Source organism: Panthera leo, chromosome D1, assembly GCF_018350215.1.
Source record: "Panthera leo isolate Ple1 chromosome D1, P.leo_Ple1_pat1.1, whole genome shotgun sequence".
NCBI lineage: Eukaryota > Metazoa > Chordata > Mammalia > Carnivora > Felidae > Panthera > Panthera leo.
The window spans coordinates 105,001,784-105,115,586 of record NC_056688.1 but is presented as its reverse complement, the minus strand read 5'-3'; the positions used below and the strand labels follow the sequence as shown (position 1 = coordinate 105,115,586).

Here is a 113,803-nt window from a genome sequence, read left to right as displayed (position 1 = left end):
TTTTTTCCTCGATTATCTTGGAAACTGGCTTGGTGCCTTTGTAGTTTCCATTAGGTGGAACATTTCATTTTAGACTTGTTCATTTAGATAAGCAGTGGGTCTGAATTTTTGACTGCCATGTGCTCTTGGCACTGTTCTAGGGGCTTTGTGAGCATACTGAATTCTGAGAATACTTCAGGGTAGGTGGTGATCCCATTTTACAGATGAAAAGTGAGTTGTAGAGGTGTTACATAATTTGGTCACACAGCCAGTAAGTGGCCGAATTGGGATTTTTTAACCCGGTAGTCTCATTTCAAAGCTCATGTGTTTGCTGGACCTTAAGAGTAACCTGTGATGCAGGGCACCTGGGTGCCTCAGTCGGTTAAGTATCGGACTCTTGATCTCAGCCCAGGTCTTGATTTCAGGGTCGTGAGTTCAAGCCCCGTGTTGGGCTCCACGCTGGGCGTGAAGCCTACTTCAACAACAACATTAAAAAAAAAATCATCTGTGATACTTGTTAAAAATACAGAGTCAAACCTCTGGAGATTTGTCTGGAGGGGTCCCAGGAATCTGTATCTTTAACACATGCATTGAGTAATTCTTACTGTAAGTCAGATTTGTGAAGCACCACCTTTTTTTTCATTAAAAACTTTTAAATGTTTATTTATTTTTGAGAGAGAGAGGGAGGGGCAAAGAAAGAGGGAGACACAGAATCTGAAACAGGCTCCATGCTCTGAGCTGTCAGCACAGAGGCCGACACGAGGCTTGAACTCACGAACTGTGAGATCATGACCTGAGCCTAAGTTGGTTGCTTAACCGACTGAGTGGGAAGCACCACTTTCAGGGGCTTGTAGATTTTTGTTCTTGGAATTGAGATTATTTCTAAGGATTCTCGTTTTCTTTTTACTTACTGCTGTGCAATTTGCTACTCCGACATACATCTGCTGTTGAGAGGGCATCAGGCTAACTAGCCATGCGGATCATTTCCCGATACTTTTGGCCAGGACCAGTAGGGTTTTTCCAGGCTGACATAATTAGGTCATTGAAGACCTTGCTTTAATCCCACTGGATCTCTGTTGTTCCAAAATTCTATTAGTTTCTGCTCAGAGTTTGGAGTTTTCATAAGGTTCCGGTTTGTTCCTGGATAGTTGCCCTGTAACAGAGATCTCCGTCGTGGCGATGTCTCTGAGGATTCGGGAGCTTTAAAAGGCATGTTACTTCGCAGGTGCTCCCTCCACTGCGTTTCTCTTTCCCTTCGCTGGTTTCTGTGAAAGACTTGAGCCAATACCAAACAGGTTTGTCGTGATTTAGGTGGGGCCCCTGGGGCTTAGGATGGGCTGGAGAGTGGAGAGAAGGAGAGACTCAACCATGAATACGTTATCAAACAGATAGCCCAGGTCAGGTATGCCTAGCATTGAAGACACGGCAGTACTTTTATTTTTTTTTTATTTTTTTTTTTTTAAACGTTTATTTATTTTTGAGACAGAGAGAGACAGAGCATGAATGGGGGAGGGTCAGAGAGAGAGGGAGACACAGAATCTGGAACAGGCTCCAGGCTCCGAGCCATCAGCACAGAGCCCGATGCGGGGCTCGAACTCACGGACCGCGAGATCATGACCTGAGCTGAAGTCAGCCGCTTAACCGACGGAGCCACCCAGGCGCCCCGACACGGCAGTACTTTTAGTCCCACTGCTAATTCATGTGATTCCTCCTCAGCAGGATTACAAACAGTGGAAGACACAAAGTCAGCCATATCCTCTTACTTTACTCTCTTTCTGTCCAATAAATGCTGCTTTCTAACTTAATGTCTTTGTAAACAGTGGACGTAGCTTGTGTGACTTGAAACATTTTAATGTACTGAGGCGTGTTTTGTGGCGCAGGATATGATCTTCCCTGGTAAGTGTTCTGTGACTACTTGGGAAAAAGGTGTTTCCTGCTTTGCTGTCTGGCGTGTGGTATAAATGTCCGCTGAGTTGGCTGGTAGTGCTGTTCAGGTCTTAACTGCTTAGTGCTTTTCTGTTTACTTGTTCTATCCCTTATTGAAAAAGGGGGGTCATTGAAACTTACAACTGTAATTGTTGGTCTGTTCATTTCTCCTTGTAGTTTTATCAGTTTTTGCTTCATGCAATTTGAAGCTCTGTTATTAAGTGCATAAACATTTGGAGTGTTTTTGTTGGATGAATTGACCCTTTCAGTCCCTGGTAATATTCTTTGCTCTGAAATCTACATGGTCTCATATTAATGTAGGCAATCCAGCTTTCAAAAAATTGATGGATTGATATCCAGAATGTATACAGAACTACAACTCAAAATAGAAAACAGAAACAAATGATATGACTAAAATAGGCAAAGGACTTGAATAGACATTTCTCCGAAGATACACAAATGACCGATTAAGCACATGAAGATACTCAACGACACTAGTCATTAGGGAAATGCGAATCAAAATGACAAAAAACCCAGAAGTGGTGGCAACAGGATGTGGAGAAATTGGAACCCTTATTGCTGGTCGGAAAGTCGAGGGCACGGCTACTGCGGAAAACAGTATGGCAACTCCTCCAAAAATTAAATACACAATCACCGTATGACCCAGCCATTCCAATTATGTCTATGCCCGAAAAAAGTAGAAGCAGAGACTCAAACAATATGTTTGTACACCAGTGTTCACGGTAGCATTATTCACAATAGCAAAACGTGGAAGCAACCCAAGTGTCCATCGACAGATGAATGGATAAACAAAATGTGATACATACATAGAAATTATCTCGCTTTAAACAGGAAGGAAACTTTGACACATAGTACCACCTGGACGAAACTTGAAGAAATAATGCTAAATGAAACAAGCCAGTCACAAAAGAACAAATACTGCACGATTTCTCTTACGTAAGGTTCCGAGAGTACTTAAATTCATAGAGACAGACAGAATAGTGGTTGCCAGGGGCTGAGGAGGACGAATGGGGAATTAATGTTTAATGGGTATAGAGTTTCGTTTTGGGATGATAAACTTCTGGAGGTGGGTGGTGTTGATGGTAATATAACCGTGTGAATGCCCTTAATGCCACAAAAGTGTGCACTTAAAAGAGGTTAAAATGGGGGCTCCTGGGTGGCTCAGTCGGTTGAGCATCTGACTTCGGCTCAGGTCACGATCCCATAGTTCGTGAGTTCGAGCCCCACATCGGGCTCTGTGCCGACAGCTCGGAGCCTGGCGCCTGCTTCGGATTCTGTGTCTCCCTCTCTCTCTCTCTGCCCCTCCCCTGCTCACGTTCTGTCTCCCTCTCTCAAAAATAAATAAACATTAACAAAAAATTTAAAAAAAGGTTAAAATGGTAAATTTCATGTTGTATATGTTTTACCACAATTTAAAAATGGATAGTGTTCAAAAAATTAGTGTTTACTTGGTGTATTTCTTTATATTCTTTTACTTTTAAATTATTTGTGCCTTCGTATTTAAAGTGGGTTCTTGTAAGCAACGTATAGGTAGGTTTTGCATTTTGTAAAATTCAATTTTGTAATCTCTGCCTTTTAATTGGGATATTTAGAATATTTATACTTAATATGATTATTAGTATAGTTGGGCTTAACTGTTATCTTGCTATTTGTTTTCAGTTTGCCCAATATTCTTTGTTCCCATTTCCTTTTTCCTCTGGTCTCTTTGGGGTTGAGTAATTTTTTTGGTTTCATTTTGTTCCCTTTGCCTCGTTTATTTGCTATAACTCTTTTTTGTTTGTTTTTTAGCAGTTGCCTTAAGCTTCATAGTATGAGTCTTTAACCTGGCACAGTCTATCATCAAATGGTATTATACCACTTTACATATAGTATAAGAACCTCACAATAGTATACATTTATTACTTTCCTCCTGGACTTTGTATTGTTACCACACATTTCACTTGTACGTGTGTTATAAATCCCATAATACATCGTTATTATTATTTTTTAAAATTGTTTATTTTTGAGAGAGAGAGAGAACTCATGTGCATGAGCAGAAGAGGAGCAGAGAGAGAGGGAGACAGGATCCGAAGTGGGCTCTGTGCTGACAGCAGGGAGCCTGGTGTGGGGCTTGAACTCAAGAGCTGTGAGATCATGACCTGAGCCAAAGTTGGGCGCTTAGCCAACTGAGCCACTCAGGTGCCCCACATTGTGATGATTTTTGCTGTAAACAGCCAATTATTTTGTAAAGAGATCAAAAAGAAAAAAATATATATTTACTTACATGTTTATCATTTCTGGTGTTTTTCATCCCTCTGTGTAAATCCATTTTGTTTCAGAGTCTGTCTCATTTTACTATTTCTTGCAGTGCTGGTCTGCAGGTGATGAATTCTTTCAGCTTTTGGATGCCTAAGAGAGTCTTTATTTTGCCTTTGGTATTGAAAGGCATTTTCCCTGGGTATAGGATTCTTAATTGACTCGTACTTTCAGCATTTTTAAAGATGTGGTTCCAGTGTCTTCCGGCTTGCATTATTTCAAATGAATAATCTGTCGTGTCTCTGATTTTCGGGCTTCCATTCCTGATGTGCCCTTTTTCCTTCTGGCAGCTTTTCTTCTATTGCTGGTTTTGAACAATTTAATTATGATATGCCTTGGTGTGCTTTTCTGCAGGTTTATTGTTCTTGGGTCAGCTGAGTTTTTGGGATCTGTGGGTTTGTATAGATTTTGTCAAATTTGGAGAGTCGAGTTAATTCTTCAGACACTTTCTGTGTTCTCCTTTCTCTCTCTCCTTTGGGGACTCCAGTTACAAGTATTTAGGATGCCTGAAGTTGTTGCACAGCTCTCTGATGCTTCCTTCATTTTCTTCCCCGGTCTTTTTATTTTTCTCTTTGTGGTGGTTTTGGATAGTTCGTATTGTCGCTTCTTCAGGTTTATCAAGCTTTTGTCGTTTGCCTCATCTGTTGCTACGTTTGCCCGGTATACTTTTTATCTCAGACATCATAGTTTCCATCTCTGCAACTCAGTTTTTTCCTTTAGCTTCCTGAATATATGGAACATGGTTATAGTGGCCATTTTAATGTCATTTTCTGCTAATTCTGTTATCTGTATATATACTTTTTAAGTTTCTTTATTTTGAGAGAGAGTGAGAGAGAATGCAAACGAGTAGGGGAGGGGCAGAGAGAGAGAGAGAGAGAATCCCACGCGAGCTCTGTGCTGTCAGCTTGAAACATGATGCGGGGCTCAATCCCACAAACCATGAGATCATGACCTGAGCCAAAATAAAGGGTCGGACGCTCAACTGACTGAGCCACCCAGGCGTCCCTGTTATCTGTATTTCTGAGTGTTGCTGTTAATGGAAAAGCATTCTTGCTTCTTTGTATGGTAATTTTTGATTGATGTCAGATGTTGAGAATTTTATGGATGCTGGATATTTCTGTATTTCTATAAATATTCTTGGCATTGTTTTGGGACACTGTTAAGTTACTTGGAAACAGTTTCATCCTTTAAAGACTCGCTCTTAATTTTGTCATGTGGGATCAGAACAAGGCAGTACCTTCTTCATGCTAGGTTTTCCACTTTGGCTGAGACAGAAATTATTCTTGGCTCAACTTTGGGTCCAAGGATCGTTCCCTCTGATCCTGATCTGTACTACGCAGCCAAAAAGTGGAGGGGGACCCTTCATAGATTTCCAGAGCTCTCCCTTTGTGTAGCTATCTCCTCTCTGGTTTTAGTTCCTATAAAGTCTGGCTGCCTTGACCTCCCTGGACTCCCAACTTGCTTTCCCCACCCCGGGGAGATTGTCGGCCTCCAAGACTGGCAGGCCTGGGTACTTTCTCCCTGCATCGTGGCCTGAAACCCCTTTCTGGGCAGTGAGCTAGGGCAGTTGTTCCTCCCTCTCAGAAATCACTTTCCCGAAATGCCTGATGCCCATTGTCTGAAAAATCATGGTTTTATTTATTTTGTCTGGCTTTTTGGTTGGTTGAGGCAGGAGAGAAATCTAGTCCCTGTTCCCATGTGTCGGCCAAGAGCAGGTGCCCTTTGCGGTCAGCTCTCATCGAGCGCCTTGTGTGTGCTAGGCACTGACCCAGTGCTGGGTTGCAGACCTGACTGACACACGGGCTGTGTGGGCTGTGCCCTTGGGGAGCTCACAGTCTGGCTGAGCCCTGTATCCTAAATGCTGGGCGGTACTTCCAGAACACTATGGGAGGGTGGGAGAAGGAGCTGGCATTTGAAGGCTGGACAGGCATTTTCAAGCTGGAGGAGGCAGAGGACAGAGTATTCCAGGCAGAAGAGCAGGAGGAGCAAAGGCTGGATGGCAGGGCTGGGAACGCCTTGGGGGCAGAGTCCCCGTCCCACTCATCTTTATACAGGTGCACAGTGTGTGTCAAGTGATTGGAAGCCTGTTGCCTGTCCTGGGGCCAGTGGGTAGAACAGAGAGTTGGGGCAGGGTGAGCAGCCCATGAGGGAGTGGAGGGCGATCTAGATGAAAAGGGAGGTTTGGAGTCAGTTGATCTAGGACCGTGCCTGTCAAGCCAAGGAGCACAAGATTTTGAATATAATACCAAAGCACTGGGGAGCTATGGAAGGTTTAAGCAGGGATGTGCGTGCCCTGACTGGCTGTGTCCTTTAGAGATTACTGGGGTATGTGGGAGAGGGCTGGCGAGGTTGAAGTCTGTTAGAACCAGGTGGGCAGCTGCTGGAGAGGCTGGCTCGGAGTGGGCATTCTGCCAGAGGATGAAAATGAGTGCAGAGCCCAGGGCAGCCGCTGATAAGGCGTTGCCTATTTGGTAATGGCCTTTGCTTGTTTGATAATGACCTTCGAGGAGCCCTGCCTGAGTCGAGAGCAGATATGAGGAGGCTCTGGCCTAGTTTCTCTTTTCCTGTGGCTACCCTGTTGCCCTCGGCACACCTGCCCGCCTTGGGGTGCGTGGTGGGGGGGGCACCGAGAAGTTCATAGTGTCAGACGTCATCGGCAGAGGTAGGGTCTACAGGTGTCTCACCTTCTACCAGCCTAGGATGGCCCCAAACCGGTAAGAACAGCGAGTTTCATTGCCTTGGACTTTGAACAGACAAACCTCGAGGGGCCTCATACAGACTCCTGGATATGTGTCCTGAGTGTGCCTTTGCCTTGACCTCAATCCTGACCCTTCCTAAACGGATGATTGAAGCTGCCAGCTCAGCTTGCTCCGTGCAGATTAGCCAGTGTCGGGTGTGGGGAGGCCGACAGCTGCAGGCTGAGCACCTTCCTGAATCACCTGAACAGTTGGGGCAGAGGAAGAAGGAAATGGCAGGTGGGTGTGGACGGTTTTCTTTTCACTGAGCCGTGGGCCAGAGAAGGAAGAGGCTTTGCAGAGTGTCTGGGTTGGGTTTCACTGTTGGGAAGTTTCCAGAATGGGCTACTTGTCAAGTAACCTGTTTCTTGGCCACCATACTGACTGAAGCGGAACGTTATTGATCTGAGTCACATCCAGCCATTGGATTTATGTTGTGCCGTTGATTGATGGCGTCTCTGGAGGAATCTTAAGTTCCCCCTCCTCAGTGTCCAGGCGGGGAACGGGCCATGTGGGAGCTCAGCCCTGGTGATGAAGATCCTGACCGCTCGTTGAGCCTGGCCTGAGAGCCGGGCAGTAGACTTCCCGGGCAGTGGTTCATTTCATCCTCGTCAAAACCCTGTCTTCTAGAAGAAACTGAGGTATAGAGAGGTGCGGTAGCCTGCCCAAGGTCTCTAGCCAGTAGTGACCGAGGGCTCAGGGCTGTGTGTCTTCCAGAGCCGTTAGCCACTGGGCTTCCCCTGCAGGGCCGAGGCCCGAAGGAGGTAGTGTTCCCAGTGCCATCGGGAGAGACCAGGCCCTGTTCTTTAGAAGTCGAATCGAAAGGCATCAGTAATAACGATCACTTAGTAAGTTTGTCCCCGGGGCCGGGCACTGCGTTCCAGGGACATGCGCTTGACCGAGAGGCGGTGGAGTGCGGCGGTGGGGGGGACGGGCCGTAAAGCCAGACCCCTTCAGTGACACTCAGGCTCTACCATTTCCTCGTTGTGAGACTGATCAGGCACGAGACTCCTTCGACGCAGGTGTCTTGTCTGTAAAGCGAGAAAAGCCGAGGGGGACACAGCCGGGAAGGTGCGTTGTGAGGATCATACGAGCTGCTGCGCGCAGAGCGCCTGGAACACTGCCCTGTACCTCGCAAGTGCTCTGCACGCCATCCGTGGGGACTGTCCTCCTTCCTCTTGTGCTGGTGGGACGGTGAGGCTTGGGGAGGGGCACTGAGCAAAGCCTGGTTCCGCCCCTGCCCCCAAGGAGTTCCCAGCTGAATGACCCTGGCTTCGCCCTTGCCTTCCCCGGGGCCGGAAGGTCCTTTCCCGTGCCTTCCCCATCCTGCGAATGCCTGCCTGTCCTTCAGATGTCAGCTCTCCTCTGGGAAGCATTTCTTGCTCTTTCTCCCTAAGTGTTCATCCTGCTCTCTTCCTCCCTCCCTCTGCCCTGCTGCTGAGATATCACAGCTGCAACAGAGTGGAGGAGGGGGGCTTGGGCATAGGTGAGGGATGAGGGCAGGGCTTTTCAAAATGTGCTCTGGGAAGGTGCCCTGAGGGCCCCCTTGAGGCTTTGGGGGAGACCAGCTGGGAGAGTAGGGCTCTCCCCCTCCCCCTTCCGGGAGGAGCATGGCTTCCGGGATCTGTTCTGTGCCCCGGGGGCTTGGGGGAATGTTTTAAAGGAGAACAACTTTGGAAATTTGGAAAACTAGCAAAGCAACAGGGTGCACCGGGCAAGTGGGAAAAGAGGATGGAAGTGGAGGTCCTGACAGCTGGAGGGATGGGGACCAGGGAGGGAGGGGATGGCTGGCTTTCAGGGAAGCTGGAGGGCGGAGGGCGCTGGAAGCAGTGCTTCCAAAAATTAATCCAAAGGTGCCCGGATCAAAACACTCTGGAGCAATGACCAGATACAACCTGGTGATTGGACATCACAGGTGTCTCGGGTGGCCTGGAAGATCGGGAGCGAGGGCGCGAAGCTGAAGGCATGATGGAAATGGGGGTCAGGCTGAGAGTGTGGTTTGGGGAGGGAAAAAGGTGACGGTTGAGGTAGTCACTCCTGGAATGCCGTTGAGGAATGCTGTTGAGGGGAATATGCCCCGCAGGCATGGGAAGGGTCCCTTTAGGGGACAGGCTGGGTCATCCAGGGACTTTACGTAACCAGGCGCTCCACATCCTGCTGTCTGGCTCAGGCTCCATAGGTTGCCCCCTGCTGATGGACAGCCCCCCCACCCCGCCGGCCACTTAGCCCGTAGAGGCAGTTCGCAGAAGTCTTGGGCCACTCTGGAGTGCCCCCTGCGTCTGGCACAGTAAATGGGCTCATCATTTCCTGGATCTTCTCACTTAGGGGCCTGCCTCTGGGAAAAGGGGGTCAGATAGAGTTATTCAGTAGACCTGAGGAGCATGTGGTTGTTACATAAATACTGTGTAAAGATGACAATTGCCTTCCGAAAGCCTCGTCCTGAGAGGTTGTATATCCCTCCGTCGGTGTACAGGTGCACTTATATTTGAGGATCTTTGTTCAGATTGGTTTGGAGCCTGTTTCTGAAAGCCACATCCTTAGCTTTCCTGGGGACCTGCCCTCCCTCCTGAGCCTAGCTGGGTATCTGGCCAGGTTGTCAGGCAGCATTTTCCAAAAGTAAGGTGTGAGCGTGTGAATTAATGCTACCGAACGCCTGCCTGGTGGTTTTTCTGGCACCTCTAGCAGTGATCTCGCTGAATTCTCTTTAAGTCCTTACAACAGCTCATGATGTTGGTAGCGTTAGCCCCATTTCACCAGTGAGAAACAGTAAGAAAGGCGGAATAATTTGCCCAAGGTCATACAGCTAGTAAAAGGTCAAGCTGGGATTTCAGTCCAGGAATATTTGGTTCTTAAGCCCTGAACTCTTTCCACTTCCCTTCATGCTGTCGTAACTATTTAGCACTGGGGGGTGGGGAGGAGTTCCCAACCCCAGAAATTCCTTAGAGAGAGAGAAGACTTAAGAAGCCTCCCTTCTGGTGCTTACGTACCAACTTTTCAAATTGAAGGAAAGGTCAGTTCGATGGTGCTTTGGGCCAGGTGAGCGGTGCCTGATGGTTTGATCTGCTTTTATTAAGTCCTGTGGGAAGTCAAGTGACTGAATGGTCTGATACTTGGGTGAGCGGCTAGAATCATTCTAGGAAAAGAAAACTAGATCAGGTCAACAAATATATCCTCATTAAGCTGCAGGAATAGGAAGGTTTCTAAGGCAACCGCAGGTGTTTTTGCCACGAGGGGTGGGATGGGGCCAGGCCTCTCTAACTCAGGCATAGGGAACTGCACAGGTTGCTGTGGTAACCACTTGCTCCTTGTGGGAAATGTACAAGAAGCCCACGGCCTTTACAACGCTCCCTGCAGGGTGATTTTGGGCTTGAAGTAGCTTGCAAGTCAGTGTGGTGTGGGAGCGGTGAGGAGGGGAGCGACTGGAACCTGTGCTTTATCTCCAGCCGGGAGCCGGGAAATCCAGAGGCACCCTGCCCAGTCACAGTCTGGGTCCCGATTCAGTTATGGCAGTCATTTTGCTTGACTCGATATTGAGCTCCAGGGGCGTCGGGAGGCGCCCGAATCATCGGATTACCCCCAAGAGGCAGAATAATTAACATTTGTTCAGTGCTCTGGAGCTTGCAAAGCCATCTCGGGGCCGTGTGCTCATCTGAGGCACAAAACCCCTACGGTAGGATTATCGTCACAGAGCCCATTTTCCAGGTAAGGAAACTGAGGTGAAGAGACTTGATCAGGGTCACACAGCTCCAGGGTTGTGGAGCCAAAGCGCAGACCCTGGGCATCAGTCCACATTCCATGCTTTTCTCTGCATCCTGTTGGGGGAAAGCTGGCATTAACTGTTCAGACAGAGACAAGGGGCGGAAGAGGCACCAGGCAGCTCCAAGGCTGGCATACCTTGTTCTGATCTGAGCTCAGAAAATGCTGCATTTTGCTTTACTTTTTTTTTTTTTTTTTTAGTTCATTTAGTTTTGAGAGAGGGGGTAGGGGCAGAGAGTGACAGGGAGCGAGAGAATCCCAAGCAGGCTGGGCACTGACAGCGCAGGGCTCGAACTCACAAAGATCGTGAGATGGTGACCAGAGCTGAAACCAAGAGTCGGATGCTTAACTGACTGAGCCATCCAGGTGCCCCTCTACTTTCTTTTTTTTTTTTAAGTTTATTTATTTTGAGAGAAAGAGCGAGCGAGAGCGCCTGTATGAGTGCATACGTGCACAGGTGAGCGGCGGAGGGGCAGAGAGAGAATCCCAAGCAGGCTCCAGGCTGACAGCGTGGAGCCTGACATGGGGCTCGAACTCCCGAACTGTGAGGCCATGACCACAGCCGAAATCAAGAATCAGGATGCCCAACCGACTTTTTTAAGGCAACCTTACTTTTTTTTTTTTTTTTTTTTTAGCGTTTACCCTTGTAAAGGATCTGATATCAGTTGAAACTATTTGTTTTTGAGCTGAACAGTCCTGGCAAAGATGGAGATTGAGCAAGAGCCACCAGCGCGTTGTCCCCCTCTCTCCCCCATCAAGGACAGATCTGGAAGGCGGCCCTGAATTTGAACCCTTCCCGGCACCCTTCTCCCTCGAGACATCCTCAGCCCCCTCCACCCCACCCCAGGGAACAGCGGGAAAGGGCACTTCCTCTGGCCTCCACCCCCCGGGGTGTCATGTAGTCACCTTTGGGCCTCGCTATCCTCACTAGATCGTGTTCCTCTTGTTCCGGACGTGTGAGATCGATGTAGCCAAGATATCAAGTGATGGAAAGAAGGCGACACCGAGAGATGCAGGGCCAGTGGCCGGAGACTTTGTTTCCCCTCCTGGTTGCGTGCGTACTACCCGGGCCCCGGGGCCGCACCTGCGAGCCTGTCCCCTTGCTTCTGGTGGCTGCTCCAGCCTCGTCGGCCCCCATTCTCAGCGCTTGGTGGCAAAAGGTGGGCCCAGGGTGCCCGTGCAGTGCCCTTGTCACCTCATCCCCCTGTCCTCCCTGCTTTTCTGTGGCATCTGTCCTCCGGGCACGTGTCTCTCGTGGAGGGACCCACCCGGCGTTTCGTCGTTTTACAACTTTTGTGTTGGCTACTGGAATTTTAAAAAGGGAGAGGTGTCCCCTGCATCTGCATTCCTGGCTTCCCCGGGAGACCTGGCGGCTCTGGGCCGCCCTCCTTCCTGCAGGAGGTGCCTGCGCTGGGCTGGCCCCTGACGCCAGTGCCTGCCTGGCCCTGGGTGGGTGCCCGAGTTCATGAGCTCGGGTGTAGGTGAGAGCTGCGGAGGAGACAAAACAGAACAAAACAAAAAGTTTTTCTTCCTTTTTATTAGCAAGGAAACAGTGACTTTTTCTCTCCTTGCGGAGGGAACGCAGATTAGCACATGCCTTGCCTTTCCCACTTTGTTCCCAGTCTGATTCCCTTTGAGTCGATGGTGTCACTCCCCAAACAGAGGTGTTATCTCGCTGTACTTGTGAATGCTGTAGAGCCACCTGCCTGTGCCTCCAGCCTTCTCCTCTCCTCTCTCCGCTGTGTGGGTCTACAGCGGCTCCTTACAAGGGCCCTGCTGTCACCTGCCCTTGGCCCTCTGGCTCCTGTCCCAACACCAGCTGCCCCCCTTCAGTGAGGACTTGCAGGCCTCTGACACCCCCACCCCTCAGAGCCGTCCACCTTTCCCCTCCTCACTCCACTGGTCCCCACCTGTGCTACGGCCCCTCGTCCCTGCATTCACCGTGATGGGTTCTCAAGGTTTTTGCTTTTTAAAACTGAATCGAGGGGCACCTGGGTGGCTCAGTCGGTTAAGCGTCGACTCTTGGTTTCAGCTCAGGTCATGATCTCACGGTTTCGTGAGTTCCAGCCCTGCATCAGGCTCTGTGCTGGCAGCGCTGAGCCTGCTTAGGATTCTCTCTGCCCTTCCCCTGCCCACGCTGTCTCTGTCTCTCTCAAAAATAAATAAATAAAAACTGAATTGCGTCGAGGGGAGTTGGCCTCAGATTTTTTTTTTTAATGTTTATTTTTGAGACAGAAACAGAACATGAACAGGGGAGGGGCAGAGAGAGAGGGAGACACAGAATCCGAAACAGGCTCCAGGCTCTGAACTGTCAGCACAGAGCCCGACATGGGGTTCGAACCCACGAACTGTGAGTTCATGACCTGAGCCGAAGTCAGACGCTTAACCGACTGAGCCACCCAGGTGCCCCTGGCCTCAGTTTTATATGTTGGGGTTGTGCCTGGTGCATAGTAAAAACTCAGAGTTTATTTGCACCCCTCTGCCCCCAATCATCCTTCCTCCTTTTAGTTGGGGTCTTGTGCAGCTCTTGGCGGGTAGTAACTGCTCCGTAAACATTTGCTCAGTGAAGGCATAGAGAGATGAAGGAAGGCGTGGTAAAGGGAAGTAGTCCTGTTCTCGAATCTCCACATCTTGCATATGACTGTCTGCCAGCTGACTGACCTGTCCTCTCCCTCCCTGCCTTGGTCTGTTTTTTCTGGAAGCCCTGCTGTGAGCTATCAGTGGGCCAGGGTCTGTGCCAGGCACTGGGGAGACACAGGTGAACAAGACCATCCCCCTGCCTTCAAGGGGGCCCGTGTCTTTTCCCCTGTCCCCTCCTGCAGACCCCACCTGAGAAGTACCCAGCATCCTCCTGGGCAACTTGGCCAGCAGAAGGGGGTCTGAGTCAGGGCCTGGGGTGCTGAGGGGCGTGGTGATTGCACTTGTCAGGCTCGAGAAGCAAAGCCCGTGGACCGGGGGTCCCCAGATGACTTCTCCATAATGTCCCGGTTGTCTGCGTTGTAACATCCCTGATCACAGCTGCTTTGAGGAGTGCCGGTTTGGATTTTCCTGGTGGTGGGTGCCCAGGCTTCAGGGGCACCTGCTTTGCGGGCCTTGGGCAGAATGTCCTGTTTGCCCCTCCTTTTCCAAATTCTGAACCCAGAGAAGTGCTTGCTGTGTTCAGCCTCACCGGGTGGCCCTGAGAATCAGGGGGTGGCTCTGTGACTTCTGAAAGGCCTCGGGAGCTTCCAAGGGCAGGGGAAGCCACGATAAATCCCTACAAGATTACACTTGCCAGCCCAGGCCTGAGCTGTTGTCGGAGGGTGGGGTCGTGAGCCACCTCTGTCCCGGAGGTGGGGACCCAGGACGGGCCTGGATAATTGGCGTGCTCGTGTGGGATTGTAATCTCTGCATCTCGGGCAGCCTTATAACTAAAGCATCTTCGTGGCTCTCCTACGAAGGGCAGGGCAGGTGGGGCAGAGGTGCTTGTGATGTTACAGCAGCAGGGGTGGAAGGAGACTTAGGCCTCCCGTGGTGTGACCCCAACAGCTTATAGGACCTTGGGTAATACCCTGTTTGTTTCTGGGCTTCCTTTCATCTCTGAAATAGGGATAATTAAGCCTCATGTTTGCTTTAGTTACTGGAGTGATTATATAAACTAATGGCAGAGTTGGCTAAGGGGCCTGTTCTGAAGCCCGCAGTGAAATGGCATCGACACAGGAGAGTGGTCTTTTGCAACCACGGGGCTGAGATGTTTCTTTTTCTGGATATGGGGGCGGTCATCTTTCCCAGTCGGGGAGCGGCCGGGATAGTCATCACAGACAGGAGCCAGAACACTCTCCCGTCCCTTTGATCTTCCGAGTTCAAGAAGGTGCACGCGAAGGTGCCTACCTGGGAGGGAAGTGGGGGCAACCTTGGCACCTAGGAGCACCCCCCCTGGGGATGGGGCGTCCCAGGCAGGGACAGTGCCGGGAGAGCGTGGTCTCTGAAGAGATCTGTGCTTCATTCATGGCCCACTTTGGGGAGAATTCCCGCTGTCTGCAAGACGGCGATTTTCCGGGTCACCAGCTAGATGGTACGGGGATTTGTGTCGCAGGGATTTCAAGGCCATCAGAGCCAGGTGTGGGGCTTTAGATGGCAGAGAAAAATTGTCACGTGGAGCGGCCACACACCTCCGTGCACCGCAGCTAATTTTATTTCTTGATTGGCCACCATTCTTAACACAGCAGAGTCCCCTTTCTTGCTAAGTGTCTACAGTAGCTTCCCGCCAAACTTTGATGACCGGTGACATCCTCGGTGCCGTGGCCGTCCCCGTCCCTGGTGAAAGCAGCAGTGGCCTCATGCAGGTTGTAGCAACATCAGGCCCCTCTTTGTGCGACCCGGGGAGGGGACTGGGCCACTCTGCTTTCACGGATGTCCATCGAACGCCCACGCTCACTGCCGGTTCAAGGATGGACACTAGATACACGGAGGTATCGAGAGCTCTGTGTCAGCCCCAGCGGGAAAACAGTTCAGAAGGTTATAAAATACTGGAATGTTTGACAAAGGTTTTGTTTTGGTGGCTTTTCTCTAATCAAATCATTTCCCTTTTTGTGTGTGGGGGGGGAACAGGAAAAGTGGTCGGTGAAGGCAAGCCCATCGAGGAAGCCAGTCTCCTGGGGTGGCTATAGGGTGGCTTCTGTGTCAGTGCCTCCCAGTCAGGCCGGCTCCCAGTGCTTTCTGGGCCTCCAGCCCAGCGCAGACCCTCCCCCTCGACGTACCCCCCCACTTGGCCTCTGCGTCTTGTGGGTCTCCTGGCCTCTGGAAGCCTGACAGTGCAGCAGGCATGCGCTGTATGAATCTCCCCGTGGACGTGGCCTCGCCTGGACTCTTCTGGAGAGCGTTAGCCTCCTTGTTCTGCTGGTTGGTCTTGAGACCGTGGTGGCTGCTTCTGATGCTGCCTCACTGGGCCCACGGCCACGGGGCTGCAAACCTGGAGCCTCAGTCCCCGGGCTGAAGACCCCTGTCTCCTGCCTGGCCCCACCGTGCCTATACGAGCCAAGCCCTAGGCGCCCGAGGGAGGTGCGTTTCAGGTCCTGGCAGAGGTCCCTCCGTAGAAACAACACAGGAGATTGAGCCCTGCGTTCTCATCGTGCCTCCGCGTGGACCGGTTGACAAATCCCTTCCTCTCCAGGGTCTTTGCTTTTCCTCTGCCAGGTGAGGCTGGGCCCGCCTGAGTTCCCTCAGAGGGAGGGGAAAGCAAGGCAACAGGTGCCAAACTGGTTTGACCCTGGGTAGCTCAGTTAAAATGAAAACTCCGTTAAAATTCATTTAAGAGCCCTGGAGAGTTCTGGGTCTGGGAGAAGACTTGGAACTCAGGCTTTTGTGAGGCACGTGGTGCGAAGTCCCGGACTGGGGAGGGCACTGCCCCAGTCACTCACCCAGCTGTGTGACCTCGGGTGAGTTACTTCTCCTCTCCGAGCCTCCTCCGTGAGGTCGGGTGACAGTGGTACTCACTGTGGTCAGGGTCCTTGTAACGGCAGGCATTTGTGGAGTGTGCACTGAGTGCCAGGCATGGACGGAGAAACTAAGGCACCGAGAGGCTAAATGAGCCGGCTCCTAAGTAGCAGGGAAGGAATCACACCCAGGCAGCCTGACTGCAGAATCCGTTCTCCTAACCGCTAGGCCAGTGGCTCTCCAAGTGTGTTTCCAGGGCCTCTGGGGGTCTTTGAGACCCTTGCAGGCTGCCTTTGAGATCAGGATGATTCTCATGAGCTAAGACCTTTTCCTTTTTACTGTGTTTCTCGCGTGAGTATACAGTGGGGTTTTCGGAGGGTACATGGCACGTGATCACATGATTGTTCTAGTGGCTAATGGAATACGGGGGCTTGCATATTTTTTTTTTTTTTTTAATATTTATCTTTGGGAGAGCGCAAGCAGGGGAGAGGTAGAGAAAGGGGGACAAAGGATCCGAAGCAGGCTCTGTGCTGACAGGCTGACAGCAGCGAGCCTGATGCGGGGCTCCAACTCACAAACTGCGAGATCGTGACCCGAGCCGAAGTCGGGCGCTCAACCGACTGAGCCACCCAGGGGGCCCTGCGTCTTCTTGTATTTGAAAAATGTCTCTCCCTGGCCACCATGAACAGGTGTTTCCGTCTAGACAACCTTCTCATCTTAAGAAGGTTATAAAACCCCTATGTTATATAAGCAGCCTGTTTACAGAAATGACTCTTCACCCAGAAGAATCCCCTTGAGATCCGTTCACGTTGTTTACGTCAATTCGCTCCTTTTTACTGGAGACTAGCACATAACTAGTGCAGCCGTACCACAGATCGTCTGATCGTTTACTAATTGGGTTGTTTCCCATTGGGTTGTTTCCAAGCCCAGGCTGTTCCACTTAAAGCTTCTAGGAACATTAAAAAAAATAAATAAATGAAAAAAATGGCTCGCTTTTAATACCTAATATGGTCAGTACCGACACCTAAACTCCACACAGGGGAACCTTCTTCGGGTTCCTCCATAATGTTCGGGGTGGGAGGTGTCCTGAGACCAAGAGCTGTACGCGACCTGTTGCTCGAGGCCACATTGCCTTGTGTGGGACACGGAACTCGACACCCGCCGAGTGAAGTGGTTGGGGGAGGGTTACTCTGCTCGGGGCTCCCCCGGTGGGTGCACGGGATCCCCCTGTGTGGAGGAATGAAGCCTGCACCCGCTGGGGCCTCCGCACACGCCCTGCCGACCTTGCCGGAGGTGTGTGGTCCGCCAGCTGCCCCCCCCCCGGAGCTTCCCTTGGCCCCTGGCTCTCTGCGCTCAGCCCCGACCGCAGGAGCGGGCAGACACCCTGTTCTGTGCCTGGACCCCGGCTGGGCGCTGCTGCTGTTGTGGGTGCGAAGGCCCGGCAAGTTCTCAGCCGGATCTGGGCCACGCCGGAGGCCTAATAAGTAATTTCTGTGGTGTTGGAGCCTCGGGCCGGCATTTGCGCTAAGCCAGACCTTGCGCTAAGCTAGTGCTTTGTCTGCCCTCCCTCTCTGAGCCTCACACCGGCCCATTCTGCTGATGAAGGCCCGGAGGCTCAGGGAGGTTCCCGTTTGTCCTGCGGGTCCCGTCGATGGCCGACCCCCTCGGTTGGCCACGTGGTGGCAGCGTGCCTCCGGAGTTCTTCCCGGGGCCTGTTCTAGCTGCCGTTCCCCTGCTCCAGCTTTTAGACCAAGGCTTTTTGGAGCAGCAGGGTGAGACGTGGACCAGAAGGGTGTTGAATTTTGAGGCTGCCGTTTCCTGATCTTCCTGGTCCCCACCCGGAAGGAGCCAACTGCCTGCCCCCGGGGCAGGATCAGGAGGGACCACACATGCAAAAGGCATGCGCTCCGGTGCCCAGTAACCTGTGGCCTCCGCGGTCACCCGGCTAGCCGGGAGCTGTCGCCTTTCTTGGAACCTGGCCCTGGATCAGCTGGATCAGCATCCCCAAGGGAGGTTCTGGATTTCTGGGCCCGCCCTGGCCTAGTGACACAGAACTCTACCTTTGGGACTGGGGCGCCTGCGTTTTCAGAGGGCTTCCCCCTGGGGTTCAGGCGCGTACCTGCATTTGGCATTCCTTGCCTCAGAGGTTCGGGACCACCCTGAACCCTCAGGAGATAAGAGACGGTGGTGGTGCCTCTGTTTGGCTAGCTCTTTCTCAGGAGGGTGACCCTGTATTTTGTTGTCGAAACTAGGGCACTTTTGAGCATCAGAAGGGAGTACTGTTAACAGCCGTGCCGGCACATGAGGAGTCAGCCGGTGCTTTGCTGGTGAATGGGGTGGGTGTCCCTCTGATCCGTTTCTCCTTTCATCTTTCTGATGACCTGGGAGATGCCAGCCCCTTCCATTGCAGATGGGGAAACTAAGACCTGGACAGGGCCGCTTCCGACCACACGGGCGTAACCTTGGTCCTTGATTGCAAAGCACCTCCTTGGATTAACCATCACTGTCGGCTCGCGCTAGCTGAGCACAGTACCCGGGAGGATTGGGGGCTTCCAGGTCTTGCTATCTTTCGAACCTGGAATCTTTTGAAAACTAACATCACTTTCGTAATGAGAAAAATCTACATCGAAGCTATAAAATGTGCTTCTGGGGGGCGCCTGGGTGGCTCAGTCGGTTAAGCGTCCGACTTCAGCTCAGGTCACGATCTCGCGGTCTGTGAGTTCGAGCCCTGCATCGGGCTCTGGGCTGACAGCTCAGAGCCTGGAGCCTGTTTCGGATTCTGTGTCTCCCTCTCTCTGCCCCTCCCCCGTTCATGCTCTGTCTCTCTCTGTCTCAAAAATAAATAAACGTTAAAAAAAAAATTAAAAAAAAAAATGTGCTTCTGGAAAAGATAGCAGGGGAATCCTGTCAGCAGAAAGGAAGAGTGTGCTGGGGGTGTCTGTGCTGCCTTCTCCAGGTCCCCTGGGCTCCCTCTCGGGGCTTGGCTGTGACCCCTCTGTCACACAGACAATCGATGTCCCTCTGGGCAGAGTGACAGAGGGGGAGGGTTGCTAAAACCAGCTCTCCCGTCCAAGCAGATGTTCTTTGTGGGTCGGTCAGCGTCCTTTGCCTTCCCGTTGCCCTAGGGGCCAATTTGATTATTTTTTGTGGTCGTTCTTCTCCAAGGAGACCTGCATGTGACGGTCCGTTTCTGTGGCACGTGGAGGGGACTGCAGTTGCAGAGAATACTTGAGGGAAGCCCAAGGTTGTCGGTGCGCTAGATAAAACTAGCTGCGATGCCCTTGAGCCCGTGATGCTGAGGCCGCAGAGCCCCCGTGTATGAAGGTTTGGGTGTATTTCTGGTTCAGACAGAAATAGACACTTAGCGGAGGTCATGCTGGCATCGGGGCTCACGGGCGGCCTGGGGCCAACGTAGTCTCTGTCCCTGGCCGCCTGTCCTGCCCTGTCCCGTGTGCACCTTGGGTAGTTTCATCCCGCACCGTAAGGAATCCCAGTTTTGCCTCTGGCTGCCCAGTGCTTTCACATACCTGTTGCTCATGGTTTGGGAGAAGGAGTGGCTTCCTGGTGTCCCCGGGGACAGGGGATGGCAGGGTGGCCGGAATGAGCTGGAAGCATCGTCGGAAAACCGTGGCGTGTCTCTCGCTTCGCTCTGTGTTCACAGGGAGGATGGAGACACTAAAAGGCAAGACCTTGGAGGAGCTGGAGGAAATGCAGAACGACCCGGAGGCCATTGACCGGCTGGCCCTGGAGTCCCCTGAGGTAGAGCAAGGCTGTCCTGGGGCCCCAGGAAGAAGGAAGGCCAGCAGGTGGGACCGAGGCCCTGCTTCAGGACGCCAGCCTGGTGGGAGTCGGGGCCACATTCTCCTCCCTTTTCTGTGGCCTTCACCCTGGTTTGGATCAAGCCGGAGGAGCCCCCGAGATCGGGATCCAGTTCCCGGGCCCTCTGGGAGTTCTAGGGGGCGGTGCTAGGGCGTCCAGGGCCCCCATGTGAACTCGGGGGGACCCACCTGCCCCAGGAGTCCCCACGTCGTTGTTCCAGCCTGAATCTGGAGGTTTCTAAAGGTGCTGCTACTGTTCTGTAGCCGCCTTTCCCCAGGGGCCTTGTGTGGCCCTGCGTCTCCAGGGGAGCCCTTCTTGGGCTCATCTCCTGTGCAGTCCTGTTTCCTCCACCAAAGGGCGCCTAACCAGCTCCGCTCTCCGCAGTCCCCCTGGGAGTAAAATCACCCTTGCAGACGTGTAGAGCTCCACACTTTATAAAGGCTTTCCTGCCCTCCTGTGTCCTCAACCGTGACTCCCCCTGTGAGGTCAGGAGACTGGACGTGGCCGAGAGCTGGGTATACCGCGGTCCTGCCCTGAGCGGCGCCAGCCTGCCCACTGTTCTGGAAGCCCCTTCCGCTGCCCCTAACGCCGGGCGGAGACCCGAGCACAAGCGATGCCGAGCTCGTCTGAGGGGCGCTTGGAATATATTTTTATTTTATGAACAGGCCTGGTGTGTCTTTTCTGGGGGTTCACGACCTGTTCCCGACAGAAGGGAAGCCACCCCGCCTAGCTTCTTCCTGCTTTCTGTAGGGGTGCGTAGCGAGGCTGTATTCCCTTGCCCTTCCTCGCCTGTGCTCTCGCTGCCCGCCCCGCGACCTGCCCCTCTACCCAGATGAGCAATCTTTGCTGGGGGGTAGGGATCGAAGTGGGGGCAGGGACGCAGTAGGGGGCAGGGTCTGAAGAGAGGTGGGGGCGCTCCGTGGCACATCCTGGTGCCTTGAGCCCGCTCCGCGAGGACAGAAAGCAAAGCCTGTGTCGGTTAAGCTGCAGGCCTGCCTCTGTGGTCAGTTAGGCCGTGACTGCCGGGGTCTGCCTCAGCTGGCATAGTGCTGGGCATAGAGCAGGGTTTTTTGTTTGTTTGTTTTTTTAATTTTAGAGACACAGAGTGTGTTCGAGCAGGGGAGGGGCAGAGAGAGAGAGAAAGAGAGAGAGAGAAAGTGAGTCCTAAGCAGGCTCTGTGCTCAGTGAGGATCCCGATGTGGGGCTCCCATCCCACGACCCCGGGATCATGACCTGAGCCATAGTCAGGAGTCAGATGCTCAACCGACTGAGCCACCCAGGCGCCCCGGGCGCCAAGCGCTTCTTGACTCTGCCGTGAGCACAGGTTATAGGAATCCCAAGGCCAGCTCTGAATGGCACGTGCAACTTGGCAGAAGCGAGCCTTCACAGAAGTATCACTACTTGACTTCCAAGCTGAGCAGGCCGATAGAATCTACGTCGAAGTACAGAAAATGGCCGCATAACCTCTTGGGCTGCAGGCAACGCGAATTTTGTGGCGTGCCGCCAGCCTGACCGATGGATTTGAATCCTCAGCGGGGAAAGCTTTCTGGGATCAAGGGAAAGTGAAGCAGGGCAGGCTCCTCAGGCTTGCAAAAAGCCCTTGGACGAGGTTTCCACCACGGTCCGTATAAAACACAATTTTACACGTCCTCGTCGCCGTGTGGCTGTGCAGAGAGGGGCTGGTTCGCTTGGGGATGTGGACGCTGCTTGGAGAAAAGAGAGCTAGGTAGCAGGGGGCCTGTGTCCACACAGGGCAGTGAATGGTGGGGTCGCGGCAGGCTGGTGAACTCTTTTGACGGGGGTTCCGGAACTGTGGTATCGACCTCTTCTAAGTGACAGCTGGTGGGCTTCATAGTGACCCCCCCCCAGTGGAGAAAGATTTGGGGGAGGCTGTGGGAGAGGGGGCAGAAATGCATAGGGCAAGGCGTAGGGCAGAATGACACAGCTTAGATATATTTGTTGGTCAAGACCCAGGGAAAAGGCAGTGGACACATGAGGGCCAGACGTTCTGTGTAAGGGGTAGCTGAGCAGAGGGCTTCAGGCCTCCTGCTCTGGAGCTTGCCCAGTGACTCAAAAGAGTGTTAGTGGCAGCAAATACAGACAGCCCAGATGTGGAGGCAGCTTGCTGTCATAGGGAGACCAGAGAGACCACGGCCAGGCCCATGATCCCTGGGCCCCAGTGGCTGCACCGTGGAGGGGAGGCGGATGTGACGTCCCTCTTCCCCGTCTGGAGCATGAAAAGCAGGCTCCAGTCCTGCCCCTGAGCTCAGATCTCAAGGCCCTGTGGCTGGGGATCAGCAGGAGGGCAGGCTTCCCGGAAGTCCCCTCTTCCCGGGTCCCCATGACCTGGTGGAGGACGAGCTGGCCCATCACGTGCTGACCAGGGTGGCCCCTACATGGAAGCTGCCCTTTGCCGAGCTGTGCCCTGAGCCCTCTGCTGGGTGCTGAACGCTCTCTTTGGTGCCACGTGTCACTGTCTCAGGGGTGGTGGGACTCCCTGGCACGTGGAGGGAGCTTTGGGTCAGAGCAGGTCCGGGAAGGGTTCCTGTGGCTGCCGCCTCAGCCGCTAGTGGCAGCAAGGGACCTGGCTGAGGGCCAGAGTGCTGCTTGGCTTGGGGAGGTGCTCTCAGGGGGCGACGTCCGGGGGCAAAGGCTGGCTTCAGGTGGCCACAGGTCACCCGTGTCGGTGGGAGCCTTTTGCTGGCTGTGAGACTCCACTCCAGTTCTTGGGGGCCCCCTCTGCCCGCTCATCTGCACAGCTTCTCTGCAGGGCATGCCTGTGGCCTCGGAGGCGAGGACAAGTTTCTCCTGAGTCAGTGTCACGGTCTGGCCCTGCCTTTCTCATCCCTCAGGGTGACTGTTTTGGGGCCTCATGCACGTCCGGCCTGTGGTCTGGCTTTGGCCACCTTAGCGCACCTCACGGTGGGCTTCTTGCCTCCGAAGCTTGGGGAGAAGTGGCTTGGGAGTTTGGTCCCTTCCCTCCTAGAAAGCCTCTGACTTGTTCCTATTAATTGGTCCCCCTGCTTCCTGGAGGCGTCCGCGGCCCTTGGTGGGCCTTGTTCCTGCTCCCCCGTGGCCGTGGGCAAAGCTGCCGACCGTCAGTGCGTTTTCCGCACGGATCCGCCACAGAGGGTGTGGGATGAGGTGCCTGGGTCACAGTGCTTTGCTCGGGGTCCGAACCCGGGTCTATCGGACTCCAGTCGGGGGCATCGCCCACTTCTGCCGCGGTGGGTGATGCGTCCCAGAAGCCCCCGGTCCAGCCTGCCGCGGTGGTGAGTGGTGGTGGTGGGGAGGGTTCTCCCGGTCCACATCCTGTTCCCTTAGGTCCAGGACCTGCAGCTGGAACGAGAGATGGCTCTGGCCACCAACCGCAGCCTGGCTGAGCGGAACCTGGAGTTTCAAGGTCCCCTGGAGATCAGCCGCTCAAACCTCTCGGACAAGTACCAGGAGCTGCGGAAGCTCGTGGAGCGGTGCCAGGAGCAGAAGGCGAAGCTGGGTAGGGGCGGCCTGGGAGCTGCTGGAATAGGTCCCCGTCCTTGCCCCCGGACAGGAAAGGGCCAGCAGTGAGGACGACCGTGTCCCCAGCCCCTGTGCTAAGTGCTTTCCGTACGTTTTCTCACAACAGCCTATTAGTGGAGGTACCACTGTTCTTGTTTCAAACATGAGAAGAATGAGGCTCAGAGAGAGTCAGGGACATGGCCAGGGTTACGTGGCCAGATTTGGGCTGGATCCAGACAGCCTGCATTCCGTGCTGTTGCTCACAACGCCACCAGCCCAGCTTCCGGTTTCTAGGGCTGCCCCGGGCTCTCCGCGTCCCAGGATCTGCCATCTGCGAGGTGGGAGGGGCTGTCCTGGTCTGGACAGTGAAGAAGTCGGATGCTCAGAGAGTGAGGCCGAGTAGGCTTGGGGCTCGCCGGTGCATCTTTGCTTCCTGCTGGCATCGGGTGGCACTGGGGAGGCCGGCTAGCCAAGGTCTGGGCTGGGCTCGGTGGATAGAGCTCCTCTCTGCCTAGGAAGGCGACCTCAGGGAACTGGGCCACCTGGGGCTCCACAGCAGACCCCAGGGCAGCGGCCGGACCTCAGAACACACAGGGGTCACTCCGAAGGTCTTCGCCCAGACCTTAGCCTCCAGCACCGAATCAAGAGGCGCTTTCAGAATGTTGATCTTTCTGCCCTCCCTTCCAGAGAAGTTTGCTTCAGCACTGAAGCCAGAGACCTTGTTAGACCTTCTGCAGATCGAAGGCATGAAGATTGAAGAAGAGTCTGAGGTAAGATGGCCGTCGTCACCCCCTCTTCCGGCGGTAGCGTCGGCCCCTGGAGCAGGAGCCCTCGGAACGAGCACTGGGTGCCTGTAGAGTCGGGACAGGGGGCTTTAGACGGTGGCACAGATGAGTGACGCCATCGGTCCCGGTGGATGGGGTGAACAGGAGCCTGGTCCCGCTGGCGGGAGCCGGAAGGGCAGCTGCCGGCCGGGCCACAGGGCAGCTGGCAGACGTGGGTACGAGGTGGCGCAGCAGGAGGCCCCGAGGACTGAAGCCGGGCCCCCGGCCCCTCCCTGGCGGCCTGGCCTCTCTGTTCTGCTTCCCTCTGGCCGTCTCTTCCGTCTGCGGGCAGACTGGCTCCCTCCAGTTCTCCGTGCTCTGGGTGCCGGAAGCTACCAGGTCCTCCCAGCCCGGGGCCCGCCTGCAGTAGGAACCGAGTAGCTGGTGTCCATGCATTTATTTATCATATACGGGCAGCAGCCGCTGCGAGCCCGGCACAGCGCCAGGGGCGGGGGACAGCAATGGCCACAGTAGTCCCTGCCCTCCAGGGGCTGACACCCTGGCGAGGGAGACGGAATACACCAGCGAGCTCAGGTAGCCTGTGTCGGCAGTGATGAGGGCCGCGAGGAGAAATTCCCAAACGGAGGCCAGAGAAGATAGGGGGTGGCTGCAGTGCGCTGAGGTGGGGGGGGGCGCAGCCGGGGAACACGGGTGGCCTTGATCCCAGGCAGGCCCGTCGTCACCAGACCTTATCTGTTCTAGGCCATGGCCGAGAAGTTCCTGGAGGGCGAGGTGCCCTTGGAAACGTTTCTGGAGAACTTCTCCTCCATGAGGATGCTGTCTCACCTGCGCAGGGTGCGCGTGGAGAAGCTTCAGGATGTGATGAGGAAGCCCAGAGTTTCCCAGGAGCCGGCTGGTGACGCCCCTCCTCCGCGCCCCCCGCCCCCGCCTCGCCCGGCCCCCCCGGCGACACCCCCTGTGGCCGAAGAGCCGCCCCCGCCACCGGCGGCCGTGCCTCCCTACCCTTTGCCCTACAGCCCGTCTCCTGGCATGCCCGTGGGCCCCACCGCCCAAGGCGCGCTCCAGCCGGCCCCCTTCCCCGTGGTGTCCCAGCCCTCCTTTTCCTACAGTGGGCCTCTGGGCCCCCTTACCCGTCAGCCCAGCCGGGACCCCGGGCTGCCGCGGGCTACCCCTGGTCCCCACAAAGGAGCACGCCCCCCCGGCCAGGCTATCCCGCGGCCCCCACTGGTGCCTCTGGCCCCGGATACCCCTTGGCGGGGAGCCGGGCCCCCAGCCCTGGCTATCCTCAACAGGCCCCTTACCTCTCGACTGGAGGAAAACCTCCTTACCCAACACAGCCCCAGCTCCCCATCTTCCCAGGCCAGCCCCAGCCCTCAGGCGTCCCCCAGCCGCCCTACCCTCCTGGGCCTGCCCCTCCCTATGGGTTTCCGGCACCTCAGGGGCCCTCCTGGCCCGGGTATTAGACACAGTCCCGGCCCTCGGCCCTTCCCTACTTCTCCTTGTACCGCAACCTTTGGCCCGCCCACCACTGAGATTCGAGGTTAAATTGCAGGTGGACTTGGGTCCTCCTTGTGGACTTGTGTCAGCACGTGGGAGCCTCGGGGGGACCTGGTCGGGAGCGTGCAGGCCTGGAAAGGCGCCGGCAGCGTGACTGGCTTGGCCGCACCAGACGGCCACGGCACTCAGTGGCCTCCTGGGGGAGGGGAGCGCCTCCTTTCAGTGACTGGCTTCAGCTTTTCTGGTGCTAGCCAGGCGGGGAGCTCGGTGCCTCCTCCGTGGGTGTCCGTGTGAGTGGGCAGGTGCGTGTGCTCGGGGGCACGCACTTGTGCTTGCACTCACGGACACCGGAACCCAATGCAATTATCTTCGTGATGAGGGGGTCTCCGGCCCCCGCTCACCCCCTCCCTCTCTCCTGGGATCTGGCACATTCAACCTGGTGCCCACAGCAAGGGATGCGACTCTGCGTCCGTCTGGTCCATTCAAGGATGGCCTGGAGCTAGAGTGGGATCGGGAGAGGGAACAGTAAGGAGAAACACTGATTTTTAAATCACATAAAGCCATAATTGAACTCCGATAGGTTGATGTCAGATAAGCTTGTCCCGTGTGCTGGTTTGAACGACGGCAGCAGAGCCAGAGCAGCGAGAAAGCGGGGGGCTGTGAAGGTGGACCCCAGAATCTGAGGCAGAATCTGGAGGGGAGGGGCCAGCTCCGGCCCAGGAGATGGTGTCGCACCGGACTCCTTTAGGAATGGAGCGGCCGCCCTCTCTTCTCTGGGGCCCTCCACTTCCGGTTGACTGCTGAGGCCCACCCCATCCATCCGCTCCTTTAGTGCCTTGAATCTCATCTGCAGCAGCCCCCTCCCTCCGTCTGCTGCCTCTGGCTCCCTCGTGTAACTCCCCACCCCGGCACCCCTCCTGAGACACACATTAAAGGATGCCCTAACAGCGACTTCCCAAGTGGTGCTTCCTCAGACACCGTGACTGCCACCGTGTCAGAGTCCGCTCCTCTGCTTCCCTCTTGTCGTCAGAATGTAAAGGGCAGGGATTGGGACTCGCGCCGCCTGCAGCCCCCCCGGCACGCCGGGGATGTTGAGCGTGTTCGGTGATAACAGAGACAATAGACCAAAGGGGTGTGGTGAGCGGAGCTTTACCTTGGTTGTTCCAGATGGGATCCAGGTCTCGAGGGCAGACTCTGGAGCTGCTATCGGCCAGGAAGTCATATGTGCCTTGAAATGTCCACTACTTGAGTACCCAGCATCTGGTGGGCCTGGGGTGCTGGGGGCCAACGAGGAAACTCGACTTTCCGGTGCCTGCCCCCCTCCCCGGCCCACGCACCATCGGTGGGTGTTCGCGACGAGATGCTCCATTCGCTGTTGGGTCCTTGCCAATTGTTCTTCTCGTAAGTTATTTATCAAGAGAAATCACTAATGGACTCTACTGGTTCGAGTGCTTCTGAACTGGATGACCGATCGCCGGTGTGTTTGTGTAATTAATGGCCATAATAAACTTCGATGAGTTACAAGTTGTGCTGTGGCTCGTCCAGTGGGTTTGCGAGGTGAAGATGTGGCTGCCTGGGGCGGGTGTGGAATCCCTTCAGGATCACGCTTTGCTGAGAGGCCTCTTTGATTCCTGTCCACAAAGCCTCATCTATCTGGCTGTCCTCTCTTGAGCTGCTGCCCTCCCCTGCGCCTTTGCCCTGGGGCCAGGCTCTGACGACCTTCCCCTTTTCTCTCCTACTCTCTGGTTTTCTTTCTTTTTTTTTTTTTTAAATATGAAATTTATTGTCAAATTGGTTTCCATACCACACCCAGTGCTCATCCCATCCTTCGGTGTTTTCACGCTGGGGGCCTACGTTTTTGCCTCTTCCTGGGCCAGAGCTTGAGCCACGCGAGGCCACAGGCCCCCACCAGGGGGCGTGCGGGGCTCAGCCTAAGGAGCCTTGCGTCGCATTCCTGCCACCCGTTTGGGGGACAGGGCCTGCCTGCTGTCGGCCTGGCCAAGACCCCCGGGCGGGCCACGTCTTCCCTTCCAGGTTCTAAATGGATAGAGGGACGGTGGGGCACGAAGCTGGCTGCGTACCGAGTGGTCTTCAGCCACCGCCACCGCCCAGCCTGCTCCCTCTCCACCGTGAGCTCAGCGGGCTTTTTATCACGTGGGTTGGGAGGGCGGCTCCAGGGGAGTCAGGAGACCAGGCTTCCAATGGGCCCTCAAGTCAGCCCTTCTGCTTTTCCTTCCCTGCAAAGTGACAAGGACGGGCTGCCTGTGGACACCACGCAGGGATGCTGTGGATCGCCAACATTGGATATTCAGCAGGGCCAAGTGACCTGCATGAGCTCGTTGGGTCCTTTCAACAGTGCTTGGAGCCCCAGATCTGAAGCAGGGGAGGGAGACTGCACGATGGGTGGGCCGGGGACCAGGTCGCCTAGCCCGGGGGCGCGGGGGCAGGACCCGCTCCCGGCTGCCTGACTGCCTGCAGGGGCTCCTCCACTGTGCGATGCCTTTGTGGTGTCCAAAGCCGGCTGCCTTCCAGAGTCACACTCCTGAAAAAAGCTCGGGGGATCTAAGCCCACGTTGAGAATCCCTGGGCCTCAAAGTTTTAGGGCCTCCCCCGCCCCCCCCCCCCCCCCACCTCCTGAACTTTGGCCCTGCCTTGCAGATGTCCAGGACTAGGGACACAGGACACCAGGGAGGGCTAGAAGACAACTTGGCTTTGTAGGAAGAGGCCAAAAATCTCACTCTGGCAGCACAATCTGGTCCCTGGCTTGGTCTTGGTCCCAGAGTCGCGGCAGGGTGGCGGCACCATTTTCTGAGGAAGGGCTTGATGGAGAGATGCTTCAGCTGGTCATCCGGGGGCACGGGTGCCCCTGCTGCTCCTGGCCCTGCCTTCCCCGCAGGCCCTCCACACCTTAGATCTCACAGACGCTCGCCACGCCTCTCCCCGCCCTGCATCTGCCGTGTGAAATCACCAGGCGCCTTCCCCGCCCACCCACCGCAGTGGGCCTCCCCTGGCCGCAGAGCCAGCTGCCCAAGGACACACCCTGAGTGTCAAATTTAGAGCCTCAAAGCGATTCCTGGCTTCAGTGAGCAGCGCCCTTCGCTGAGTTAGCTGGGGCCAGGCCACTCGAAACCTCCTCTCGGCCATCACGTTAGTCCTGTTCTGTACTCCCAGATCTAGAGGCACGACAACCTCAAAGCTAGACTTGTTCCTGGTTACTCACGGTGAGCTTTCCTCTGGGGCCTCAGTCTCCCGGACTCCGCTCGAGGAGGGTGTGCTTGAGCCGGGTTGCACACTCACACCCCCCTGGGGGCGTCTCCGAGGCCGAGAGCGTTCCTATTCGACCGTCCAACCGAACAGGTAGATCTTTTTTTGGAGTGCACCACCCAAGCCTGCCACCACTTGGAAAACGAGGTTTCTAAAAAGATTTTTATACTTCAGCGCAGCTCCTTTGGTGGGGGGGTGGGTGGGGGGGGTGGAGGGGGGGTTGGGTGGGTTTTAAGCAGGCCATGGTTGTGTTGAGGCCGTGCAAGGTGGCCAAGCTAGAGAGTAAAGAGCTTTTATCACGAAAGGTGCTGGTCGCCCTGGAGGGACTGGGGGTGCAGCCTCTGCCCTGGCGGGACTGGGGGCGGGCTGCCCCAAGACGGGCCACTTTGGCTCGCGGGCTATTTTGAGCTGAAGGCCATCAGACTCTGAGGGCTCCAGAGAAGCTTTTGCCCCTCCCTTTACTACATGGAAGAATCTAAATTGGAGGTCTTTCCAGAATAAGTGTTCTTGCCAGAGATAAATGTTATCTGAGCCACCCATCTGTACGGCGGGGCAAACACCCGATTCCCAAACATCTGCTCTTTTTATCGCCCCGCGAAGTGCAGTGCGTTCCTTCCCTTGAAGTCCCAGAGCCCTACCCCTTCTCCTGAGTTCAGAATGACACAGAGACCTCATGTGGTCCACGTTTGGGATTTCCATGTCTGTGTGGATGCCCCGTACGGATGCCGATTACGTTTGGTTTTCTCCCGTTGATCGGGCTCATGTCAATTTGGTTCCGAGTCCAGCTCGAAGGACCTCTGAAGAGACAGGAATTCTTGCTGCCCGACAGCCCTCCCGAAGAAGGCTCTCCGGTCCCTTTTGAGGAACCCCTCCCCCACTGCCAAGCGTAGGAAGGTGACTGCGTGCCCTGGTTCTGGATCCCCAGCGTGTTTGGGGGCAGATCAGAGATCTGGGCTTGGTCACTGGGCTCTCACAGGACTCTGGGCCCTGGGCAGGGGAGGACGGGAGGCCTGGGTGGAAGGTGTTGGCAGGGCACTGACTAGATTCTTCTGGAAGGCCAGTACCCCTGGCTCCCCTGATTCTGTGGGCGCCCCTCCCCCATATCCTTCTAGTAACTTCCTGTCGCCTTTTCAGAGTTGGCATCTACAGCTTGGGCCGTAAAGAGCTTTTGCACCCAGTGAATACAGTGACAGATCGCGTGGAGGAAGGTCCCAGATCCAAGATGCCTTCTTAGGGGACCGGTGCCCAAGGGCTTAGCGGGGCCCCACGTGGCCTCTGCCTTTACTGGATCTTCAAGTTCCCAGTGAGATGCCCCCACTCTCGCTCATCCTTCCTTCCTTTTGCTAAGGAAACCCAGGCACTCACTGCAGGGTAATGCGTGCACGTGTGCGTGTGCAAGCATGATCTGTCTCTCTCTCTCTCTCTCTCTCTCAAATAAATACACTTAAAAAAAGAAGTTAGGGCGTCTGGGTGGCTCAGTTGGTTAAGCATCTGACTTCGGCTCAGTTTATGACCTAGCAGTTTGTGGGTTCAGGCCCCGCGTCAGGCTCTGTGCTGACAGCTCAGAGCCTGGAGCCTGCTTTGGATTCTGTCTCTCTCTCTCTCTCTCTCTCTCAAAAATAAACATTAAAAAATAAATACATAAAAGATTAAAAAAAAAAAAAGAAGTTAACTGTGATTGGCTGAAACCACTACAGCTTTGAACTTTAAACTGCTGTTGGAAATAAAACCCCAAATCGTCTAGGGATTTCCTAGGTGCCCCCTTTGTGCCAGGCAGTGAGGTGGCACTTCGGGCTTGGCAGCCAGCGGCCCCAGAGATCTAGTGTTCTCTGTTAGAGAAGACGTCTTGGAGCGGGGGTGGGGGGCGAAGGGGGGGCGAAGGGTGGCCGCAGAGGGAGGGTGGCGATGGGCTCCGAGGCAGGTGGCAGTTGCGGGCCACACAGTGGCTTCGTTTAGGGTGTGAAGTCCTCTGACCACAACAGCCACAGCGATGTCCCCAGAGGGGTCCGGGGGCCGGACCCTGGACAGAGGATGTGAGGCCCCCTAGTTCTCAGGAAGTAGAAAAGCTGTTATTTACAAAGAACATATTAAACATCCACTGGAGAACTGAGCCCCCACCCCCACGGCAGAGAGGCTCTTCCTTGTTTGTCCTCACTGGGGGCAGAGTCTGAGGACAGAACTGATTCCTCTCGGTGCTGCTCCCCGCGTGTCTGTCTCTGGGCTCTGCCTTTCACGGCCCCCGCACTCAGAGGCGCAGCCGAGCTGTTTGGGGGGTCCTCACTGGGCCAGGCTCCCGCAGCATTCGGCGGCAGGGACGTAGGACATGTCTGAAGGCACCCTTGCCTCGGTCCATTTCCTGGTTTGGGGCAGAAATAATTTCCAAGGGGCGAATGCAGAGTGTTCCGGAAAAAGGTCGGGCTCTTGCCGTGCTGTGCCTGGTGCTGGTTCTGTGGGGTGAGAAGGGAAGGAAACCTCACACCCTGGAGATGGTTCAGGGAGGTGGGGGGACAGGCCCCAAGCCCCCGATGTGATGGCAGGGACAGAGGGGTGTAGGTCCATCAGGAAGTTCACAGGGGCTCCTTTGGGTGGCCTTCTCAGATGGACTTTAGGAGGAGGTGTTAAGGTCGACGATCCTTCTGCCATAATTGCCAAATCAGCCCATCCCCTAAATTGTTAGCGTTATCCTCTCTCTCCACAGGAGTCAAGATGTGCCGAGTCCCCCGCTCTGGACGGGCAGGGTGGGCAGGAGGGGAGGAACGGAGGGCCGGGGAGCCGGGCTCACCTTTCACAGCCTCTGAGCCCCGTGCAAATCGTAGTCACTGTCGGAGGAGTTATCGGGCTGGGTGGAAACACGATGCAAGGCCCCTTCCAGAGCTGCAGAAAGAACAGAGGCCATTTGCAGCAGGCTCTATCCCCCCAGGCCACAGAGAGAAAGAGAGAAAGCCCAGAAGCCCGTGGGGGTTTGAAGATCACAGGGGCTCTATGAGCTGGTGGCTGGACAGTCCCGGATCTGTTTTGATCAAATCAGCCAGCATTCACTAATGATACTGAACTCCAGGCTCCCTGGGGCTTAATTGTTAGTGCCAGTCAGGGAGCATTCGATACAGGGCTCCTGCAGGCCGCAGATAGCTCTGTTCTGCCTCCAAGGAATCCGAGGGGCCTCGTTTACCATCCGGCCCTCAAGGCCCCGCAGAGAAACAGGCCTGTTAGGTCACAGCGGTGCCGCGGTTAATGGCATCCCCAGCTTCTTCTTCTCTCTAGTTGAGTGGCTCATGGTCTCCGGGGGGACAGCTCAGGCCTGTTAAGGCCGTATCCCTTCCGTACCCTGCTGTGACCGCTGTCAAAGGGCAATCGGAGCGCCCCCCACCTCCCGTCCCCGGGGGCATCGCTTCTCTGGGCCATCGCGTGACCTGTGCTCCCACCTGCCTTCATCCCCGGAAGCATCGGCCGCTGCTCACCTGGGCAAGCAGAGATGTGGGAGTTCCTAGGAGGGTGACTGTATTCATTCTCCACGTGTGACACTGTGGGGTTCTCAACCTGGGACCGGACGGTGGCCGTGTGGTTGCGATGGAAAGACACTGAACAGGTGCAGGAGATGGTGTCATTAGCCTGGCTGCTCTGTCCTCTTCCTCCTTCCCCACAGGGGCCCAGAATTTCCATGGCACCCACAACTCCTGGGATGCATCCCTCTACTCCTTTCTTCCAGGGCAGGCTCACGCTTGCAGGGGTCAGACTTTTAGAGCAGCTGGGGGTTGACCAGCAATCTGATTGGCGGGATGGGCCTTCAGCTGGTCAGTTAGTCATTCATCAAACATGTATTAAGCAGGGAATTGGAACACAAGTGATAGGGGCAGATGCAGTCCCTCCTCTCCTGGAACTGAGGGCTTTGTCTTGTAAAACAAAACAGAACAGGACAAAAACCCTCCACAACACGGAGCCTTCTTGAAGGATCTGACCCTTGACTTGCAAAAGGGAAGGAAGAATGTGGCATGGAAAATGGGAGGGGGCCATAATTCCATCTGTTAGGGCGGTCTAGGAGACAGGATGAAGAACGAGGGTAGAGGACGGGCTAGCTCTTCAAAATGTTTTAACACTGGCCTTTTAAAGTTGTTCCGTGATAAAGCTAGCTTGGCCAACCTTTCTTGCAGAAATGCCCGTTAAGGTTCTGATAAGTCCTGAAATAAAGAACCAACTCTAATTTTGCTTAACTCCTCCACGTCTAAACCTATGTGATCATGGAGTCCTCCTTTCGGAGCACCACCTGTTCACACCTGTTGACCACAGTCCCACCTGAGGACACCTGGTGACCACAGCCCCACCTTAGGTGAGCACGGTGGAGGTCAGAGGCCTCAAGTAGCTGCTGGCTCCTCCATCTGTGGTCAGCAGTGAGCCGTGACCCCTGTGGACACTGGCTGGGGCTGAGGGAGGACTTTGCCTCTGGGGACACTTACTGTTCTGGTTCATTCCTGTCGGGCCAATCCACTGGCGCTGCTTCTTCTGGCGGACTGGGCGACAGGAAAGGCACGTGAGGACAAGGGCTGGGCAGGGATCATGGGAGGGAAGGATGGGGGGGAGTAGGGGGTGAGGGACTGGAGAAGGGAGGCAGGTGCAGCTGAAGGCAGGACTGCTGAACTTTGCCCCCTGAAGTCTTTCAGGGTCTCAGTTTTCTGACTTGCTCAGGACGGTACCTGGACCAATCTCATGCCGAAGGAGCTGGTCTAGGGGCTGCTTCTCCAAGAGAAACAACCACAGGGCTTTAGAACCAGAACCTAGGAGGGCGCTGGGGACCTGGCCAACACTGTACCCCTCCAGGCCTTCTCTTTTCAGCCTCTCTAATCTCGCTTCCTGTCCCTGAAGAATTTTCTCCAGAGTTCTGCAAGGCTAGGATAACAGCCCCCTATATTCACGACAATCGCCCATTAGATGGATGAACAAACTGAGGCTCAGAGAGGAAGCGGCACAATCAGCATCCTGTGGCCGCTAGGGGGTGGAGCCAGGCCTGGGACGTATCCCCGGAAGCTGGGGGCGTGCCCCAGTCTGAAGAATGGCCACGCCCTCCCCCGGTGTGCGCCAATCGGCACTTCTTACCATGTTCCTGACTTTCTCTTTCTGTTCCTATGGGCAGGAGAGGGGTGGGGCTGGGCGGGGCTGGATGGCGAAGCAGAGGTGCCCTCCCGCCCACCCGGCTCCTCTTAAAGGGGCTTGAAAGGGAGGGCGTTTGGGGCGCCCGCACCTACATTTCTTCACCAGTTTTCGGTAGGCATGAGGGCCGCACACGACCAGCAGCACGGCCAGGAGCACAAGGCCCAGGATGATGCTCATCACGGTGCCTGCGCCCGGGCCTGCTGGGTTTGGGTCATGGCCTGGGGGAGACAGAGACGTCAGGGCGGTCCTGCCCGGGGTATCGGAACTGTAGGCTCAGAGAGAAGCTACTGGCCAGTTGGCTCCCCCGCCCCATCTGTACCCCTGCCCTTCCCTCTTGCTCCTTGCAGTAATTCACCAGCTTGTCCGGAAGGCAGTTATCTCCTCCTCCTCCTCTCCCCACTTTCTCGAATTCTCCGTTACCCATTCATCTGTCCCCCATCTGTCATCCAGCAATTCATCATCCAGCTATCATTTGCCACTCTTGTTATCAACTATTTAACTTCCTACCCTTGCCCATTGCTTATAAGGGATCACCTTGCCATCATATTCTAATTGCCATCCATCCATCCATCCATCCGTCCATCCCTCCCTCTCTTTCACGCATTATTCTATTACCATTTCTCTCTTGCTTTTCTATCTTCCATCCTGGAAGAGTAGAAGATAGGATGAAAATTCCCTAGTTCATTGTGGTCAGTCTCCTATGTGCCGTTCACGTTCACTGCTGAGCACAGTCGCGCCTTCTCCCCCATTTGCCACCTCTCCATCCTTTTCTAGGGCTCCGGGGCTCCTGGATCCTGTCCTTCAGCAACATGCTCACTGACTAGGTTCTAGAGAGAAAACCCACCGTGGGCTGTGGCCAACTCACATGTGACAAACACCCTCCTACAGTAGGCTTTTTTCTCTTGAAGCTGATAGCACTGGGACAGCTTCTCCTGGGGACAGAAGAGCCCATGGGAGGTCTCGATGGCATCCAGCACCCGGTAGGAGTCGACGCTGCCGCACTGCAGCTCCTGGCACACCTCCTCCCACCGCGCCGTGCCCTTGGGCCGGGGGCTGTCGCACAGGACTTCCCACTGCTTGCCCTGGCGCACCTCCACGGACCCCTCACACAGGCTGCGGCGTCCCACCAGGCGGCTCTGCACCTTGGGCTGGAAATCTGGAGAGGGGACGCAATGGAGGTCAGGTGGGAGGTTTGGAGGGAGCTCCCTCGGCCCCTGGCCTACGCGCCCCGCCACGGGGGCCCCAGGTCGCCGGCCAAGAGGGGGCCCCGGCAGAGCCCAGCTCATGGGCGGCTGGGAGCACCTTTCTTCCTGTCCTTCCCTCCTTCTTGCATCTTCTGGCATTTCCCCCATCAAGCTCTTTCCCTGGCACCTCTGGGCAGCGGCCGGTAGCTATCTGGAGGCCTGCGGGCACCGGCGCTTTCAGGGGAGAATCTGGCGGAGGGGAGACGCCCCCGGCAACCGCGGGAGGGAGTCGGCGCCCGAGCAGGTGGAGGTAAGAGAGGAGCAGCGAGAAACAGGCTCCTCCTGGGTCCACTTCCCTCTGGGAACCATTCTCATTTTCCTGCTGCCCCTTGGGGGAGGGGGCCGGGTGGGAGTGCTTTTCCCGAAAGGAGAAACTGAGGCCCGGGATGGGACAGAACCCAGGAATCCTCTGCCCAGCCTCGAGGGGTGGGCTTTCATGAAAGGGCCTGGTCCTTTCAGAGAGAGAGACACCGAATCCATTTCTGCTTGTCAGGGTGGGGCCTGGGGTCCACGGCTGGGGTCCTCAGCTGAGGCCCCCCCTGAGCGGAGGCTCAGGGTAGAGTGACTTGTGATCTCACCGGCTTGGCCAGTTTCCATAGCAACATCCGTCTTCAAGGCCCTAGTAAGTGTTCTATTTAGAAAAGCCATTCAAAGGCAAGGCCTCTGGGTCTGTTTTGCAGGCTGTAGCCTGCTGGAGGGCAGGGGTGGGTGGGGCCGAGAGCCAGAACGTTTTTTTTCCCTCATCAGGCCAGGAAACCCTGGGCCTGGGGTGGGGGTGGGGGGCGTGGAGGGGGCTGCTTCTACCTGGAGGGGCAGTGTTTTCACTCATTCACCGTAAGTATCCACCTGGGCTGGGGGTGGGGAGGTTGGCGGATGGGGAGGGGAGGAGTGGGGGTGGGAGCAGGTCTGCTAATGGGATAGCCCAGTGGTCCGGGGCAAAGCTTCCTAGATTCGTGCATGCACCTCCCGCCCCGCCCAGGACCCTGCTGAAATGCAGATCCGGGTCAGTCCAGGACCACACTTTAGGCAGCCAAGGCTGAGACAGGTGGGGGCCTGGAGTGACACCGCTGGAGTAGAAATCCCAGCTAGTGCTCTGGGATGCTGGGCAAGACATTTAACTTCTCTGAGCCTCAGCTTCCTCATCTGTAACGTGGGCATAATAGCAGCCACTTCCGTGGGTTGTTGTGAAAATGAACGAATGTCCTGGGAGCGTCCCTGGCCCCATGTGAGTCCCGGGGAGGTATGACTTCTTACAGTCTGGACTCCACTAGAACCCTCCGGGGATGGGAACCCACCGCCTCCCAAGGCGTGCTAGGATTATTCTCAATCTGACCTGCGGTCCTGGTTTTGGGGTCCCCTAGGCCTCCCTCTTTGGCCTCCTCCCCTCAGCCACGTCGGATACCCAGGCTTCTGGTTGCCCTCTGTGCAGGAGCCTCCGCAGGAAGCTCTCGGAGGACCTGCTCTGGTCTCTCTCTGCCTGCTGCGCCTCGGGGACCTCCCGCTTGTCACCACCGCTCCACCCTCTTCGGTCTCTGGGATTTACAAACTCCCCTCCGGCAAGGCTGCTTCCCCTCCAAGCGCCCCGTCTGCTCTGGTCCTTGGCACAAGTCACAGCTCCCACCTAAAACGCCCTCTGTGCTCTGCTCCCCCCAAACCCATGCTCCTCTCCTCCTTCCAAACCTACAGGGAGACCTGGCTTCGTCCTGGAAGTCCTGCTGACCCCACCTTCCTGAGCGGCCGCCATGCCAGCAATGCATTGGGCTTGTTCGATGTCACTTTGCAGGGACTCCCCAGGCGCTGGGTGTTGAGTTGCAGCCTCCCCACCCGGGCCTCTGTTTCCCTCCCGTTCATAGTGCCCAGTGCCCTGTGCTACATGCAGGGGTTTCCAGACACAGGCGTTGACTGACCGTCTGGGGGCGCCCCGTCCGGTCCTCACCGGGCCTCACTCACCAGAACAGACGATGGCCAGAGCTTGGCCGCCCTCACGGGGCTGGACTTTACTGAAGCACTGCTCCAGGGAGGCACAGCTCGTGTTCTGGATCTTCCATCGAATTGGCAAGGGCCTGCTCTCCTCTGGGTCTTGGGCCCTGGCGGCGTCCTCCTCTGGCAGATGCTTCAGGAAGGAGCCGCACTGGAGGGCCTCACAGATACGGTTCTCCAGGTCCTGGGTCTTGTCCTGCGCCTCGTAGCTGATGGCACCACCCCGGCTGCCCCAGTAGAACTCCACGACGCCGGCACACCGCAGGCCCCCGGGCCCTGCCACCAGCTGCAGCCTGGGAGGGGCTGCGGGGGGAGACAGAGGGCAGCAGGCCTGAGCTCGGCGGGGCTGGCAGTGGGGGCTTCCTTGCTCCCGGCCCTTTGGCTCTAACACAGGGACAAATGGAAGACTGGCCGACAGCCGTGGGAGGTGGTGAGGCCCCATATTGCACGGGACAAACACGAAGCCTTTCCACGTTTGTCTGAAACTCAAAGGCAACTGGGCATCCTGTGTTTTCATTGGCTAAATACAGCACCCTGCCCCCAGGGACCTTGGAATCCTCTTACCTGTGGGCTGCGGAGTGGTTGTGGGTGGGGGGGTCGTGGGAGGAGGTGCTGTCCTGGGCGGCTCTGCAATAAAACACACTCTGGTGAAGGAGGGACAAGAGCCCTGGGGAGGGAGGACTGGAGGTTTCAGGGAGAGAATGTGGGATCAGGGGGGAGCGCTGGGAGCCCCTGGCAGTTTTGAGAAAGACCTGGAAGTCAGGATTTAAGTGCCACTGGCCCCGTGAAGCCCACTTGCCCCACACGTTGTCTCTAGGCCTCCTGTGGGGCGGGCAGCACCAGCCCATTTCGCGGTGGGTACAATGAAGGTTAAGAGGAGACCTTAATGTTAGCAATTGGCAGAATCCGCTTTTGGGCCTCTTCCCTCCCACCAGACAGGTGCTCCCTCCCCCAAGCCCTCCCCCTCCAGTTCCCCAATGGTGTGTGTTTCTTTGGCGGGGGAGGTTGTTGTCAACCAGGAGCTCCCTTCCACCTGCCTGCTCAGGCCCCAGATCCCAGGCCCCGGGGCAGCCTCCTCGGGGCTGGTACGCAGGCCGAGCACACTGTGTGGCCGGCTAGTTACCCACCCAGGCAGATCAGGCCCAGAGGGTCCCTCTGGTTTGCGTTGCTGAAGCTGCAGTTGGAGAAGGACCCCACGAGTCCGTGGCAGGTGATCTGGTTCTTGGGACTGTTGAAGTCAGGGAAGTGGGCAAAGGCCACGGCCTTCCCGCAGGACAGCAGGCGGCAGAGATTCGAGGCCTGCTTGGGGTCCTCCCAGTGGTTCGGGTTCTTCCCCCAGCTCCGGCTAGACACCGTGTGCCACGGTCCGTTCTTGAAGGAGACCTCCAGCTGGCCCTGGCAGTGCGAGTTGGAGCTTGTCAGTCTCACCTGGAACCCTGGGGGTCAAAGAGGTGTATGCGGGTGGGTCAGGATGGGAAGGGCCCTCCGTGGGGGACCCCTCACGGCCTTCACTCCACCGGGTTCCCATGCCCAGCCAGGCTGTCTTCTGACCAACCCCCTGCCCCCGGCTGCCTGCCTCGATCCTGGGAGCTCTGCGGGGACTTCCCACACACTGGGGCGGTCCCCCGAAACCGGACCCCAGAGGAAGGGGCTCGAGACCTCGGAGCCGACGGGAGCTCGGAATGGCAGGTTCTCAGCCCCCGTTCTCCAGCGGGATCGCCCCACTCCTGCAAATTCTGTTTCCATAGAAATAGGGCCTGGCACCCGTTTGGATTTTTCTAACTTTTAAATCAATTTTGTGAACACGACTTATACACAGTGAAACGCACTCATTTTAAGGGCACTTGCTCAATGGAATTTGACAGAGGTACAGCCACGTGTAAGCACCACCACGCTCGAGTTGCAGCCCGTCTCCGTCACCCGGAAAGTTCCCTGGTGTCCCTTGGGCAGTCAGTTGCCCTGAATCCCGCCTCAGGCGACCACCGATCTGCTTTCTGTCGCGAAAGAGGAGTTTTGCCTCTTCTGAGACGTTATGTAAGTGGACTCGTTACCGTGTGTTTTTGCTTTTGCCGTTCTGTGTTTTTTGTCTGGCTTCTTTCTCTCCGTGTTTGCGGTTTCTCTGCATCCTGACATGTCTCACCTTCCTTTCTATTGTGGAATAGTGTCTCACTGCGTGGCCAGGCCACTGTCTGTGCATCGAGCTGCCATTTGGTTGCGGTGAACAAAGCCGCACGGAACATTCCTGAACGGATGTCTGTCTGTAGGGGCACGTGTTCCGTTTCTCTTGGGTGAATACCTAGGAGTGGAATCGTTGGATGATAGGTAGGAACACGGAGGGTGTGATTTTATAAAGCTCCGTGAGAGGGAGAATAAGGGTATATATTTGCTTCTGCGTAGATTCTGAAAAGGGAGACAAGAAAGGAATCCATGTGGCCGTCACCTGGGGTGTTAGGGTGAGGGAAGGACTGGGCAGATGGGAAACAGAAATGGAAATGAGATTCTTCACTGTAGGTCTTTTTATATTTTTAAAGTTTTAAGCCAGGCAACTGTATTACCCTATTCAAGACTTTTTTTTTTTTTTTTTTTTTTTTTTTTTAATGTAAAAAGATTTTTCCAAGTGATTGGGAGGTAGAGATTTTCCCTGGTTGGAAACTTATGGTCAGGCTGCCTTTTTCTTCTAGGCTTGGGGAGCAGAAGCACGGGGCTCGCTAGGGCTTGCCAAGGTCACTAGACTAGTTAGAGACGAAGGGGACTTGTTCCAACACCTGACATTGGCAAGATATTCTGAAGCTTTCCCTCCAGCGAGCAGACTAACTGAATCCCCACCAGGGAACAGATTTTTCTCCCCATTTTATAGGTGGGGAAATTGGGGCTTATAGAGGACAAGCCACTTGCCAGAACTCACAGCTAGGATGCCTCTGTAGGCCCGCCAAGGCCCCTGCGGCCCCTTCTGGTTGCACATGGCTTCGTGAGACTCTAGCCACGTTTATCCCAAAATACATTCAGCATGATGTTATCTTAGGAGATGTGAAAACGTGAGGTCTGGGGTGAAGTGAATCTGAGAACTGCTGAGTTAAAAAACAAAAACAAAAACATTTAACAGGTTTCTTCCCTGCAGGACTTCTCAGGGGCTTTCCTAGCCGGCACACTGGTTCAGTCTCCAGTGAGTGACATGATGTTGCCTACCTTTTATCCAACATGTTCCATGGAACCTTGTTTGGGATACACTAGCCTCTTAAAGTCCAACCTCGAAGGCAGGGCATTCGATCTACTTTACAATCTTGTGCCGCCTTTCTGTGCGGCCTCGGCTGCAAATACATTTGACCAGGGAGATCCGGCAGGACTGAGAAGGAAACAGGACTCCGCAGGGTGCATTTATGGGCCAGTATGTTTTCTCTGTATGGTGAGTGGGTTATAATGATAATTATCATGAGGACTGGCATTTTGTATGGTGCCTTACGGCCATCGAGGGCATCCGTCCGCACATGGGCATCTAAGTGTGTGTGTGTGTGTGTGTGTGTGTTGGGGCTCGCTCCCTCTGTGGGGTGGGGTTCACCCTGGCAGGTCCCCCTACAGCCTGATGGAATCACAGTCCCGCCCCACCCCCCGTCACCCCCTGCTCCAGGCCTCTGTATGGCCCTTCCTTACCTGAGTTCTCCAAGTTGGGCCCTCCCAGGCAGGAAGTGACTGCAGAAAGGAGAGAGGAAGATCAGGAAGTGGAACCTCCTTCCTGCCAACCCACCCCCCCCTTACACCCTGAGCACACAGCCTGAGCAGTGGCCTCTTCTGCGCCCCCCAATATGGGGTCCAGAGGCAGGGAGTTTCATACTACACGTCAGAACCCCTAGGAGGGTCGTAAAACCAATTTCGTGGGTTGCAACGGTCAATTTTTTTTCCTGTTTTTAAACTTTTCTTTTAAAACGAACGTCAGTAACATTGATTTGCCTTTAGCGCACAGATCTATAAATGTTAACACATACATAGATCCGTCTGATCACCCTCCTGGTCAAGGTAATATTTCCATTGCCTCCCAACGTTTCCGCGGGCTATCCCCTTGTAGCGACGTGCAGGCTTACAACCATTAATCTCTTAAAAATTATTTACTAATAGCAACCATCAAATCTTGGCAAACTGAAATGAACTAGAACAGAGAACGGCTGTGAAGATAGGGATCACTTCTTAGTGCATTCGGCTGCAACGTAAAACTGTCGCGGGCGTTGCTTTCAATCTAAAAAAAAAAAGTTCGAAATTCAGGGGGCGCCTGGGCGGCTCAGTCGGCTAAGCGTCCGACTCAGTTTCGGCTCAGGTCGTGGTCTCACAGTTCGTGGGTTCAGGCCCCGCATCGGGCTCTGCGCTGACAGTGTGGAGCCTGCTTGGGACTCTCTCCCTCTCTCTCTGCCCCTCCCCTGTTGGTGCTCGTTCGCGCACTTGCTCTTTCTCTCTCTCTCTCTCAAAAGTAAATAAAGCCGTTAAAAAATAATTAAAAAAAAAAAAAAGCTTGAACTTCCTGGTTGTAGAGAACCAGAGAAATGACCCAGAATGGGCAACCCGGGCAACATTTGTTACTTCTTCGTCTCCCCATGGCGGGATAGGAATGGCAGTGATTTATTTTTAACAGCTCCCAGCTCCTAGAGGAGGAAGTCGAAGCTCAGAGAGGTTGGGGCTGGCTCAATGTAAGGCACAAAGGGGTCAGGGCCACTGTCCCAGCGAACACGGGTCTTAGGGATCTGGCCTCCCCTCTGGCGTGGCTCCTGCCCAGGCACGTTCGACGGTAACGTGGGCCAGTTGGGACGTCGGGCCTTCTCCCAGCCCCTTCTGACTGCAGAGTGGGAAGCTCACGGAGCAGCCTGTGGCCAGTTCATCTGTGGCTGCCGTGGAGGTTTGATTTGGGCCGGCAAGGGACGGGGCGGGGGGCACGCTCGTGTGGCCTCAGAGCCCACCCCCCGGGTTTGCCACTCAGGTTTGTCAGGCATGAAGTAGGTGCTTTGATTTCCATCTGCCTGACTCCCGGACTTGCTTTCTCGACTGGGAACGAGGGTCACTACTTTACAGAGCAAATAGTTCCGTTTAAGTTGCTTTGGGGAAATTACTCTCGGGTGTTAAAAATGTGTTTTGGGCGCCTGGGTGGCTCAGTCAGTTAACCGTCTGACTCTTGACTTAGGCTCAGGTCGCGATCTCACAGTTGTGAGTTTGAGCCCCGTGTCTGGGCTCACTGCTTTGTCAGTGCAGAGCCTGCTTGAGATCCTCTGTCCTCCTCTCTCCACAGATCCTTTCTCTCTTTCTCAAAAATAAGTCAAGATGAAAAAGAAACATAGGTGTGTTTAAAAAAGCCTGTTTTTGCCTGAGTGTTCTGGAGGCGGTGGTAGCATTTTAAGGGAAGACATGCCCCAGCCAGCCAGCCATCTCCCCGCAACCAAGACCCCTTGTGATAAAGCCGTCATGGCACCGTGATGCTCAGGGCTGGTGTCACTGCTGGCGGAGCTGGTCAGGCCTGGGGAGGACGGCGGGCCTCCCGGGGAAGAATGGCTGCCTGTCTGGGATGCTTGGAGAGCCAGAGAAAAGGGGACTCACCACTTCTCTCTCCCCCTGGACACCGTCATATTCCCAAGGTCACCACAGTCAACATTCATTATTAATAGAAGCGAGCAATTATTGAGCACCTACTGTGTACTCAGCACTCAGGGCGGTTCCTTACGGACATCATTATTAATCTCCCATACGGCTCCATGATGTGAGTTGAATCCAATCATGGTGTAGATACTGGGAGAGGGGAAAATGCTCTGTCCAGGCAGACACTGCCAACGACTGGATTCAAACTGTGAGTTTGCCTTCCGAACCCATGCTCTCTGTCACCTAGTTGTGTCTCCAAAGTGCCGCGTTTGGGGATGCGGAGATGAACGTGCCCGAGGCCCTGACCCCGAGGCGCTGGAACCCTCAGACATTGAATCCTCTGCGGGCAGGGGGTGGACCAGACCATTCTTGCAGATCTCACACAGAATGGCCCAGGTCCTGCTTAGAGAACATTCTTGGGCAAGACTGAACAAACTAGAGAACCAAGTAAAGTCCCTAAATGCTCTGTGGAGGAAGGGTTTCTAGGTAGCCCAGGGCTTTGTCTCTCTCTGGGTGCCTGATGTTCTCAGTAGGGCAGCATTTCCTGGCTCGTCCCTCATCCGGGCATCTGTACACATTAATTCTCTCAAACTTCACCATAGCTCTATGCAGTAGGCATTTTCACCATAGCTCTATGCAGTAGGCATTATCGTTTTGATCCCCATCTTATGCGTGAAGAAATGGAGAAAGATTGGCCAACTTGCCAAGCCGCTGATGACCGTTGGGGCCGGTTCTCCAAGCCAGGCCATCTGTCAGAGACTCTGTGCTCTTGACTGCTGGGTCACGCTGCCTCCCCTCCCTTCAGAGGGAAGGCTGTGACAGCCTGCCCCGTGTTTCACCAACATCCTGCATGCTTCGGGATGTGCAAACCTGATGAGAGGGAATGGACTTGAAATTCCGTTCAGTTAGTGAAACGTGCCATGGGGAGGCTTGTCCACGAACTTGCTCTGTGACCTTGGCCAGCCTCTCTGGACTTGGCTTCCTCGCTGTAAAATGAGGAAGTTAGACTCCATGATCCTTCACCTTCCTCTCGGTTCACACCTCTCTGATCTATAATCTTTAGTTCCTGGTGTATCAGTGGCTGGCAGGGGGCCAGGCAGAAGCGGACGCTGAGATTCTGTGTGTCCAGAGACAGGTTCAGGTTTATCATTGTCCATGACATTTTTTTTCATTCTTTTAGCTGCTTCTCACAGGGTCCGACCAACAACCTCCTTCCCTGGGACCCTGCAGACTGCGCTCAGGTTCTCTCTGAGACCTTCTGGGGCTGCGGCTTAGCCGGCCCCCCGCCTGCAGCCTGAGGCCCAAGGCTCTATGGCTGCAGAATCTGCAAACTGAAGCCTGGAGCCCCGGGAGACCATGAGGGACGCGAGGCATGGACGCGTGGTGTCATTTCCTAATCCGCCATCCACAACTACGGCCGAGCAGCTGGGGCCAGGAATGAGAATCTTCCAGAGGCCCCTTCCCTCCCCTGTCAGCCTTCCCTCCGGAGCCCCACTATTTCGGGCTTGGAGTGGCCGAGCCCAGGCAGAGCGCAAGGCTGAGAAAGCCCGAGACAGAGAGAGAGAGAGAGACAGGCCGCGTTTTCGCTCTCCTGGCCCCTCTCTTCATCTCCGCATTTGCAGAGCGAGGCACCCTACTGTCACCCCGTGTCTGGAGGGCCCCCGCTTCAAACACATGATGGGCTCTGCAGCGAAGCACATGAATTTTCACACTAGGTGGGACGCGCGAGATTATAAATAGCCCCCCATTTGTTCAGGTCAGGATTTGCCCCAAGGGCGTTTTCCAGAAATCTACAAACGTTTTTTTGGGGGGGGGGTTGGAATCGCAGATGCACGTTCGTGGGCCCGTGTTAGCGGTTCCACTTGGCAGTACTCAGCAGAGCTGGGACTGGGCCCAGGCTGGCCAGCCCCGGGCTCACTCACAGGCCCGGCGGGGACCCACGCACATTTGTCTTTGCAGCCACCATACGCTGGCAAAGCAGTGGAGGCATGGCGGCAGGGTCCCAGGGAGGGGCTGGGACACCACGGACAGTCACAGTGACAGCGAACGCCGATGGAGCTCTGACCTCGAGCAGACCCCAGGGCGAGCTTTCTTCATGGCAGACCCCACCTCCTCTCGACAGCCTCACTGAAGGGGGCCGTCACCACCCGGTTTCCCGGATCAGCCAGCGGACGGGCTTCGTGGGGCCTGGAGGTCCGAGGCTCCATTTTGCCATAAACAACGATTCCCTCGAATAGTCCACACACGTCTCACTGATTTACAGCAAACACCACACGTCGGGCTGCCTTCTGGGGCGTTCTGGATTTTTCTTCCTTTTGTCCTCTGATGAGAAGCTCACGTGGAAGGTCAGAAGCCCCCCTTTTCTGAAATGACGCTAATCAGCGGAGCCGTGTCTAACCCGAGTCTGTATCAAGGCTTCAGGGAAACAGAGATCACAGAGGCCCCCGATTCCGTTTCTCCTTCGAGCACCAGACGAAGTGGTTGGTTTTTGATCAGGAGTCTTTTTATGTGCAGAACGTGGAGAAGAAGCCTGAGGGACTCTTCCCGCAGAAGAGACAGCAGATTCGGGCCTCTAATCCCGTGCAAGGGGCCTGCGCCGTCCCACCCGGCGGATGCCGGCCGATCGCCGGCAGGACAACGGGCACGGTCTACACTGTGATCGCTCTCTCGCTGGTGGCCTGCTCTGTCCGACTGAATTTGCCTGAATTTCATGCCACACGTGCGTCTCCAAGGTGACAGCGACAAGCCCTCCGTTTTGTTCAGAGCTTTGCACATCCCGAAGTTTTTTTGTACCCACAGCCCCGTGAGGACGGGCCCATGCTCGTTCTCATTTTTCAGATCGGGAAACTGAGGTTCAGAGAGGTCGAGCGACTTGCCCAAGGGCACACAGCTTGCAGATGGTGGGGTCAGGACAAGAAATACCATCATCTTCGCGTGATAAGGCCCTATGGGAATCTGCCACCGGGAGAACAGGGAGCCTGCTTACCTCTGGCGTACAGATAGGGGAAACTGAGGCCAGTGAGGGAAGGGCTCACTCTAGATACCTCCATGGGAGTCTGTGGTGGTGCAGGACCCTTTTAGCCTCTGCCAACCACCACCAATTCCCTACCCTGTCCCACCGCACCTGTCCCAGCTGTACCCCAAGGGAAAAGGGAGTCTCAGTGTCCCTGTGGGAACCGGATGTGATGATGATGGTGGTGGTGGTAGCTAGGGAGGAAGCGATTCAGGGCCATCATCTCTCATCATCCCTCAAAACCCCAAACCAGAAGTCTTTTTCTGGTGCATTTGGCGGGAAGGCATTTGCAGCCTTCATGGGTCTCTCTTAGTGCGAATTCGTGTTTCACTGAATGGGGACATGGGTGTTGCCCGACACCTTGTTGGCGTGCAACGAGCGCCCAGCACATACACGGTATGACCTGCAATCTGGAAAATTCTGAGTTCCCAAAAGATCTGGCCTGAGGCTCGGGATAAGGTGTGTGGACCTGGGAAGGTGAGGGGGACTGTTCCTTTCGAGGGCACTTATCCCACTTCCCCTTCTACTCTGCCTGCACGGCCCCTCCCCCACCCGGCTGGGTGCCCACAGGCCCGTCTGCCTGGATCGTCCTCACCAGTCCCACCCAGTGTGAACACTCACTTCCTACAAGCATTTGCCCAAATATTATCTCCTTGTGAGATGCACTGCCCCCTCCCTGGGTAAGCACAACACCCCCCCCTGACCCCGCAGCACTCTCAATCCCCCAGCCCCACCCCACGCATGACCTCCCAGCACCCGGGCCATCACTGGTCTTCCCATCACACCCCGACTACTATCTTGGATCCACCAGGGGAGGGATCTCGATTGTTCAGTTGTGTCCACAGCACTTAGAATAGTGGCCGGCATATAGTAGGTGCTCAATAAAGCCTTGCTGTCTAAATGAATGGATGAGCCACCTTTAACAATTGCATTGTCCCTTAAGGTGGGCACGGTCGTCACCCCCAATTTTGAGATGAGGAGGCTAAGATTCTCGTGTTCTTGTCATCTGTGAGTGGCCCGATAGAAATCAAACTCCAGTCCGCGTTACTCCAAAGTCCCACAGGCCTTCACACACGCGCGCGTGCACACAACCCATATGCACACAAGGACGCACACAGCACGCTCGCACGGTTCATACATGCACCCACAATGCGTGCGCACACACGGAGTAGGTGACCCATCAATTTTATCAGGTGGAGTTGAGGTCCCTCCTCGGTCTCTGTGGGGAAAACCCTGCTGAGGTGTTGGTGCTGGACAGAGTGACCGGAAGGGCCAGGGACAGCCCCTGAGCCCCCAGGTCCCTCTATTCCCTGGGAAAAGCTGGCGGTTTTCTTTGCTCCCAGAACCAGCAAGACCCTCAGCCTCCACATCGTGGAACCGCGGGCCGGGCAGCCTGCTCGCAGCTAGAGCCCCTCTCCCCTCCTCTCCCATGGATGCCCAGCCCCTCTTGGGCCTGTCCTGACCATTGCCTGTGCCCTCGCCAACCCCTGGGGACACTTCCCTCTTTTCTCTGCCCGGCTGGCTCTTTCCTGCATCTGCTTGGCCACTGAGTCTCAGCTGTTGTTGTTTCCTTCGTTGTACTTAGCACGAGCTCTAGGAACTCGGGAGTGTTTGGGTGCCCTTGTCCAGGGCTGGCTGTCCCTAGTGCGTTTACACAGAGCTGGACACATGCTGGATGCTCCATGAATATTCGTAGATGGAGAAACGAAGGCGTGAATAGTCTGTGCAAAGGGACTGGGGAACAGAAAGATCGATGGCCAGGCTAGCTTCTGGCAAGACTCTGCTTCCCCAGGTCCTCCGTCACCTTGTTTCCTGCTGACTCGACCCTGATGATGATGATGGTCACGATTACTACGACTATCAGTGTTTGCTGAGCACCTACTACCCTCTAACCGACCTTCCTACCAAAAGTCCTACGTTCATTGATTTGTTTAATCCTGATAAGTCTCTATGGGACCCCTGCTCTTTTATTATTCCCATTTTGCAGAGGAGGAAACTGAAGCTGACAGAGTGGTCCGAGGCCGCCCAGCTGGCAAGTGGCGGACCAGAATTCAAACGGCAGAGCCCATGACCTTGCCATGCTTCAGTGCTGGTGGCTGGGCCGGACCATCAGGGCTGCCTCCGCCCTTCTCCCCCTTCTAGGTGAGCCCCAGGCAGTTTGGGGTTAAGGACAACGACAGGAGGGAGCGGCTGTCACTGTCACCCCAGGTGTACCGCGGGCATCTTCATGCCCCAAAGGTCCCCAAGTTGCTGGCACAACCTTGAAGGCCAGCCAGGAGACGCAGCACCCCCAGGGGTCTGGTGGTGGGGCGTCTCCTCCTGGAATGGCTCAAAGGGTATGTGTGCTGTTTGCCCCCAGCCCTAGCTCTGGCCCTTGGGGTCCCCTGCCCTTGGTGCTCATATCCGCAGGTGGCAGTTGTGTTTTGCCGCCATTTTCCTACTTGTGGGAGTGGCTTTGGGGTGTCTGTGCTCTTCGGGGACAGGGAGCCTCCGTGACAGCAGGAGTGCTGGGCCGGGGTCGGCTCTGCTGCTCACTAGCGCCGTGCCCCAGGCTTGCCTCTCGGCTTTTCCGGAACTCAGTTTTCCTGACTGTAAAATGGGGGCAATGGGCCCGCCTACCTCATAGGCTGTTGTGAAGCTTACAGAAGAAAACGGCTTTACGCGTCTTTTGTAAGCTGTGACCCACCAAACGATGGGAATGTTTATTACCCACCAGTTCACACAAACACACACCGGGAACCATGAGCTCCTGGGGTTCCAGATGGTTCCCATACTCCCTGTGATGGGGCTGCCTCTAAGTCTCCCTGGCTCTGGGCTCCACTGGGCTCCACTGGGCTCAGGGAGCTGCCCGATCCTGCCAGGACCTGGCCCCTTTGATGGCATTCGGATGGGAGACCCATGGAGCAGGGTCCCTCCCCCAGCCCCAGCTGGGAGCCCGGCCAGCCTCCCTGCTCCAGTCGGGTCAGAGGCCACAGGTCAGGGACAGCTGAGGGACCTCGGGGTCCATCCTAGGAATCCTCAGGGCCAAGGAAGCCCCAGCAGCTCCTCAGGAGGGTCCCACCTCCCTGGGGACATCTGCCCTGGGGACAGAAGGGATGGATCTCTTGCAGTTTCATGTTAAAAAGTGCCATGTGAGCCTGTGTGTGTGCACATGGGCCACCGTCCGTGTGCGGGGGGAGGTAAACCTACATTTGGAGACCATGTCTGGCCCGTGAAGACACACACACACACATTCGTACCTACTCACACACATATACTCAAACGCTACGCCCCGGCCTGTCTGGGAGGGCCTGAGGCTCCCTGCTCAGGCAGGCCATGGTCCCCGCGTCCTCTCCCTCCAAACTGGGAAACCGCAGGCCCCTCCAGTTCCCACCCGTCCCGTAGGCAAGCATCTCTCTCGCCCCACGGTAACCCCCAAACCCTTGAGAAGGGGGGCAGACCTCGTCCAGTTTACCCCCTGCTTTTCATAAATGGGGAGACTACCAGCTTCCATCCACTCCCTCCCAGCAAACAGGAGGCCCCAGACTCACCCACCCCTCAGCTCCTCAGAGGCCCCGGGGGGCTTTCACGGTGGCCCGAGAGCGGACCCAAGTGCGTGCTCACGCCCTGGCTGGTGGGCCTGGCTGGGGCTCCCCTGGGACAGAGCGAGGGAGACTGGCACCTAAGGGTGCATGTCTGACACGCGCCCAGCTGTGTTCTCAGAGGCGGCCCCCACCCTGCCTGGGCCCACTGTGCTCGGAGCATCATCAGAACTGCCCAGGAGGCCGTGAGTCCCCGTCCCTGGTGCATCCAGGTAAAAGGTGGGCACTCAAGGTTGGGGGAGGGGTGGCGGTCCAGCTGCAGAGGACGCTGGGGCCAGACGGGCGCTGGACGACTTGATTTCTGGGCTGAGAGTCTGATGGGGGCACGGGTCCCACCTGGAAGGGTGCGGGAGCGAAGCAGAATGGGGGACGTGCGGTGAAGGGATGGGGTGGGGGGGACCAGCAGCGCGGCCTCAGCCCTCCCTGATGGTCCAGAGAGGTGCCATGTGGGCCTGAGTCAGACCAGAACAACAACTGGCATCTTCTCCCTTGCACCCCTGAGTCCCAGTACCCGGTACATGCCCCAGGCGGGGTACTCACCCAGCACCCCCAGCAGGTACAGGGCGGCTAGTGGTGGTTGCTGAGACCCCATGGGCGCGGCCTCCTCCTGCCTCAGCCTCGCCAAGCTCGGCACCTGTGGGCGCAGGGTGTCTGGTTCCCGTGTCTCCCTCTCAGGGAGGAGGGGTGGGGCGGGCCGGCGCGGGCAGGGGTGGGACAGGGGAGCAGGCAGCGTGGGGCCTGCGTCATCCGTGTTTGAAGTTGAACTGTCAACTTCCTCCTGGCAAAACCATCTGCCCCAGTTCGAATGGCGGCCCTGGCCCCTGCCAGCTTCCTGCCTGAGGCGCGCCGGGCTGGGGCCGCGTCCCCCCACCCGACCGCAGGACGCCGGGCCAGGCTGCGGGCCACACCGCCTGGCGGGGGTGCCACGGCGTTGGGGAGCTCTCGGCCGGGCTGCGGAGAGGGAGGAGGCCTGGCCCCCACAGAGGGGAGGCCCGAGGGGGGACTGAGGGGGCAGGGGACCAGTCCCCGAGGCAGGGGTCGCACTGAAATGGCACTGAGCTGCGCTAGGTGGTGAGCAGGGGAGGTGGGGGGGAGGGCCCCACATCGGTTCCAACCGCAGGCACAGCGGTGAAAAACCAGAGGAGGCCCTCGGCCTCCCCTTCCTGGGGATGAGGTGGGAATTTGAGGTGACTCCCCCGCAAGAAGCGGGTCCCTCCACGGATGCTGGGCTCGCGTCGGGCGGCGTGCGTGTGCATGTGAGTGACCGCCGTGTCGGTGCGTGTGATCTCCACGTCAGCGTGCGTGCGTGCGTGCGTGTGCGTGCGTGTGCGATCGCTAGGTCAGTACGCGTCATTTTCATGTTGCGATGTGGCTCCCGCAAGTGCTGGGGTCAACCTTTGGCCTGTTGGGGAAGAGGCAGGGTGGCTGGGTTTCTGCAAATTATTCGGGTGGGGGGGGGGGGGGAGGGGGGAGGGGGGAGAGGGGCGGCGGGACCGGGCGCAGGGGAAGGGCCGCAGCACCCCCACCCCACCCCAACCCCAGGGGCCTGGACCGGGTTCAGTCCCTCTGCACTCCAGGGCGGGATAGACCCAGACCCAGGCTCCTTGGGGTTTCTTGTACCTGAGCCCTCTGACAAGGTTCAGAGACACAACACGGTTGACCGTGAAGAAGTGTGGCCTCCCCTCCACACCCGTTCCACCCTGCTCCTGCTGGGCCCCCTCCTTCTCTGCGCCCTAAGATTGCCCCAGCAGCTGCTCGACACCTGCCTGTTCCCCCGCCCCCCACCGTCCCTCATTCAACACCGTCCTGTCTCCTCTGGGAGCATTTCAGGTGCTTTGTATCCGCTCATCGGAGGCAAGAATTGAGGCCCGGGTCAAAGGCTGAGGACCCCCAAGATAGTCGTGATGTGGGGGACACACTGACCACCTCATACAGGATTCAGAGGGACCCCTTCCCCTCCTCAGAGGTGACTCTGCATTAGCATCAGCTAACCCTTCCAGGGCCTGCCCCCTGCCCTCACATCCTTCCTTCCTGTCCTGTGACTCTGGAAATCCCAGAACTTTTATTCATTTCATTCGGCAAAATTTTGCCCCGCGCTACCCACCAGGGACGCAGAGGTGAAGGAGACAGAGATGGGTCCCACTCTGCCCACCGAGGAGTCCGAGGGCCCCTCTGGAGAATTTTTCTCTTAAAGACTCCATGTTTAGAAAGCTTTTATTGGTGGGGTGCCTGGGGGGGCTCAGTCGGTCGAGCGTCCGACTCTTGGTGTCGGCTCAGGTCATGATCTCATGGTTCGTGAGTTTGGGCCCCGCATCGGGCTCCGTGCTGATGGCTCGGAGTCTGCTTGGGATTCTTTCTTTCTCTGCCCCTCTCCTGCTTGTGCTTGCTCTCTCTCTCAAAAATAAAACTGAAAAAAAAAAAAAAAGAAAGAAAGAAAGAAAGAAAGAAAGTTTTTATTGGTCACACTAGCTTCACGTCTTAAGTGGCCCTTCACACCCTGGGTTACCACACTCCGCTTACATAACTGCACTTTGAAAGGGACAAGGGATTTTACTGAGCATCTAAGTGAGCCCGGGTGTGGTCTCTTTTAGTCTTCCCGGCCTTCACGGGGAAGTGGGTGGAGTTTTCCATTTCACAGAGGAGGAAACTGAGGCTCAGAAAGCCATGCACTTGGCCTCAGGAGGTCAAACTTAAGATCTGAACCCACGTTTCTCCGTCTTCAAAACTTTTGCTACTCCCCACCACCCCCACGTACCAAAAGCAAAGGAAACAAACAGAAAATTTGACTTTTTATGTGATCCCTGAGTCTTCATTACAGACAAGTCCGTGGGTTCTGATCCCTTCTGTTTGTTTCTGGGAGGTTGGAGGCAACTCCGGGGCCCCTGAGGCTCGGTTCCTGACCCATCCCAGTGAAAGGGCACCTCCACCCAGCCCAGTGGGCCACCTCCCCTGCCCTCCTCTCGCCCTCCCTCTGGGTGCCCAGCCCCTGAGAGTTGCCCCTCCTGCCTCCCAGGCTCACAGTCCCCCATCAGACCCCAGATCCCAGGTGGGAGTTTCCTGTTCTCAGCATCGAACTTTCCATGACACAAGAGGAAGTCAGCTGAGCTGGGGCTGGGTTTTCCAAGCAGCCCAGCCAGGCGGGCCCGCGTGGAGGCCGAAGGGGCAGGGAGGGGGTTAGCAGCCCTCAGAGCCCGGTATCAGTACCTCCTCGGCCTCTGCCAGAGAGGCGTCTGCCTGTGCCGTCCTGGCCCACACCAGGTAACCCCCGGGGGTGCGCATGCGTCTGTCAGCCGGGCTCCCCAGCGCCCCCAGGATTTGCCCTCTTGCCAGTGCAAAGGGGCCACTGGGGTCACCTGGGGAAGGGGGAGGAGCTGAGCCCTGGGAGGCAGAGAGGGGTGGCTGGAGGAGAGGAAGGAGGCCCAGGAATGTGCCTGGTACCTAGTAGGACCTCAGTGTTTGTTGAATGAATGAATGAATGAATGAATGAATGAATCTGTGCAATGGTTGCCAAAGACCTTGGGATGGCCTGGTGGCCAAGGGAGATGCCTCTGCCCGGTGATGGTGGGACGAGCTCTCCAAGCATTTATTTGTGAAATGACCCGGTGACCTGAATCCTTGAAAACCTGTAGTTGGCAGCTTGGAGAAGGGGGTCCCACTGAGAGGATCAGGCTTTGCAGAAGGACACCCCGCCCCCCACACCAGGAAGTACATCCTTTCCCTCGGGCTGTGCTCCTGCTCAGTCAGATCATTGGTGGGGGGTTGGGGCTGGAGGAGGGAGAAAGTGGGGCATGATAAGATCAGATTCCGGTTCTGGATGGGCAGCTGAGGGGCACGCAGGTATGGTGGAGGGGCCCTGGCCCGGGCAGGTGCCAGCGTGCAGATTGCCCCAGATTGTCAGGTGGGTGCTGAGGGCCTCGGATGACTTATCTGTAAAATATGGGGTTCCATGATCCTGAGGCCGGCTCTCTTGTTCTAGGAACTCCCCAGGGCTGCGTCAGTTGGTTTTCTGTCCTGGGACCTGAAGGGTTTGACTCTTTCTTTTGTGTGACAAGGCGTCAAGTGCTGGGTTTTTGGCGAAAGGGCAGAGGGCAGAAGATTGGAGGTTATGCTGGAGAGGGGTGTGCTGGCTCTGTGAGGTGGCTCGGTGTGTGCACTTCCCCGAGTCCCAGGTAGGTGGGGCTGCCCTCGAGGGCCTGTCCAGCCTGCAGGGACAGGTCAGGGCACCTTCCCCCCAAATCTTTCCCAGCCCCTCCTGGGAGCTGAGTTTTGCTCCCTGACATTCCTGGGCTCATTTCCTGGTAGTGAAATCTTGGGTGTATGACTCAAGCAAGTTACCTAGACTCTTCATCTATACATCATGATGGCTTGAAGATGAAACAGAATCATCTGTGTAAAGGGCAAAACACAATCGTGGCTCCGGGAACCTTGATTATATCGTGACGAGCATATCAGGGTGGGGACTAGAAGGTTTGGGGGTCTGGAAGCTGACTTTCCCTTCTGACCAGGTGAATGATCTTTGGGCAACTGATTTCCCTCTTTCGAGACTTCCTTTATAAGATGGAGTAGGGGATGATCCCTACGTTGCAGGGCTTCTAGAAGTTTCCATCACAAAGACACGAAGGGTTTGCAAACTCTAGTGCAATCTCTTGGGTGTGAGGGCCGGTCAGCTGAGGCCTTGTCTAGCCCAGCGGACCCCAGGGACTCTTCATACTTCCTTGCTGGGGCTCTGTGCATGCAGGCCCGGAAGATGACCTTGAATGAACCGACCTCCCCTTTCTCTCTGACCCCCTACCCCCACGCGAGTCTGCTGCAGGCGTTCCAGTGGTGTGTGTGCAAGAGACACATCCCCAGTCCCTGGCCCCCTGGCGGGTGTGAATCACGTATCTCGGGGACTCAGCGTTCATGGTTTCTCTTCTGTTGCTCCTGTAAGTAAGACTGGATTTGTTCGACCACGGGGCGTCGTTTTGCTGAAGAAAATAAGACCACCGAGTAGAGAGAGTAGGGCAAGTGTTAACCAAGCCCATTTTTCAGATGAAGTAACTGAGGATCAGAGAGCCACGGTGAATTCCCCGAGGCACACAGCCAACTGGCAGTGAGGTTTGGACCGGACCCCCGGGTCTCCTGGCCTATGAGCCACTCTTTCCTGGCACAGCCTCTCTTGAATCTTGGACTTCCCCTGCCCTGTGAGGGTTTTGCTGTGTTACAGTGGAGATTGTGGGGGGCACAGGAGGCCGACAGACACAGCTGTGTGTCCTTGGCCCGCAGCCTCTGCTCTCAGAGCCTCCCTTCCGTGAAATGTTGGATCAGAAGCTGCCCGGAGGGTTGCTGAGGACTGGTTGGGGTCATTCGTGGAAAAGGCACACAGGGGGTTGTCAGTGTCGTCGGCTTTAGAGCACCCGACTCTCCGGACCCGAGAAGCAACACTCAGCCTTCTCAAGTTTCTGGCACCTGTAGGAAGCTCTCCCGTCTCTCTTTTTTTTCATTCTCCAACCCAAGCCTTCTCTCCTCAGCATCAAGCACCCGACACCAAGCTATTTCTTGAACAAGTGAATGAATGAACGACAGGGGGGCTTTCAGCATGGGCTCATGAAACAGACTGACAACCCTCAGCCCTGAGCTTCTAGCCTAGTGGGGCCACGACCCGACAGGCAGCTGGGACAGAACACCAGAAGGCCTGGCCCGAGGGGGCATGCAGGAGGTGATATCCCTAGTCCAATCTCTGGCAAAGTCAAAGAAGGCTCCCCGGAGGGGGTGACATCCAGGCTGAGACCTGAAGGGCGAGTAGGAGTTTGCCAGTTTGGCAGTGGGATCAGTTTTTCAGGCTGAGGACGGAAGCTTCTGGGTCCTGTTAGCATACTAACTACAATAACTACAAGTAAGAAGGGTCTCGAAGTTGGGGGTCCTGGGGGTCAGTCCCGGCTCAGCCCCTCACTGGCTCTGTGCCCGGGGTGGATTGTCTCCCCCCAGGCCTCAGTTTATTGATGACATAAAGGGGCTGCACCAGATGGTCCCCAAGATTTCTTAAGCTGTGAGTTAAGGCTTGAGATCTTGTGTAAAGGTTGTCATTCACGAGAATCTAAAAAAACCGATACAGGCCCCCCCTTTTTTTTTGAAAGACAGAGTTGCAAAAGCCACAACATTAAAAAAAACACCTCATACGCAGTGTTATTTTTAGAGAGCTCTCCTACACTCCCCAGGATGGAAGGCAATATACACAAGGGTGTTTAGGTCCCCTAGGGATAATGAAAACATGGGAAGACAGGGCCGAGGGCAACTAAGTTCCACCCAACTCCAGTCTGGAATGTGATACGGCCAGCAAGAAAGGGGACCTAGACCACAGCATATGACTCGCAGAGACGGCCATTCTGCTCAGTGAAAACGCTCATTTCAGGACAATCTGCGTCTTGCCATCTTATTTTCATAAGATAAAAAATATGAGTGAGTTCAGTAGCCGGACAGAATGTTTCTACGCTACCAGAAAAAGGTTTTGCAGAATATTCATCGAAGTAATGCGAACCGAGGTTAATTGTTGGGGACGGGATACAATGGAGACGGGGGCGGGGGGTTGGATTGGGCTTTCGTTTTCATTTTATGCACTTCTGTGTAGTTTAGCTATTATTGAAGGACGTGTATTATGATTTTGTGACAAATTAAAAAATAACGTAAGAGGGATTTGCAGAAAAACTTTTAAAGCGAAAAGTCCCATGTAGGATTGTATATCACATATAACATTTTAATATCATTTTCCATTTTCCTTAATAATAAAAACACTGGGTGCTTATTGAGAAAAGTCAGCAAGTACCACAGAGTATAAAGAAAACTAAAACCTCCCATAATTTTGCCATCTAATATGCCACTGTTAATGTATTAGAACATATATTTACATTATTTTTATTATTATAATAATTATACTCTGTTTCAAAATTAATATCATATATATGATAAATATTTTTGTATTATAAAAATATGTATATGTGTATATATTAAGATATATATGCACACAAGCACACAAAGATATATATATAGATAGATAAATAGATATACACACACACACATGCACACGTAGGTTTATATTTGTAACCTGTTTTTTCTCTTCTAGTATATAGTTTCTCTTCTTGAGTATCTTCCCTTGTCATAGACTTATATAACATGATTTTTTGAAATGGCCTATAATAACCAAGATATAAAAGTCTTGATACGTCTTTAATCTCTATTAACTGGACATTTGCGTTGTTTACCATTTTTTTCTTGTTACTATTAAAAGTAACTATGTGCTGAACATTTCTGTGCAAGCTTCTTTAAAAAATATCCTTACTCCGTTTAAGTAGAATTATTTGGATCAAAGATTATGGCCAATTTATTTATTTAAATTAAAAAAAATTTTTTTTATTTTAGAGAGAGAATGTGTGAGTGGGGGAGAGGGGCTGAGGGAGAGAGAGAATCCCAAGCAGGCTCCGTGTGGAGCCTGACTTGGGGTTCAATTCCACGACCCTGGGATCATGAACTGAGCTGAAAGCAAGAGTTGGCCTATCAAGCAGGTGCCCCATGGCCATTTTATGTTATCTTATTTTTTATTTTAATTTTTTTAATGTTTATTTATTTTTGAGAGAGAGAGAGACAGGGAGAGAGAGAGAGAGAGAACAGGAGCGTGCACACACAGGGGAGGGGCAGAGAGAGAGGTAGACAGAGGATCCAAAGCTAGCTCTGTGCTGACAGCAGAAAGCCCAATGAGCGGCTCAGACTCACCCTGAGATCATGACCTGAGCGGAAGTCAGGGGCTTAACCGACTGAGCCACCCAGGTGCCCCTGGCCATTTTAAATACCAAAAGCCTTTGAAAAAAATCGAATTAGTGGGGCATCTGGGTGGCTCAGTCGGTTAAGCGTCCGACTTCTGCTCAGGTCATGATCTCACAGTCCATGAGTTCGAGCCCCGAGTGGGGGTCTGTGCTGACAGCTCGGAGCCTGGAGCCTGCTTCGGATTCTGTGTCTCCCTCTCTCTCTGCCCCTCCCCTAATCACGTTCTCTCTCTCAAAAATAAATAAACATAGAAAAAAACTTAAAAAAAAATTGAATTGGTGACCTCCACGCCAGCTTAGTAAATCTGAATGCTGATCAGCTGACTTTACTTACCAAGAGGCATACCCAAATAAGTAGTCAACCACTTTTGGGGTGAGGGTGGCCCCTCTGGGTGCCCCCTGACAGTCGGTGAAGGAGCGTCCCAGGCGCACCCGGGAGGGCAAATGTGAAATAACACTGACACATTTTTGATGACTTGCTGAGCGTCCAGAGCTCTCCTATGACGACTTCTGCTTGTCTAGTGATCTGGGCCCCATTGGTGGGAGGCTCTGAGGAGCTGGCTATGTTGTAGAGACGAGGGATGGGGTGTGGGGGTGCTCAGCCTTGGCCTTCAGGAAGAGGCAGGTCAACACAGGCCTCTGGAGAGAGACTGGTTCTGGTCTGGGTGGGGAGGGAGGGAGGGTGCCCTCCATCCACTCTGTACCCACGTGGAACCTTTACCTGGATGTGCAACCCAGCAGGTCCCCAAACTTCAGAATGGATTCCATGTCCTGAGCTCTTTAAGCTCTGCTGAGGTCAGGGCCATGTTGAGTTGGCCGGAGGAGAGGGTCTGGAAGCGAGTGTTGGCTGCTTCTGCGTGTGATCCTAATGGTGATGGTGATGTTGGTGATGATGGTTACCACTTACCAAGGGCCTGCCCCGTGCTAGGAGCTCTGCGTAACTCATTATCTCGGTTTTTTCCAATGTGGGTAAGCAACCATCACTAGATACGGAAGGCGATTTGAGGTGGCCCACAGATGACCATCACTGTCTTAATAGTTAGGTGTTTAGCATAAACTAGAATGTACTGGAAAGTAGATAATTAGCATACCAAATCCATGATTTATGAGAGTGATATAAAATCTTATTTTTAAATTAGGTAACACTGTTGAGTTGATTTAAAGAAAAAATATTAATACTTGGTGCTTGGATAAGGTCACCATGAAGGTGGAGTTTACATAGTTGACATTGGGGACCATTAGAGGCAGATGCCATCATTATCCCTATTTTGCAGAGGTCAGAGTAGAGAGAGTTTAACTGGCGAGAGCTCACACAATATGCAAATGATAGAGCTAGGTCTTGGACCCAGATGTCAAATTTCGAAAAGGTTTTATTTAAATACAGGATACACACAGAAAGGTGCATGTATCATAAATGCATAGCTTCAGTGACTTTACAACTTGAACACAGGCATTGTTCATTGGGTGGTAACCAGCACCCAGGCCAACAAACAGACCCCCACTAGGATCCAGAAGGTTTCCTCTTGTGCCTCCTTCCAGCTCCCCACCACCTGGTCCCCAGGCACCCACCATCCTGACTTCTATCATCACAGACCGCATTTGCCCGTGCTTGAACTTTATCTCAACGGTATCACACAGCGTGTACTTGTTCGTGTCCGACTTTTTTTTTTTTTCAGTCAACATCGTGCTCGGGAGATTCATCCACGTTATGGCGCATGTATAGCAACTGTGTGTTCTTCGTTGCAGTATAGTATTCCACTGCGTGCTGATACCACAATTTATTGACCCATCCTACCAGGATGGCCATTTGGGTTGTGCAAAGCTTGATGCTCTGCTGCCCCCCACAGATACCTGCACAACACCCAGCAAGCAGGCCTTTCTTGAGGAGCTAGAGACCAAGGAAGGGGTGAAACACACCAGCCCACTATTACAGAGCTGGGGCTTTCTTCGGTGCAGAGTGGCCTTGAGGTGGCCGGCGTGGTGAGCGGTTTGGACGATCTTAATGCTTGTCTTGTGGCATTGCACTTTATAACATGCCGTTCCCAGCAGCATCTCACAGTCCTGTCAGGCAGGGCGGGGAGCGGCGGAGGGGGGGGGGCTCGCCCCCATGCTATCAGTGAGGAAATGAGGAAGGGAGGGGTGCCGGGGGGAGCTGGTGAGCCCATAGAGACCCGAGAAGGATTCAAAGCCAAAACGGGTCCCTGGCTTCGTGGAGTGAGAAGCTGCCTTCCTTTGAGCCTGATTTTATTTTGTTTGCAAAACAGGGGGAGGGTCCCTGCCCCCTCCCCGGGGAGGGCCGTGGTCGCCCGTGACCCACAACGCCCGACTGCCGCCCTCACAGAGCAGAGCGGTGAACTTTCACATTCATTGTCGTGGTGGATCTCATAACCACCCTGGGAGGAAGGCAGCACATATAACATTTGCCCCATTTTTCAGAGAGGTGCGGTGACTCACCCACAGTCACAGGGCCGAGTGAAGAATTTACAGGGACCCAGGGCCCAAGGGGATACTCCCTTCCCTGCTGTACTGGGCCTTGTCTCTAGGGGAGCCCTGCTTTTAGTTCATAGCCCACACTGGGGGCCTTGGGGCCTGAAACACAGGGACGTAGGGGCCCAGTGAGGGTAGGGGGCTGCCTCGGGATACACTACAAGAAGGATCAGGCCCGATGAGAGCCCACCTGCACCCCACCGCCTGCAGGATGGGGCCGGGGTGGAAAGCCTGGGACGTGAGGGTCACAGAGAACCCCAAGACAGAGTAGCCAGCTGAGTAGCCTCCGTAAGGTGAGAATAATAAAAGTATTTTCTGGATTTTCTGGAGGATTAAATGAGACAAAGCTCCGGGCACGGTGCCCCCCTCCCCCACCCGCCCCGACTCCGCTGATGAGGGTGGCTCAGGATGGCACACACCCCCTCCCCAATATTCCAACAGGGAAGGTGTCTGTGAGTGTCAGGGACAGACCGAGCTGGCACACGAACTGTGACCAGGAAGTGCTTCTCCCTGATTCTGTGACGGGGCCACTCCACTAGGCTGGAACGTAAAATGGGCTCTCGTGGCATATAAACCGGCCCCCGGCTGTGGGCTTGCACTGGGGGGTGGTGGCTTCAGGGAAGACCCTTGTCTGGGCTGCGTGCGTCTCCGGGGACTGGGTCCTGCCCTTGAGGGGGCTGCTCTGTGTCCCTGGGAGGTTGGTCTGATCCATGCACAGGGCTGGCCAAGCCCTTGACCAGACAGGCACAAAGGGGCTCGCTGCCGGGGCCACGCACCCAGGGGCGAGGTCTGGGCGGGGCGCGGGAAGGAGTGTGCGGGGGCGGAAGGAAGCTGGAGCTGGTCCTGCCTCCTACGCTCCCTCTCAGCCAGGCCTGGGCCCAAGGCTGCCTCCTCCAGGAAGCCCTCCTTGGTTCCCACTTGGCCTGCCGCATCTCCCTCCGTCTTCTTTTCTCCTCTCAGCTCCCTTCCGACTTCCCCTCTTTGATAAAAGAAAGCTAAAAGTCACATTCAGTGATCCTGAGAGCTCATTTCTTTGCAGGCTCTGCGAAAGGCATAGGACGTATGGAGTTCTGGGGTCAAATCGGATAGCAGGATTTGTGGAGACAGTGGGGTATTTAAAACACAGAGGAGCATTTTTCACAAGAGCTCCAGTGTCAGCTGGGTTTCCTCCTGGTGCCTGGGTCTCTGAAGAGGGAGGCTGCCTGCTGGGGTCATCAGGGAGCAGAGGGGCTTGCCCAGCACGCTGAGGTCCAGAATGGGGTAGGACACACAGCTAGAGGCGGGGTCTTTCAGCCCGAGCTTTTCGGGATCCTGCTACCCACTGATTTCTAGTGGTAAGTGAATCTAAAGAGGGGGCCTTTGGGGCCCAGCTGAGGATCTGTCTTTGCTCTGCCTGGGGTTTGGGTGGTCCTGGGACAGGGACGCCCCAGGATGGGCGGTCAGGGCCCCGGTCAGGGCGGCCAGGGGATGAAGCTCCCTGCCCAGGCGTATCACTGAGAGCTGCTGGGCCTCCCGCCTAGTTTCTGCCTCCTCCGGGGGCTGCCCCAGGCTGGGGAGACTGTCTAGGGCACCCTGAGCCCAGGGTGGGGCAAGGGTCCTGACCACGGGGCCCGGGCTTGCGTTTCTGGGTCCCACCAGCTGCTGGATGTCACGTGCGTGCATTTGCGCCTTTTTCGGGGCAAAAGGCCATACGTTTAGTCTGAGTCTTGATGCCTCCCTTGCACCTCATAAGGTCCTAGAACCTCTAGCGCAGGACAAGCCTTGCAACATGGAAGTGTGGTTTCGTGTTTTGTTGATTTGCTGGGTTTTGCTGCAGAGAACGTACCTTCTCCCCCACCTGGCAAACCACCGCCTGGGGACCCAGGCTTTGTGTGCTCTGTCTCTATTGCTGGGCTCTGTGTGCATCGATCTTTCCGCCAGAGACGATAGCTCAGCTCGCCTGCATTTCCGTCGCCTCCCTGACTCCTGCGCTGAGGAGCCCCGGCATGGTTCTAGAAGGCCGCCGGGGCTCAGAAGAGAAATGAACCCCCTTGTACAGAGAAGGCCCCCAAGGTCAAGCGGCCAGCACAGGCCCGCACAGCCGGTCCAAGATGGCATCTGGGACTTGATGTTGTGCGTCCCGGGCCCTTTCATCCCATTATTTCCCAACCTCGCTGCCTTCCACGTTGCCATGACAACAGGAGACCAGAGGCCGAGGGAGTTAATATTTACAAGCACTTTCCAGGCATCCTCTGCTCACCACAGTCCTGCAAGCCCGGATCTCGTCTCCACTTTATGGTCACTGCTCAGCGTGGATGGGTAACCAGGCTTCGGTGCCATTCTCTGAGCCCGGAGCCCCTGCGTGACCCACAAAACCGTGCGGCTGCCTTGCATTTTTGTGACCTTGTTCTGCACCAGCACGGGCTTCTCTGCCCACTCATCTCAAGCCAAATTCTACCTTCAGTGTCTGAGAAGCATGCAGGCCCAGCAGATTCGACACCAAGCCAGGTGGTCCCCACTCTTGGTTGACAAAGAGCCCTCCCACACTTTGCAGGAGGCCCTGTGGAATTTGGGGAGCTTGGGGATCAGGAGAGGGACTCACATAACAGGGAGCGGCCGGACCCCACGTCGGGAGAAGGAGTTTGACCCTGTTCCTGTAGTGGCCCTTTTGCAAGTTAAAAGTGGTTTTTTTTTGTTTTGTTTTTGTTTTTTTTTTTCCTCTTCACCTGTGTGTGTGGCCTGGGACGTGTGGGTGCGTTTGGTAGCCCTTGGGATGACTAGGTCCAGCTCTGGAGGGGTCATGGGGGCAAGGTGGGGACGGCCACTTCCAGGTGCTGGGGGTGGGGCGGGAAGGCTAAGTGACAGAAATGTGATAGATCTGTGATCAGCTACCGGGACTGTGAAATGCACGTTCCTTTCCTATGCGGTGAAAAACTCCCGCAGTGGAAAAACTCACGGACGTTTTATGGGGAGCTTTGGAAATAAAAAGGGATCATTTCCCAGTCCTTGTAACCCGGGGACACCACCTGGGCGTGTTTGCAGCTGTGCGGTGTTTCAGGGTCCAAGGTCCAGCCCCCAGCCGCAGACCCAGCAGCATGGGACCCTCTCGAGTGTCCCTGGTCCCTGTGCCACCCTCCCTCCTAACACTCAAGCCCCACCCCTCAGCACCAGTCTCTTTCTGACTCAGTTTCCTTCCCCAATTGAGGTCAGAGAACTTGGTTTTCTTTTTTTAACTACCTTTTTATGTGATCAGAAAACTTCCTACATTCAAGACCCCTTCTACAAAGATTGGAAGACGCATGAAATACATAGAAAGCAACTTTAAATCACCTCCCAGAATCCCATCGCTCAGAGACCCCCATGGTCCCCTCCAGTGGCAGCAGACCCCCCCCCCCATGCCCCCTGGCCCAAGCTGTCATTTCTGTGCACTTGACCACCCCCAGCTTAAATCTTAAATCTGACCCCCTTAGCATAGCTAGTTAAACGTATTTATTTCAGTGTTGCTCTTTGTTCTTAGGGCATTTTTATTATTGTAAAATTTGCATGCTCATTGAGGAAAATCTGAGAAGCACAGAAACTAAATATATATATATACATACACACATATATATGTGTATATATATATATATATATATATGTTTGGTTTTTTTTTTGTTTTTTTTTTGTTTTTTTTTTTGCTTCTTTAGCAAAGAAAGAAAACTCATAATCCCACCGCCCCGATGTGACCGCTATTTGTCTGGAATAGCTCCTTCTCATCTTTTTGGATATTTTTAGAAGCATGTGTTGAAGGTGTATGTTTCTGCAGCTGAGAGCGTGTTATGTAGAAGATTTTAGGTCCAGGTCTGTCCTGCAGCAGTGTGAATAACCGTTTCTCATGTTAATAAAAGCAGTGGCTTATGTGCTCTGTTGCGTGCTCAGACTTTGCCCAGCACGTGCAGGCAACAGCTCGCTTAATTTTCTCATGACCTTTTGAGGCAGGGGCTGTTGTTAATTTCAGAGGAGGAGACGGAGGTGACCTTGTCTGAGGCTGGAGAGCTAGCCCCCCTGCCCCGAGGTCTGTGTTCTTAATCACTACATTCTGTCTCTTCCTCTAAATTTTTAATAATGTTTCTAGTTCTATAGAAAAGCAGCAAATGATCCTCGTTAACGAGTCAGAAATTTCTGAACAGCATAAAAAATATTCAGAATCCCATCGCACTGTAATGTTTACTTCTGACATCTGTCAGCATTTGGTGCCTATATAGTCCCCGTATTTTTATAACAGATATTATCCTAGCTGGCCAGTTTTGAAGGATTAAAAAAAAAAAAAATCTTGCGTTTCCCAAGTCATCAGACCCTCTTGAAAAAAGCAAAATTTTATTGATGCCTATCAGTCCATCGAGTGGGGGTCTTTTAAAGTTTATTAATTTATTTATTTTGACAGAGAGAGAGAGTGTGTGTGTGAGCAGGGGAGGGGGAGAGAGAGAGAGAGGAAGCGAAACGATCCCAAGCAGGCGCCCCGCTGTCCGCGCAGAGCCCCGTGATCGTGATCGTTAGATCATGACCTGAGCTGAAATCAAGAGTCAAACGTTTAACCGACTGAGCCACCCAGGTGCCCCTTGAGTGAGGGCTTTAGTGGATGTAATCACTTCCTGGAAGCTGGACTTACAGGTTGGGTTCTCTTTCTGAATTTACCTAGAGCCCAGAGATAACTAACTTTCTGCATAAAACGGTTCCTGCATTTCTATGTTTTTAGGATACAGTCCCGGAAACTGAATTACTGGGTGCGAGGTTTTTATCACTCCTAATTTCTATACCAAATTATTTTACAGGTGGTCTCTCTTCAATTAACAGCATCCACTTCTAGACAAATGACATAAAATACTACTTTTGTTTACTTTGCTTTCCTTTTCTTCCTGATGAAGTTGAATTTTTTTCATGTGTTGGTTGGCCACTTGTATGTCTTCTTTTGTGAATTGTCTAAGTGCTTTGCCATCGAACTTTTTTTGCATGAGGATAGAAATGGACATTATCTGCAGTGTCCAGTGGGATACCCACTAGCCAAAAGTGGGTACTGAGCCCTTGACGTGAGGCTACCTTGACCGAGAAACTGAGTTTTTAATTTAATGTAATCGAAATCTAGATTTAATTTAGTTTAAGGACTTCATTTAAATCTAAATTACTTTAAATCTAAATTTAAATAACCACATGTGGTTAGTGGCTACCATATTGGATAGCACAGATCTAAGCCTTTCCCTAGTTATATACTGGAGTCCCAGTGGATGTTTTGTATTGATTTGTATGAGCTCTTTATATATTACGGCTATTAATCTTTTGTTGTTTTTGTTGCAGATAATTTCCCCAGGTTGCTACTTGACATTTACTTTTTTGTTCATATTGTTTACAGAGTATCAAAATGTTAGGTAGCCAAATCTCGTGATCTTTTTCTTTTGTGGTTTCTCCATAGCTTTAGGCTTTGAAAGTCCTCCCCCTCATGAAGGTTTGATAAATTCTCTCATCAAATTTATTCAAGTCTTTCTGTGATTTTTTTTTTCCTTTAGCTCTTTAATCCACCCAGAATAATTTTGCCTGTGTGTTATGTGGTATGGTGTGTTTTAGTCATCTCTGTGCCTGGCGTAGAATATATACTCAATACATTTTATCTCAGATGAGGCACTCTGGTGCCTGTAGGTTAGGTTGGGTGGGTGGGGGTTAGGTTTTAGCAGGGTGAAATTAAATAGTGGGTAAAACACCGCTATTTAAAACATTGATATGTTTTTGGATTGTGATGTTTATGAAGATCTTAGTGACATAAGAAAATGCCTCTGATACAATGTTATTTTCTAGGAAAGATACAAAATCATAACCTACAATGTAATATCAACTATGTTTTTAAAAGGTAGGGTGAACGTTTTGGAAGAAATATTACAAAATATTGATAGCAATTACTGGTGGTTTTTTTTTTTTTTTTTTTTTTTTTTTGTTTTGTTTTGTTTTGTTTTCTGCTTCTTAACATTTCTATACCAAGTACTGACTCCACTACTTGAATGGTCAGAAATGTTATATACAGGGGCGCCTGGGTGGCTCAGTCGGTTGAGCGACCAACTTCGGCTCAGGTCATAATCTCACGGTCCGTGAGTTCGAGCCCCGAGTGGGGGTCTGTGCTGACAGCTCAGAGCCTGGAGCCTGCTTCGGATTCTGTGTCTCCCTCTCGCTCTGCCCCTCCCCCACTATGCTCTGTCTCTCTCTCAGAAATAAATATTAAAAAAAATTTTTTTTAAAGAAACGTTAAATACAACACTTGAAGAAACAATGTGCCACCATTTGCCGCCTCTAGCTACCGCAGCCTCCGTCTGCCAAGACAAAATTCACATGGTCTGGTTGAGGATGGGTGGGCACTGGTGGGGAAAGGGTCCTCCCTGGCTCTCGGTTCACACAAGCTGGGAGCGAACTCCTTTATAGCATTCGTAGTTTGTGACATAGCCCAGAGCTGTTTTCTCATCTCTAAAATAAAAACTGGGGGTGCCTAAGTGGCTCAGTCGGTTAAACATCCAACTCTTGATCTGGGCTCAGGTCATGATTTCACAGTTGGTGAGTCTGAGCCACCCATCGGGCTCGGCACTGGTGGCAAGGAGCCTGCTTGGGATTCTGTCTCTCCTTCTCTCGGCCCCTCCCCCGTTTGTGCTTGCTTTCTCTCTCAAAATAAATAAATAAGCCCTCTCTTTCTCTCTGTCTCTCTCTCTCTCACACACACACATGCACACACACACACACACACACACACAGTACACATATGCGCAAAGTCACACGTACCACTGAAACACACTCAAAGAGCACCAACATAATTTTTCTTTAAAAAAATGTGTTTTAGTGTTTATTTATATTTGAGAGACAGAGAGAGACAGAGTGCAAGCAGGGGAGGGGCAGAGAGAGAGAGGGAGACCCAGAATCCGAAGCAGGCTCCAGGCTCTGAGCTGTCAGCACAGAGCCTGATGCGGGGCTCGAACTCACGAGCTGTGAGATCATGACCTGAGCTGAAGTCGGACACTCAGCTGAGCCACCCAGGAGCTCCTAGATTTTTAAAAAGCAACATTCATGGTCAGCTCTGTCATTTTCCACCAAGCCCGCTGCCCACGTGTCACCAGGGCTAGAAGTTTGGTCTGAATCTTTATTCATTTGTTTACTTTACCAAACGGGGTCACAATCTACTTACGACTATAAAATTGCTTCCTTTTCCTCCCCAATAAATTGTGAGTGACTTTCCACGACAGGACACGCGGATTGTGTCATTCTCAGTAACATCTGCTCAGTCCTCTGCCATCGGAACGTGCCATGATTTCTCTTATCCTTCTCTCCATCAACATCTGTCTGGTCCCCTGCTACAAGGAGAGCACAGCAAACACATCTTTAGGCGGGTGTTAGTTATTTTTTAGGATGGATTTCCAGAGGCGGCATTCCTTCGTGCACATGAACATTTACAATTTTGAAAGCCAATGCCCAAGGGGTTCCTTTAAGACAGCAGAACAGGTGGACATACACAATTACTGTCCAGGTAGAAACTCTCATCACCCCTGACATCCTCAGCTCTGGATGCTATTGACCTGTTTTAACTTTTACGGCGATGACAGGTATAAAATGTCTGATTGGGTTTTACAATTTGATGTCTTTAATTATCAGGGAAAGTGAACCCTTTTTCATATGTTTTGTGAACATTTGTATTTCTTCATTGCTTATTTATCTATTCATATTCTTGGCCTGGTTTTCTTTTGGGTTGTCTGCCTTTTCCTGGTTGATTCATAGGAGCTCTTTAATATAATGGATATTAATTCTTTGTTTGTTACACATGTTGCAAGTATTGTGTCCCAGCCTGCTCTTTTGTTTGCAACAATTTAGTTCTATGGTATCTTAGACTATTCATAACTTTAAGTTTTTATGTGGTCAAAACTCTTTTTCTTTCTCTTTATGGTGTCTGGTTTTTAGGTCGTGCTGAGAAAGAACTTTTTCCACACTGAACTTATAAAAATTTTCCTCTATATTTCCTTCCGGTATTGTTTTGTTTTATTATGCCGACACCTTTAGCCCACCTGCATTGGTTTTGAGTTTGGTTTTAATTATTCAAAATCATCTTGAAAGGTTTTACATTTTATTTTTCCCCCCCGAAGAAAAGCAGTTGTTGTCACTACTGTTTGAAAATTACAGGGGCCCCGAGGCGGCTCAGTCGGTGAAGCGTCCGATTTCGGCTCAGGTCATGATCTCTCCGGTTCGTGCGTTCAAACCCCGCGTCGGGCTCTGCGCTGACAGCTCGGAGCCTGGAGCCTGCTTCGGAGTCTGTGTCTCCCTCTCTCTCTGCCCCTCCCCTGCTTGCTCTCTCTCTCTCTGTCAATAATAAAATAAAAACATTAAAAAAAAATTAAAAAAGAAAACTGCGTGTTCCCCCCAACTGATGAGAAACACTACTGTGTTCTTGAATTTCCTTATAAATTTGGGTCTTTTGAGGGAGGGGGGAGTTCTTTCTTATTTCCCATCAATTGATCTATTTCCCAAAATGATACACACAGTTTTAATGCCTGCAAATCTGTAGATACACATTCTCTCGGTATGTGGAAGGACGTTCTCCTTCTCAAACGTTTCTTATCCTCCCTCATTTTCAAATACACGTGTCAAGTCTCCCACCCCTGAGAAATCCCACTAGGCTTAAATTTCAGTGAACGTACGCATTGATTGAAGTAGAATTAGCATAATAACGTGGCCCTCGCCCTGTCGAGGCTCTGGTGTTAGACTAAGTCAAGTTTATGCGCTGGTCCTCAGGCTGTCCGTTTGTAGAGAGAAGATTGGGTTAGAGGTGAAGGTTTCTTCATGTTCTGTAACTGGAAACAGCAACAGTGATAATAGCATTTTTAGAGCCTAAAGTGTCACGCTGGGCACCAGGGCCCACAAAGATGGAGGGGACAAAATCCTGTTCCTCCGGGGGCTTTTCACCGAAGGGGAGGTTCAGCAGGCGCAAGAAATTACGGGCAGGAGGCGAAATTAATGCATTCTAGATTCACGGACAAAAGTCAATAAAAGAAAAAAAATAAATACACGGATGGAGGGAGCTGTGGACTCCACTGGTCGATAACCCCCTTGGGAATGTTTTGCCTATGGCGCAAATGTCCACTATTTTTAGCGATATTTCAGGCAAAAAAAAAAAAAAAAAAAAAAAATTAGCAGTGGTGCCTGTATCTAAGTTTCCAGGCACCTGCCTACCTGTTTGGGTACCTTTCTGCTTTTAGTAACCAGCTGGTTTGTGACGGGCTGTTTTGCTCGGACACAGGAAGCATGTGTCCAGGCTCGGACACTCACAGCTTCTCAGAATCAGATGGGACCTCAGAGACCAACATCTTTATCACGTTGACCAGGAAAAGTCCCAGAGAGGGGAAGGGACTCGGCCGGAGTCCCACAGTTAACTGGAGCCAGGAGAATCCGGGGAAGGCTCTGTGGGTTTCCCTCGGGGGCCTGGGGCTGGCTTTTCTGTATTCTTTAGCGTCTCTACCATAGCTGGGGTCTGCGACTCTGTGTACCCATCCTGCTGGCCTGAGTGTGACGGAGGTCAGGCCGTGTGTGCTGGGGGACGGTGGGGGGCAGTGACCGAAGTAGGTACTGGTGTGTTGATGACAGTTGGGGGCGGGAGGGTTGTGACAGCCGCACACTCACGGTCACGGAGAGGCCATCTCGATGCACCAGGTGGCCCATCTCCCCGATGGCACCAAGCTCTCTGGAATCTGCCTCTCTGATTCCCAACGCAGGGAAAGACCACCTGAGTTCAATCGCTGCCCCTTCCGCCCCGGGCAAGGGCTCACAGAAAGCCTGAAAGCCCCCACTCCCAAGTCTAGGCAGAGGAGCCCAGAGTCTGCTGGGCTGGGTGCTGGGTGGATGGCCTACGGAGAATGGGGCTTGGGCTTAATTATCCTGAAGCCCCGTGGACTGTCCCTCACCTGCTAAAGGCAGGAAGCTGGGGCCTTGCTCTGTCATCATCACCTCCCTCCTCTGGGACTGCCCCAGGTGAGGCCCCATTTTTTCCCAGAAGCCGACTCCCACTCCCCCTCCACGGTGAGGTAGGTGAAGTCCTCTGGCCCCATTCCTGTAACCGGGCCCCGTGACTCCAGGTCTGGGTCCTTAATCTTCTCTCTCTTTAAAGGCAGCTTTTTTCTTCACGACATAGATGCACTTCCAACCCTGAGAAGCTCGTGAACTGAGATGTTTATTTTCCAAGCAGTGATGTCTTTGTGGATGGCTCATTCTATTCATTCATTCATTCATTCATACCTTCATTGAATAAGTATGCACCAAGCAGCTGGCCTGGGCTGGGCACCCTGTCTATGAAGGTGGATGGAACACAGTCAAATTCACCAATTCGGATCCCACCTGGATGAATGCTTTCCCCTTGCTGGTGGCAGGAGGGGGTTTGGTCAGCTTTCCCCCAGGCTGCCGGGGACAAGCCCAAGTGCTCTTTGGAGTCAGCATCCCACCCGGAGGCTCTGGAGACCAGTGGGGGCTTCCATTGCCTGTGGCCTTGGGCTCGCACTGGCTTCAGACCATATTCCCTACGGCACGGCTGGGCGCAGTGTCTCCACGGGACCCACAGTGCTGCCGGCCACATCTTACCTATGATCTGCTCGGCCTGTGGTCGCCCCCGGAGAGCTGCACTGCCCTCGTGAATCAGGGCGGCCCCCAGGGTCATGTTCAGCATTTCCTAAGCGAGCTTCTGGTTCTCACCTAAGGTGGACAACTCTCCTCCCCCCCAGAGCTGCTCCCACCACCAGCTCTGCAGGAAGTGGTTCTTTTCTCTCTGCTTCCCCCTCTTCAGTCACACGCAGGGGCTTAGCGCCATGGGGAGGAGAAGCGGGGGCCAGCGGGACGGGGTCTCTGCTCGGATCGCCCTGCACCGGTGGGTGCCCAGGTCCAGCCGCAGAGGTGATGCCGATGTGCTGGGCACTTGGGGGAAGCCTTTGGAGTTTTTACTGCTCTTGTTCCCTAAAATGGATGCACTTTTTCCTGTCTTACCTAGTAAGGATATTGATATGTGCTAATTGTAAATTATTCATAGAATACAGAAGAGAATTAAAAAAAGAGTAGGCTACCCCTGGGCTCGCTACCTAGAGACCACAGCTGTTGTTGCTCTTGGTACACGTCTTTCTAGATACTTTTCTGTGCATACATTCACAGGTACTCTTCTAGATACATTCTAGATACTTTTCTGTGCAAACGCGTGTCCGTTTTAGGAAACAAGAATGGGCTCTTGTGACACATGGTTTCCCGCTTCGTGGCACGGCTGTCTCTCCCAGTCAGGAGACGTAGATCCCACTGACTGTTTTCAGGAAGTCATGATTTATTGCTCCCATCCCCTGCCGGGGACACTCAGACGGTTCCCATTTTCCGGGACTGTACCCCTGTGCGGTCCCAGTGTGATGTCCTCAGGTAGATCTCTAGGTGTGGGATTATGGGGCCACAGGGATGTACAGTTAAAAGGCCAGGGTATTGGGGCGCCGGGAGAATGCCCTGAAGGTCGTAAAGGCAGGGAACAGGGGAGGAGGTGAGACATGATGGGGGCGTGGCCCAGGCTGGTCGCCGAGGGGGTAATAGAAGTGGTCAGGGTTTGCCTACTCGTCGCAGGTGGAAACGGCAGGATTTCTGGGTGGCTTGCACGTAGGACGTGAGAGAAAGAGGAGCCAGGAGTGACACCGTGGGGTTTTGGCCAGGGCTTCCGGAAGGCTGGAGGAGTCCTGTTCTGAGCTGGGGACTCTCAGGGGTTTGCTTTGGAGATGGCGTCGAGCCCCCACATGGGGTTGCTGAGTGGGCAGTGGGACGTGGGAGGTTTGAATGTGGGGCCTAAGAGAGGTCTAGGCTGGGGACGTACCCGTGTCATCGCCGTGGTTGTGAGGGGGAGGGCAGCGGTCACGTGAAGCCATTGCCCCGCCTTCCTCTACCCCTCATTTGTGCCTCCGAGAAGGGAGCCCGAAGTCCCACCTGGTGCCCCCCTGGCCGTGCCCGTCAGCCACTCCTCACCCGACACTTCTTTTTTCAGGCACCTGCTGTCTCTGTGTGGGTTGTGGAGGGGGTTGCTATTTTGGGTTCCCTCCACCCCCACCCCACAGAGCAAAGAGCTTCCGAGGACATCAATGCCAGACCCAGCTCGCTCCAAAACGAGGTCACTGCCTCCACGCCCCGGGCCCCAGCCATATCTGTCAGCGATCCGAGACTCGTGTGGCCCCGCTCCCAGCAAGTGCCGTCTGGGCTCGGGCCGCCTCACTGGAGCTCAGAAGGCGGGTTCCAAACGTCTGCCGTGGGAAGAGGCCTTGTGTTCATTGCAGTTCCGCGGCCAGACTTGCTCCCCGGAAGGAGCAGGAGGGCGGCTGTGCCCCTGGTGTCCTATTTCACAGGAAGGATCCAGGCTCAGGCAAGACTGTCTTTGGCTGAGCCTTTTCCCTTTTGATCAAGCCTAGAGCATATAGCGGGTTAGCTCTGAAACAGATGGCTAAACAGACATTTGAAAAAAAACGTACAGTGAGGCACGACACCCACCCACGCGCGCGCACGCGCCCATGTGGCCGCTGCCCAGCTCAGGATGTGGAGCGTTTCCATCCGCCCTGGAAGGCTGCTCGGTGCCTCTTGCCCACAGCAGCTGCCTCCCAGCAAGGACCAAGCCCGGTCCTGACTTGCGTCACTAGCAATTAGCTCTGCCTCCCCTGGGGCGTCCCGTAAACGGAATCCGAGTGTGTCTGGTCTCTTTCACTCATCGTTCTGCCCGTGAAATCCATCCACGGGCCTGAGCGCAGCAGCCGGTTGTGCCTTTGTGTTGCCGCGTTGCATTCCGCCGTTCGAATACCGATTTTGTTTCGGGTCGATGGTTTTGCTCTAAGCAGCGTGAGGCCCTAGACGCTGTGTCCGTTTCAGCCTCATAGGCACACAGCCTGGCACCGAGTTAGTCCGATAAGCGAACGGATCACCATTCTCTTCGGGGGACGTTAGACAGGTCTGGACGCGAGCCACACAGTGCGTGGTCGCCTCAGCCTTGGACGGTCTCTCAGCCGTGCTGGGTTACCTATCAGGGGCCAAGTAGTTGCTCAGGAAAACCTCTGGGGAGGACCCAGAGTCCACAGTCGTCGTCCCTCCCCACACTACGCTATGCAGGGCATGTCCTCTCCTCCATCAAGCCCATAGCAGACCACCACCTCATTACGATCCTGGTTCTGGGGTCGCGTGAGCCCCTGATGTGATCTCTTGGTCCCCAAGGTGGGGGGTGGAGACCCATCCCTACATCCCCGAGGCAATGCGGGCTGCCCCCGTGACATATCTAAGCCAGTGTGAGGAGACTGGCTGCTGAGGCCTTGCTGTGTGACCGCGGCCACACCAGTACCCTCTCTGGGCCTTGCTTCCTTCATTTGTACGGGCAGCCTGACTGTGCCTCGTTCTGGGTTCTCTCGGGACCTCCGTCCACTGCTGCCCCGCTTGGCTGTGGCAGCCTGCAGGGTGGGACAAGTGGGGACGTTTCAGCTCTGTTGGCCGCTGGGGTTCAAAGCCGCCGTCCCAGAATCCTCCAGGCGGGAAGCTGTTGTTCGGCCAGGGTGTGCTGCCGATAAGATCGCGCCCCCCCCCACCCCCCTTCCCGCCCGGCCCTGGCCGTCGTCTTTGATGGTGAAATGTGAAATCAGGAAGCGGCTAGCTGTTGAGTGAAGTTGTATCGAAATGAATCCATCAAGGTGAATGGGATCTCGATTTTCTGCTCCGTGGTCGCTGTTTCCTGGGTGGAAACATGAAAGATGACAGGGTGCTTTCAATAGAAAACAAAGTGCGGTGGATGATGGAGTAAATGTTCGGCGGGTTGTTACAACCAGGCCCTCTGTGCAGGGGAGGGTTCTTCCCGCAGGCCCCAGACCTTCTGCCTTCATGCACCGAGGCTGGCTCGACGCGGTCTGAACACCTGGGTGAGTCCCAATGAAGAGGCTACGTATTCCGTCTACACTGGTAGCAAATGCACAGCACACACAGGACCACTCCAGAAAGGGGGAGGATCTAGGGTCTTGGGACGTCAGAGGTGGGGACTTTGGGAAGGGAGAGGAAGAAAGGCGGAGGGCTTGACTGTCTTGGCATCCTTCCCTTGAGTCGGAGCGAGCTGGGGATTCACGAACCCACAGGTACCAACGATGATGTACGTCACAACGGCCATGTGCCTTTTGAGTCTGTAGGTCACGTTATAGTCATGAAGGGCTCTCCCGGACACTAACTCCATCCACCCCGAAAAGTATCACTGTCCTCATTTTGTTTTATTTTGTTTATTTTTGAGAGAGAGAGAGAGAGAGAGAGAATGAGCAGGGGAGGGGCAGAGAGAGAGAGGGGGACAGAGGATCCAAAGCGGGCTTTGCGCTGACAGCAGAGAGCCCGACACGGGGCCCAAACTCACAAACAATGAGATCATGACCTGAGCCGAAGTTGGACACTTGACCGACTGAGCGCCCCTCCCCCTCCCCTGGCACCCCTCATCGTCCTTCTTGTGGGAAGTGACTTGGGATCCTCTCCTCCGTTTACCCCTGGCTTTCCAGACCCTGCTCCCTGGTTACATGCTGCTTCGAGTTGAAAACATAGGCAGGAGAGGTGTTGGGGCTTGGGAGTGAAGCACGCGGTCGACCTGGCCTCTGCCGCTGGTTTGCTTTAGCCCTGGGGACAGTCACCTTATTAAATGCTGCAGTTCCCTTGGGCTTAGCTCCCCAGAGCACCCTCCTTATTTCCCCATTTGACTTTGAGTTATTTTGGTAGGTACTCTGTGGACCTCAGGCTTCCATACGGGAATACATTGCTTTCGAAATGAGACTTATATCCTGAGCCCCCAGGGAGAAGACAGAGAAAAGGTTCTCAGCAGAGATTCTCCCCAGACGAGTTCAGCAGAGGGGCAGGACCTCTATTAACACCTCTCTTGATCTGGATCCTGCTTGGGCAGCACTAGGCTCACGAATCCTCTGCCTACCTCCCATCAGGTGCTTGACCAATCCCTTTTCCCCAGAGCCGCTGGAGTGCTCTCTGGATGACAGAAATCTGGTCATGCCACTGTGCCCTCCCCCGACTTAAACTTTCTTTAATGTTTATTTATTTACAGGGAATATTTAATGTTTATTTACATTAAATATTTAATGTTTATTTTTGAGAGAGAGAGGGAAGGAGAGAGAGAGAGACAGAGAGAGAGAGAGCGTGTGTGCACAAGTGAGGGAGGGGCAGAGAGAGAGAGAGAGAGAGAGAGAGCGCGCGCACAAGTGGGGGAGGGGCAGAGAGAGAAAGAGAGAGAGAGACACACAGAATCCAAAGCTGGCTCCTCAAACCCACAAACCATGAGATCATGCCCTGAGCTGAAATCGGATGCTCAACCGACTGAGCCACCCAGGCACCCTGCCTTCCCCCCGACTTATTCCCAGATCTTTATTCCCCAGATCTTGAGCCCCTTGGTCAGCACGCAGGTAATGCCGGGCAGGGGAGACACAAGGGGGTGTGTGTGGGGGGGCTGCAGTGAACTGGATGGAGGAGGGTGGCCGCACCCCATCTAAGGGGGACCATCCCAACTCCGTTGTCATAGAAGAATATGGGCTCCGTGTTCCCAGGTCCCGATTTCTCGACACAACCTGGGAAATCTGGGTGTTTATGTGAAATCTCCCAATTTTCAAAGGTTGCTTTACACTTTTTAATTTTTTTTAATGTTTTTATTTATTTTTGAAGGAGAGAGAGAGAGACAGAGCTTGAGCTGGGGAGGGGCAGAGAGAAATCCGAAGCAGGCTCCGGGCTCTGAACTGTCAGCACCGAGCCCGACGTGGGACTCGAACCCACCAACCGTGAGATCATGACCGGAACAGAAGCCAGACGCTTAACCGACTGAGCCACCCAGGCGCCCCTATACTTTTTAAAAAGTGTCACGTGGTCCACTCACAAAGCATTTTCTGTGGGCCGGATACCCACGTGTTGTGACCTTTGCCCTATCGCTACACGTTCACAAGACGTCGGTGGCGGTCCCTAAATGTCACGTTCTTTCATCTCTGCGACTTCCCACGTCCCGATCCCTGCTCTGTCTGGAAGGTCAACTTGTCCTCATGCCAGAGGTGGGACTTTGGGCCAGTGACTTAACATCTTGGTGCCTCTGTTCCCTCCTCCGTAAGGTAAACGTATCATGGGAGCTGTCTCAAAGGCTCCCTGGGAAGGAAGACTGCGTGAGCTGATGAACGCCACGTGTTAGAAAGTGCTTGGCGTGTTATAGGTGCTAAGCCAGTGTCCGCTAACATTGTCATCGTCATTAATCGATCATCCTTCTCTTGGCGGTCTTGTCGGAGACATCTTCGCGGACTCCCCAGGGACAGACATCCCCACCCGCCTGGATCCTGTAGCACCCGTGGCCCCCACCCCATCCCATCTCGCTGCACCGACGGTCTGTCGGCCTCTCTGCCTTCTCCGTCTTCACCTGGGGGAACGTCGTCCTTGAGTGCTGGGCCAAGGATGTGCTTCTTCTGGGGGCACGGCAGGTGGGCTTGTGTGGCCCCTGGGTGATGTGACACCCATCCCCCCAGTACCCCCCCCTCCCCTCACTCGCTGGTGGAAGCCAGGAAACAGGAAGTGAAATTGACAGACGCTGACCAACTTGGTTTCACTTCAGACGTGAATGAAAGGGACTGAGCCCCCCCCCTTCCGGGTGGGGGGGGGTGCATGGGGAGTCATGGTGTGCCATCGAGATTTTTTGGATGCATCTTTCAGTTTCAAAAGTGTGAAGCACTGTTACCATGGGTTGAGAACTTTTAGCGCCAGATGACTGTGTCCCAAACAGGACGTTGCTATCTGGGTCTGGTAAAGTACCTGGGAGTTTTCTGGGCTCCCAGCTGTGGGGCCTGACGGTGATGTTATGGTCCCATACAGTAGCGTTCCTCAACCTCTGAGCCGTGACTAATTCTTCTGCCCTTGAGCTGGCGTCTAAAAGAAAAAAAAAACAACAAAAAACAAAAACCCCTCTGTGGTCGCAACCAAGATGTGATGACAGACTCTGAGCCCCGAGAGTCTCGCCCAGCCCACTCTGGCACGTTTCGGGGATGCTGCGAAACTCAGCCGAGCTGTCTGTCACAGGAGAGCCAAGCGAGTGGGGGTAAGACATTCAGATCAGCACAAGTTCTGTTTCTCGCTGCTCGTACAAACAGGCACTTGCCGGAAGCTGCCTCAGTGGGGACGAGGTGGAGCCCTGTGAGGGCACGGTCAGGTCTTTGCTGGGAATGATGGAGGTTTTCCATTGTCTCATTTTCCATGACTCTGATACGGTTATGACCCGGGACTTTTTTTTGTGGGGGGGTGTGGGGGGTGCTGGCTGAATGTCTGTGATATTCAGGAGTTCTGGTAGGAGTCGGGTGAGGGATGGATGGGCTGAACTTGAAACTTGCCCCAAATTTGTGTTCCATTCATGGTGGCCTGTTACCCACACCATGTGGGAAATATGTGTTCCGGAGCTGTGTGGTGTGGCTGAAAGAACATGGGATGTGGGTCTGGTTCTTCCTGGACGACCTCCCGGAGCTTGAGTCTGTATCTTTAATAACGCACGTGTAGGGGCGCCTGGGTGGCTCAGTGGGTTAAGCGTCCGACCTCGGCTCGGGTCATGATCTCCCAGTTCGTGGGTTCAAGCCCCACATCCGGCTCTGTGCTCACAGCTCAGAGCCCGGAGTCTGCTTCGGATCCTGTGTGTGTCTCCCTCTTTCTCTGTCCCTCCCCGGCTTGTGCTCTGTCTCTCAAAAATAAATAAACATTAAAAACATTTTATAAAAAAAATAATAATGCGCGTGTGATACAGGACCGGTGGGAAGAAATTAGAGGGCCGATGTGCAGAGGGGTTCTGGGACGGAGAGGGTGAAGTGTGGTTGCCATCACTGATGCCCTTGAGTCCCTCTCCACTCTCCAGGCAGCTCAGCCCATAGAAGCTGGGGAAGGTCAGCCTCGGGGCTGGCTCCCGATTCTTCCACGGCCTTTTACCTGATTTTATTTGTGTGCTGTTGGATCCTTTTCAAAGAGGGCCCTCCCAAACTGTGTAAACTTCAGGCCCAAGAAAACCTGGGTCCATCCCTGATCCCGGGACACGAATAACGCAGGATGGTGTCTGTTGTCTCTGTGTTAGAGTCTTGGCCTCATCTGTAGATAGGGATCCAGCTACTGACCTCTTTGTGCATCTTGTCTGTGGTTGTTATGAAAAGTACTTACTTAATACCCCAAAGGAGAATCAGAGCCCCGGGGACCAGCCAACCTGTGTCGATAATAATGGCGGACAGTCCTGGCTGGAAAGTGAGAGGCTGGACATGATACTCCTTTAGCTCAGTGGTGGAGAGGGTAGGAGGTGTGCAGGGTCTGGTTCTCCCTGAGGAGTTTGTCTGCTGACAGTGACTATTAACACACACGTGGCCCAGTGACAGACCTCACAGGTAGGGTTTCAGGGGGCCGTGAGGTGGGCAGGACAGGGGTCATTATTCCCTTTTAGCAGGTGCACAAACACACCAAAAGGGGTCAAGGAGCTCTTTCAAGGTCACGCTGCCGCTGAGAAGCATAGCAACATTCAAATGTGTTATCGAAACTCCAAATACAGGGTTTTCACCTGCTGCCTTGTTGCTTCTCCAGGAAGCTGCACCTACGAAAGACCAGGGGGGATTTGCTGACCAGGACCTGCTCTTTCTAGAGAGTGACCCCGCTTTAACTACCTACTGTGGGGGCTCGTGTGCCGTGCTCCGTGCCCAGTGGGGTCACCACGTCCTCTCAGCCCACCCGGGAGCCCATTACTCTCCAGGGGGGGAAACAGGAGACTGAACTCAGGGGCGCTCCCCTCCCCTCCCCCTCTCTCCGCCATTGTCTGGCTCACGGTTAACCCGAAGAGGTTGGCAGTGGTTCAAGTGGTGGAAAACCAAACTGCCCACGTGAGACGTGGTGACTGACCCTTTGATTTTGCGATTCTCTTTTTCCCAGTTGACGGTTGGCTTAAGCATTTGGCATGGTATGAGGGGCGGTCTTCTTATATTCTGATTAATGCTGCACATTGCCTGTCCAGTAGGGTAATGTCGGATGTCAGCGGCAATCAGCCTACCTACAGAGCTTCCATTAGAGTTTATATCCGTGCTAGAGACCCAGGTGAGGAAGGACCTAGAATGTCAGGACCGGAACGGGCTCCTGGATGTGTCCAGTCCCAGGCTGGCAAACTCAGATGCCCACAGGGGCTGGGCAGGTGGCCACGCCACGGGAATCAGGCCAGGAATAAGCCAACTGACTGGCAGGGCTGTGGGGTTCGAATTCAAAAACGTCAGTACCTTGCGCTGACCGAACAAAACTTGTCACACGGAGCACATTTGGCTCATGTGTCATCGGTCCACAGCTCGAATGTGGCCAGACCTCTTCACTACACCACCAGGGGGAGGGAGGTCTTTAGGGGCAGACCACAAATAAATTCACGAACACAAGCGTTGTCTTGCAAACTAAAACAAAACAAAACAAAACACCTTCACTGCACATAAGGTTTTAGAATGTATTGAGTGTGGTCACACAAATTATTTTAATGGGTCCTCATAATATTCTCACTTTATTTTTTTACAACATTTTTAGTGTTTATTTATTTTTGAGAGAGGGAGAGAGACAGAGCATGAGCAGGGGAGGGGCAGAGAGAGAGGGGGAGACAGAATCCGAAGCAGGCTCCAGGCTCGGAGCTGTCGGCACAGAGCCTGACGTGGGGCTGGAACTCAAGAGCTGTGAGATCATGACCTGAGCCAAGGTCGGACGCCTAACCGTCTGAGCCACCCAGACGCCCCGTAACATCCTCACTTTAAATGTGAGGGGACTGAAGTGCAGAGTAGCCAACTTCGGTTCCATGTTGGGTGACCGTTAAGTCCTGCTTGCACCGGACAGTCCTGACCATCGTTATTGTCCCACCGTCGTCATGAATAGCCCCTTTTACTCCACAAAGTGCCCTGACTCAGGGGATTAATCACGCACTAGCCGTAAGGTCCCCGTGGGCTATGGACTTGGCCATTTTCCTTGACCTTCTGAGACAACATGGCCAGCTCCTGGCCAAGCAGTCCTGATTCCTGTCTGGAGCTCTCTCCTCTGCCGTCTCCACAGCAGGGGGACAGTGATGTGGGTGCTGATATGAACCCTGGGGAGAGACGGGGCAGTGCAGCTGTTAAGAACAGCGCCCACCCTGGCCCCTGTCTGACCCGGGTTCGAATCCAGATTCTGCTACTTACCTGCACAAGCCTCAGTTTCCACATCTGTAAAAGGGGGCTGACAATAACGGCTACTTCACAGCCTCGGGCTGGAGATTAACTGACAGGATGCATGGAAACTGCTCAGCTCGTGGCTTGCGGTGACATCATTAATTACTACGGGGCTGTCGACAAGTGTTGGTGCAGTTCATGGCCAAATCCGTCACCGCCCGGTGGTGAGGGGTGACGGCCTGATCTGCTTTTGGGGACTGAAGCCCTGCGCTGCCCCACATCCTTGGGCGCTGGGTGCAGTGGGGGAGGCGAGAGGCCCACGCAGATCTTTCTGACGCTGCTTGTCTCCCTAAGGAGGCAGGTTTCGACTTTCATTGTTGCAGCAGGAGGCGGAGAATTGACTGGGGCACACTTTGGGATCCAGCGATGATGTGTTTCCCAAGGACCGCTGTCACTGTCAGGGCACAGACAGGACAGGAGGGGCGGGGGGCAAGGAAGGGCGGGAGCAGGGGGGCTTGCCAGGGCCTCAGGGCCCATGGGATGTGCGGGTTTGAGGGAGTTCTCCAAGCAGCCCAGGGCCAAGTACCCAGAACCCTGCCAAGAGCTTAAAAATCCCTCTGTCCAGGCTGCACCCTAGACCAGCTAAGTCAGCATTCCTGCGTGACCACAGACATCAGGGTCCGGGGGGCTAGGAGCTCAGCCCCCATTCTGCAAATTAGGGTCCAACCCCATTCGTCACCGGGACTGTGAATTCTTATTGCGAGCACATGCGGATAACGCTGGAAAAGCACGGTGTGAGCCACCAGGGGCCGTGCAGGCATGAAGTCGGTCCGTCCGTGCAGCCTCCAGGACCTCAGGGCAGCGCTCGTTTGACAAATGAGCCTAACCGGGTACCCTGCCTCCGTGTTTACTCATCGTGTATTTGCTCCCCTGCGTCTGGTCACACGTGGGGGTAATGGAACCTTGATGAGATGAGGAAAAGCACTTTTGGGGTCTTCGTGATGCTGGTCTGGGGTTTGGGGTTTGCACTGGCTCGAACTTGCAGCTCAAGGGTGTGGTGACTGGCTTCACGTGGCCCACGGCTCAGGGCTGTCGGCCGCCAGCCATGTGGCTTCCCCAGTCCAGGCCTCAGTTTCATCCTTTGCGCTTGGGGATCTGCGCGCCTGCCAGCGTGAGGGGTCGGTGCAAGGCTTCTGCTCGGCCATGCACTTTGCAGCATCTGAGCTGCATGCCTCTAAAGCCTTTATTACAGTTGCCACAGAGAACTCGCGCTCTGCTGACTTATGGATCTTTCTCTATTTGCATTTCTGTTTCCCTGTATTATTTGCGGCTGGTGGTTCTCCTCATCCGCATTGCCTGGGGACGCTTTTTAAAACGCCGGTTCTGTGTTTCAGTTAGCTGGGGGTGGGGCCCGGGAACCTGCATTCGCACGAGTGTTCTCTGAATGATTTCTACAGCTCAGTGTATGGCAGGGGAGGCGAGCGGAGCCCCCACTCCCTCCTTTCCTTCCCTTCATATTTTCCATCTCTTTTGGGCGTTGGTACTTGGGCTTTGGTGTAAACAGAGCAGGTGTGACCCGTGCTTACCGCTGTCTCGCAGGTGTCCTATCCCTCTGAACCCCGGTTTTCTTGACTGTAGGGCGACTGCTCAGGTACGGGGACATTTCTGTGTGCCTACCTGGGCTCCAGGCCACTCGGCCTGAGGCTTCTCCCTGGTGTCCGAGCCCGCCTCCGCACCCTCCCAGGGACCCCACCCTCCCCTCACCCCCCTCCACCCCTGGAGACCCCACATGGCCAGCCCTTGGGAACAGTACTGTGGTGGGCAGAGCCTGGCTCTGGGCTGATGTGTGGCCGTGAGGAAGTTCGGGATGAAGGACCGAGTCTAATCCCAAGCCCAAGGGACGGGGCAAGTGGCCATGAGCTGCAGGAGGAACGCTGCGAGGAAGGGAACTTGTTTCGAGCCCTGGTCCTGGGGGGCCTCCTCTGAGCGGCTGGGATCCTAAGAGCGAGGATGAGGTGGTCATGAGCTGCCAGTTCCTGAGCACGTGGCCATTTGCCAGCCGCGTACTTTCACCTTGCGCTCATTTCATCGGCCCATCAGCCCCCGAAACTGCTCCTGTCCTCGTTCTAGACACGAAGGAGCGGAGGCCCGGCTCGTAAGCCCCCCGCGCGGGGTCCCGGTCTGCTGTGGTTAGACTCACTCTGCTGCGGTCTTATTGCTACAACAGGACCGGCATCTCCACGGCGCGGTACAGTCTCACCGCACTTCTGAACGCGGTCTCGGTCTCCGAACTGAATCCTTACCTTCTGACGCTCTATCCCCGGGCGCTTTTTAAAAACCGCTCTACTGAGGTCTGACGAGTGTGGTACAAAACCCACTTGCGTTACCTGCGCAATTCAATAAACTTCAGCAAACTTGCAAGGCTGTGCTGCCATCGCCACGATCCAGGTTCACGGCGTCTCCGTCACCCCCAGAAGATCCCTTGTGCCCACCGGCTCCAGGCCGCCACCGATCCAATCTTGCCACCAGTTTCCCTCTCTGTCACCATGACATTCCGCCGCAGAGGAAGCTGAGGGCCAAGGGTTGTGACTGTCCCAATTGTACAGCTGAAGTCTTGCTGGCTAACCTGGTAGAAGTGTCAGAGCCGGACTCGAAATCTGTCGGCCCAGTGCTGAACCCGTTCCGAAAACCCCTCGCTCCAGCAGCAAGCCTCGCAGCTGTTTCCCCATTTGATTTTCAAAGTCCTTTCCCCTCTCCCCCTCCTCCCCTCCCTCCTCCCCTCCCCCTCCTCCTCCCCCTCCTTCTCCCCCTCTTCCTCCTCTCCTTCCTCTTCTCCCTCCTCCCCCTCTCCCTCCTCCTCCTCCCCTCCCCCTCCTCCCCCTCCTCCCCTCCCTCTCCTCTCCCTCCTCCTCCCCCTCCTCTCCTCCCCCTCCTCTCCTCCCCCTCCTCTCCTCCCCCTCCTCCCCTCCCTCTCTTCTCCTTCCTCCTCCCCCTCCTCCCCTCCCTCTCCTCTCCCTCCTCTTCCCCCTCCTCCCCTCCCTCTCCTCTCCCTCCTCCTCCCCCTCCTCTCCTCCCCCTCCTCCCCTCCCTCTCCTCTCCCTCCTCCTCCCCCTCCTCTCCTCCCCCTCCTCCCCTCCCTGTCCTCTCCCTCCTCCTCCCCCTCCTCTCCTCCCCCTCCTCTCCTTCCCCTCTTCCCCTCCCTCTCTTCTCCTTCCTCCTCCCCCTCCTCCTTCTCCCCCTCCTCCACTCCCTCTCCTCCTCTCCCGCTCCTCCCTCTCACCCTCTCCCCCTCCTCCCTCTCCCCCTCCTCCCTCTCCCCCTCCTCCCTCTCCCCCTCCTCCCTCTCCTCCTCCTCCCTCCTCCTTCCCCTCCTCCCCTCCCTCTCCTCCCCCTCCTCCTCCTCCTCTCCTCCCCCTCCTTTCCTCCCCCTCCTCCTCTCCCTCTCCTCTCCTTCCTCCTCCCCCTCCTCCTCTCCCCCTCCTCCCCTCCCTCTCCTCCTCTCCCGCTCCTCCCTCTCCCCCTCTTCCCTCTCCCCCTCCTCCCTCCTCCTCCCCCTCCTCCCCCTCCTCCCCCCCTCCCCTCCTCCTCCCCCCTAACTTTGCCACCAGGGGCAGCCTCGGCCAGGCCAGCCATTTCCTGAGGTTGCTGAGGCCTGGAAATCAATTTCAATTGAATAGCGGTTCCCTCCCTGCAGAGAGACAGAGCTCATTTCCTGCAGCGGGAAGGGGGACGGTGATGTGTGGCTGGGGCTTGACCCAGCTCCCCCAGGTAGGAGAGCGAGAAGCGCACGAGACACTGCGGCTCTTTGGTGTTCATCTGTAAAGCTCTCAGGTGCTGAGAAACTAAGCCCAGAAGCGAGCCGCTTTAGGGCATACGGACGGCATTTTCGGGTCTCTGTTTCCCCTTCCACGGTGTTGGGGGCGTTGTGCTGGCCATGCTGGGGACTGACTGCTCGTGCCAGCACTGCGCCCAGGACATCTACCTACCCAGGTCTCTGGCCCCCCAGGGCAGGACCCTTCCGGGGTCCAGGGATCAGGCCACGGCTGGGGAGATGGGGCAGAGCAGGGGTCCCCATCTGTGGGTCCGCCATTCGGCCCAGATCCCTGGGGGGCAAAGCCTAGGCTCGCCTCATCCCCCCAGGGTTGGAAGATCTGTTCCAGGGAGGCAGGATTGGGTGGGAACAAGGGCCTGCCTGGAGCCACCCCCAGATGAGAGACGGTCCAACGGTCCAACGTGCGGTTCCACCTGGTGTTTGAGTGTTGGCTTTGCGGTCTTGGCAGGGAGGGCCCCGGTCAGGATCGGCAGTGTGGGTGTTGACGAGGGCTCTCAAGCCCTGACCTCCGTGCACTGGCTGTACCGAGCTCCTGTCTCAAAGCTCTCTTGGGAGGATATTCATCTCTTCGTGGGGTAGGGGAGGGCATAGGACAGGGTGCCTGGCCAGATCTTGTGGAATCCTGGCTCTGTCGCTGCCCTCGTGACCCGGGTCCAAGTAGTTCACCCTTCTGAGCCTCAGCGTCCACACCTGTACAATGGGAACCAACGCCCCAGGGAGTTTCGAGCACCCGGACGCTCGAGCCTGAGACATTTCATGATTGCAGTGTGGCCTGCCTGGGCCTCTCGTTTTGGGGGGGTTCTATCCCAGGCCCCAGGAAATGGTAACTGTGGGTGCCTGCAGGGCCCGGAGGAAGAAGAGGAGGAGGACAGTTCTGTGTAAGCAGTTGGTGCTGAAATTTGTGTTATTTCCTCTAGGGGATGGTTTGTTCATTTTAGCTGGTGATTATAAATCAAGGGCCCAAATGCGCGGAAAGCCACTTTCGTCAAGACTTTAATGAGGCTGAAGGGAGCCTGGGTGGGAAACAGCCTTCGTAGGGGGCCCTCACCGTGTGCCAGGCGCTGTTAATCAGCCCTTGAAGCTGCGTCCTGTCTTGTACAATCCTCGCAACCTTGTGAGGCAAATCTTCTCTGCCCCATCTCACGGATGAGAACATGAGCTTTAAGAAGGTGAGGAGACGCCCAAGGTCGCATGGCTAGGAGGTGATGTCACGGGAGCAGTAGTGCCCGGGTCTCTGTGACTCCAACTCCCCTGATCTTGACGCTGTTCTATAGACACACACTTCATGTGCGTTGATGCAGAAAGGGGGTGGGAAGGCTAGAAAAAGCGATGTCTATGTGGGAGCACTCATTGTCTCAGCGGTGGAGAGGTTCCTTATGGGCAATTTTGGTTTTGGTTTTTAGATGTTTGTGCACCTTCTAAATGTCAACATAAGACTATGCAGGGGAGGTAAAAAAAAAAAAAAAACAAAACAACAAAACTTTCCTTTACCCTCTTAGGTTCTGTCCCGGAGGCATGTGAATCAGGAGAAAAGAAAGATTAATAGGAGAGAAGGTTTATTTTGCATGGATCTGAGGGCTTGACAGGAAAGAGGTGAAAACCCACAGAAGTTAGACTCAGGAGCTTATACACCATTTTGACAAAAGGTGATAAACTGCGGAGAAGTAACTAGACAAAAGGAAGGGCTTCTAGGGAGGTTAGCTGTGGGAAGGTAAGTCTATGAGGGAAACTAATGGAAGATAAGGATTACTTAGTAAGGTTTGTAATCCGGGGTCAAGTTGGTGGCTTTGTCGTTGATAAGACCCGTCTCTGGTGATTAAGAGTCACCGTCCTCTTCCCTGTATGGGAGAGGGAGACACCTTTACAGGTGGGAATTTATGTTACCTCTACAACAGGAAATGTATGCCCTGCTTTCAGACAGAAAAGTGGAGGGCGGGGAGACAATTGCTTTCAGCTCAAAATGATCCTTACGCCAAAGTGGCTTACTTTGGGGAGGTATGCTCCCATCTCCCTTTACCGTATATTACCTTTATTTTTAAAAAATTTTAAAAATGTTTACTTTTGAGAGAGAGTTAGAGTACAAGCAGGGGAGGGGCAGAGAGAGGGAGACACAGAGTCCAAAGCAGGCTCCAGGCTCTGAGCTGTCTGCACAGAGCCCGACGTGGGACTCGAACTCACAGACCATGAGATCACGACCTGAGCCAAAGTGGGATGCTTAACCGACTGAGCCACCCAGGTGCCCCTATATTACCTTTAAATCAGGATACATGTGGTTACATTTCTTGTTTTAAATGTGCTAACTTTTTTTTTTTTTTTCAACGTTTTTTATTTATTTTTGGGACAGAGAGAGACAGAGCATGAACGGGGGAGGGGCAGAGAGAGAGGGAGACACAGAATCGGAAACAGGCTCCAGGCTCCGAGCCATCAGCCCAGAGCCTGACGCGGGGCTCGAACTCACGGACCGCGAGATCGTGACCTGGCTGAAGTTGGACGCTTAACCGACTGCGCCACCCAGGCGCCCCTAAATGTGCTAACTTTAAGGACGCGATCCAAAAGAGAAAGATCCATGTGTTTAAATGTCCACAATGGACTTGCCTACCGGGTAGGAAAACCAACGTGCCCCTTAACATGTGACTAATGGAAGGCCTGAAAAGCCGCTCAGATTAAGCAGCCATTAAAAACAACAGGCTGGGGTGCTGGGTGGCTCAGTCGGTTAAGCGTCTGACTTCAGCTCAGGTCGTGATCTCACGGTTCATGAGTTCGAGCCCCACGTTGGCTCTGTGCTGACAGTTCAGAGCCTGGACCCTGCTTCGGATTCTGTGTGTGTGTGTCTCTCTCTGCCCCTTCCCTGCGGGTGCTCTGTCTCCCTCTCAAAAAATAAATCAACATTTAAAAGATTAACAAGAACAAGACAGCTGGGTGGTGGTAAGGCAGCCGGGGAAGGTCCTGGGATGTGACAGGATGCGACATGAGGCAGAACCCAGTGGGGCCGTGTGGGGAAAGAGTTCCACGGAGCAGCACCAGAGGGACCAGGCTCAGGGCGAAGTGGCCTCTGGGGGACACAGAGCGGGCTTCGGTGGCTTCTCTCTGCTTTGGACTCCTGCGGCGCAGGCCTCACCGTGGCTGTAAAACTCGGAAGAGCCTCAGTCAATTCATTTTTAAAAAGGACAACAAAGAAAATCAAATTAAAGGAATGATTTTCCATCACAAAGCCCTGTTTCATTACCAAATATAAAAGACTAGTGAAGAAAAGCATCCTCTTCCCCCGGGGGTGAAACTGCGGTGGTTGGTTATTCAAAGAAAACAGAATTCAGCTGAACGGGCTGTGAGAGTGTGTGAAAAACACATTTCAAGGGCTTTGAAAACTTAGAAGTAGTAATAACCGCCGAGCACCAACAGCTAGGATTTATTGAGCACTTACTATCTGCCGGGCACTGAGCTGCCACATTGTCCCAGATGGCCGCTGTCACCGTCACTGCTGGATGCAAGCGCTGTCCTTGAGGGCCTCTCACGCCCCAGATCACTTAGAAGCACAACCTCCCAGGGAGCTGAGGAAACAGACCGAGAAGGGAAGTAAACTGCCAGTTAGTCATGTGAGGTGGGCGCCATGATTACCCATGTTTCACTGGGTGAGAAGTTAGAAGCCCAAGCGGGCAAAGCCATAGCTCAAGGTCAGAGGTGCTCCGGCTGTCCCATCGGTGGCATGAGTGAATGAGTGTGTGGCCGGGGACATGTGGTAGTGTGGAGCGTTTCTTTAGAAGCACTGTTCTGTGATGCTTGGCTGTGTGTTGGGGTTCGTCCCAACCTCGACCCCGACAGACCCTGCAGTGTGGAGCATTGACTCCCTCTTTGCCGAGGCCAGGTCTTAAGGACAGCTTTGAGATTTAGATACAAAGAACAGGTGGCAATGAGCCAGGCAGGTAGCTTTCTATGAAGTCACTTCAAACCATGCTAGCATTTTAAGATCAGGCAGCTGCTGGGTTCCAGAAAAAAGCGACCCCCCCCCCCCGCCCCCACCAGCCCCTGGCTGCCTGGAGTTCGAGGTTGGGAGTTGGAAGCAATGACCTGCTCAACTGTGCTGAGCCTACAATAGGGGGAAGAAAAAAGAGAGGGCCCACGGGGCCTGGAGGGGTCGGGGAGGCTTCGTGGGGGAGGAGGGGCGCACTCTGGGGCCTCACCTGGTGGCTGGGCCCGAGGGAGGGCATGCCAGGTTCGGGAGACAGCCAGCAGGACAGCTTAACGAGTGCCAGGAGGGGGCTGTTTGTTCGGGGCCGGGCAGACGTCCACCCTGAGTTGAGTGTCTTACTTGCTCTTCTGCAGAAGTGCGGGAGCTTTAGAGGGGAAAGGGTGTTGTTCCTTTTGTTTTGTGTTTTTATTTTTTATTTATTTAAAAGAATTTTTAATGTGTATTTATTTTGAGAGAGAGAGAGAGTGAGTCGGGGAGGGGCAGAGAGAGAGGGAGACACAGAATCTGAAGCAGGCTCCAGGCTCCGAGCTGTGAGCACAGAGCCCGACGTGGGGCTCGAACCCACGAACGGTGAGATCATGACCTGAGCCGAAGTCGGACGCTCAACCGACTGAGCCACCCAGGTGCCCCTGTTTTGTGTTTTTAACTGAGACTTATTCTCAGCCACCTTAGAACCAGGTAGGTCACTGGTTTAGAGTTCTGGATCCACAGGTAGCCTTTCAAGGGCAATTTTGATTGCCTGACTTTGTGGCTTTACCTGGTGGGCAAGGAGAACAGGTCTGTTTGGATGGCTGAAGAAACCGTAGAAAGGGCCGGTGACGCCCTTTGTTCTGAAGTTATCGACTAGTTGTGACTCAGATCAGTGTATGACTGATAAGAGGTACACCTCCTCCTCGGGTGACCCAATCATTGAGTCAATCATGGGGTGACCGGTCCTCTGTCCTGCCCCTGACTTCTGACATTCAGTTACTTCCCTTCTCATTCCCCCAAGAATATGAGGCAGCAGTGGATAAAAGGGAATGGGATGAAAAATTAGAAAAACCTGCATAGGGCACCTGGGTGGCTCAGTCGGTTGAACGTCCGACTTTGGCTCAGGTCATGATCTCACAGTCTGTGAGTTTGAGCCCCGTGTCGGGCTCTGTGCTGACAGCTCGGAGCCCGGAGCCTGTTTCGGATTCTGTGTCTCCCTCTCTCTCTGTCCCTCCCCTGCTCATGCTCTGTCTCTCTCTGTCTCAAAAATAAATAAAAACATTAAAAAATTTAAAAAAAAGAAAAAGAAAAACCTGCATGATAGGAAAAGAAGGCTAGAACATAAGATGAATTTGTCCCCATGATCCACCAGTGCTGAAAGGTCTGTCCATCTGACAGGTGGGGAACCATTTGTTTGCTTCTGAGTTTTCTGGTGGCCAAAGCAAAGAGGTAAACCCAGTGGCCTGAGGGCCATCTCTACTGCCTTTAAAGAAGTTCTCATAGCCAACATGAGCAGTGGACAGGAAGTTTCATGGGGCTCTTTCTCATGAACTCCCTCAAGGCCGAAAGGTCTGCCCCAAAGCACAATTCGGTGAAAGCAATTCGTCAGGGGCCAAAGCAAACACATGCTCTCAGAAGAGGCCTTGATTATTGTTAAGGCTTGGTTTTGAGGGTCAGAGACACTGTGTAAAGCTGGGATTCTTGGCGAGGGTTTTCCCTCAGGGTCTCAGGAACTGCCCAGGCCTCAGAAATAAAGTGACACATGAGCTGTGCTTAGAACAGTGTCTGGCGCGTAGTAGGTGCTCAGTTAGGCTGTTCCGCTGTTGCCGTTGGGCCAGCGCGGTCGTGCCCAGTCGAAGCGCACTCTCGTGCTTGCTATGCAACATCAGAAGCTCTTTGCAAAGGAGAGGCTCATTTCGAGAGCGTCTGGAGAGGGTCTGGTGATGCTGGCAGGGGGATTATTGAGAGATCTGCTGCAGAGCAAACACCGAACTCAAGGCACCCTAATGCGTGCATTTTTGAGGTTCAGGGAGAGATGCAGGGAAGAAGAGGGGGACTGAGAGGGGTCTGCGGGTGACGGGGCGGGCAGCACGGGGCTGTATCAACGTCGCACGGCTTCTGCCTGGTTGAAGACAGGGCTGCATTCCCGAGGGTTTGTGGCCCAAGATGGGCTTTGGAAGTCACTTTCCAGGCACTCTCTGGATCAGGAAGTAAGCCTGGCAAGGATCTGGGGCCCTTCACAGTATCATCTGAGAGAGGAACCCTATTTTGAGTTGTGCCATTTATTCGAAATTACACTGAGCACTTCGTCTTCTTGAAAAATCAGCTGCCATCCCAGGAGATCAGACTGCTGCAGCTGAGGCGTCTCAGAATTCATCTGATGTCCTCCACATCTTCGTGTTGCCAAGGAGGAGACTGAGGACATGATGGGGGATAGTGAATTCACAGTAGATGTGACAAACTAGCTCGGAGGCTGACTCCCAGTCCAGCTCACTTACTGATACGCTAATTGCTAAGGGAAACGTTGCCAACAACCTGCATGTGCATCAGCAGGGGCATTAGTGAAATAAATAATGGCACGTTCACCAACAAGATGCCTGGGTGGGAACATTTTAATGCAGACCATCAAAAAAAGAATGAAGTAGATTGACATTTATGGATGTGGAAGGATGTCCATGATGTATTGATGAACGGAAGAAGCAGTTTGCAAAACAGAATTTGTGTGTGTGTGTGTGTGTGTGTGTGTAATATCTATCTATTTAAAAAAATTTTTTAATGTTTCTTATTCTTGAGAGAGACAGAATGTGAGCAGGGGAGGGGCAGACAGAAAGGGAGACACAGAATCCGAAGCAGGCTCCCCTGTTGAGCCACCCAGACACCCCTGTCTATCTATCTGTCTATCTATTTATCCATCTATCCATCTGTCTGTATGTCTCTGTTATTGTACAACAAAATGTTAGAAGTGAGTCTCTCCCTGTGGTAAGATTCTAGATTATTTTCATTTTCTTCTATAAGTTTTGTGCAGCATTTAGCCTTTTTCCTTTCAATGAGTATAGATTTTTTTAAATGTTTATTTATTTTTTGAGAGAGAGACAGAGCGCGAGGAGAGGAGCAGAGAGAGAGGGAGACACAGAATCCGACGCAGGCTCCAGGCTCTGAGCCGTCAGCATAGAGCCCGACATGGGGTTCCAACTCACAAACTGTGAGATCATGACCTGAGCCGAAGTCGGGTGCTCAACCAACTGAGCCACCCAGGTACCCCATGTATAGATTTGTTACGATAAAAGTGTATTAATTTTGAAAACCGTTAATGGCTCATTTAAAATAGGTTTGAGGGACGCCTGGGTGGCTCAGTTGGTTAAGTGTCCAACTTTGGCTCAGGTCACGATCTCACGGTTCATGAGTTCGAGCCCCTCGTTGGGCTCTGTGCTGACAGCTCGGAGCCTGGAGCCTGCTTCAGATTCGTGTTTCCCTCTCTCTGCCCCTCCCCTGCTCACACTCTGTCTCTCTCTCTCTCTTTCTCTCTCTCTCTCAAAAATGAATAAACTTCAAAAAAAATAAAAGGTTTTTTTTTTAATTTTTTTTTTTTAATGTTTATTTATTTTTCAGACAGAGAGAGACACAGCATGAACGGGGGAGGGGCAGAGAGAGAGGGACACACAGAATCGGAAGCAGGCTCCAGGCTCTGAGCCATCAGCCCAGAGCCCGATGCGGGGCTCGAACTCACGGACCATGAGATCGTGACCTGAGCCGAAGTTGGACGCTTAACCGACTGAGCCACCCAGGCGCCCTAATAAAAGGTTTTAAAAATCATCAAAGAAATACATCGTGGAAAACTATTTTTTTTTAAGTTTATTTATTTATTTTAAGAGAGTGAGGAAGAGAGTATAAGCCAGGCTAGGGAGAGAGAGAGGGAGACAAAGGGATCCAAGCAGGCTCTGCACTGTCAGCGCAAAGCCAGACATGGGGCTTGAACCCACGATCTGTGAAATCATGACGTGAGTTGAAATCAAGTTGGATGCTTAACTGACTGAACCACCCAGGTGCCCTGGAAAACTGTTTTTTGGCTTTTTTTTGGTGTTTTTATTTTATTTTTGAGAGAGAGAGAGAGACAGAGCGCGGGCCAGGGAGGAGCAGAGAGAGAAGGAGACACAGAATCCGAAGCAGGCTCCAGGCTCCGAGCTGTCAGCACAGAGCCCGATGCGGGGCTCGAACTCACGTACTGTGAGATCATAACCAGAGCCGAAGTTCGATGTTTAACCAACTGAGGCACCCAGGCGCCCCCAAAACTTTTTTTTTTAAATAGAAAGAAACAAGAATCCCAGCCAGCCCTACCACCCAGAGTATCATGGGTAATCCTTGTTTGCTGTCCATCGTTTGCTGGAATTTATAAAAAGAATCACTTCTGAAAGCGGCCTCAAATTCTATCTGATCTGCACACCAGAGTTGACTGAATGGTTCTCCTAGATGGTGGGCACCTGGTTCTAGTTTTTCCTTGCGTTACAGATGCTAAAGGACATGCCTGTGCATATACGTTCATCCACACGGTGTTCTTAGCGGCTCCTACACGTGGGTGTCCTGTGCAGAAGCACAGGCATTTCTACTCTCAGCAAGTATTTCCCAATTGCTTTAAAAAGCCGCCTATCAATTTACATTCCAACTTGCGAGCCGTCTTTTAAAAATATTTGCTAAATTAGTCATCTTTGCGCAGGCTGAAAATCGGGAGGCCAGGGCAGAGCTCCCCGGTGCTGTGGGTGTACCTACAGTCGGCTTCACGACCTCCTGCATCCCTTCCAGTTTGATCCAACAAACATCAAAGGACATGAATGCCTTGTCACAAAGGCATCCCGAAATATTGGATGGAAAGACCGAGGGTCATAACTTGCAGGCTCAAGGCAATTCTCCCCAAACCCAAACAATCTTGATGTGTGTGTGATGGCAGGGAGGGTGGACTTAACTCGTTTTCAAGTTCACGTAAAGGATAAACTGATGAGAGTTACCAGGGACATTTTTCAAGAATGAGAGTGGTGAAAGAAAGCTCGCCTTTCTAATTCTTAAGCTTTTAGTATTCTACAAAAAGAGAAGAAGAAGGTGATACAGGGCAATGTTTATCTGATTCAAGGACAAAGCAAAGACTTGCTAAACACCCAATAATGAAAAAGAAAACACACAAAGGGAAAACGGAAATAGATTTTAAAGTTCTGTAAATAAATACGCATTGTGGACAAAAATGTAAGCTATCTGATAACTAAGCACGTATTTGCAACATGTAATGGGAATGCAAACTGCTGCTATGGAGGTTCTTCAAAGAATTAACAATAGAAATACCCCATGATCCAGAAATCCCACTGTAGGGTATACATCCAAAGAATGAAAACACTACGTGTCATAGGCACCTGCACCACCATGTGCATTGCAGGATTATTTATAACAGCCAGGATGTGGAAAAAAATCTAAGTGTCATCAATGGATGAAAACATAAAGAAATAATGGTGTATATATATATATACTGAATATATATATACTGAATATATATATATACACTGAATATATATACATTATATACTGAATATATATACATTATATACTGAATATATATATATATATATATATATATATATATATATATATATCTAATGGAATATTATTCAGCCATAAGAAAGAATGAAATCTGGCCATTTGTGACCACATGGATGGACCTTAAGGGCACTATGCTAAGTGACATGAGTCAGGCAGAAAAAGACAAATACTGTATGATCTCACTTATAGGTGGAATCTAAAAAAAAGAGAAAAACCCCCCCAAGATCATAAACACAGAGAACAGTTGCCAGAGGAGGGGGTGGGGTGGGGTGAGGGTGGGGGTGGGCGAAACGGGTGACGGGAATCAAAAAAAGAAAAATACCAGTGGAGGCATTTTGTCCAACAGTCTTGGACTTTCACAGACGAAGACATTTAGATTAAAATAGGATTCCTCCATATTCTCATCCGATCAATATTTTAAAATGTCGATGTGGAGCTAATTATGTGTCAGATATTGTACAATGATAATAAAAAGTAGTCATACACTGTATTGAAGTTAATGATATTGCACTGATATTTTCCCACTGTTGACAACATATCCTGGTTATCTAAGAGACTATTACTGGGGAGAGCTTGAAGGACCCACAGGGACTCTACTTGGGCAATAGCTAACGAGTCAATCTATTTCAAAATAAGAGAGGTAATATAAACAAAAAGCACAACCAAAGAGCATCGTGAGCAAAAATTTAAGCTGATAACTGAGAGCACATATTTGCAACATGTAGGAAAAAAGACTATCCCTGGGATTTATTCATTTGCTTCACATTTACTGAGTGCTTATGATGGTTGAGGCATTGTTATCAATGCTGGAGATTCACAAATACATGAAATACTTTCATAGTTCCATAAGAAAAAGATGAGACTTTAACGGAAAAGTAGGTGAACATAAAAGCGATTTGCAAAGGAAAAGATAGTAACGGACGATCAGCAGATTTTAAACACCCAGCCTGAGCATCATGAACCTGCAAGTTAAGCCAACAACGAGGCATAACTTTGCACTCTAAAAATAGTTTAAATGTCTTAGAACAATTCAATTGAGTTTTGATCTGTTGAAGAGACTGGTGAAAACATTTTAGAGATAATAGGGTTTTTTTTAATTATTAAAAAATATGTGAAATTCTAGAAATTCTAACTCTGAGACTTTATCTTAAGCAAGATGAATGAATCAGAGATGCAGGCAAGATTTACTGAAAAGGATGATTATTATGGCATTCTCTCTCTCTCTCTCTCTCTCTCTCTCTCTCTCTCTGTCACACACACACACACACACACACACACACACACAGAAAGGGTCTCATCCAAAGTGCTCAACATTTGAATAATAGTTGAATAAATTAAGGTGCATCTGTATGTGGACTTTAAGTAGACATTAAAAACTTTGTTTTCTAAGGAATTTTAATGACATATTACTAGGTGAAGAAAACGTTAGGATGTAAAAATCCCATGAATTTTTAAATTATACGTCTTTAAAAGCACGCAGTGTTCCTATACGTGTGTGTATGCAAAGGGCTGAACAGAAGTGATACATGTGGGCAAGATGCACAGCCGGTTGTTGGCTTTGGGGGAGACCTCTTCTTTCTCTTTTACAACCAGTATTTTGTTTTTGAATTTTTGCTAGGAGGAGGTAGTGCTTTTGTAAATAAGGAGCTGTTTTAGGAAGTTAACAAAGCACAATTAGCATCATCGAACGCCCACACAGCCGTCTAGCAAAACACGCAGGAAGTAATTCTGGCATGTCGATGATGAGGATTTTGAGCTATATTTTTGTTCTTTTTTATATTTTCTGAATTTTCTATAAAATAAGTGTAGCTTTCATGGCCAGGAAGTGAACCACAGCTGGTATTATAGAACGTCTAGAACGTCTAGGTGACCCCCCCACCGCCCCTAGCGATTTTTGCATGCTCAGGGTGTTCACAATCCCAGGAAACAGTATAAACTTACTTTAAACCATTGTTAGTTACATTTCCAATCTTCCACCTCTAGATGCTTTTTCTCCTGAAATACCTGTAAACTTGAAACAATGTGTCCAATCGTTAGTGTGGAAAAAAAAGTTCAATAAATAATCGCTTTGCTTTCGGAGACTTTCTGGACCCTCTGTAGCACCTGAGGACATCTAGCAGAGTATTTGAAAATTTAACATGCTGTTTACAAACGACTTTCGCTGGTGGAACTATGCACATGGAAATACACACTTTGGAAGACAGTTTGACGGTGTTGCATACAGTTAAACGCTCACGTGACAGACAGCACAATAATTCCGCTTCTGGGTGTTTACCCGGGAGAAATGAAAGCTACGTCCAGACACGGCTTGTCCATGAATGTTCCCAGCAGCACCGCTCATCACAGCTCCAAGCTGGAAACTGCCCACATGCCCATCAACAGGTAGAGGGACAGAACTGGTATATATCCACACGTCATTGTAACAATAAAAAAGGACAGACAACGATAACACTACCGCAGGATGGACCTCAGAACATGGCACTGAGGGAGAAAAGCAGACGCAGGAGTGCATATTGTACAATTCTATTTTTATAGGAGTCTGGAAATGACAAAGTCAGCCAGAGGGACAGAAAGCCTCTGGGTGGTTGCCTGGGTCTGGGATGGAGGGCGTGACCAGGCAGGCCAGGAGGGATGTTTCTTTCTTTCTTTCTTTTCCTCCTTTCTTTTTCTCTTTCTTTCTTTCTTCTTTCTTTCTTTCTTTCTTTCTTTCTTTCTTTCTTTCTTTCTTTCTTTCTCCTTCCTTCCCTCCCTCCCTCTCTCTTTCTTTCTTTCTCCCTCCCTTTCTCTCTCTCTCTCTTTTCTTTCTTTCTTTCTTTCTTTCTTTCTTTCTTTCTTTCGTCTTTCCATCTTTATTATTTATTTTATTTATTCTCAAATTAGTTAACATACAGTGCAGTCTTGCTTTCAGAAGTAGAATCCAGGGATTCATCGGTAACATACAACACCCAGTGCTCATCCAGACAAGTGCCTCAGGAGGCAACTTTCTGGGGGGTGATGGAGATGTTCTCTGTCTTGACTGTGGTGGTGGTTACGTGAATACGTTTGTGAACATTTGTTCACCTGTCCGCTTCAAATGCATGCATTCTGTGGTATGTAAATTATACCTCCGCAAGGTTGATTTTTTAAAAAGTGAATTTATTCTATGCAGAGCCAGCTACATAATTAAGAAGGGGGCAGCAGACCAGTAAAGCATGCCTAGCGCCCCTCTGGGTGTGGGACCCTGCACAGGTCCTGCACATGAGGCCGACCCTGGTTCTGTTTTCTGATTTTTCAGAAACTCTCAGACACCCGTGTGTGTGTGTGTGTGTGTGTGTGTGTGTGTGACACTACTTTACACAAATGGGATCTCACTGAGGACGCTGTTTTTAAATTTATTTTTTCCCTCAAAAACATGCTGAGGTCTCCTCTCTAAACCAGTAAATCGTTCTTCAGAGAACATTCCACGGCGGGGTGTGCCGTAACTGAGTAAGCCATCTCCTCGTGATAGTGTTTAGGGTGTTTTCTGTTTTCACCAGAACTGGCACCCACCCCCACTGTATGGGGCTCTGTGCACAGAAATTTCTAGGCCCTTTCCCAGAAGCCGGGGCCCCTCCCCTCCAAGGCATTATCTCTGATGTGCCTAAAGGTTGTTTGCTTTTCATATTTCCCTTCCCTCTTTCTTTCTTTCTTTCTTTCTTTCTTTCTTTCTTTCTTTCTTTCTTTCTTTCTTTCTTCTTTCTTTTTCTTGAGCTTTAAATAAAGTGAGTAGGTCTCTCCAATCAACTTTCTTTAGCTTGGAGGCTTCTGCCACTGTTCCCCCTCCAGGGAACCCTGGCCCCTGACCCCTCACTGTGCCCAGATTATGCCTATCACTCCAGAGGCCCAAAGGAGGGCCACAAGGCTAGAAGCTGTACAACCGGGGTTCCTCAGGGCCAAGCAGTCCCTGCTCCTGCCGGCAGCATCATCCCTAAATGTTCCCTAAATTTCCCTCAGCCCTGCAGGGCCCTAGGACGTGTACTGAGCCTCGGGGCTTCCAGAACCTACGGTGAGAGGACAGCTTTATATCCCCACAGGGGAGAGACACTGCCACATTTCAAAAGAAGGGAAGTGTCAACTTACATTTTTACCATATACAGCTCGGTGTTGGCTTTCCACGCCCAGCACAGTCTCGGAGGCCTCCCTCCGCCGGCTGCAGAATGGGCCGAGGTTAACAGAGGCGTGTGAGGCGCCCGGAGCCGCCCTCTGGCAGTTAGGCAAGCATTAATTTGGCACATGTCACGTGCCAGGCCACGCAGCACCGTTTGCCACCGCCAGGCTTGTTTGAAAGGGAAGAGAGTGATGGCCTGTGACTAGCTCTGCGGCCCCGGGAAAGTCATCTGGTCCCCCCAGCTTCCACTTTTGCTGGACAATGCGATCTTTGCACCAGACGACCTGGAAGCATCTTTCGGGTTTCTTTCCAGGCCCCACGTGTGAGGGTCCTGCCTGCCCCCTCCAGACGGGACGCACTTTCCTCAGCTTAGAAGGACAGCAGCATGTTCTCTAGGGAGTCTGCCCTAGGGTGGGAGGTTGGGGGGTTCGAAGCCCGTTGTTTTAACTTGGCCGGACGGGCTGATGGGGGTCCAGTGTCCGCGAGGGCGTTGAGCGCTCCTGGGAAGGGCTCTCGGGCCCCATGTGGCCTCAGATCCCTTGGCAAAGAGCATCAGTAATTTTGCTGGGGGGAAGGGAGACGCTGACTCCTGCATTAGGGAGGACAGTCCAGAGCGTCAACCGAGCTCAGGTGCCAGTCACACAGCGTGACTGCGGAGTCCGGAGAGAGGGTGAGGGTGCAGTGAGAGGGGGCCGGAGTCAGGGGAGCGACAGATTCCCAAGAGCAGGTAGGGCGGTTGGTGAATGTCAACTGATCAGGTCAGCCGGCGTCTGCTAACTGGCTTTTATCAAAGCCCGGATTCTACTCTGAGGCAGGGAGGCAGAGGCCCCGTCCTTCCTGACAATTCCATTCAAAGGGATGGTCCTCGGGTCCTTGAGAAAGACAGCCCTGGGTGGTGGGAGATGTGGGTACATCTCGGAGGGACAGAGAAAAGGTTTACGATTCTAAGGTTTTTGTTTTTTTTTTTTTCCAATAAATGCTCCGTGGAAAGGAAGCCATCCTCGGGTGTCGGCCGGAGCAAACAGCACCAGGAATGAAGTGACCCCGAGAGAACAAATCACTTCGCGAGAAGGATGGGTTCTCGTGTTTTTATCCTCAACGGAATCCGAAAAATTAAAAACGAATTTGACGCTGGATTACTTTGTGATGTGGACACAGTTGAAGAAATGGACGGGCCTCACTAGAAAAAAAAAAAAAAATCCCTTCCAGTGTCATCCAGCCAGCGTGTGCATCCTGTAAAAATGAAAAACGGGATGCTGGTGTCTGTCTGGTTTTCGCAATAAACAACATCCATCCGTGGGTGCATCGACTCAATGAGGAGGAGAAAATATCTAAACACCTCATTACGAGAGAGATGCCTTTCTAATACCATTTAGCCTTTTGTGGCTAATCATCATTTATCAAAATTGTAATACCCACATTACTGTGATTTGTGTGCAAAGAATAATTGTAATGACCACCTGGTGGAGGGGGGGAAATTTGATCAGAGCCTCATGACCGTGGAAGCGGTAAAGTTTTAATGTTTTAATTTATGCATATCGTTGTTTTAAAACACGATCGGAGGATTATTATGAGGCTTTACTTGCATACAACTGATGCTGGTACGACATGGGTTTGAACTGAGTGTGGGTCCACGTATATGCGGATTTTTTTCTATCGCTATATGAATAGTACTATCGATGTAGTTTCCCTTTCTTATGATTTTCTTAGTAATATTTTCTGTTTTCTAGCTTGCCTTATTATAAGAATACAGTATGTAATGCATATACCATACAAAATATGTGTGGATTGGCTATTTCTGTTACTGGCAAAGCTTCTGGTCAACGGTAGCTGTTAGTAGTTAAATTTGGGGGGAGTCCAAGGTTATATGCGGATTTTTGACTATGTGGGGAGGGGGGTTGGCCCCCCTAGCCCCCCACATTGTTCAAGAGTCAACTGTAGTTTTTATAATTTCATCTTTATTTTTCTTAATGCTTTTAAATTTATTTTTGAGACAGAGAGACACAGAGCATGAATGGGGGAGGGTGAGAGAGAGAGGGAGACACAGAATCCGAAGCAGGCTCCAGGCTCCGAGCTGTCAGCACAGAGCCCGATGCGGGGCTCGAACTCACGGACTGTGAGATCGTGACCTGAGCCAAAGTCGGACGCTTAACCCACTGAGCCATCCAGGCGCCCCATCAGCTGTAGTTTTTAAATAGATGATGGCTGCACACTAGGGGGAGGCGAATGTGTTTTTAAGATTTTATTTTTTATTAATCTGTGCACCCAACGTGGGGCTCGAACCTACAACCCCAAGATCAAAAGTCACACGTTCTGTGGACTGAGCCAGCCAGGGGCCCCCGGAGAGGCAAAGTTTCACCTCCAACTCTTGTTAGGTTTCTGCCTGGGCTTGAGAAACTGACTTAAAATGGATTAATTAGCAGGAGAAAAGCACTGGGGGCCTTGTGATGAATGAAGACCCAAAGACGTGATAAAGCCTGTGCTTTTAAAACAGGTTAAACAAAGAGCAGCAATTGTGGGAAAGAAACTAAACCAGACGAGAGGCTAAAGGGAGATGAGAATTATTTTAACAGATTCTGTTCAGACAGAATTTTCTCCATCTCAACTTCTGGTCCTTGATGATAAGAAAGTTACTTTCCTTCTGGTCTTATAAGGAAGACGTCTTTCACATGGAGATTTCATCTCCTGCTTTCAAGAAAAGGAAAGAAGGCCAGAGTGTTTTTCTTGCCTTCACTGTTTTCCAAGTGGCTTTAACTCAAAATAATCCTTATGCCAAAGTGGTGTATTTTAGGGTGGTATATTCTGCCGTACTCCAACACCCATGTTCTTGGCATCACTGTTCACAACAGCTAAAATGTAGAAGCAACCCTTTGACAGATGTGAATGGATAAGCAAAATGTGGCCTATACTTACAATATTATTTTGGCCCAAAAGGCTGAGTACAAAGGAAGGAATTTTTCTTTCTTTCTTTTTTAAAAAAAATGTTTAATGTTTATTTATTTTTGAGAGAGAGAGAGAGAGACAGGAGAGGAGGACGGGTAAAAAGAGAGGGAGACACAGACTCTGAAGTCGGTTCCAGGTTCTGAGCTGTCAGCACAGAGCCCGACGCGGGGCTCGAACCCACGAACTGTGAGAAGGTGACCTGAGCCGAAGTCAGACGTTCAACCAACTGAGCCACCCAGGTGGCCCCAAAGGAAGGAATTTCTGACACCTGCTATGACCTGGATGGACCTTGAGGACATTATGCGAAGTGAAATGAGCCAGTGGCAAAAAAGCACATACTACTGCATATTCCACTCCTGCGAGGGACTGGAAGTGGTCAAAATCATAAAGACAGAGTAGAATGGAGCCTGCCTGGGGCTGGAGAGGGCAAGGGGAGCCAGTGTTTCATGGGGACAGAGTTTCAGGTTTCCAAGATGACACAGGCTATGGGCTTGGCCGGTGGGGACGGCCGTGCCACGTTCTGAATGTATTTAATACACTGAACTGTGCACTTAAATGTGGAGAAGATGGTAAAACTTGCCTTGTGTGTATTTTACCACAATAAAAATATTTGGAAAGAGAAAAGGACAATGGTAGATATCAACATTCTATTCCACTAGGTTCGTTGAAAAGGAGAATAGTAACTGTTTTTTTTTTTAACATGTCAGTATTTAAAATGTGACATTGAATATGAAATATGAATCACATCCTGCCTCATCAGACTCTTGATGCAACGTTTTAGAAAACAAGCAAAAAAGGTCCCAGGATGTCTGATGCAGTTCTCTCGAAACCATTCACGAGACCAGAGGGTGAGCAAACTCTCGCTCTTGGGCGGTCGGGGCCCGGGGCTTGGTTTGGCTTGGCCTGCAAATTAAGAAGGGCTCCTGCATTTTTATGTGATTGAAAAGAAGTGAAAAGAAGAATATTTTGTGACACACAAAAAAGGTATGAAATTCAAATTTCAGGGCCCATAAATAGACTTCGATTGGAACGCAGTTAATCTCATTCATCTACGTCTCGTCTCTGGCTGCTTTCCCAGCACGAAGGAAGAGTTGAGTAGTTGTGACACAGACCATATGGCCCGCAAAGCCTGGAATATTTACTATGTGGCCATTTGTAGAAGGTGTTTGCCTACCACAGACTAAGGACATCGGGGTAGTGGTTCTGGCTCTGCTCCCAACCGTGGACAAACCACTCCAGGGCTCTGAGACTTGGGCCTCTCATCTGAAAAAAACGTGCCACTTGGACAAAGTCGTGTTTGAGTTCTCTACCACCTCTAAAAATTTGGCAAGCTTGGGAAGGCAATGCACACTCAGGTATTCATGGCCAATACCTCCCAGGAGTACTCACCTTTGACAGTGACCCCGGAAGAGGCAGCTTCTTAACCCAAAGAGGTGGGGTGCTACCCCACCATGGGTTGGTGGCCGCCATTTTGGTGAAGGGGTTCTTTCCAGCATCGTCCATTCACAGTGTTTATGGTGAACAGACAAAGGTTTGAACAAATCAATCTGTCCAGTGACGAGCATCCACCAACGTCCCCTAGAGGCCACTCCTGGTTCGTTCCCAGCCCACCGACTTCCTGTAGAGGCCTCAGGAAGGCCGGGCACATGCAGGACTTTTCACGCCCTCTGTCTCTGTCTATGGAGAGCTCTTGTTTCATGCTGGGCTTGCAGGGAGGGCGAGGTTACAGGCAGACCAGGGGCAGGCCACACTGAGTGAGGCAGGCCATGCTGTGCAGGCCCCACCCACTCCAGCGGGCTGTGCACTGGGGTCTCCCACAGAAGGAAGGGAGGGCTGGGCGTTCAGGGTCTCCCTCTGACTCCCCCGGCTTCCCCAGCCAAGGTGCCAGCATGCCCTGCTCCCCCATGGGTCAAACGTGGCCCTGCTGGCTTTTGTGGAAGGCCAGTGGGGTGGGGGAGGGGTGACGAACCCAGTGCCAACAGGGTCCTAGTCTGGGTGACAGGCAGCCTTGTCCCATCTCAAAGGGGCCCCTCTCTGGCTCTAGTCTCAGCTGACTGTAGCCGATTGTTGAAATTCCAGGTCTGGGGTTGCCAGCAGTTCCAAATTTTCTAAAGAAACCGGAAATCTGGAATTCAATGGGAAATCTGATTTCCAAATGTTGGCAGTTTGTTTCAAAAACATTAAAAAACCGAGCTGGTCTCTCAGGAAAGCAAATCTATAGGTCAAATTCAGGCTCCAGGCTGCAAGATCAAGGCCTGTGAAGGGGCAAACCCTAAGCTTTGGACTTGGGAGCCCAGGTGGGCCTCAGCTCTGCCAGTGTGGTCGACTGAGGCCCCCAGAGCATCGATTTCCTCACTTCCAAGGTGGGATGATCGTCCTCACGGACGTCCTCACGGGCGTCCCTCCTCTCCTGACTCGGAAACTGGCCGTGTCTCCTGATGACGAGAGAAATGAAGTCGGGGCCGGTTGTCGGGTAGGTTTGCTGTGCTGCCCACCGCTCCATTTCTGGATGCTTCTGGAAGGGCGGGCGGGACTTACCTGGGTAACTGTCTTGTCTTGCCCTCTCAGGCACCGCCTTGAGGCACCTCCACCCACCCGAGGAAGCCTGTCAGACGGGAGATGCTTAGATCCCACTGATCGCCACCCTGGGGAGGGGGGAGCTGCTGAGATGGCCCTGATAAGAGTTTTGCAGCGAGGGTGACTCTTTTCCGGTTTTCGTGTGGGCGTTTTCCCCTTAGAGGAAGATTAGAGGTGGGTCCACCACGTTTTCCCTGCCGCAGGTGCCTTGACCGTGATGGTGACCGCACGAGGCCATCCTCATGGGGCGCAGCCCCGGGTGCGGCCGGGTCAGGGGGCCCGGGCGGGTGCTGGCGGACCCGGGTTTGAATCCCGCCCGCAGAGCAGCGTGCAGAGGGAGGGCCGCTGGAGGAGGAGCAGGATGAATGGGGATGGCACTGAACGGATGAGTGAGGAGGAACGTTTGCTGTAAACCCCAGATGGCACAAGAATGACTTCTCTCTGCTTTGGGAGTGCGTTCGATCCCCATCACCACGCCCCAAAGGCTTGTTCTCTAATTCCGTTGCATCTTTTCGTCTTTTTAAGCCCAATTAAGCCTAATTTAATTAAGCCTAATTTAATTAAGCCTAATTAAGCCTACTTTAAGCCTAATTAAGAAGTTACTATAGAGTGGCTCAGTCGGTTAAGCGTCTGACTTCGACTCAGGTCACGATCTCGCGGTTCGAGCCCCGCGTCGGGCTCTGTGCGCGCAGCTCGGAGCCTGGAGCCTGCTTCCGTTTCTGTGTTTCTGTCTCTCTCTCCCCCTCCCCTGCTTGGGCTCTGTCTCTCTCTCAAAAATAAATATTTAAAAAACCATTTTTTAAATAAATAAACGTTAAAAAATTTTTAAAAAAATAAAAAGATGGGTGGTTCCCAGGAGACTTTGGTGTTCAGAGGCATCACTCCCAGCTCACGCGGGGCTCCGTGCCTGCAGGAGGGGGTCTTCTAGCTTCCTCAGGTGGGGCCTGGGCTCCTACAGCATGGGGCTCAGTGACAGTGAAGAACAACCCCTGCGTGGGTCTGGGACCTTCAGGAAACCGGTGTGTCCCCCAGAGGGCAGGATGATGGAGGGGTGCACAGCAGGAGGGGGCGGGCAGGAGGGGCAGAGGGAGCGAGAGAGAGGAGCGAGGCTGAGCCCCTTTATTGTTTTAAATTGGGGCAGAAATGAGGGATGACAGTGACAAACCATTCACAAGTTAAAAAAAAAAAAAACAACCCTTTTGGGGACACAGATGTTCAGGTTGCAGCATAATCTATTTATAGAAACACGTCCAAGGAAGGAGCAAGCCCACTTTTCAAACAAGAGACGATTAACCAAAGACCTGCCGAGGCCCCGTAAGAGCTGTTGAGTCTATTCCTCAAAAGGCAGGTGTCCCGCGGGTACCCCAGGAAACAAAGGGGGCAACACTCACGACCTGCCCGGAGCTGACGCGGCAGTCTGTGTCTCCTTTTTCTGGGGCCCTCGTCTTGTGATGTGGCCGTCTTGGCACGCCAGGCAGGGGCCAAGAGCTTTCGTTCAATGCTCAAGGAGGATTTATCGGCAGTGGGAGCCATCAGAGTCAGTGTCACATCCTGCTCGTCTTTGCATCCCTAGAGATGAGCAGGGAAAATGGCTCATAGTGGACACTCAACAAATATATTAGGGGAAGCCTGGGTCGCTCAGTCAGTCGAGCGTCCGACTTCGGCTCAGGTCACGATCTCACCGTTCGTGAGTTCGAGCCTCGCGTCGGGCTCTGTGGTGACAGCTCGGAGCCTGGAGCCTGCTTCGGATTCTGTGTCTCCCTCTTTCTCTACCCCTCCCCCCTCACGGTCTGTCTCTATTTATTTTATTTTTGAGAGAGAGAGAGAGAGAGAGAGAGAGCGTGAAGGGGGAGGGGCAGAGAGAGAGGGGGACACAGAATCGGAAGCAGGCTCCAGGCTCCGAGCTGTGAGCAAGGAGGCTGACACGAGGCTCAGACTCACAAACGGTGAGATCGTGACCTGAGCCGAAGTCGCTCAACCGACTGAGCCGCCCAGGTGCCCCTAAAATAAAAAGTGACTTTCTAAAAATTAGATATGTCATAAGAAAAATGGGGGGAAAGCCTCACTTGCCGTCTGAGCAGGGAGCAGGGCGGGTGCGGAGTAAGAGGGGGAATCAAAACAAGACACGTTTCTCACACACTGACGATGTTCTCTTTTCTTCTCCAGCTCCCAGTGGCCGCTGCTGTGTGCCTGCTCCGTTGGCACCTGCTGGCCCCGGGGTCACGGCCTCTGGATTCTGGAAACTTCGGGAGCACTGGATTCAGAGAAGCGAGCCCTACCCAGACACTATTCCATTCTAGTACTGCCCATAACTGTCTCTGTCCCACAGTGAGCTTTCTGAGGGCAGGGACCCTGTCTTCTTTCAGGGCCAGGGCCCTGAGGGAGCCCATTAAACTGTCATGAAATGGGTGTCCCTGAGCTCATAGCCATAGGACAGGACTCTAAATACCATCAGATCACAGATTGAGAAAGCAACGCCCTTGTCAGACCTGTGCCAGCTTTTCTCTGACATCAGGAACAACTCAGGCCAGCGGGAGGATGTCCCTGCACCTCCCCTCTGTTGCCCATCCCCGCATGTAACCAAGAACAGGCGGGTCTTAGGCTCAGACTCAGCTGACTGATGTATCTAGCAAAAGGAGTGGCATTGCCCTTGAAGAATGACCTTCAATTTGTAGCGAGCGATACTGGTTTCCCCCTCAAGACGGCAACACAATGCTTCCTTTAAATGTGTTTTACATTTTAAAGCAATTTCAGACTTAGAGAAAAGCTGCAAGAATAATATAAAGAGGGGTGCCAGGGTGGCTCAATCGGTTAAGTGTCCAATTCTTGATTTTGGCTCAGGTCACGATCTCGCAGTTCACGGGTTCGAGTCCTGCGTCGGGCCCTGTGCTGGCAGCACAGAACCTGCTCAGGATTCTCTCTTTCCCTCTCTCTCTGCCCCTCCCCCACTTGTGTGCACGTGCATATGCTCTCTCTCTCTCAAAAATAAATAAATAAACATTAAAAAATATATATATAGTGGTGCCTGGGTGGCTCAGTCAGTTGAGCATCCGACTTCGGCTCAGGTCATGATCTCGCGGTTCGTGAGTTCGAACCCCGCGTCGGGCTCTGTGCTGACAGCTCGAAACCTGGAGCCTGCTTCAGATTCTGTGTCCTCCTCTCTCTCCGCCCCACCCCTGCTTGTGCTCTGTCTCTCTCTGTCTTTCAAAAATGAATAAACATTAAAAAAAAATAAAAAAAAAACATATGAAATTCCTGGAAACTGCTCATTGCTGGATATCCCCTAATGTTAATATTTTACAACTTAATTACTCCCTCCCCCTACCTAACCCCTTTCCCAAACAGAAAATTTTTTAATGAACCACTTGAAAGTAGGCTGTCCCTTTACTCCTAAATACGTCAATATTTTAGTGTGTATTTCCTAAAAGCAAGAATATTTTCTTCCATTAACCGTAGTACACATATCAAAATCAGGGAGTTAACACCGATACAACACTATTGTTTTTTGAAGGTAGAGAGGAGCTGATTCTCTTTGTTTTCCTTTATTTTTATTTTTTGAGAGAGAGAGCGTGTGTGGGTGCACGAGCGCACGCAAGCGGGGCAGGGGCAGAGGGAGAGAGAGAATCTCAAGTAGGCTCCACACTCAGCACAGAGCCCCACGTGAGGCTCGATCTCACGACTGTGCGATCATGACCTGAGCTGAAATTAAGAGTCAGATGCCTAGCCGACCGAGCCACCCAGGCGTCCCTGGATACAGCACTATTTTCTAAACTGTAGACATCATTCCTATTTCTCCGTCTGCCCCAGTAATGTCCTTTATAGTGAAAGGAAATCCCAGATCACAGCTTGAATTCAGTTGTTCTCTCCTCAGCTCCTTTGGTCTGAAATATGTCTTGGAACTTTGTATTGGGTGATGTTAGTATTTTTGAGAAGCACACAGTCGATGTTTTGTAAAATGGCTATTTCCTTTACATTTACATTTTCAAAACTGTGAATCCATCTATAGAAAAATTGCAGGCATACGTAGGACATATCATAGATTCGTTCCAGACCACCGCTGAAATAAAGCAAATCAAATGAACTTTTTGGTTTCCCAGTGTATGTAAAGGTTATGTTCATACTATACCATAGTCTATTAAGAGTGCCACGGTGTTATGTCTAAAAATAAAAACAATGTACATACCTTAATTTAAACTATTGCTAAAAATTGCTACCTGTCACCTGAGCTTTCAGTGAGTCCAGTGAGTTATAATTTTTTGCTGGTGGAGGGTCTTGCTTGGATGTTGCTGGCTGCTGACTCATCAGGGTGGTGGTTCGCTGAAGGCTGGGGTGGCTGGAGGCAATTTCTTAAAATGAGACCATCAGGTTTGCTGCGCTGATTGAGTCTTCCTCACCTGAAGGTTTCTGGGCCGTTGTGGGCTTAGTCATTTCCCAAATTTCACTATTGTTGCCTCTCAAGGAACAGGGAGGCCCCAAAGAGAGGGAGGGAGACTGAAACGGCTGGTGGGCGGAGGGGTCAGAACACGTACATTTATCCATAAGGCTCGCTGTCTTGCACGGCGCGGGTCACGGTGCCCCCTGGTACCACAGTCGCATCAAAGATCACTGATCACAGGTCAGTATAGCAACTATAACAATAATGAAAAAGTTGAAGTGTTCTGGGCACGACCAGTATGTGACCCAGAGACACGAAGTGAAGCCAGTGCTTTTGGAAAAGTGTGCACGTGCAGAAACTTGATTGTTGCTGGGCGGCCAGGAAACCTTCAGTCTGTAAAACATGCACTATCTGCGGAGCGCGATACTGAGAATCGCGATCAAATGAGACGTATCTGCGGAGCGCGATGCAGCCAACCGCGATAAAAGGAGACGTATCCGCGGAGCGCGATTCAGCCAATGGCGATAAAAGGAGACGCGCCCGCATTAAGCAACCAGAGAACAAATGGTCCCCCGATAAAGCAAGACCGTGGAGACACACGGAAAACTGAGGTTTAAGAAATGCTGATGGTTTGGATCAACTTCCTTCTGCCCCTGGCTCCTCGTCCCCTCCGGCGGGGTTCGGGCCTGGGGGGCTGGGTTAGAGCCTGTGGGTCACGCTGGGTGGAAACTCAGCCTCAGGGAGCAGGCATGAGGGTGTTGGGCTCCCTCCTGGGTGCTGGTCAGCGGCTGGGGGGGGGAAGGCTTGCGCAGATCTGAACGAATGGTTCATAACATGGAGAATGGAGGAAACAGCCCAACGAGGCAGCAGGAAGACTTGAATGTGGATAGGAGAGTTTTCTGGAAGCAGAGGAAGGTATCTCAGCAGCCTCAGACTCACAGCTATTGCACCCCCCTCCCCTCCCCCACACTCTGGAGTGTTCCCCAATGTTGGAGGAGCAGGATGGCCTGCCTACTTTGGGTCCTGCACTAACTATCCCCAGGGTAGGTGGCCTGGGGACAGAAGGCCAAGATGGTCTTGTGTCACCCGAGACCCCACAGGGACCTTCTCCAGGGATAGGCTGTTCTTGCCAGAGCAGGGGTGTGGGTATGAGCTGGGGTGGTCCTGCAGCCTCCCGGGAAGGAGAAGGAGTGAGGGAAATGGAGGAAGCCCTGGGTGGTCGGGGCACTGGTGCAGAGTAGAGGGTGGCTGTCGTGGACGTGTGACAAAAGGTATCACTACATCTCAGTCACTCAGAAGAGCTGGGGGTTACTGACTCCAGTTATGTTAGCATCTCCTCAGACGAGAGCAGGCCTCCACCTGCCTTCACGCCAGGCCCCGGGGGGCCGAGCGAAGCCCACGAGAGGGGTGGCCACACCTCAGAGGGGAGGCCTCGGCGGGGGGCGGGGGAGGGGAGTGGGACCCCATGTTCACGCTCGAGTGGAGCGTGGCTCACAGGCCCATGAGGGAGAATGTGTTTGCGGGTACAGATGGGGATCATTTTTCTCTCCCCGCTGTGAGAGACTGGAGGGGGTCGAGAAGGGCCTGGCCCCCCTCTGCCGTGGCGGGGCGGGCAGGAGACCCCACAGGCAGAGGGGGTTGCTCAGAAGGCAGTGACGGCTGGAGGATGACTCCTCCTCTCTCCTTCTGCACTTGTGGGGGTGGGGGGTGGGGGGTGAGCCTGGAGAGAAGGAGCCAGGAGGAGACACCTGCCTTCAGCCAGGATAGGGCTGGGGTCCTCTTGGTGGGGGGCAGTCCCTCCCCAGGAGAAGACGCTTCGCGATCCTTCCTGGGCCTCCAACCCGTCCTGTCTCATTCTCCAGTCCTTCCACTCTTCCATCGTCTTTCCTTTCTCCTTCCAGCCTACTGACTGGCTTCTCCATCCGGGTCCTAGCTGGGTGACCTCAAATAAGTCCCATGACTTCTCCGGGCTTCACTTTTCTCACCTTGAAGACAATGGAGATTAGAATATCCAGCTGCCCTGAGAGGCCCTTGAGGTCCAAGGGATGCCCAAGGCTAAGGGACCGAGGACGGTGCCCCGCTCCAAGGGAGGGGGGGTGGATAAAGTCAGCTTTGGCTGCCTGCTGCGACCCACGACCCACGTTGCCTCCGGATTACTTTCCTCTCTGTCTCATCACGCACTCTCTCCCTCCTCCCCGCCTTTGTCTCTCTGTTCTTTGTCTTCCTCTGTTGCTATTTCGGTCCTTCCTCGACGATGCTGGTGAGGGGTGAGCCTCTTTTCATGTCAGGATGCCAGCACCGCGTCAAACTGGTAAACAGCTGAAGGATGTGGTGGGAGATGAACTTTCCACTGGGGCGACTTTGAACTTACCCCTTCCCCGATGGGTCTCCCCTGCTCCCCCCGCCTTGTGGAGACTCCATCCCATCTTCGCAAAGCCAGGACGGGGGGGTCTGGGGCCACGGCCAAGAGAGGCCCACGACGAGCAGCCGCACGGGGCCCTGGCCACTTCTGCCCACCTCCAGGGGAGGGGTGGAAGTGGGGACCGCAGACGGGGCGGCGGGGAGGATGGGGGCCCGAGCAGGGCTTGGCAGATGCACTCTGGGGCAGAGGTTTCCAGTGGAAAAGTTCGGATCCCAGCAGGGCAGGGAAGCCAGAGCCCGTGCCCCTGGGAGTGACCTCAGAGCCACATGCTGCAGCCCAGGGACGGGCCTCTGGCAAGATAATCTAGCCCAGGCCTCCTTCTGGGTTCAGCCCTCAGGGTCCCCCAAATGCCTGGAGGATGCAAATGAGCTGCGAGGCCTGAAGAGTAAGTGGTGTGGTGCTCTCTGGCTGGGCATTCGGATCAGTAAGCACAGAAATGAACCTTTAGCTTAGCCCGTCCCACCTCAGGAGGCCACGTGGAAGGGGAGCCACGGCCCAGCCACACCATGACCAGCGGACAGCTCTGGCGAAAACTCTGGATCTTTCCGAGCCTTGGTTTCCTTAGCTGTGAGATGGAGATAAATATTAATACCTCGCAGAACATTAATGTGTTAGTACCTGGAAAATGCCCAGAACAGCACCTGACGGAGTACTCAGGAATGGAAGCTGTTTTTAAAAATTTTTCTAAATGTTTATTCATTTTTAAGAACAAAAGGGAGAGAGAGAGAAGGAGAAAGAGAGGGAGAGAGGGAATGAGAGGGGTAGGGATCAAGAGGGAGACACAAAATCTGAAGCAGGCTCTGAGCCATCAGCACAGACCCCGATGCGGGGCTCAAACCCTTGAACCTTGAGATCGTGACCTGAGCTGAAGTCAGCCGCTCAACCGACTGAGCCACCCAGGCATCCCAGGAATGGAGGCTGTTTTACTGTCACTGTCATCATAATTATCACTGTGGCTGGGGGTACCGTGTCAGAAAGTCATCTCCCGTGTATGTGCTCACTCTTCACGTCCTGGGACCCTTCTCCAGCCCCCAGTCCTGGCCATCAGTGTTCAGTGACCACCCCCCAACTGGTCTCCCTCCAACCCACCCCCACCTCACAGCGGTGATCTTTCTAGAGCATCCGTCTCATCTGGTCACTTCCCTGCCTTAGAAACTACTCACGACTCCCCAGTGCCTGCAGGACCACGACCGAACCCCTGGCTGAGGTTATAGACCCTCTGAGATGCTCCCCAGTGTCTCTTCCCATGTGCAGTAGACTCCCTGCTCCCCACACTTCAGCCAACACGCTCCACACATGTTGCCTCTGGGAACACCCTTCACTCTCTTTTCTGTCCATCCAACTCCTACTCATCCTTCAATGGCCAATTCATTTGTTCTCTCCTCTGTCCTGCTTTCCCCAGCTTTCCATCAAAGTTAGTGGCTTCTTCCTCTCTGTCTGCACAGCCCCCTGGAGCACTGTGTCGGAGTCACCCATGAAATAGAGATCGTATGCTTGACTAGCACATGGGACAAAACTCAAAAATGGTCAACGTTACTCTCAAAGATCCCTCGGGAGAATTCTCTCGCATGCTTTAAGAAGTGAAAAGAAGCAAGGAGCCTAGGACCGTGGGTAGAATGCCATTTTTTGCTTTGGTTTTTGTTTGTTTGTGTTTTTAATAAGCAGGGACGTGGGGGAAGCAAGAGATATTCGCAGTTGCTTGTCTTTGTATCACAGAAACAGTACTGTTCACCTGGGAAGGGGGTAAGAGGAGGGGGAGGGCGGATGGGTAGGTAACAAGATTTTAATGATATGCATGTGTATGAGTTTTGAACCACGTGACTATTTAAAAGAAAGAAAATGAAGGGGCACCCGGGTGGCTCAGTCGGTTAAGCGTCCGACTTTGGCTCAGGTCACGATCTCCTGGTTCGTGAGTTCAAGCCCTGCGTCGGGCTCTGTGCTGCCGGCTCAGAGCCTGGAGCCTGCTTCGAATTCTGTGTCTCCCTCTTTCTCTCTGCCCCTCCCCCACTCATGCTCTTGCTCTCTCTCTCTCTCTCTCTCAAAAAATAAATAAACATTTAAAAATTAAAAAAAAAAGAAAGAAAACGAAAGAAGGGGAAAAAGAAAGAGGGCTGGAGGAAGGGAGAGGAAAAGTAAACGCTGTTAGGAAGTCTCTCCCGTATTTGAGTCTGTCGTGCATCGTCTCCAATTTCGATGTTTCCCCCTCCGGCGCTGGCTGACCCAGATGAAGGGGGGGTGGGGGGTTGTGTTCGGGCCCACTGTGCACGAGGGTTTAGTTGTTAGTAACTAAAGTCTTATCTGATGTGGCAGGATGCCCAGGTGATGAATTGTTCTCAGGGTCCGAGGGAACAGAGGGCCCCCCGGCTCCTCCCTCCCGCCTCCCTCCTTCCCGCCGGGTGTTTGTTCACGGAGGGGGACTGTGGGCGCCATCGTTCCTTTCCTTTCTCTTCTGCTGCCGGGCAGATACACTGAAGTTTGTGTGGGTTAAATATGGCCATGGTGGGTCCTCACTGTGCATTTGCAACGGTTGGTTTCACACTGGGGCTTTCGAGTCAGGTAGAAAAGTCGTACTACCTGCCGAGCTGTGTGACCTCCGGCTTGTCACTTAACCTCTCTGGACCTCGTTTCCTTCTTTGTAAATTAGGGAGGATACTACCTTCTCAAAGAGCTCGTAGGAGGATTGCGTGAAATGATTTAAGCCTTGCACGTAGCAAATGCCACTCACCCCCGTCATCGCCATCGCCACCGTATCCATGGTGACATACTGTGGCTACTGGTCTCTGTGTGTCTGCCGCAGAGGCCTTCCACTCCGCAAGGGAAGGGCTCAGTCTCCCTCCTCTCTGTGCCTCGTTCCACACAGGTGCCCGGGTAATGAGCGCGGAATCCCAGTACCCAGCAGGTGCCAGTGCTGGTGTTTCCAGGCTCGTGTTTCCAGATCTCAGAGCTGGGCCGGGGCTCTGGCTGTGCCCAGCAGTGTGACTCCAGGGGGCACGGGGACAAGAATAGGTTTCCACCGGAAGTGCCATGGTTAATGCTCAGACTCTGAAGCTAGACAGCCCGTAAAAGCTGCCGCTTTTTTAGCTGTGTGACTCCGGCATTTGACTTAACCCGTCGGGGCCTCGGTTTTCTTACCAACAAAACTGAGTTGGTGTGAGAGTTGACTGTCCTCAGCCTCTGATCGGGCGGGACCGCCCTTTACCTTGTGAGCGACCTGGTTTGCTGTGCTGTCTCTGCTCGTGCCATTGCATTGACTTGGAATGCCCTTTCCTCTCCTCTCCCAGACAGCAAACTCCTACTCATCCTTTACAGCCCAGCTCAGGCTGCAGCGCCCCCCATCCCCACCCCCACCCCGCCCAGGTCTTTTCGGATGGCCTCCCTCCAGCTGGGTCAGGGGCTCTCCGGGCCCCTCATTCCTGGGGCTCATTCTCTCGCTGGCTTGCAGAGCCGAAGAATTCCTGCCGTGCTTTCGTGCTCGGATACAACCCCTCCCGCTGTATCGACGTTTCTGAAATCGGGATGCGGCTGCCACATCCGTTTAACATCTTGGTGTTTCTTCTCCCAGATCCCTGAGGCTTATCGTAATGGTTGGTCTCTGAAGAGTGGACGGTGAGCACACCAGCTTATGTTAGTTAGGGACGCTTCCCTGCCAGGCTCCCACCCCCTCCCCTCTTCGGATCGAAGCTGGATGCCATTCGGGTCTCTGCCTCTCCACTCCGGGCGCAGTCTGGCTCCATAAGGAACCCTCCACGTCCCCCGGAGGCATAGAGATGGCTGCGGATGGCCGGCTCTGTGAGCAGCCCCCATCACCCAGAGCAGGAGGCCTTGTGGTTCTGGACCCCAGGCGTCAGAAAGTCCCCCTGACGCGTGTGACCCTGGTGCCACCAGGCTGCAAGGGGGCAAGGGAGACACGTCTCAGAGCTTCCCACTTTCTCTCAGACTGGTGTGTGTGGGTGGAGAAGGGGCCGGGGATGGG

At 53.3% G+C, this 113,803-nt stretch overlaps 2 protein-coding genes across 2 annotated transcripts; one reads left to right on the top strand and one right to left on the bottom strand.

The window, feature by feature from the left end:
- Positions 1 to 789: 789 nt before the first annotated feature.
- VPS37C (VPS37C subunit of ESCRT-I) lies at positions 790 to 26,986 on the top strand. Its single transcript, XM_042904056.1, is given in 6 exon segments — positions 790 to 1,274; positions 19,789 to 19,886; positions 23,271 to 23,442; positions 24,132 to 24,214; positions 24,971 to 25,352; positions 25,355 to 26,986. Coding segments are annotated over 5 exon segments (1,068 nt in total). The 5' UTR covers positions 790 to 1,274; positions 19,789 to 19,793; the 3' UTR covers positions 25,693 to 26,986.
- A 3,726-nt stretch (positions 26,987 to 30,712) lies between these two features.
- Positions 30,713 to 50,239, bottom strand: CD5 (CD5 molecule). Its single transcript, XM_042905815.1, has 11 exons — positions 50,104 to 50,239; positions 41,008 to 41,046; positions 38,487 to 38,795; positions 37,924 to 37,986; positions 37,330 to 37,662; positions 35,001 to 35,291; positions 34,228 to 34,353; positions 33,442 to 33,495; positions 32,449 to 32,568; positions 31,773 to 31,864; positions 30,713 to 31,437 (listed from the first exon to the last, which is right to left on the bottom strand). The coding sequence occupies exons 1-10, from the start codon at positions 50,153 to 50,155 to the stop codon at positions 31,776 to 31,778; spliced, it is 1,476 nt and encodes a 491-aa protein (XP_042761749.1). The 5' UTR covers positions 50,156 to 50,239; the 3' UTR covers positions 30,713 to 31,437; positions 31,773 to 31,775.
- Between the last annotated feature and the right edge of the window lie 63,564 nt (positions 50,240 to 113,803).

What these genes read in the sequence shown, in the direction of transcription:
- CD5 (XM_042905815.1), bottom strand. Translation starts at nt 50,155, where the DNA reads ATGGGGTCTCAGCAACCACCACTAGCCGCCCTGTACCTGCTGGGGGTG. An exon ending in TCTGGGCCTGATCTGCCTGG is followed by an intron (nt 37,987 to 38,486) that starts GTGGGTAACTAG and finishes GTTTTATTGCAG; the next exon opens with AGCCGCCCAGGACAGCACCT. An exon ending in TCTGGCCATCGTCTGTTCTG is followed by an intron (nt 35,292 to 37,329) that starts GTGAGTGAGGCC and finishes TCCCCTCTCCAG; the next exon opens with ATTTCCAGCCCAAGGTGCAG.